Raw genomic sequence first — 144,179 nt, 5'->3', positions numbered from 1 at the left:
GACCACGCGCCTCGTAAGGGATTTTTCACACTAAACTGCGCAGATTAAACGGGCTAATTTGTAACATTCCATTTATAAGAAGATACAATTGGTAAAGCCATTTATTGCTCAGTTTGCCTATCGCTCATCGTTCGTCTTATCCTAAGAATCGCGCACGTTGGAAGCTTGGAACGACGAAGTGATCGCGATTGGAAAGTCTACACGGCCATAGTAAATAACGGTCATTGAATTTTCGCGTCTATCCATCACCGAAAGTATAGTCTCCGGTGTTCGAAGGCTACAGCCGGCAATTACGAAGGTAGAAAGGCGTAGGAAGGATCGGGCTGTCGGGAACGTGGAAAATATCGAGCGGTAATAACAGAAATTAGACGCGCAGCTTCCGGTGTTTGACGGTTCCGATTGTTAGCGCTAGACTACCGTATAACCACAGATCACCGAATCATTGGGAGCCGGGTGAAGGTGCGCGAGAGAAGAGAAGAGGAGGAGACGGTCCGGTGAAAGGAGGGTTCGTTCAGGACCTGTTATTAGAGTAGGATCCGACGTTCGTCACGTGTCAGACGCTAATCACGCCGCGATTAACCGCAATTAGGCCAATTAAGTCGCGTTACAGGCTCCCATGGCCTCCGCTTATTTCGTCCGAGTCACTCGTAAGCTAATTATAGAGTTACGATCGAACGTAGCTGTCTCGGGATTCGCGGCCAAAGGGTTTCGAAACGGCGCTAATATTTTTTCCAGCGTCGTAAAACTCCTTTAAACGCCACTTTTTTCTTCCTTGAATCGCATGGAAAAAAGGAAGATAATGGGTGGGGGTGTGGATGATGAGGGTCGTGAGGGAACAAAGAGAGAGACAGCAAGTGGAAATGTTAGAGGCCGACTCCTGGACGTGCCGTAAAATCGAAAGGTATTGCCCGGGTTACCCTAATCCTCGGCAAGAATACGAAATGGCTACATTCACAAGGACACCCCGCATCGAAGGGTGGATCGTTATTTACGACCGCTGAAATCGATACCTCTGCAAATCAATTATGACAATATAACCTTGCTGATGCTCCTACCTTTGTCTACTTTCAACGATTTCCTTTCCTTTCTTCTCTTTAAACGCCTACGGCTCAACAACCTTACAATATACATCATCCATACAAACAAAGTAATAGACATAAAGCTTCTGGAATTTTATTGCCGATTTTACGTCACGTTACCGGATATATCGTTTACGAGACTCTCTCCTCGTGAAAAAACTAAGGAGGTGGTCAGTTCGGAAGGTGGAAAATCCCGTAGCGAGGAAAAGCTCGTTAATGAGAAAGATGGCGGAATAAATCGTAGCTGGCTGCGTGAAACGCGAGGGTGCACGAGATGGCAGGGGTCTCGTGTGAGCACGAGACGCTTTTTACATTTTACGGGGTTCGCACCGACCATAAATCAACTACCACCGACCATAAAACCGTGGTATTCGCGCCGAAGGTATACAGAAGTAAGCGCAGCTCGTCTCGTTCCTCTCCAACTGTCCTGCAGTAGACCAGAGGAGAGAGAAGAAGAGGCAGAGCGCAGGCAGGGTGCCCGACACAAGGACAATGGTCCTTGGGCACGTAAGACATTGCGACATTTCGGAGCGACACGTTCTGACGACGTTCAGATCCCTCGTACCTGCGAGCTAAGCTGACTCAGACTAAGTTCCATCGACTGATCGGCTATCAGTGTCGCGAGAAACCAGCGAAAGGAGAATCTCAAAGTAGTTGCATGAGAAGCAGATTCGAATTTTCTTTGATTTTCGTTTAACGAGGTCTCCGATCGGCACATGTTCGATTCGACAGCCTGGCTCGGCTGCAAATATCGACACAGGCCCGTTTCTAGTCGCGTCTATGAAGCACAGGTGAGTCAGGTAAATGTCTCAGCGGGCTGTGACCGGTGCATCTTGCCGTAGATCCCCCGGTGTCATCGTAAATATCGGTAATGCGAAACTGGGTCACTTCTGTCTCGGCGTTTCTGCCAGGATGCTCGAGGTTACACGGGAATTTCCGTTCGGCCTACTCGTGTCGAGGCTCAGGTAAACGCGCCGCCCTTGCCAACAAGAGGAAACGGGACGAAAAGTTTCTTGTAGTCGAAGAGCCCCACGAAGAATTCTGCCAGGAGCGTTCTGGAATTTTCGCATTTGTTTATTCATTTGTTCGTTAATGCGGGTGTTTGTACTTTGTTGAGACGGTGTCCTCAATTAGAACGTTCTAAAGCAGCGTCTTTTTGTGGTTTTCTTTTACAAGGTAAGGAAAGGAATGAAGTTGTTGAACAGATTTCTAAGCCCATCCAGCTCGTAATTTTTGACTGAAAGGAAAAATCAAAAAGGGAGTAAATTATTATATATCTTTCTTCTCGATGAACTAAAAAGGTTCGTGGAAAAAGTTTATTTAAATAATTGTTACAGCACCTTGAGGTTTATTTTTTCTTTTTAACAAACACACTTTTCCTTTAAACCAGCCAAAATTTTTAATTTCACATTATTATCTGCCTTTTTTTTTTTTAATTCATCCAGAAGAAAAATATATAATAATTTAATCCTTTTTTGGATTTTCGTTTCGCTCAAAAATTACGAGGTGGATCTTTCACGAGGATTGAAAACTGCAGCCCATGAAACAGCCCTAGAAATCTGTTACAATTTTTTTTTTTTTTACTTTAAAGAGAATTTTTTTGTATTCGTTGAATATACATAAAACCATACCTCAAAATTCAATAACTCCATTTCGTTCTTTGCCTTCCAAAAAGAATCACAAAAGGACGCTATTTTAGGACATTCAGGACACCTCCTTAACAGTCGAACTCAGGTAAATGTTCGGACAGGTTGGTCGATTTGTAGCAACAGTAGGTGAAGTTTGACCAAAGTATAGAAACTGACGATGAATCGATAATAATCGATAATTGTATCAATTATTGTACAATTAGAAACAGCACACGTTACCTTTTTATCAAACCAGCGGAATATTTGTATCAGAAGTTGTGTCACGTATTAAAACACGCGACAATAATTTATTTTGGTATTTACTATACACAATATATAGCATATAATATATAAATAATAATACACCCGTAGAGTGTCGCGAATAATTATAAATTCAACCGTATTTTCAAGCTTCTCGAAATATCGAAAGGATTGACGCAGCCGTTCGTACAATAGCGTGTCATAATGCGAAGAAGAACGACAGATTTTGACGTTTGAAAAGAAGTAAATTTTGAAATAAATTTTCCTTCAGAGTTTGTTCATCTTCTTAAATAATTTACACTTATCATTTAGTGAATGTTTCTGTACCTTTCCTCGCTTCTATTAACCGTTAGGTGTTCTCTAACCTATTTACATTCTTTCGTCTTTGAATATTTATCTTCGTGCACATTACTCCTCCTTTTAAGTTGCACGGTAAGATGCAACCTTCCATAGGTAGCTCCTCCAGGACCTTTTTTTTTGGCCGCAATTCTTTCGGTCGGGTTCAGATCCGGTCACTTAATGTCCACCATCGTAACAATTCTACACCGGAATCTGAAAGCAACTTCTTTGTAGAGACGACCGTAAAAATAGGAACATTGTCTCGTTGAAAAATTCTTTCCGCCTTCCATTTTGGTTATAAAACGCAATAATTTTCCACGTAATATCTTATCGTATCTCGTAGCGTTTACCATTTCCCAAAATTGACAATTTATCAATCGGAATTTCGCTTGACATGTCCAGATTGTGATCGATAGTGTGTCGAAAATATTTTCACTTTGGGTATATAATTACTCACCACGTCGTAAATTTTCCATTCAGTCACTGGCTTGGTTCGTTCAGGTAATTGTCTTATCTGTATACCCTTCTTAGCCTATTCTACGGTTCGAGAATTAAGGAATTCCGAGCTAAGCAGCTCGAGTAAAGAAACCAAATAGTTCCGTAAAATACGACAAATACAAACGCCGATTTTATTGTCGTATGTTGATTGTTGTGAAAATGAATTTTTCATAGACTTCATTGAGCGATTATACGTAGCTATTTATCGTAGGTAATTTTACGGAGGAGCAAATGAAGGGTTAAGTTTATTTCATTGTACTTTTGTAATTGAAGTAAACGTTCGTGTGCTTTTGGCCGCCAGGTCAAAAAGGAAAATTCGAAACTGGCCATGCTGTTTTCATTTTTGTCGAATGCGATACATCGAGCTTCTCTACAATCCCACGCGTTGTGCTATGGCGATCTGAATGGCCTTAATATGAGTCTCATCAATTTCAACTACGCGGCCAGATCGTCGAGGATTTTTTAAAAAGCAGCAAAACGAAATTTGGCAAACCAATTTTCATTCTCATATACAGCATGTAACTTATTGCGACCTTGTGACATGTTCTTGCCGTTTCGCAAATAATACGATAAAATATGTCTGAAACGTCTTGTTCTTCTATTTTTAAATTGGGATAAAAACGAAATTAAATAATTGATCGGTACAATCTTTTTACTAAATTAAAGGTGGAAGCCCAAACAAGGATACGTTGAGAAAACAAAAGACAAAATCCACAGTCATTTAGTTGCCATTTTACCAAATCTCCAAATTGGACAAATTGAGAATGAAAAGAATTAAATAAAAAAAGAAAATTCAGTTGCCAACCCAACACATACACACGTACAGTAATTCGAAGAATTGATCGACCGTGTGCTCAGATTTCGAAGAAAATTGCCTGCTCAGGAAGAAAAATAAATCGTGTTTCGTATAAATTATTTTCATCGAAATTGATAGAGATTAATGAAATTAAACGATAATTTGATTAAATGAATGATTAAAGGATAATTTTAAAAATTAGAAAAAGATCGCCTTCATCTGGTTTGTTTAATAAAAATATATAAATTGGGTCGATCCGATCGGTTAATTGTTAAAAACACGTAGCAACAAGATTCTTCGTTTATGCGTGTTCAGATTTCGAAGAAAATTATCTGCTCAGGAAGGAAAATAAATCGTGTTTCGTATAAATTATTTTCATTGAAATTAATAGGATCAATTAAGGATAATTTGAAGAATTAGAAAAAGATCGCCTTCATCAGGTTTGTTTAATAAAAATATATAAATTGGGTCGATCCGATCGGTTAATTGTTAAAAACACGTAGCAACAAGATTCTTCGCTTACGAACGAAAGAAAACGGTACCTTTCAGCGCCCAATACCATCGAGTACAAAAGCCGAGCAATTTTTCACGCTAGAAAACTTTGTATCTCTCGTTGCGTTATACACTTTTTTTCGTCCCATTCTTCGCAGTTCCTTTCCCCCGAGACGAGTTGTATTTTACTTTGGTCGCCGATGATTCCAATGTCGAGCGAACTCTTACGAACGATCGTCCGCCAATGATCAGAAAAGCGTAGTTTTCTCGACTACTCGGAATAAGGTCGAAAATATCACGTGAAAATAAAGAAACGAATAGTGCAGAGACGAAAAGATAGATTTCGTTTCGGGTTTGCGCGCTAATTGGTGGCCGTTTGGTAACCGAGAACCACCCCCCGTACACGCGCAAAAAGGCAAACAAGAGGGAAAATTACGTTGGTCCGAAAGGGGTTGTCAATCGCGGGTAACCGAGGATCGATGGCTATCTACGAGCCAGATAACCGGTTTCCTCGTGAGAATCCGCTAGAAAATGAATACGATAAGCTGGCAGCGTGGAGCGATGGACGAGCTGACGTTGGTATCCGAAGGAGATCGAACGGGCCGGCCACTTATCTGCTGCTGGTCCTGGCCAGATAACCGCCGCGTGGTTTTACACGGTGTCGGGGCGTGTCGAAGATACATCCAGGGTCGGGGCTCTTTTCCTCGTTTGTTCGAAATTGAAGTTTATCGATGCGGCTGTTGTCCGTCGGCCTTATCTGCGAGGCGTGGCTGGCTGGCCGTGGCCCGAGCCTTTTACCGCCGACACGAGCCGGAAACACGTGTAATCTCGCCAATTCGAAAGGGTTTCCCGGCGTAGACCGATTTCCGGCCGGACGACGGCCGGCTTTTTACGAGCGACGCGCTCGATTCTTGTTTTCGCAGCAGACTACAGGCTACGACATGAAGTTAGAACCGATAAGATTGGGGAAAATTCGGCGGCAATTTAAATGTATCAGGCGCGATAAATTCATAAAATAGCCGGGCCGAGTTTAAAACATTGAATTTTATCGGGACGAGGAATTTACGGTGGAAAAGTTTCCGAGGCGTGGACGTGCCGTATTTTTATGCAAATTTCCTTAGGAGGGCCTGGGACACTTTCGAGCAGAACGATTTTAGGGTGAAAGGTCTAGGATACATTGTGAACCTGGCGCCAGGCCTTGTAACCTCCGAGTGCCGTTTCCCTTCTCATCCTCGCCCGCGGCCCTTTTCTTTCCTGGGGTTAGTAAAAGCTCGATGGCTTCGTCTTACGCCGCAGTATTCCTTTTCAACCACTGTCCCGTGTCGTTTACGACGTCTTTATGCATTCACGTTTCACAGCTCTCTTTGTATTACCCACAGACGCGTACGTGACCCGACATAAATAATCGCGTTTTCAGCCCTTTAATTGAATTAACCACGCGACGAACGCGTGGCTATTGAAAGGAACCTCGTTTACCGGCGATCTACGAATCCAGGAATTCGAAGAATCGATTTTTTTTAGAAATTTTAGGATGTTTAATCGGTTAACGTTTTGTTACGACGAGCTCTGGTTAACAAATGAAACACACGTTTCGTTACTACTTAATTTTCTATGGTAGAACAGCAACATATAGTCTGTGTTTGGCGAGTATATTCGTCGTCGTTTACTTTTTACGACACGTTCTAGACACACGCTTTTCAAAGTTTGCTTTTCGATTACGTCTAGATTTTTTTTTATTTAATTTGTACTTTACAATTTGTGTAGCTGAGCGTTTGGTAAATTTTTCTAAATTTTACCTATGATGTATTATAACAAACACTTCTTTTTATTATTTAATTTGTACTTTACAATTTGTCCAGTTGGATATTTGGTAAATTTTTTTAGTTTAATTGTTAAATAAAATGTGGATGGCTACCCCCAGTAGAATACCATTTTCGAGTTTGACTATTTTATTTCTACATTTAGATTAACACAATTTTCGAAATCTCTCTTGCTTCTCTATTTTTCCCTATTTCTTGTCTTGTATGATTTATTTTTTTTTATTATTATTTAATTTGTACTTTACAATTTGTGTAGCTGAGCGTTTGGTAAATTTTTCTAAATTTCACCTATGGCGTGTTGCAAGAAACACTTCTTTTTATTATTTAATTTGTATTTTACAATTTGTCTAGCTGAGCATTTGATAAATTTTTCTAAATTTTACCTATGACGTGTTACAACAAATACTCCTTTTTATTATTTAATTTGTATTTTACAATTTGTCTAGCTGGACATTTGGTAAATTTTTTTAGCTTAATCGTTAAATAAAATGTGGATGGCTACCCTCAGTGAGATCTTCGAGTTTGACTATTTTATTTTTATGTTTAGATTAACACGATTTTCGAAATCTCTTTTGCTTCTCTATTTTTCCTTATTTCTTGTCTTATATGGTTTTTTTATTATTTAATTTGTAATTTACAATTTGTCTAGCTGAGCGTTTGGTAAATTTTTCTAAATTTTACCTATGACATGTTACAACAAACACTTCTTTTTATTATTTAATTTGTACTTTACTATTTGTCTAGCTAAGCATTTGGTAAATTTTTCTAAATTTTACCTATGACGTGTTACAACAAACACTTCTTTTTATTATTTAATTTGTATTTTACAATTTGTCTAGCTGGACATTTGGTAAATTTTTTTAGCTTAATTGTTAAATAAAATGTGGATGGCTACCCTCAGTGGGATCTTCGAGTTTGACTATTTTATTTTTATGTTTAGATTAACACGATTTTCAAAATCTCTTTTGCTTCTCTATTTTTCCTTATTTCTTGTCTTATATGGCTTTTTTATTATTTAATTTGTAATTTACAATTTGTCCAGCTGGTCATTTGGTAAATTTTTCTAGCTTAATGGTTAAATAAAATGTGGATGTCTGCCTCCAGTGGGATCTTCGAGTTTGACTATTTTATTTCTACGTTTGAATTAACACAATTTTCGAAATCTCTTTTTCTTCTCTATTTTTCCTTATTTCTTATCTTGTACGATGACTCGAACAGTTCATTCAATTTACTTATGAAAGTATAACGCTAATTACATTCAGGTCTCCAAAATTATTATTATTATTATTTAATGGTAGCAAGAAAGCATAATAAACAAGATGCATTGGCGGATAACGTAACATTGTTATTTATAAAAATTGAAAAAATGATTGTATATCGCAACGAATCGTATTAAAGAATAGCAAACAGCTTAAGTAAGGGTCTCCCTTAAGTTTCTTCACATTTTCCACACAGCGTCTTTTGTCAGTGTGTTTGCTCTGTTTCTTATTTCACCATAACATCACGATGCTACGTCGTCGATGATGTACACGCGAATGATAATACACATCAATGACGCTCATGCATCCTGCGATCGTTTTTATCAATTGCCCCACTTGGCTCGTCTCAATTTTCACCTGTTCTCACCGGACTACGTTGTTCTACAAGCCATTGCGTATTTAGTAAACGTAAAACCTAAATTTTTCCCAGTTCTCTACCCAACCGGATTTCCCGCCGACATATAAATACGAAAATAAACACATGAAAATACGCGTTAAATCGCATTTTCCTCTCATTCAGCCACCGGTTGAGCCGCTTTACGGCGCCAGAAATTTGTTCCTTTTTATCATTCAATTTGTACTTTACAATTTATCCAGCTGGACATCCGGTAAATTTTTCCAACTGCCGCCAGAAAGTCTCGCGCGCAAATGCTTAAGCACCCCGGAAATGACATTACCTGTGCAAATACAAAACTATGGAGCCGAGATGGAAGCCTAAACGGTAGCCGATTCTGCTGAAAGTGTCCGTGGCAAATTCCGACGAATGATTTATGCGAGCGCGTGGCCACGCACGAACCCTTGCCTTTCCGGAAACGGAACGACGACGAAACGTCGTCACGCCCTTAGAGGACGTCGGTTTGCCAGCTTCGCCGCAACGTAATTGCCCACGACCCCCTGACTCCATGGGTCGGCTTAACCTTTGCATAGTTAATTACTCGGCTGGGCCGTGCTGTTCCATCTCTGTCCGAACTCGTTGCAAACGGGAAACCGGTGTCCAGGTGCACGGCGTAACGGGTTTACGCGGCGCAAGTCTCGGAAATCCCGCTACCTTTGGAAACCACCTGAGCCTGGTTTCCACGATCGTCGGACGATTTTCGTACGGTTTGTCAGCGACGAGTAGCGCGCGCGGCCGAGCGACGCGAAAGTGCAGAAGCAACGAAGCGATAGAGGCCGCACGATGGTAGTAAAAAGAGTAGCATTGGAGAATGCCGGTCTTCTTATCATCGTGGCATCGACAACCGTGAAAGATCTCTTTTCCAAGGTGGACGTTGCCCTCCTCCCCCTCGTCTTTCTTTTTACCTTCCACGTCCACCTTCGTCTTTCCTTCGTGCTACCTCCTCCTGCTCCTCGTCGTCGTCGTCTTCGTCGCTCCTCTGCCTCCTCCAGCGCGACCGGGCCTATCTCTCCTCCAAATAGGTCTTGTAGTACTTAGGGTTCATCAAGATAACTCCGGTCTGGCTTTGTGTTTCTTCCAAGAGAACGCTGTCTCTCTTTCTCTTTCTCTCTTTCTTTTCCTCTCTGTCCGGAGGTGGAACGCGCCAGAGGGGCGGCAGAGGTCCGCGAGGAACGGGGAAGATATTGTACGGCGGTGCGCGTGCTTTATGTTTTGCCCTTTTCGAGATCCTAACCAGCAGCTTTAAGCAGTTTCTCCGCGTTCCTGCGCCTCGCCACGTTTCCCCGTTTCTGCGCCTCTTTTTACGCTGCCCCGCGCTTGCCTCGCGCTTCTCGAGTCGCGCGGACGCGCAGCTGTTGCCAGCCTCTCATCGTCTCCGAGCTTCCTCCTGTCTGCCGGTCAAATCTTTTTCTCTTTTTTTTTTTTCCGGAATTTCGAAGGATTCGCTGTCGGTTAAAAAGGAAAGGCGAGCGGGACAAGATGATATCTGGTGGAAGAAAGCCACGAAAATCCTCGGAGAAGGAAAGAGTGGTGGGACGCGTCGTGAAAAGTTTCCGTCCTTCTGCCATTGTCGATGGCGGACAAAAGGAAGGCACGAACAGTTACGATCTGCACGCAAACAGATCGGCGAGTGTCTTTGTCCTAGGCCCGGCGATCGATTGTCGACGATCGTTCCGATGGAATCGAGTGCCTCGAAATCTTCGTAGTTTTGTTTAGGAAATCCTCGGCTACCGAATAAAAGACGGGGAATTCGTATCGTTTAAGGAAGACGAGTGGAGATTTAAAGGCGCAGGTGAGCGAAGTATCGCGCGTAGAAAGCATGCTCGTGGTCGGTGCATTAGCGTAATCACAGAGACCCGCTTGGGCCGTCCTTTTTTTTCTACTCTTTTTTACGCCCGCCCTGAACCGCTCGTTTTCCGGGAGCCTTCCATCCGGTCGATGCAACACGTTCCTGACACGCGTCTATATATTACAATCGGTCCACCTACTCCTCTTCTCGCCCGAATCTGCTGCGTCGACTCGCTGAAAATATCTACAGCCTTGTCAACATTCGGTGAACTTGAACACTTGCTCCCCCGTGCGATTCTACGCCACTTTGCTCGCGCACAACTCTTTCGTAAAAGGAAAGTCCAGTTTAAAGTTCACCAAGTTGGATGTTGCCGAAAGGACTGTACATTTCTTGCAAATAGAATTGTCGTCGTTACCATCTTGCCAAACGGACGTATCTATAGGTTGGTTGATTAAATTCTTATAAAAAAGTGTAATTAAGAGAACTAGGACGATAAGTACGTCAGGACAAATTTATCGAGAAAGCCACGAGGGAGTAGCTTGTCGCAGTAGGTCGATCCTTCTCTTTCAAGCGCAAACGTCGGTTCCATCGCGAAGAATTTAAGTCGCTGAAAGGTCGAAAGTGTACGAACGCAGGTTGGAAAGTGGCGAAGCGGAGATGGGGTGCGAGCCGAGGATCACTTTGGAAACGTACTGTATGGAGAGGCGGGCTGTGACTCTGCAGGAATTGGATTTTTGTGGGCTGAAAGCCGACATGATATTTCGTTGCTCTCGCTCCCCACCCTTTTGCCCTTATCTTTCCGATTATCGAGGCGATCGTCAGGCCAGAAGCCGCTATCGTTTTCAGCTGGACAAATCAGGCTGCAAGTTGGATCGATCGATGGAACGGAGATCGCCGGTCGGATTTAATCGCGCCAACCGGCCGATACGACGAGCTTCGTTTCGTTAAAGGCTGCATTATCGCATTGGTGGCGAAGCGGGCAATAAAAAGGACGTGGTTGGCCGGCGGTAAATCTGCCAGCAACTTCTGAAGAAGAACTAAAGTTCCACGGGCTAACTTGCAATCGGCGCCGAAGAAAATGGCCAATTTCGTCCTCTTTAATCAGACGGCCGCGTTTCCTCCGCGCGGTACCATTTTTGCTTGCCAAGTTGCCGAGTCTCGTGCAAATTCACGTTTCTCGGAATATTGGCTCGGCAACTAAGTGATTGCGGATTTTGTCGTTAGCCGGTATCGACGAAATCAGCAATCACTTAGTTGCCAAGGCAATATAATCGAGTCGATAGAAATATCGTGTACCTTTTCACGGGCATGACGCACATTTGCTGCAACGTTACGCTTTCCAAAGAGAAGCTACGAACTGCGTAAGCCCGTAAATATGCCATAAACGCACGAGAATCCGCGGCTTAGTGTATGGAATAGCAGAGTTTCTCTTTTTCGGGTTGAACTGCCCGAATTCCAGGGAGTGGCGTTTATGTGCCATTCGTTACGATCTATTCCGGCCCGTTTGAAATCGACCCGTGAAACTGAAATGGACAACTGTAACTAGAGTTAGGCAGCGAGAAACGTCCTAAATCAAACTTCCACGCGGGAAAACTCCTTTCGAATCCCGCGAAAAACAAAAGGGGTCCAGTGTGCTTCTTTTTTTTTTTTTTTTTTTTTTTCGTTTCTTTACCATCCTGTCCCGTTACCTGGTCAGGTTGTCTCCTTGCCGAGGTATCGATGTCCTTCTAACGAGAATCGTTGGATCTCGCGGTCAGGGTCCGACCGAGGTGTCTGTGTTTTACGAGTCCAAGTTACACAATGTAGAAAAGTCGAATGGACCTCGTGCTGCAACAGCAGACGTCGTAAATTAACCGAACGAGGGTAGGCAACCTCTCGCAGGAAAACTCCTTGTTTTTTCAGACCTTTCTCCCAGCTGAGCGGTACTTTTCTCCGTATACTCGTCCACCATTGTTTGTTTATCCCGACCTCAGAATTCCAACGTCCGGATCCTTGCAGCGGGCATCTCGTCCTGTCTAACGATGTCGCTCGTTTACCCTGTGCCATAAGTAGGCGAAACGATATATGTAGAGTCAGTGATAGGCGTTGGAACCTGAGTTTTCCAACTGATTCGATGTGTCTCAGGGCTGTCGAAATTTGAGGTACATGGGATAGGTAGATTTGGATTTAAACATTAATCATTTATTATTCACGTTATAGTACCACGCCAGTATAATTTACTTATCATTCTCAATGAGAATTGATTGTAAAATATATCCAAATAAAAAAAAGAAAACTTGGGATAGAAAATCAGCTGGATGCTGAAGCGAGGAAAAGTCTCATTGAAAGAAGACTAAAAAACACCCCATTGACTTTCCTAAAGAAGTAAAATAGTCGAACTCGAAAATGGTATCCTGCTGGGAGTAGCCATCCACATGCTATTTAGCAATTAAGGTAGGAAAATTTTCCAAATGTCCAGTTGGACAAATTGTAAAGTACAAATTAAATAAGAAAAGGAAATAATATAAAACAAGAAATAAAGAAAAATAGAGCAGCGAAAGAGAAGGAGCAGTAATCGGTACAAGTGCACGATTTCGAAAATCGTGTTAATCCAAACGAAGAAATAACATAGTCAAACTCGAAGATGTTACCCAACTGGGGGTAGCCATCCACATTTTATTTAACAATTAAGCTAAAAAATTTATCAAATCTTCAACTGGACAAATTGTAAAGTACAAATTAAATAATAAAAAAAAAGTGTTTGTTGTAATACGTCATAGGTAAAATTTAGAAAAATTTACCAAATGCTCAGCTACACAAATTGTAAAGTACAAATTAAATAATAATAAAAACCATACAGGACAAGAAATAAAGAAAAATAGAGAAGCAAAAGAGATTTCGAAAATAGTGTTAATCCAAACGTAGAAATAAAATAGTTAAACTCGAAATCCTCAGTGGTATACTATCTACATGTTATTCAGCAATGAAGTTAGAAAAATTTACCAAATTTTCAGCTGGACAAATTGTAAAGTACAAATTAAATAATAAAAAGAAGTGTTTGTTGTAACACGCCATAGGTAAAATTTAGAAAAATTTACCAAACGCTCAGCTACACAAATTGTAAAGTACAAATTAAATAATAATAAAAAAAAATAAACCATACAACACAAGAAATAAAGAAGAATAGAGAAGCAAAAGAGATTTTAAGAATTGTGTTAATCTAAATGTAAAAATAAAATAGTCAAACTCGAAGATGGTATCCCACTGGGGGTACCATCCACATTTTATTTAACAATTAAGTTAGAAAAATTTACTAAATATCCAGCTGGACAAATTGTAAAGTACAAATTAAATAATAATTAAAGAATAAACCATACAACACAAGAAATAAGGAAAAATAGAGAAGCAAAAGAGATTTCGAAAATTGTGTTAATCTAAATGTAGAAATTAAATAGTCAAACTTAAAAATGGTATTCCACTGGGGGTAGCCATCCACATTTTATTTAACAATTAAGCTAAAAAAATTTACCAAATCTTCAACTGGACAAATTGTAAAGCACAAATTAAATAATAAAAAGAAGTGTTTGTTGTAACACGTCACGGGTAAAATTTAGAAAAATTTACCAAATGCCCAGCTAGACAAATTGTAAAGTACAAATTAAATAATAATAAAAACCATATAAGACAAGAAATAAGGAAAAATAGAGAAGCAAAAGAGATTTCGAAAATAGTGTTAATCCAAACGTAGAAATAAAATAGTCAAGCTCGAAGATGTTATCCAACTGAGGGTAGCCATCCACATGTTATTCAGCAATTAAGTTAGAAAAATTTACCAAATATTCAGTTAGATAAATTGTAATAATACAAATTACAAATTAAATAATAATAAAAGAATAAAAAACTTGGAATAGGTTTCGACTCCCGACAAAGCCGATTTACATCAGCGGAAGAACCTCGTTTCCTCGGTGAATTTTGAAAGTTTCAAGCTTTCATGGCTTTGCTTACTTTCATAAATTCCGGAAATCTGCCACTTAGATAATATTTAACAAGCATTTCATACGCTTTCGTACAAACGATATCTCATCGACGCAAGGAATTACTTTACGAGCACCTTTTCGTCAGATAACATCAGGTGGTGTCGTTAAGTTCAGGTCAAGCGTTGTTATGTCCGATGACATCATGTTGACGTCACATGCAAGTCCACTCCGACGTAGGTTTTCCAACGTGAAGCTTTGTATGGAAAATCACTAAACCTACCGGTTAAAATCACTGAATATTAAGCTTTTGCGAAAAAATCTTCCTTTTACAACAATTTTATAACAATGTAAAAATCTGTCAAATGTTGTTGTCTTTACTTTAACAGAACAAAGTGGGTCAATCGTAGTTGAATAAAATAATGTAAAAGAAAAAATTGTCGGGCATCTACTGTTTCCATATAAAACGAGAGAATCTTTCAGCACAAGTTAAGAAATTTACGCGGACAGCAAACCGTGTGAACGTCGTCGTTCAATCCGAAAAGCAACGGGAAATTAAGTACTCAATTGCTAAACTTACTTTCGAAAATTTATCAAGATAGAATATTAGAATGTTAGAATAGAATATAGAATAATAGAATATTGGAAGAATTTATACAATACGATACGATAAAGGCTTATTACTTTCTCGAAAACAAATGGCCATCAACTCCTTCTGCAGGTGTTTCACCATCGTTTTTACCTAAAGCATATGAACTTGAAGATGCCTCGCGTAGTTGTCTTGCCACTGAGGATTAACACTGTACGACGTACATAATGTAATAAACAAACTCTGGACAAAGCAATTTCGCTGCTACGTGCAAGCTACAACCAGCGACAAGTTCAAACCTCCTCCCCTCGATCAGTATAAACAGACGACCATGTGCTCCAGACACAGTCAGTGAGTCGCGCGAATCAATATCAGTATCGAGTCATCGAGATCATCGGTCGAGCGAATAAGTATAACGAATCGGTCTAACGAATCGGCGTAACAATTAGTATCAGTGCCGCAGTATCGCGCAATCTTCCAACGAATATCATCGAGCGAGCAACGCTTGCGATTAACTTTGTATTCTACATTCTAAAACATCTGTAAATATAGTTAACGGAATCAACTCGTATCGTTATTAATTTAAACAACAACACGTCTCACCGTCCACCACAAATGTACGCTATTGGCAATTTTTCAGAATTCTCAACGCTGTTGCACGTGTGCCACGTTACTGTAACTTCGAGCGATTAATAAAATCGTCTGTACAACATCGTCAAACGTTTCGATATTATCGATAAATATGGAACGTGCTAGGGAAACGCAGTTTGCGAATAAACGCGGATTCGCGATAATATAACGACGGTTCCAGAGTCTGTTTATTTCTCGTCGGTTTTGCAAAATGAAGCAAATGCGTTCGATCGCTCGACGAGCTATCGCCAACGATAGCCATTTGCTAGCGTATTAGCTTTTTCTCGCAAAGGGTCGAGCTTGGCTGTCGAAGACGATTCAGGCTGGCGTTTCTAGCGAAAATAAAAGTTGGTCGGCCGGTCGATAAGGGACTTCTGTCGGATAAAGGACCTTCGGAAAAGTAAGTAGTCGCGGCGCAGAAAAAGCTGTGGCGCGGTATCAAACGATGGAAATAAACGGGCAGAGGAAAAAGGAAAGAGGGAAGGCTCTCTGGGGTCTGGTTTCAGATAGCGAGACTTCTTTTTCTTCGCCGGCTGACCTCCCAGAAGTCAAATTTTCCCCGATAATAACTTTTCTTCCTTCCTTCTCGCGCGTCTTCGCGTATCTCGCGACGAAACTTGCAGCAATTTATTTACCGGGAAGCTTGCACTCGCGAACATCGTTTAGCGATCTACGGTTCCAGCTATGAGGAAGAAACCATATCGCAGCGCAGTGACGAAATACGCAGCGGCACTTGTATCCGATATGGATCAGCAGCTAGCATTTTCAAACATTTGACAGACCAACATCGAAAACTTCTGTCGAATATCTCGGTCATTCGCCTCGAGATTGTTCGCTTTGCCAAGAACTGTTTGGTAGTTTGATAGAACAATAAATAATTTGAGGGAAAAATATACGAGGATTGTCAGCTACAAGTAGCTACGTTCTTACGAAATTGCTTGTAAACGTGATTTTGCACACGTGTTTTCAAAGAAATCTCCGTCAGGCCACGCGTGCAGCAGTACCAAGTGTTCTCTGCTGGCTGCTCTCATCGATATGTTAGTAAGTTAGTCGCTCAAGCGATGGTCTCAAGAATGATCTCTCGTTTCGTTCGTTCGCAATGTTAAAACTACTAGCTGTTGTTGAATATAACGAAGGAAAGTGCGGTATAGATTATTCCGAGCAAATGGTTTCTTATGCCACCACAATTAGAAAAGGAATCAAACGGTACAGAAAACTTGGCATTCGACTCCTTCTGGGAATTTCTGTTGTAAACGCTTTGAAGGTTTACAAAATTGCAACAAGGGAGAATATAAATATTAGAATATTTAGACAATTATTAGTTGGAAAATTATTAGGGTTGTCTGAAAATACAAAAAGTCCTTGCCTTCGACGGAGTCAACATAACATCGCCGTTCGGAAAAATGATTCCGGAAGAAGCATTAGACGCGCATGCGAACCATGTTATGCGAATAAAAGACGTCGAATGGACCGAACAAAGACACAAAAGAATTTGAAGAAAACAGCGACTTATTGTCCAAATTGTGCCGACCAACCTCGGCTACGTATAGAATGCTTTAAAGTTTTACGTTCTAAATAATTTGTTTAATAAACCATTTTCGTATTACTTTTATAACAATTCAATAGTTTTATTATTATGGAATATCTTTTCAAATACCTACGACGACCCTTCGCAGGTAGTGAAATAAGCGACTCCCGAATATGGGTTACGCGGCCCGACCAGAAACTTTCCTGACTCCCGAATACGGGTGTCGTGGCAGTCAACGTGTTAATCGATAAAAAGGACGAAACTATCTTTCTGAGGAATATAGCGTACCTGATGCAGAGGTAGCCGATATCGATGTTCCATATTTGCAACACGATTCATGTCCGTTTAATGTTAATTCGATATTGGAAATTGTTGGCAACGTTAGAAATAAAAGATCGCACTGGCCGAGCGTAAATACGTTGCTCGACAGTCTCAAATATCCTTCGCTCGTTGAGATTGATTTTGCAAGGAGAAAGTTTCGAAGACAAAATGGCATTGAAGGTTGAGCCGTTTTCTTCTGTAGTCGGAAAAACGAAGGTTAATGGGCTACCGTTTAAAGTGATTTCACTAACGACGCCTAATGATGGCAATACTCGATGACTCGTCGCTGAGCATTGGGCCAAACACATTATACCTCAAATTCTTCGTCGCGTCCAGAAATAGCCGAATTAGCCATTGAAAGAGACTGTCGTGCTTTCAGGATAACAAAAAAATATAAGGGACACTTTGCAACAGGGTCGGTTTTATGACACTTCTATACCTGGACTGTTGGACAAACCACTCGCCCATTGGTCTCTGCCGCAAATTCGCGGACGTTTTATGACGAATTGTTTATTCCCTGAAGCCTTCATTTAATGACACGCCTTTAATGATTTTCCTGGCCGTTAACTTTCTGATTTCCTTCTAACGTATCCTTTAGACGCGGAGGTCGAGCTTCTCGAGCTTCCCCTCGCCAAAATCAAATTTAGTTTCCGCAGGAAAAGCTCGGTACAGCGTGTCTTCTTCGTAATTAATCGGAAATGCTCGATGGACGCAACACGCTATTTTATCGAATTTGGGAAAAGACAGCGCGAGCGGAAGAGAAAGAGGACCGGAGATCGGCGAAAAGAAACGCATCGATCGGACGATGTTGACGCAACTATTTTACTTTCACAAACAAAACCAAACGCGATAGAATTTGTGGCATACCACAGCTACGTTGATTTATTTCCCTCTGTTTCTTATATACACGCGTGTATGTACATTCCTCGTCAAAGAGGTCCCTGGATCTTAATATTATTGAAAATCAACACGTAAAACAATTAAAAGATCGTTTATGCTTTACAAAAGAAAGAATACGTTGGAAAAATAAATGGAGAAGGGTACCATTTTCAGACGAAAAATATTCCTCGTCAAAGAGGTCCCTGAACCTTAATATTATCGAAAATCAACACGTACAACAATTAAAAGATCGTTTATGCTTTGCAAAAGAAAGAATACGTTGGCAAAATAAATGGAGAAGGGTACCGTTTTCAGACGAGAAATATTCAACTATTCGAAAAATATTCCTCGTCAAAGAGGTCCCTGGACCTTAATATTATCGAAAATCAACACGTACAACAATTAAAAGAGCGTTTATGCTTTGCAAAAGAAAGAATACGTTGGCAAAATAAATGGAGAAGGGTACCGTTTTCAGACGAAAATTATTCAACTTGGATGGTCCTGATGTGTTGCAATATTATTTTCATGACACGAGAAAACAGACAATGTCGGCAATTCGACGACAAATGGCAGGAGGCAGCGTGATGGTTTGGGCCGACGTCGGTTATTTCGGCAAGACGAGTATCAAGTTCATCGTTGGCAGAATGAGTAGTGTCCGATACATAAATTTAATCAAAGAACAAATAAATAATCATGCAGAACTCATTTCCGGACCTGATTACATCTTTCAACAAGATAATGCACCTGTACACACATCAAGATTGGTCCAATCATACTTTCATGAAAATAATATATCTATTTTGCCGTGGCCTGCACGCTCCGCGGATCTTAATATTATAATAATATTGAAAATTGCTGGGCAAAACTCGTTCACGGTGTATACGCGAATGGAAGGCGGTATCAACACGTAAAACAATTAAAAAATGCAATTGTACGCGAATGAAATACGTTAAGTCAAAATTACATCCAGAAACTATATAAATCGATAGCAAATCGTGCAATAGGAGTAATAGAAAATAAAGAAGGATGTACCCATTATTAAATAAGTATATACGTTTGATAAGTAATTATTGTTAGTTACAATTCATGTTGATTATTATCTTCTTATCGTACACGTGCCATCATTTCGTTCTTAAAATAAAACAATTTCTTTTTGTTACACGCTAAACCTCGCAATATTTTTAATTATTTTCAACGAACCGCATATCCTGAGCTCATAATGTTTTCACATTATACGTTACACACGAAAAACTTTACACGCGTCATCGAGAAATTAATGATAGACTAATACATGTGCTATCTCTTTAACGAGCAGTGTAATGGTACTTTATAGATCTAAAGTATATCGTTCGATCTCGTTTCAATATTAGAAATATTATCTTACTTTGGCAGAAAGAATAGATAAAAAGGTATGTAGCGGCACATGAGCTACAGGATAATTCAAATCATGCTGTTGTTTTGCCTCGGAGTAGCAATATGTGTTAGGATACACACAATGTATTAATAAATAAATTCCGGGAAAAATAACGTGCAACAGTCGAACAAAGACGAATTTCAATTTTCCGACTCTCCCCCGACCTCCAGCAACCGAAAACAGTTTAGTTATCAAGCAGTTATCTAACAGTTATCGATCAGTATCTCTCGAGTATTTATCAGCGATCTTATTTTGCGACTTGTACACTGTACGATCGTCAGGGAATATTATCTGTATACTAATTTATTTAATTATTTATATATATATATTCTATGGTTTCAACAAGGAGTAATCTCGTCAAATAAATCTCACGATCAAACATCCTCTACACAAATCCTCTACTTTGGTGCTTTGTCGTGGACGATCGAATTCGAATCAGGTTACGCTACTCGGAACTTGTGTCAAAGAGAGCACAATGGCCCCTCAAGGACAGCTGCCCCCAGTAATGTTCATGACGACCGATCAATTACCAGGAACATAGCGATCGATTCTGGCGAGTAGGATTTTTTAGGAAATTCCAGAATGAGATTAGAGAATCAGTGGCATTAGTCAAGAACTCTACACGAGCTGTCCCTAACAATTAATATTCTTTCTTCCTGTTTGCAACGCTAGGATCGCCGACTGAATGGCTGAATAAAATGTCCGAGCGAATTGCGACCGTGTTACCGCGGATATCCGATCGACGAGTTGCTGTACACGGTGCGAGTGCAGTGTATCGCGCGAAATGATCATTAGAGCGACGCATAGAGCAGTCAATAGAGTAATCGTTAGAGGTGTGATTTAATCGTGGCGCAGCAGGCCGAAAACGAACTCTCGCGGTCGACAAATAATTCGATCGAACTTTATTCGCGACCGCTGCCGGCCAAATGAGTTTCCGAACACATTTAACGATAATGAGCTTCGACCCCGGTGAGAGGCGGGATTATTTCGCGCGCCGCTTATTCCAAAGGCTGCTTTCGCTAAATCTGGATTATCAGGTGGAGGGTGAGGCAGAAGGGGGATGGTTGTGGTTAAAATACGCGCTCGGTGAAAGTGCAAGTAGTCGCGATAACGTGGCAACCCGATGAACCTAAGGTCACGCGCGTACAGAGACAGAAAATTATCGGCCAATTGCTGCTCTATCGGGTGAAACCCTGATAATAAAGCGAGGATAGAAGCTAGGAACATCGGATAATTATTGAGAAAAGGCTACCGATTTCGTAACCTGAATTGCTATTATTATTCGTTCACGAAACGAACGCATACGTTAGAAACAGAATATAATTAGAAACTTTAAGTAGGTGTACGTAACTAAATATCCCGAATAATATTTGTGACGGCACTCGACCATGAAACTTTTCAATGGCTTCGCGACACAAAGCGCTATACCTTCGAAACGTAAGGTCGACATGCCTAATGTTCCATCGATATCCCTATGGTTCTTTAGCCGAATATTTGGAAGAATGCACACGCGGTAACCGTCATGGACATCTAATAAACGCGTGTGTAGTGGCGATATCGAGGGGCAACAAAGAAAAGAATCCGTTTGGTTTCGAACCAAAGGTTCATGCTGCCCCGAGCTGCGAAGTGCGAAAGGTTTAGCGTCATAGCGAAGCAAACACAATTCGAGAGACGTGGTTATTAACTCTTGATTGTTAATCGTTAATCGTTAATTGTTGTTAATCGTTAATCGTTAATCGTTAATTATTGACCGTAAATTGTTGATTGTTGATTGCTAATAGTTTAATAAATATTTTTGTTGAACAACAAGAGTGTTTCTTGTCGGCAGCTTCACCAACGACTACCTCACGTTAATTGTTAATTGTAGTTGATAGTTAATCGTTAATCCTTAATTGTTGACCGTAAATTGTTGATTGTTGACTGTTGATTGTTGATTGTTAATAGTTTAATAAACCTCTTGTTGAACAACAAGAGTGTTTCTTGTGGGCAGCTTCATCAACGACTACCTCACGTTAATTGTTAATAGTAGTTGATAGTTAATCGTTAATCCTTAATTGTTGACCGTAAATAGTTGATTGTTGATTGCTAACAATATAACAAACTTTTTTGTTGAACATCAAGAGTGTTTTTTGTGGGTACCTTCATCAACGATTATCTCACGTTAATTGTTAATTGTTGTTGATAGCTAATCGTTAATTGTTGATTGTTGATTGCTAATAGTTTAATAAACATTTTTGTTGAACAACAAGAGTGTTTCTTGTGGGTACCTTCATCAACAATTACCTCACGTTAATTTTTAATTGTTGTTGATAGCTAATCGTTAATTGTTAGTTGTTGATTATAAATTGTTGATTGTTGATTGTTGATTGCTAACAGTATAACGAAATTTTTGGTTGAACATCAAGTGTTTTTTATGGGTTCCTTCATCAACGATTACCTCAAGTTAATTGTTAATTGTTGTTGATAGATAATCGTTAATTGTTGATTGTTGATTATTAATAGTTTAATAAATCTTTTTGTTGAACATTAAGAGTATTTCTTGTGGGTACCTTCATCAACAATTACCTCACGTTAATTTTTAATTGTTGTTGATAGCTAATCGTTAATTGTTGATTGTTGATTGTTAATAGTTTAATAAACCTTTTTGTTGAACATTAAGAGTATTTCTTGTGGGCACCTTCACCAACGACTACTTCAGGTTAATTGTTAATTGTTGTTGATAGCTAATCGTTAATTGTTGATTGTTGATTGTTAATGATTTAATAAACTTTTTTGTTGAACATCAAGAGTGTTTCTTGTGGGCACCTTCACCAACGACTACTTCACGTTAATTGTTAATTGTTGTTGATAGCTAATCGTTAATTGTTGATTGTTGATTGTTAATAGTTTAATAAACCTTTTTGTTGAACATTAAGAGTATTTCTTGTGGGCACCTTCACCAACGACTACTTCAGGTTAATTGTTAATTGTTGTTGATAGCTAATCGTTAATTGTTGATTGTTGATTGTTAATGATTTAATAAACTTTTTTGTTGAACATCAAGAGTGTTTCTTGTGGGCACCTTCACCAACGACTACTTCACGTTAATTGTTAATTGTTGTTGATAGCTAATCGTTAATTGTTGATTGTTGATTGTTAATAGTTTAATAAACCTTTTTGTTGAACATTAAGAGTATTTCTTGTGGGCACCTTCACCAACGACTACTTCAGGTTAATTGTTAATTGTTGTTGATAGCTAATCGTTAATTGTTGATTGTTGATTGTTAATGATTTAATAAACTTTTTTGTTGAACATCAAGAGTGTTTCTTGTGGGCACCTTCACCAACGACTACTTCACGTTAATTGTTAATTGTTGTTGATAGCTAATCGTTAATTGTTGACTGTTGATTGTTAATAGTTTAATAAATTTTTTTGTTGAACATCAAGAGTGTTTCTTGTGGGCACCTTCACCAACGACTACTTCACGTTAATTGTTAATTGTTGTTGATAGCTAATCGTTAATTGTTAACTGTTGATTGTTAATAGTTTAATAAACTTTTCTGTTGAACATCAAAAGTGTTTCTGTGGACAGTTTCACCAACAACCTCCTCATACTATACACGGTACCTTGAAAAGTACATTCGCCCGTAAAGTAGCAACCCGAACGACAGAATCTAAATAGGTATATACCCACTTAGGCGTTTTTGCGAGTAAATACTTGTAAGACTAAGATCGAGCCGAGATTACAAAGTCGTTTAGACGCTGTATCGACGACGATACACGTCCGGGTTCTTGGTACATCGACCTATTTCACAATTTTCGAATTCACTGAGTTGTAATTAGCGAATATCGTGGTCCGCTCGCGTTATAACTCGCAGCTACTTGGAATCAATGACCGGAGGGCGTCTTCCAGCCGATTTTTATTCGGCTCGCCAGCGGATAAAGTTAAGAGAATGGTCATAGATCAGGTGGCTACGTGAGTCTTCCTGGAGCAAAGATATCGACGCCGATTTATTATTCCGGATGAAGGAGTACGCAGGACGAATAGCTAAGCGGTGCAGGTCGAGCTACTCTATGGGAAATGGAAAATGGACAGGGCAGCGTGGACAAATTACAAGGTCGGATCATCGTTAGGGCTATTAGTGACAATTAGAGGCTAAACGAAGGCCTATTTGGAGAATAGAAAGTCACTCGGAAGCGTATTATCCCGGAAGAGTATCCGGCGCTTAGATGATTCACCCTCGTTATCCTTCATCTTTGAACGATCTCTACGATATTTTCCATTTCCGATTTTCCAGACCGAATAACCGTTGGAAATCGAGACGCACGGCCCGTATGTCGGTAGAAGATCCCAAGACTCCTCGGGAAGACGGGAGAGCGGCAAAGAGAGAGAGAGAGAGAGAGAGAGAGAGACAGACAGACAGACAGACAGAACAGAGAGGGGAAATAGAGAGAGGGGGGAAGAGAGGGGAAACAAGAGCGGTAAAAATGAATCGATAGGCGGAGTTTTTCATGACGCGGCGCTGGAGGCGCCAGAGGGTGGGGGTCGCGATAGGCGGAGTCTGGCTGATTTAGGGCCGCCATTTTGTGACAATGGACGAGAGGGGGGGTATGCCTATCTGATTGGCTGATCTACGGACTTCTCTCGTCCCGAACAAGCTTCTACAGATTGTTCGGTTGTACTCTCCGTCGGTACTCCAGCCACCCGGCGACCCGGCAACGCCGCCAACCCGTCCACGGCCCGTTCCCCCACCACCGCCACACGCACACCGCGCTTTTACCCCCACCCAGGCGACCCGCAGCGCCGTGAAAGCGAGACACGCGTCCTTCCCGCCACGGAATCGAACCGACTTGGCCCGACCACAGAATCACCGAACCCTTTCCTCGCCGAGATGTTTCTTTCGGTAAAGCGCCTATTACGTTGTTCTTGCGATTAGCCGAAAGGCTGAGAGCTCTTTTCGCATCATCGGATGTTGGAAACCGATGGCCGATAAGACAACGAAAGAATGTCGTTCGTTGTAAATGGAATTTACATTGCGCCGTTTACGTTATCATCTCGAGATTATTTATTTTCGATATGTCGGACGATTGTTGCTGTAGCTTTCGGTAAAACTCGCCGTCTATCGCGATGATCGAGTACGCTATCGTCGTACGAGGTAAGAGCGCGATTAACAAGTTGCGTGGAACGTTACTCCGTGTACGTGTCGCGTATTTGCGTCACAGAGAACAGGAGCAAGAAGAGTAAAAGACGCGAGAAACACCGAGCTGCAGAGATAAGAAGATACGTACGCACACGTATAAATAGAGAAAAATAGGTGAATGCGTGCTGCAAAATTCTGTCTGAGAGCTAATGTTCCTCAAGAATTTTCCCCAGCCTCGGAGGTAGAAAGCGATCCGGACAGCGATCGCGCGTCGAAGGTCGTTGGCCCGTGAACAGATCCCGTGGATCGGATCCGAATCGGAGCGTTTAAAAGACTTTCAGGTGGAAGACAGGTCCGAATAGCGGATTGCGTGTAGAGGTTCGAGAGGACAACGTTGAAACCGGTGCAGTAACGCGCGGATTGTCAACGATCTCACAGAGGAAACATAAATCAACGATCGGCCTTTTTCTATTCCCAGAGAAATGGACTTTGCTAGGAAGAATATTTTGCAGTAGCCTATATTCTTTAGAATTTGAACAGGTTTGGAATTACGCGATAGAACGAAAGAAAGCTGACGCGTTATCGATACCTATCGATCGTCAGAGTCAATCGGTTACTCGTTAACGCCGTTTGGCGACGTTATCGACGAGTTCTCGCGGCTGCATCGCGATAGAGCGGATCGGAAAAGTCAGCCGCTATCGGATCGCCCGACCTGGGCCAACTTGTAACGCCAGTCGGTGCACTCTTGTCGTCTCATCTCTCGTTGCTTTCCGGCCTCTGGTTTTCGGAGGAGGGGCGTGTATCTTAATCGTCGTATCTCATCTAGATAGGCCGCCGGCATCCAGATCGGCTCACGGAAACGCGTGCACGCGTGTACCTGTATCTAGGTAGACACGTAAGCTCCGTATAGTCGTCCGACCCGCTCCAAAACCGAACAACGTACCATCGAATTACCAGCCGATCTGCGATCTGATTCTGTCGCTCGTCATTTTATCGGTCGACATCTCCGACATACGAAAATTACAATAGCGAATTTGAGCCTCTAACGCGTCGACGATCGATCTTTACCTCGCACGATGTCGCGTGGCAGCAAGATTTTCCTACGATACCTGTCCTTCGTGAAATTTAACTTTACCCGCCTGTTTAACACGAATGCATCACGAAATATGTATCCTGGTAATTTCGGGATCGTTCGGCCACGTTCGAGGTCGCCGATAATTTCATCGTGTAGTTGAAAAATCGGCGGATGAAAAATTGGAAGAAACGCGGGCGAGATTCCTTCGAACGGCACGCGGAATCGCGCAATTATCGGCGGCACGCGGTGAATATCCGCGGCGATAGAACGGGCGCCAGTGGAAAATTCAATGTTCCCGAGCGAATTTAATGCAGTTCTCACCACCGATTGGCAGATACTGCGGCTCGACGCTGCCAAATCGTTCCATCAGACCGTGCACGTACCATATGCTCGTACGGCCTGCTTTGAATACATTAATAACCCCCGGCGACTCGGAATATTTGCACGACAAATTTGCGTAGATGGCCGATAACCGCGCGTCTAACCTAACGTGCAAAGTGTTTTACAATGAAACGCCGGCGAAATTTACAAATGTTTGCTCGTTATAAATATTTCGGCGCGTTACCCCTTCGCTAAGTGTCTTCAACAGTTTTCGCGAGATTCCGCCGTTTTAAGGTCCGTCGAAAATAAGAGAAAAATCGTCCGAATCGCGTTGCTGTTACGCAGATTTCTTATTCTCCGAGTTTTATCCTACGATCCAACTAACTTTTGTAACAGCCTCTTGCAATAATTCGCCTGGCCAGATACAAAGATCAGCTGTGCTAATCTTCGATGTATTTCTCGTTGCAGTGAGACGATCGAAAACGTGAGGGAAACTCAAGTCCGATGGAGACGTACGAACATCTGACAATGTTCCAGGAAGGTGTTCGTACGTCTCCTATGAGAACACCTCGACAAGTACCAGGAAGAAATTGAACAACCTGAACCAGTGAGACCGGGAAACAACGCAAACATCGGACACTAGGAAATGTGACTGGGAAACGTGGACACCGCGGATGATGAACACCGTTTGGATCATGTATAATACCTAAACTGTTACATATAAAACTATGGTAACCAATTCGGGTGCGTTGCACGGCCTGCACGCGGAAACAACATTGCGCGGTTGTGTATAAATGCACTTTTGTTTATTCGTTCGCGAAATTCCATACAAACATCTACAACGTGTACTTGTTCTCTAAGAGTCCTGTTTCTTACGATTTAAACGCGCCACCTGATATTCAGTCGTACAGATACAGATACGGCCCTTCAGCGGTTCATGTGTACTTTGATGAAAATTGAAAGATCTTCGAGCGAAACCCAACTAACTTACGAGCAGTGAATTTTTCTAACTTTCGTACTGGAAGTTTAGTTCGTAGAGTAAATACAATTCCATGCCATGAAACTATCTTTCTGTAATTTCCGTTTGATGAACTTTCTCTCGATCCGCCACTGTGCATCGGCGTACCTAAGGGAGCGAGAAAATAAGAATGGAAAATGCAGAATCATTTGGCTGAAGCAGTTAATTCTCGACCAACAGATAGCAACCGAGAAACGTTGGACGAGGATTATTGAAAACTCGGTGTGGTGGAAGGCAAAGTGCAAGGGCGAGTGGTTGCTAGACTTCGCAAGTACCGTAAAGATGTCCCCCGGTGAAATCCAGCTTATCGAACGAACGAATATTATGTAGATGCGGCCGCTAGCTAGGGAGGTGTTGAATAATTCCGTCGGATCAGTGCGCTGATTTCATCGTTCTCTGTGGCGAGCGTGTGCGAGCGCGTGCCTTTACGCAGGTGTACGCGCGCCTGTGTGCGTTTGTGGCGATGAAAGAGATGCCTTGCGCGATCGGTCGACCCAAATTTAGATCGGATCGAGGAAAACGGCAGGCACGGCGCGTGCCCCGCGCGAAGATCATCGCTCAGATAGACGCTTTCACGCACACTGTCGCTAGCAATGCGATTGAAAAATTTGCTCCGTTAATCGGCCTCCTACTCGCCGCTGTCCTTCGCCGAACCTGCGATCCAGATTCGTCTCCGATGGATTTTCCAGCGCTGTTTTTTCAAATAATGTAGGTATGTAGGTAGATACGGTGTTTCGATAATAGGTTACTATGGATACAACGTTTGGCCGCGGTTCGCACTCGCAATATTAATTAAGCACACGTCTCTCGTTTACGACGTTCGTGACAAGAAAAAGGAAAAACACGTGTAACCGTTATCGGTTGCTGAAGAGAGTCTGTCACGTGCCTATGCGCGTTCACACACAGACGTCGCGATTATGCTAATTGCGATTCATTTTCCAACAGTTTGTCCCGCCCGTTCTGCGCTCAATCTGCCCGGCGTTGCAAAGGTATCGAGCAACTACGACAGGATCGTCATCGGTGTGCACGATCTCTCGTATCGATTTCCTCAGAAATATCTGGCTAAAGGATAACTGAGCCCTTTTCGAGAGAGAGAGCCGGAGAAAGGCGGAGATGGAAAGATGGGAAAAGTCGCAAAAGGAGCATAGGGATGTTTCAGCCGGGTACGTAAATTTCCCGGCTGCTGTTGACGGATCGACCGGAAAGCAAGAAACTGGAATCGTAAACTCGTTAGCGGCTCTGTCGAACGTATTAACCGCGAATCCTCGGATTCTGTGCACATCGTCGATTCGGCAAGCGAGTGTAAAGAGGGCAGCCCTAGAACGAACAAGGGAAAGAAAAAAAAGGCGAAATCGCGGTTGGAAAAACAAGAGACTAGGCACCGCGGAAAAAGGAGCGCCGCTAGGGTCCTGCTGGAAAGAAGGGAGAGGCTCAGTGTTGACAGGAGAAGCAACACGAACGCTGCTGGGTCGTTCTTGTTGGTTCTATGGTGGGGAAGGAGTAAACGCCCGCTAGTAGGTTGGTCCGTGGCGGTGGGCGTGACCGGGTCGTGCCGAGTCGTGCCGAACGCTGGCGAAAGTTGACGAACGCTGGTGAACGCGAGGGGAACGTCGAGACCGGTGTTTTCGTTCGCCTTAGTTCCGCGCCGGGTGCCACGACAGTCGCATCGACTCGAGTTTACGTGCGCGCGCGCGCGTGCTTCCAAAAATCTTTCTCTCTCTTTCTCTCTCTCTCTCTCTATCTGTCTCCCCTCCCAACGCGGATCGAGCAGTCGAGCGAGAGGAAAACAGACGGCAGAAGGAAAGCCAGGGGAACTCGCGGAGACACGCGAACCTGACATCCCGACGACCCGGTTCGAGCACCAAGCCCAGCAGCTTTCCGTGCACGATTTACCGTGCTCGTTTTCCCTGTGCATCGGTTTCGTTACATCGTACTGTTGTTTCTCACGAACGGCTCGGCCACGACTTCGACGACGACTTGGACGACGACTTGGACGACGCGCGCGATACACAGGGGCCCAGCTATCGACGCGGGCAACCATCCGAACGCCACGATGTGCTGTGTGTGTGTACTGTGCAGTGTCTTCTTGGTGCTAACTTAGTGATAACGATATTGAAACACGCCCACAGAGCGACGAGACGCCGCGCGGCGACATACCGCGCCACTCGGAATTCATAACTGTTCAGGTAAGCGTGTTTGGCTCGTAACGATCGCGAACCGCCGCTCCACCGATCGCCGACTCCTTTTCCAGACAGCAGCAGCCTCTACCACTTTGCTCCGCGGTCCACGTTCTATCCTTTTATCGGTGTAACGAACGCTAAGTTTGCAATAGATTCGCAGTAGATTTGGAGTAGAAGTGACAATTTCCAGCGAATACCTGCTAGGCGCCAGATCGCCGCACGCTTTTCCTCTGGCGCCTTCGTTCGATTGTCTTTCGCGTTCGACTATTCTCTTCCGAGTGTGCAATAGTTCGGTTGTTTTTCCTTCGACTGTACAGGGTCGTTGTAGGAGGTCGTTGTACATCACCCAAGCAGACGTTTCTGTTCGTGTTTCTCAGTGCGATGGATGTAAACGGAGTCGAGAGTGAAAATTCGGTCGCTGTGGAGAAAAATTGGCGTCGTAACGTCGACGTATCGCGATAGAGTTGCCATCGGTGCGTAGGTCGAATTTTCTTAGGATCGAAGGTCGGAGAAGTCGGAATTGTAGAGACAGAGTTCTCGGAGTCGCAGCGATACTCCGATTCCCGTTTTGGCAGAGAAAGTACGACTTTGGAATTTAGGAAGTCTCAGGTCCTTACATAGGAGAAATTCAAGTTATCGGTAGGTTGCTTTCGAAATTCGTCCCTCCAACGTTCGCCTACCTTCGCGTGAAAAATGTAACGGCTTACAGTCGGGCGCCTGCGATTCCATACAAAAACAGCGGCGCCTTTTTATTCGGATAGGTCGTTGACTCCAGTCTATTTAGAGGTCGAAGAAATTGCTTGTTTGCTCACGGCAGTGGGACGAAAAGATGGCGCCGACGGTCGCTAATTCTCTTTCACGCTCCGCTGTTTATCTTCAGCTTGCGTACACACCACCCTACGAAACTAAAAGTTAACTCGAATCTTGGGAAAATTCGGTCAGCGTTACGATCTCGCGGTCACAGAGCAACAGAAAGGCGAAATGTCGCGTAATCCTTGCTATTCGATTGGGAATTTTAGGTTCCCAGGGGAAACCGCGGCATAGGAGAGTCCAGTTTTTCCGATCGATCGGGTTACCGGCTTTCCATGGTAAATTAGAAACCCGATGCACGAATAATACTCGTGTAACTCGTTACGGTTGATTGCGTAACAGTTTGATTTCCACGAAAACAGAAAGAGACACAGAGCGTGTGTGTGTGTGTGTGTGTGTGTGCGTTGGGCGACCGGAGTCGATCGAACTCCGACGGCGCAGGTAGATCGACCAATTCACCGGAAGAAACCCGGCGAGAACGCGTGGTGAGTCAGGACTTTCCGCGACTCAGGATTTTCCTTTGTTCTTGCAACGGCCGTTTGCCTGCCGTGGCTAAATCTGTTGACGAGGAAATGAAAATTACGAGCGTCGTTAGTGCCTGTCGTAGGTATCGTCTTTGAGAAGCAACGAGCTCCGTAGAAAAATTGCTCCGCTGTTGCTAGTTCTTTTCTAATCGATTAGCCAGTGAACACTATGCCGTCAGCGCTGTAGCTAATCCCTTTAGGGACACAGCGTGATAATTCGCCGCTTCGTAAACGAAGAAAATCCTCTCTCAAATTTACCAAAATCTCTACGAGTCAGGACTCGAAAGAATCGAACATTCGTCGCTTCCTAAGCGCAAGTTTCCTCGTACCGCCATCGATTCGTATCCTTTACGCGGCTCGACCAGTCGCGTTTAGTTTCCATGTACGTTCCATTTAGCAGCTTATTAACATACGTTAACGTCAATCATATTTTCTTTCCAACCATCAAGTTGACAACTGCCGCGACCAATTGTCACGTCGGGTCGATTGCGTTCTCCGTAAACACAGAGCGTAGTTCGCCTGTTTTCAAATTGTAAATATCTCGTTGGGTACGCTGTTGTAAGATTCCATGGAGTGTGGATGTCGAGTAAACAGGAAAAATTGGCAGGTCAAAGCATAATCTGTGTGTTGCCACAATATCCAATACGCCAGTTGGACGCTGGCAATTGAATTTCTCGGAGCGACAGGTAGAAAATTGGAGGACAGGGCGGCGAGTCGGCGAGAAAGTGGATGATTTTCAAAGGGAATTCACCCCTTGCAGAAGGGAGGCGATATCGGCCGATGGTTTGCGCGCGGCCTATAATTGCTAATTTGCAAGTATAATAAACGACCGTCGGTTTCTGTTTTCATTTATTAGCCGCGAAATGCCTCCGCTTATTAGCGCAACCATGCATTCGAAGCAATTCGCTCGTTTCTTCGCGATAAACATTCTCTTCGCCGACGAAACGCCGGCTGCGTAGCTTCCTCCTCTTCGTCCTCATCCTCCTTCCCTTCCTCCTCCTGCCTCACCATCCATCGATTCTCCTTACTCGAATTTTTATTTAATTATTCTTCGTCCTTCGTTCCTTCTACGGAGTTGCGTATTTAATGGAAAATCACGACGGTGTGTTGCGGCGGAATTTTTCCAGCGGAAATTTATATACGCGGATTTCGCGTCCTACCATCTTTAAACGCGATGAATCGACTGTGTCGTCGATAGACCGCGCATTTTTACTCGATTTTATATTTTTACCAATTGCCACGACTGAAAGGAAATAGAAGAGGGAGAGAAATAGTATGGAAACAGGCATTTGATTTATTAAATATCGCGATTAGTATTCCACTTTGGATATCTCGCACATCTTTCGAACATCGCACACCAATCGTGTGCAGCGTTCTACACCCTCGAATTTCTTGTAAATGTGCAAGAAACCACGGTCCAGTCATCGATAAATCGAACGATATCGTAGATCATCAACGAGTGCTCCATTGTTTCTGTAATGAACAATCGAATTATTGGTCGATACGATATCGAGTAAGATCTTCGTATTGCGAAAATTCTTGGTAACGTTGGCTCCAAGGATCTACGCGTTTTTCTGTTCGTCGGAAATCATCGAATCCGGTATTTCCCATTTATCAGGTTCGATGTGAATTACGAGATCGGAGAATTCTTCGTAAAGACGATCGACGTGGGATTCTGCTTGCCTCTCGTCGTCGTCGTCCACTTTGCAACAAACGTGCAGTGCTTTATTCGACAAATTCCGTCTCCAGAGGTTCGCAGGTCTGCGAGTATCGCGTTTCCCTGTTGGAGCCTCGGTCCGACGGCTGAGAACGCACGCGCGACTTATTCTCATCTTCGTCGTTGGCACTCGCGTCGACCATCTCCACCGTCGTCGAGTTTCCACGCTTTACGGCTTCTCTGCCTATCCGAATCTCCGGCTACCGCATAATCAAAATTCGCGCTCGGTTTTGTACGAAACGAAAGACACAAAAAGACATTGTAGTTTTGCAAAACGTATCTGAGCTCGATAAGAGCACGTAGCAAACGATTGTTATTTGTATGGTAAAGCTATTGATAGGAAACTCATGGTGTATCAACTTGAAACTTTCTTTCATCCGACGATGAAATTGAATTTCGGTCAACAGCATAGGATTTTCTGCGTCGCTGTCTTTCGCTCACGTTTCTGAAAGGTCCAAGCCAGTTCCGCTTCTTCGCTGACCTCTCAACAGAGATTCTAACGGCATATCGGAAATCTATAACACCTGATGCGATCTGCGTGATAATTTAAATATTATTCCATCACCGCTTCTCCCCGTAATACTTGTAATTCCGACTTACGCTGCTTCGTCGGAGAATCAATTTTCCGATCTTGGCCGGACCGATGTGACCCGAAATATCGCGCTTTGACAGACGCCATTCGATACGCGTACTTTCCAAATATTTACTTTTTCCATGCAATGTGATTTTCTGTTCGCCACTAAAATAAAGTAGCCGAGAGAAAGAAGATCTAGGAAGAGAGGAGCGATCCGAGAGGCGCGTAATTAATTCTGGCTCGTGGAAAGATCGGCCGGAAAAGGGCAAACGATTAATCCGACTGGATACATTTTTTTTCACGTTGCACGTGAGTCTTTGGTGGACTTTGCTTCAGGTTCGAGGTCGCCGCTTAACGATTTTCGTCGCCGTGTCACGAAATCGGCGGCGATTTGCTCGCACGTGCAACGCGACGCCGTTCTTTTTTTTTTCGGACGGAACAAGATTAACAAATCTCGATAAGATTAGTCTACGCGATACGTGATCGGCCGGCTCGCTTCGATGGACGTGTTTTTTTTTGCCGCGATGATGTAACGTCGTCACCTCTTGCGATAAATCATGGAACGTCGCGTTGCCGCGATTTTCGCGCCGATGACGCGCCGATGACCACGATGGAAGTTAACCAGCTTCTATCCCGAACCTTCCGGGCAAAAATCTTATCACTGCCTCGCTGATAAAACCAGATAAGATCCGTTGCCTTGCATCTTTTCGCGATTTGTCGAAATATCGTGGCTCTTGCGCGAAATCGCCAGTTTTAATAATAACAGAGTTGGACTCTGAACTGCCAACAACTTGAACTTTGACGATCCCACCGTTCCTCAAACTTCACCTTCTCCACCGACGTCCTTCGAGCTTTAAACCTTTTTTTCGTCTCTGTATCTCTCGAGATACCTGGATTTTTTCGATTATTCTATCGATAAAGGGAGATATAGTACACGAGAGGCGAAGAAATTACGTGCAATGGCAGAATGAAATATTTCAAAGCCACGCGAGTTTTCCTAATATTTATCGAAATGCAACGTCCATTTCGTCTGATAAAGACAGTCGGTAAAGGGCGACGTGGTCAGATTCTGCGTTCCAACTGCTGCGTCCGTAATAGAAGATTCAGATCGGAAAATGGTGCGACGAAAAATGCGTAGAACGCAGCAGCGTAGATTCTCTTGGGTTATTTTCGACTCTCCTAATCTTGTCTAAAGTCATTTGGTAGTTTTCTTATCGGCTGGCGAGGTTGCTTATCTCGATGGTCGAAACATTCAAGCCCACCTCACGATTTCTAGGAGTGATCAGCCGAAAATATCGACGCCGGCGATCGTGATCGTCTTTCCGCTTGTCCCCCGCCATCTCTGCCGTTTGCTTTCGAGCGATTCGCCTCCTTCAGCCACCCTTCGTCGTCGCGTAACGCAAAAATCGCAGCTGACCCGGCGAATTCTGTCATTTTTCCATCCTCCGGTCGACCCGTTTCCACGAGTTCCGCAATTTTTCTTATCTTTTGGTAGAATCACCGCAGGACTCTGGGTATCTTTAGATTTCAGTCGCAATTTATGCAGAAGCTTTAGATATTAAGGATCATCCGAGACACTTGGCCGTACAGTTCTCCGAATTTCCAAACGCCAAGTAAGACGAATAGCCACGAGAAAAGTAGTCGTCGTACGACGCGTTTTTCGCTTGCACTTGCGATCGCGTGCTGTGGACGTGCAGTAGGTGGAACAGCAAAGTCTCCGAATTCGACAGAATCGTAATCGCTTGGAAACGGAATCGAAGGAATCGCGTACGCGAATTTGGCTGCAGTTTCGCTGCTGATGGTAGAGCTCGGAGGTTAAAAACTGGAAGGTTGTGCACTTTTGTCTAAATAATGGAAAAATTGGCGATCATTATGAGCGCAATTATTGAATTATAATTAGCGTGGAAAGTAGCGAGAGGCGCGAAGAATTATTGGAACCGCGTAGAGGCCGATTTCGTGCTGTTAATCTTATCGCCAGGCTTTTTGTGTATATCTTATCGGATCTCGTTCTCGAGTATTTTGTTTGGCCTGGACATATAATTTTGAAAACGCCTCGTCCCTCCGTCATCGACTACTTGTACGTACGTGATATATTTTTCTAACAATTCTATCGACCATTACAAACATCCATTTCCACAAATTTCTTCCCATTTTTATCTAATCCATCGTGTTTTCGACGGGCGACCACGAGGAGGCGACCCTCCGTGACGATCTTCACGAGAAGGAGCAAAGTTCTTGCAACTAGCGTATTATCATTTTCACGCGTTATGTGTACAGTTACGTATCGTTGTGTACAGCTGACTGGCCGCAATCGAATTTTACAGCAAACGGTTTTATAGCAGTAAATAAATAGACGATAAAAGACATTGTCTTTTGTGGTTTTCCGAGCGTACAACGCTCTATCGATATCGGGCGATCGGTCCTTTTGGTTACGTCATCCACGACCTTGATCATCGACTGTGTACCCGGGCCGATTGATAAATCATTTGGAGGCACTCGATGGTCGAGTGGGCCGAGCACACATCAGTGTCGCCTGGCTGAAGCGCGCAGATCGGGAGCTAATTAACCGAGATCTGTCGGAGCGATCGGCTATCGTGATCGCGGACGGGTGAGTCTGGCCGCGAATTTCTTGGTTTGTTCGCGCGTTTATCTGCGAAGATCTGGCCGAGAGATCGACCCGCCACCTCGGCCGGAAGGAAGAGCCGTGGAAATTGGCCGGTCGATCGACGTCAGCGCGACCAACATCCGATTACCATGTTGCGCGCGCGGCATCTTAGATCGGTTGTTCGCGCTGCTAGTGCCTTTTCCCTCTCGTTATCTCGCTCCTTTTCACGAAATTCGCCGAGGAGAGGAAGAAAACAGCCACGTTCCTGTGTCTTCGATCATCCGCGTCTAATCGCCCAACCAGATAAACCGACTGTTCGCCACCGGATCCCGCGGTTTTCGCCGGCCACGTCTCCAGTTTCGGTGATGTTCGTGTTATGTAACCCGCGAATGACATGTTTTTTTTTTACTAGCAGCCGGAGCAGAGTTACGCGCGCACGCGTAATTTTCGGCAAAACGACGTACCGCAACTTTGACCTTGCGCAATTTCAACGTTCCGCGCCGATGCCTCGCTCCGTTTCGCGATACACGCGGTTTCGTGGTTTCGTAAAATCGCCTGCGGACGAGTAAGAAAATCGACGTACGTTGCCGCGAACGAAGCGAGCGACTGACTTACGGACCACGCTGTGTACCTACCTTTCCTCCGTCCACTAACCGCACACGCATTTTCTTCTTTGTCGTTGCAGAAGGCGGGGTCAGAGACAGATTTTCCTCGCGATCGTGAACGAAGCGCCAGGATTACCTATGACCTGGCCGAGCGTCTTCAGTAGGACCACGCTTCCGGCAGAGAGGCGTTTTTGGCAGCGTTCCTAATCCCCTTTCCATTTCCCTTCCCCCTCGCGTCCCCCTACCCCCGTGCATCCTTCCTGGTTCTCCCCCTGCTGGAGCAACCCCCTCTGAACGATCCGATCGTCGACCTTTCACCCTTCCGCTAGTCGCAAGAACAGCATTCTCGACAGGATGGACATGAGCAGCGAGTCGAGCGCGGCTAGGTGGTACGAGCCCCCTAGGTCCACGTTGGAGCCGCCCTCGGGGGGCGCAGGAGTCGCCGGAGTCGTCGGCAACCCCACCGATTACAGGGGTTACTACCCCCACGCAGGACCAACCGCCCATCACCCCGCAGCCGCCGCACATTACGCTCACAGTAAGTGTAATCATTTTGTTCTTCTTCTCAGCAGCGCTTCAAGTACGCTTCGTTAACGGACTGCGGATTTTCATGCGAATTTTCCACAGTGTAACGAAGCGTCCTTATCGAGGCGAGTATTTACAGAAAACAACGGACTATCAGGTCGTCGGAAAAGTGTCTTTCTTTCGCAAACGTGCCTTTTACAACGCGAACCCAAGTGTGTGAAACGTCGCGGTGTTTCTCTCGTCGTGATTCGAGAAAATAATACGAAAGGAAAACATTTGCTCGTAAAACGAAAGACAGTTTCCGGACAACCTAATAGTTCAGACGCCCGTGCGTTTTCGATATTTCGTTGGTTCGGGTCGCGCGCGTTCCAGTTTCACGTGAAAATCCGCGCGGTGTATTCGTCGTAATAATTTCCATTTTCGGGCGTGTTTTTTTTTTGAGATTAGAACGGCGGAGTTACAGTAAGTTGTCGATCAGTTATCAACCAGTTATCAAAGAATTATCAGCCATCTAATTAACGAGCCATTAGCGATCCTATTTTACGACTTACACGAGCGTCTCAGCCAATATAGCGAGTATACTAATTTATTATTTGAAATATATTGGACGGCTCAACGAGAAGCAATAATATCTAATAAATCTTACGATCAAACGTGGAAGGTGTGGTTGGAATTATTCCACTTCTTTCGGCAAGATCGTGCAGGGTGCTGGCCGAATTTGCAGATAAGATATCGTTACGTTTGCTTAGGCAAATACACCCGCGGCACGTAACCTGTATCTTATCGTCGTCTTCGCCTAATTCTTCTCGCTTTTCGGTGAAAAGAGACACTCGATTTCCAGTTGATCGATCGATAGATAAAGCCGAAGGAAGCTTCTTTATCGCTGCCTATCCTACTCGAATCTGGATTTTTTCTTTTTTGCACGTTAACCCTCGGTGTAATCGACGAAAATGTTCGAACGTTCTATCCGCGAAACGCCAGATGTACAGCGATAATTTTACTCTCAATTTTCCCTTACCGTAACAAGTACCGTCTCAATGTATCCGCTCGAGCGAAAAGTCACTCGAAATTGCGATATAATTTCACGATGAAGTTCGCATACGTGCGTGACACGCATTGCTACGCGTTCACCTTGCCTCTTCCGTCGCTGCTTGGTAATTGTAATTTATTCTATCGATAATTGCTATGTAATACATATATATATTTATTTATGTGTGCGTAATAATTATTACGTTAATGGTTATAATTCGTAGCTTGGATGCTAATAAACAAGTAGCTGCGGAACGCGACACTTTGTATAATCTGGTGAAACTTCCCTTCGTAATGGCAACCATAATTTACTCCGTATGGGATAAATGCATGGGGTAGCCGGTTAACCGCTTGTGTAAAAAGCGCCGGTATAAATAAGTTTGTCAAGCTTCGTTATACAAAATATTTTGCATGAATCTTTGTCGCGTGAAACGCGAATCGACGTAAAATTGCCTAAAGGAACGAGGAGGAAACGTTGTTTGGCGATATTTTGTCATAGAACGTTAACGATAGTCCGAGGGAATATAAAAATTGCTTATCCACACACAGGGGTTAAGGATTAAAAATTGGCGGAGGGAAGGGGTTGCCGCTGGCGTGCGCCGGTCTTTCCACCCCCAACAGTCGTAAAGCTGGCCGACATACTCGCACGGGGTAGAGTACGCTGGTTTTTTCGCGTGTCTCTCGTGACTCGGTTCAACGATCGGCTAATGGCGTCTTGGTCTAGCTCGTTAATTACCACGCGGATATTTAATTATGTCGTCGTGTCGAGGCTGCCCTCCGGGGCACTAAAAAATTCCTGGAAATTTTGCAAAACATCAGCCTGGCTGCACGAAACTCTCTCCTCTTGCCGTTAAATTCTTTCGGCGGCGTTCTTTTTTCGCGGTTAACGATTCCCATGGTCGACGGTTTCTTTCGAAACTGCTGGCCATCGTTTCACGCGAAGACGCACGATCGCGTACTCGCCGGAAGTGGATGGAACGCCGGCCTCGAATTAGAGGCGAGTACGGCGATTGAAAACTAACATGCTGCTTCTTAACCTCGAGGCCGGCATCTCGGTGCGCAATCGAGCCTCGATTATCCACTTTCGAGCACGCGACCGCGTACGCCGAAACGGCGGCTCTGTTTCTCTCTGTCTGCTGCTCTCGAACCCTCCGCACCTTTGGCAAATGACTTTTCGTTTCCAGTCGACTATTTCACCGCGGTCGTCAGAACCAGCTCTACCCGGTTAACTCAACCCTGCCGCGATCCTCGAAATTTTATCTTCTGCCACCAGCAAAACACCTTTAAAACACGTTCACTGCCACGGCACCCGTATTCGGGTGACAGCAAAGTTTCCGCTAGGACCGCGTCACCCGTATTCGGGTGGCGCTTATTCGACTACTTGCGAAGGATCGTAGTAGGTTTTTGAAAAGATGTTCTAAAGGGAATAATAAAACTGTTGAATTGTTATAAAATAATGTGCCGGCACTCGACAACAAATACCATCGGATAATACCAAATGGTGTCGGACGACGGCAGCCCAGTGGTTAACGCTTTAGGTTACGAACGTTCGGGACCCGGGTTCAAATCCCGGCACCCGTAATCCGATTTTTCTTGCGCGAAAAAATGAGGAGAAAGGCGGAGTACCCCAGCAGTGATATCTACACCAAAAAAACAGCTACAATTATCACGACCTGAGTAGTACGAAAATTGTTTGTTAAAAAAATGATTTACTCGCATTACTAAAATATCGATGGGAGTACTAGCACTGTACTAGCGATACGCGTGGCATTTGGCGGACATTTCAGGGAAAACACGCGTGTCAATCAACGTGTTAACGTTCTAATCGGAAGGAGAAGAAAATTCACACGCGTATCGATAACGATTCTCTGGTATTTCGTTGAAGATATGACACAGGTAGTTCTCCATATCGAAGGAAATAGAATAATCTGAACGAAAGAACGCCGGGTTAACCAAGCCTGGCGAAGTTTCAACGGGCCTCCATTCTCTGGTCGTTGGTTGTCTGTTTGCGCGTCGCTTTTCGCCCGTGTGTGTAACGACGAGGCCGAGAAAAAGCGATAGCGCGTACGTCTAGGTAACGCCGATAGTTCTCGGTTCTCCGTCGCTGGCCAAGCATGAAAAAGCAGAGAGAAGAGAGAGAAAAGAAGAAGCTGAGAGGGAAAAGAGCGCAAAAGGGACAGAGTGAGATGGCGGTGGGACAGAGGAGGGAAAGGAGCCAAAAAGTGCACGAAGAGGCACGAAACTCGATACAGCCGGTCGGATCTCGAGGCCCTGGAACGCGATATCCCTGATTCTTGCCGACGTGCATGGATCATACTCGGTCCTCTGTTAACTCGTGCTGCGCTAAAAAACCAGCGCCCTAATCGGAATCAAATCTCTATCTGTCGTTGGAGCCGCGGCTGCTCGCCATCCCTGCGACTTCTTTACGACTTCTCTCCGCTCTTCTTTCCCTCTTTCCTCTTTCTTGTGCTGGCTGCGTCGGTGCTTGACCCCCTGACACCGCCGGCCATGGTCCTCAGGAATTCCTGCTGGCCGTGTGAGAACGTGTTTCCAGAGCAAGCAATCGTTTCTCCGTCTTACCAACCTCTGATTATCGCCTCCGATTGAAACGTCACTACCTGTATCCTCCCCGTCATCCATCAGTGTACCAGTCGCTGTTTTGACAGCCGAAGCCTCGCCAACCTCGCGAGCAACAGACTCGAGCACGCGTATCGTCCCACACGGATTCTTCCACTCGATCGAATCGAATCCTGTTTCACGAAACGACTGCCACGCCAGGAATTTCTTAGAGGGAGGAGGAGAGAGGATGGTCGTTTGGAGAATTTTTGACGAAAGTTTGACGGGTTTTCTAGCGAAAATTCTCTTCGTGCGCGATTAGCGCCAGATCCTCGATTTCTCTATCTTTGTTCTCTATGTTATGCATTTTGTTACTGGAAAGTGCGTTAACTTGTTTAATGTTAACATAACGCCAGAGCTAGCAACGATTGAAACGTATAAGGACATCGCATAGCAAGAAGATTAGCGTGGACGATAGACAGGAAAATAGGCGAATAATCGAAGACAGAAGGCTGTCCATTTATTTTACAAAGAATCGTTCAAAGTTCATATGCTACGAAAAATCACAAATTGGTCGCTTTGACCAGCCTCTGGCGTCTACCTGCTTGCACTAAATGACGCAAAGGAACGAGGTAATATAATATTTCTGCTTTCTGTAACAGTTGCTAGGTAGAACAACTCCGTATCAGTGCCACCGCTTGTTCCATCGCTATTCTAAAAAATACCTGTCGGCGTGAAAAATGCGCAGTCCAGTCGTTGGAAACGTACGATCGCTTGCAGTCTCGGGTCGTCCGAATCTGCCAGCCTGCAGACTCGTTAGAGAAACGGTTCCCGGAGGATGTTTCTGTCCGCGAGTGATCGATCGAGGAAAGTGCCACGCGGATCGGGGGCGTGCAGGGCGATGGGTAAAAAATAAACAAGACAGGCGGACGCTCGCGCTCCCCGGGATGCATAATACACACAGTGGTTGCGGCAGACAGGAAGGAAGCGCAGCCAACCGCGAAGCCCACGGGCTCTCAGAGAGGTGCATACGTAATTGCAGGCCACGCGGGAGGCGCTGCTTTTGTAGGTTACCCTCTCCTCTCTTTCTCTCTCTCTCTTTCTCTCTCCTCTGTCTTTTTCCCTCTTTCTGACTCCCTCCCTATCCTCTCTCTCTCTCTCTCTCTCTCTCTCTATTCCTCCATCTCTTCCTATCTCCGTTCTCGACCTGCCGATCCTCCCGCTGCGCTCTTCTCGTGCGTGTTTATCTCGGTCGTTTTATCTGGCTGGCGTTGCACCGCGCGTTTTTCCGTCTATCCGCTCCGTCTCTCGCATTTTTCCTTCTCGCTTTCCTTCGCCTACCTGCGGCCGCTTAATTGCTCTATTTACCCCCTGCTCGCTTCGGTCTCTTGGCTGCGTACGACCCGGTCGAAAGTTTCGCCGTGCAACAACGAGCGCGGAGTCTGGTTTCGTGCGAGCAAACTGTGGAGGCCCGCCGCGACGAGCGAGCCAGAGGATCCGCCGGTCGAACACGGCGCACAGGTCGTGCAAAACTCGCGACCGCCGCCATCTTGCGCAAATGCACACGCCAACCGAAGGCGGAGCCTCTCCCGGGGCTCTCTCTTTCTCTCTTTCCCGGTTGCGTCTGTCTTGCTGGCCTCTCTCTCCCCCGGAGAGACCAGAGTCTCGCGAGGCAGATGCAACTCGCGATGCAGCTTCGCCGCGATCAATCTTCCTCCTCGTTCTTGCTTCTCTCTCTCTCTCTTTCTCTCTCTCTCTTTCTCTCTCGCTCGCCTCTGGCCAAGAGGGTTCCTCTGGACTCTCGAGCCGGTAGCCCCCTCTCGATGTCACGATTCGACGGCGCGCAGGCTACGCTCGCCCTCCGCCTGGCGGATTTTTTACTTTTATCGAGAGGTCAGCCAGTTTCCTGGACCCGCGATCCGTTTTCTTTGGAGCTGTCGCGAGCGCTCGGGGCCTCTCGCCGTGGATTTTCGATCTCGGGCTGCGCTTGGTTTACCCGTCGGTGACGGCGACCAGAAAATAAGAGACGAAAAATCGATCTGGTGGTTTCTTCTTGCGAATAATTGGCGAGCGCTTAAGAGAGCTCGCGGCGAGGAAAAAAGAATCGATAAAGCCGGGGCGAGCGTATGGGGTGAAATTGCATGTTATTACGAGAAAGCCGCTGGTGGCGGTCGACGACCAAATGAGACGTTATTTTCTCCTGGAATTTCGTACACGCCGTGAATCTTATTACGACCGAGGCGCGGTCTCTCCGCCCTCTCTCTACTTCCACCCCTCCATCTGGCCTTTTTCTTTTTCCCTTTGTTTGCCATCGTAATTCGGCGATTTACGACGTGCCGTGGCGAAGTATTTTCGCGAAAATAACTATCCTTAATCTTTACGTGTCTTTAATGGTGGCAGATAAGTCGCGTTTCGTCGGTAGCGTTCGATGAACTCGAGAACTCTGCCTCCCCTTTCACCCTCCCAGCTGTTGCCAACGAAAATCGCGAGAAAAATCGCGAGACGGTCGCGACTCGGTTAAACGAATGGTCGGCCGATTCGTGGAATCGCGGACTGTTAAGGGCGACAGATGGCTTAATCGCGGAACGGTGCACGACGATTGCTCGATGACTTACTCGAGCAAAGAAGAGGCGACGTAACGAGGGAATAATTAGCCGGGACCGTAGAAACGCGGGCCTTTCCTTGAAATAGCGACGAGAGCCGCGCATAATTCACGCGATTTCCTTTCCCGACGCGATTTTCTCCTGGCTGGCTCGCAGTGAATGAAATGGCCGCGCTCGTTATCCGCCGCGATCTCTCGCCTCAATGGAAAACAAGCGTCCGCGAAATGGCCGGCAGAAATCAATTTCCATGCATTGGCCGGTGTTGAATCAGCGTGGTTAAAAATTCGTGCATCGACAGGCTTCCTTGCTTTCTCGTTACGTCTTTTTATACGTTTGTATACGTCGATAGGGAAAGGCTCGTCCTTTGAAAGCGACGGCCCGACGCTTTGAATCCTTTCCAGCCTTTCACACTCGTCGCTCGTTCACCACGCCTTTGCACAAAAGCCACGCGGCCACAGCCAACGGTTACCTCGGGGCGGCTAATTATTTGGAGTGCAGCCGCTTTGATGTCGAATGCCGACCCAAACGGAGATACCACGCGTGTCGCCGCGCTTTCCATTCACCGGATAAATCGCGCAGAGAAGATTTCGCGCCTCTGGAAACTCCACCGATGAATGAGAGAATCCTTTGCTTTATCCATCGCGCCGCTCGCGTAAATCTCGCAGTCGCGCGCAAGTATCCCGACACTTGGTGCAATCTAATTAAAAGATTGATATCTTTATCGCATTTTCAAGCTTATGGAAATTGTATACGTAATGTCGGATATCCGGCGGCTTGCGAGATCGTACCGCGTTCGACCTTGAAACGTCTCATCACGCGCTAACTCGTCTTCTTCTCTTCGATGGCAAACTCGCATTGCTTCTGACCTATGCCACCGTGCACGAGTATTTGGACACCCGGTGTCCAGCAATCCTATCGAGAAACCGGTACTTTTATTACGTTTTCCGCGTTAGGAAAATCGTCGGACACGCTGGCTCGCGAGATTACACCGCGTTGGACATTGAGACGTCTCATCGCGCTGATTTATCTTCTCTTCGGAGAATAAATTCAATAAACTCGACATACCGCGTTGCTTTGAGGTGTTTGAACACTTGGTACAATTTAATCGGTAGATTGGTATTTGTAGAAGATATTTGTATTTCCACTTCGAGGAAAACTCCACGAATTTTCTAAAGTTTAGTTTTCTTAGCTCGAGAACCCATTGAGTATTTTTTAGCACTAAATCAATTTGAAGGGTTTCTTAAGTTTCTAGGAGCATGCGTTGCACGGATGATGCAACGGGGTACAGACAGGTCAGTTTTTCGTAATTGTACAAATACCCATAGACCCCCATAGCTTCGAAGCTCTTTCGTAAAGCAACGCTCTATAAGCAACATTCTACTTGTAATTAGACTTGCTTAAGTATTTTTCTTTGTTGTTTAATTTGTACTTTACAATTTGTCTAGTTGGATATTTGGTAAATTTGTCTAGTTTAATTGATAAATAAAATGTGGATGGCTATCCCCGGTGGGATACCATCTTCGAGTTTGACTATTTTATTTCTACGTTTGGATTAACACAATTTTCGAAATCTCTTTTGCTTCTCTATTTTTTCTTATTTCTTGTCTTATGGTATTTTTATTATTATTTAATTTGCACTTTACAATTTGTCTGGCTGGACATTTGGTAAATTTTTTTTAAATTTCATCTATGGCGTGTTACAACAAACACTTTTTTTTATTATTTAATTTGTACTTTACAATTTGTCCAGTTGAAGATTTGGTAAATTTTTTTAGCTTAATTGTTAAATAAAATGTGGATGGCTACCCCCAGTGGGATACCATCTTCGAGTTTGACTATTTTATTTCTACACTTAGATTAACACAATTTTCGAAATCTCTTTTGCTTCTCTATTCTTCCTTATTTCTTGTGTTGTGTGGTTTATTTTTTTATTATTATTTAATTTGTACTTTACAATTTGTCCAGCTGGATATTTGGTAAATTTTTCTAACTTAATTGTTAAATAAAATGTGGATGGCTACCCCCAGTGGGATACCATCTTCGAGTTTGACTATTTTATTTCTACATTTAGATTAACACAATTCTTGAAATCTCTTTTGCTTCTCTATTCTTCCTTATATCTTGTGTTGTATGGTTTATTTTTTTATTATTATTTAATTTTTACTTTACAATTTGTGTAGCTGAGCGTTTGGTAAATTTTTCTGAATTTTACCTATGACGTGTTACAAAAAACACTTCTTTTTATTATTTAATTTGTACTTTACAATTTGTCCAGTTGAAGATTTGGTAAATTTTTCTAACTTAGTTGCTGAATAACATGTAGATAGTATACCACTGGGGATTTTGAGTTTGTCTATTTTATTTCTACGTTTGGATTAACACGATTTTCGAAATCTCTTTTGCTTCTCTATTTTTCCTTATTTCTTCTCTTATATGGTTTTTTTATTATTTAATTTGTACTTTACAATTTGTCTAGCTGGACATTTGGTAAATTTTTCTAAATTTCACCTATGGCGTGTTACAACAAACACTTTTTTTGATTACTTAATTTGTACTTTACAATTTGTCTAGTTGGATATTTGGTAAATTTTTCTAGTTTAATTAATAAATAAGATGTGGATGGCTGCCCCCAGTGGGATCCTCGAGTGCTTAACACTAGAACTACCGCACCAGTCAAATTGACTGGTTTAACAATTTTATTTTAAAATTCCTACCTCGTGTTATATTTTCTTTCCGCAATGATGTAATGACTTTCGCAACCATAACTAAAAGTATAATATAACGAATTTTATTTTGTTTTCTATGTGTTCAAACTGAAAATAATTTCGTATCGAGGCTATTTGTACCAATACTAGTCAAAATGACTGGTACTTGTCAAAGTGTAAAAGGGTGCAACGATCTGTTTATCGAACCCCAATTAACCAGTTTCCTCGTTTTCTACAATTTGCCACGCGTTTTTCAAATTTTTACCGCGTATCACTCGATACGACGATATCAGTTATCAGGAAAGTTCCAGATCGATCGCTAGATCGCTAGATGCTAACGCTAGAAATACCACAGCAGTCAAAACGACTGGTTCTACAATTTTATAAATTTGTCAACTCTCGTTTAGGGACCATGGTCCCAGATGGATTAATAATATCAACAATGTACTACATAACATTAAATTGCTTCTGTAAGAAAGTAACAAATCAATAAATATAAAAATATTCCATTATTAGGTATTTTTTAAAGACCAGTCATTTTCACTGGTCTTGGTAGAAATAGCTTCGTGTTCATCCACGCATTTCCTCTCTCTCTCTCTCTCTCTCTCTATTATGAGATAAAAGCTCAACAGTATTTTTATCAGGTAGGTTTGCAACGCTTCGTTAGAAGAATCTTTCTCTGCTGCTAATTCCTCGCTTCTTGCTATAACTGCGATATTAGCTGCTCCGCTAAATTGCAAGTAAAACGTGGAGTATTAGCGTATCGATCAAGTTCCGTACTTATCTTTGATAAATAGCTGACACTTGATCGAATCTGTAAGAATTTGCGGAACGCGGTTGAAAACACATAAGTATTCCACTTATTCCAAGATCTCCAACAAATACGTTTATATTCGCTGAATTTAGATATTTCCCTGGAATCAGTGTTATCCACTTTCGATTATTGTTTCCTTATTTATAACAATTAACACCAGCTATTTATCTGTATCAATGCTACTAACCGTATCTATTGGATTGGCAACTAAGTGATTGCGGATTTTGTCATTACCACCTAATGAACAAACCCGCAATCACTTAGTTGCCAATCCAATAGATATGACCTACGTATGTGACCTGTTTGAGACGAGATCGGAGACGAAAATCAATCTGTTTAAAACTACGGCAAACGCACGCGTTATATAACACGTTTTGCGATTTCGACTCGCACGACTGTCGTGATTCATCGAACTTGAAATCGACGTTGGTTAAAAAAGTATATAAAAATTGCAAGCTGTTTATTGAATTTACTACAAAATTATCAAACAGCGGGAATAATCATCCTGTGAAATAAATGTGAAATATTATCCTACTAAATAAGTTTGAAGATTTATCAACATGACGATTAGCCGAGTCGTTTGTATCGCGGACAGAAATTAAATTCAAGTATACTTATCGATAATTTCCACGTGACCGAGTATACTTACGCTCGTCGATGTGCGCGTTCTGTACGCGGAAACGTCGGAATTAGGAGCGAAAGTGTGGAAAAGAGTTAGGCGTGATCGTTCTAATTAATCTCGCTTCGAATTAGTATGCGCATAGTGCGCAATATCGCATCTATAGGCGCGCATCTATGCCACGTAGAAAACGGGCTGTGGAAAAAGGCGCTCGAGGGCCAGCAACAATTGCACGCAAATTCGTCTGCTCGAATCGAAAGGAACACAGCGGCGAGCTACGCCGATCCGGTTGCTAGATATTCAGCCGACGAGTCAATTATCATATTAACAGCCGGAATGTCGTATCGCGACCGGTGTGACTTATTGCATCGAATATTTTCAACGCGCGTGGGCGTAGTCTGGCGAGGAGTCGTCGCGATCGAGTAAGCGATTAATGGATCCGATCTAGATTGCGCGTAGATCTCGCCGCTTTATCGTTGGCCGATCGTGTAGCAGTAGCTGCAGCTCTAGCCGAGAACGTACGTCGCGTCGTTCGAGGACGTCGAATTCCTTCCGCGAAAACAGGTTTCCACCGAGAGACGAACGAACGAACACGTTCTTTCCCTCTTTTCCATTATTCCTGACATTTCGCGCTTTTCAAAAGAGTTTTGAAAAGATCCATTGCCATCGCAGATCCACCAACGCACCGACGTTTTCTCGCCGGTATATCCTGTCGACCATCAGCTCCGATCGGAACTCTTATCCCGGTGTCTGAGGTGCGGATTTGCCAGCTTAGCTTAACCGACGATTCCTCTAGCAGCCAGCAACGAACTGTGTCCGTTTGAGTCGCAAGCAGTGCGATCGCGCTCTTTACATTTTGCGTGGAAAAGTGGCAGCGCATTTGGACGCTGACGACTGATGGCATTTTATATTTCATTGTTATCTTGTCAGTAATTTTTCTCGAACGAAACTTGGAACATTCATGAAATAATAGCACGCATATTTAATGATATAGATGTATTTGATAAAGTAAGAAATATGTTTGTTGCTCTTCGCAATCGATTAAGACGATTAATCGATCAACGTTGTCGCGCTGTTCGGGATTTTCCCAGCCTATTTCTTCAAGGACCCCTGGGACCCAAATGGATTTTCTGCTCGACCCTGGAGCTTTTCCTGGGTTTTCAGTCTTCCCAGCGACTGCTTCTAGCTCGTTGTGTTTTATACTCTTGTCCAATTAATGATGGCTTAGGTATATCTTACATCGTGTAAATTAGCGTTGCACGCCATCGTATTTCACCATGAACTTGTCTCTCTATTTTACGTTTTATCGTTTTCGTGTCGCCGATATTATCGCATCTTGCCGGACTATGTTCTTCGGTTTCGGTGTCTGTACGTAGTTTCCAGTATCTCAGCTTTCGCTTGTTCACTTTCCACGCGCTTTCCTTGCTTTTCCCGATGCTCTTCCGCGACATTCGAGTAACAGCCCCATGGGAGGTTCTTCGTTGCAGTTCGGCGAAAAAATTCGTTAGCATAACGCGAATAACGCGTGCAAGTTGGGGATCGGGAAAAAGGAAAAAAAGGCACCGTGCGAGGTGGAAAAGCGGCGCCATATTAGAAGCGACCTGTTTCCAAACGACCGCCTTGGGAATCGACGCCTAAGCAGCTCCTCGAGACTGCCTTAACGAGACCTCTTCGCCTTTTTCTCCTTTTCCCGGCGTCGCGACGTTTGCCAATCTCTTCGCCGGTGAAATTCACGCGTCGATCGCTCGCCCCGCAGAAAAACTCACTGTCGGCCGTGGGTGGAGGAGAAGCGAGCGTGAACGTGAATGAGAATGTCTCGGGGATAACGAGAGACCCGGCAGCTTGCGAGATGGCGGCCGCAAAAAGCGGAGAGGACCGGCGCGCAAACGAACGAAAAAGAGCGAACGTCTCGCGGAGAAAGGAGAGGTAGCGGCATGATAAATATCCCTTAGCGCGAAAGTTTTTACCGAAGCAAGTGCGAACTGGCTTCTGCCCCTCGTCCCATCCGCCACGTTGCAAAAATTAACCCGTGAAAATGACGGATTTCCGATTTCCTGTTCTTCCAGCTGCTGCAGAATTCGACGTATTTTTGCTACAAGATTTTCATCGGTTTTTGTTTAGACGGGCGCGTAGGTTCGTTTAATTCGATCAATATCGTCTGAATTATAATGATTTTCGCGTAGAATGTTTAGGTTACGCGTATCCGGACAGTCGATCTCGCCGGTTTAGTTTCTTTCGTGAATTTATTTTTGTACGACTTTTGTAATTCATGTTTATTAACAAATAACGTTGACGAGGTTATATCTAGAGATATGTCGCTACGTGGAGTAAAATTACCCGAATGCGTCGCTCTGTTTTCGTGTTTATCGATTTTAAATGGTTGATATTCGCTCAAAGGCGCAGAAATGCGTAGAAAGGTACCGAATCAGAGTTTGCGACAAGCGAACGTATCAAATGGATTACACGATGAAAAAAGAAATAAAATAAAATCACCTGAGAGCTTCTTTTATCGTTTGCATACCTTCGTGTTTTTTCTATAAACACCTCTTCGCTTACCTGCCTTTATGATAATTAATCCTTTGCACTCCATGTCGAGTGTGACTCGATATCAGTTTTTATCTGAGGAGCTCCTTTGTCGAGTCCCACTCGACGTTCTTTCATGTACAAATCGATAGATGTCCTAGAAAAGCAGGATTGCATCCTGGAAATTGTTTCAAGATATATGATACACTTAAAAATTAGAAAATACAACAATAGTGTTAATAAAACTGATATTTAAGTGAATATGCTTCTTCCTTTATTTGTTTAAATTGTCTTATTTTCTAGTTGAAGTAAATTTCAAATAAAACATTTAAAAGCTGCTGGTAACGAAATTGAAATAAAATTCACAGTGCAAAGGGTTAAATTGTTTCAAGATATATCATACACTTAAAAATTAGAAAATACAACAATAGTGTTAACAAAACTGGTATTTAAGTGAATTTCGTTTTTTCCTTATTTATTTAAAATTGTCTAATTTTTTCGTTGAAGTAAATTTCAAACAAAACACTTAAAAGCTGCTGCTAACGAAATTGAAATAAAATTCAGAGTGCAAAGGGTTAAATTGTTTCAAGATATATACACTTAAAAATTAGAAGATACAACAATAAAATAAAACTGGTATTTAAGTGAACTTTATTTTTCCCCTAATTTATTTAAAATTGTCTTATTTTTTAGTTAAAATTAATTTCAAATAAAATACTTAAAAGCGTTCGGAGCTGCTGGTAACGAAATTGAAATAAAATTCGCAGTGCAAAGGGTTAAATTGTTTCAAGATATATCATACACTTAAAAATTAGAAAATACAACAATAGTGTTAATAAAACTGGTATTTAAGTGAATATGATTCTTCCTTTATTTATTTAAAATTGTCTTATTTTTTAGTTAAAGTAAATTTCAAATAAAATACTTAAAAGCTGCAGCTAACGAAATTGAAATAAAATTCGCAGTGCAAAGGGTTAAATTGTTTCAAGATATATCATACACTTAAAAATTAGAAGATACAACAACAAAATAAAGCTGATATTTAAGTGAATTTCTTTCATCCCCTATTTATTTAAAATTGTCTTATTTTTTAGTTAAAGTAAATTTCAAACAAAAAACTTAAAAGTTGCTGGTACTGAAATTGAAATAAAATTCAGATCCCTTATTTATTTAAAATTGTCTTATTTTCTAGTTAAAATAAATTTCAAATAAAACACTTAAAAGCGTTCAGAGCTGCTGGTAACGAAATTGAAATAAAATTTACAGTGCAAAGGGATAAATTGTTTCAAGATATATCATACACTTAAAAATTAGAAAATACAACAATAGTGTTAATAAAACTGGTATTTAAGTGAATATGATTCTTCCTTTATTTATTTAAAATTGTCTTATTTTTTAGTTAAAGTAAATTTCAAATAAAATACTTAAAAGCTGCAGCTAACGAAATTGAAATAAAATTCAGAGTGCAAAGGGTTAAATTGTTTCAAGATATATCATACACTTAAAAATTAGAAAATACAACAACAAAATAAAGCTGATATTTAAGTGAATTTCTTTCATCCCTTATTTATTAAAAATTATCTTATTTTCTAGTTAAAGTAAATTTCAAACAAAAAACTTAAAAGTTGCTGGTACTGAAATTGAAATAAAATTCAGAGTGCAAAGGGTTAATATCAACGTCTGTCGATTTCACCGAAAAATAACTCGGAAATGGTGGGGGGACATAGAAAATGCACAAAACAAACTATCAAATACAAACGTGCAGATACTGACGAACGGTAGCCAAGAATATAGCGCGAGGTATTTTGCAAAATTGGCGATCGCGAGCTTTCACCGAGATCTTGCTCTCTTGTTTACTTTCCATCTAATGCACAAGATCCAATTACAGGCGGGGCATCGCTGCATTCGATTAATTGCATGACGCTGCAGCTGCTCGTCCCGTGCTCTCCCTCTTGATATTACGTTTCACGCTCCTAAATTTAGACGACTTTCCACAGCAGAACCACGTGCATCTTCGACTCGTCGTTCGTTAGCAACTAAAACCTTCATCTCGATACGATCTCTCTCGATTCTCGGTGATTTCGGCCCATTTTCCTTCTGTTGGACGACAAAATTTCTGACGACCAAGTCGCTGCTGCGGGAACCGTAAGGCCACAGGTAGAGTCGTAAGTTTAGCGAGGAATACGGAGCGTGACGTCGACTCGAAGCTCGAATTAACGGTCGTAATTCAGCTGCGCCAAGGGGTGCAACGGGGTGGAGTTTGGCAAAACATTCGCTCGTTATCAGCGTATGCCGCCGAGGTGGCGGAGCAACGCCAGCAAGAACCATTCGATATATCGATCGTGCTCGTGCAACTTGCACCCGACGTAAGCAGGCTTGCGCCCGAGTCACGAATTTGCACGAAACGATTCCTTTTCGCGGAACCGGGTGGAGGCAATGGTTGGAGGAAACGCGAATCCTGGATAGGCAACGTTGCAACGTTGAAATCGTTAATGAACGTCTAATTATACTTAGCCAGAGGCGGAGTCAATCTTCTCTTTCTCTCTCTCTCTCTCTCTCTGTCTTTCTGGTATAGGGATGTACGGAATATAAGGGTGAATGCACGATGGCGTACGTTAGAGGGATGAAAAAAGGGGGAGAAGCGATGATAGCGCGCGTGTCGAGCGAGAGCGGGCTTTGCGCGCGTAATTAAGATGTCCTCGGCAATTAGCTGCCTTTACGATCGACGTAAAAGCCGATCATTCCGCGCACGCACGAATCAGGTTCTTCTCTCGGGCGCAGCAAACGATCGCGTTGTTACGAGACATGTGGAGCACGTCGCGTCGCGACCATCTCTGTCTTTAGGCGTGGAATTGCCGCGTTTGATAGTAGATGGACCTCGTGCAACGATAAGCTCGCGGCCGAAGCTGGAACGCGAATACGATCGTGTTTTGCTCTCAACGAGATATCGAGCAAGGTATTGTCGATTCTTTTCTTTTTTCGTCGAGATATCCGCTGTGTTTCGTACGAGGCACAGCTGAGATCTCTGTAGATAGGGTGCCTGTACGTGGAAGATTGAGAAGGAAAAGAGCGAAGAGTCGTCTAACCAATCCGTTTCCGTGCGTTCTTTCAGCAAGGATGTCGAGCAGCGGCGTGACGAGCGGACCGGTGAGCCAGGTCTGTCGACCGCACTTCCACAGTTCCGTGCTGCATCCATGGCTTTCGGGCAGCGGGGCGGACACCTCGAAGACGCCCTGGGGATTCCCGACGACGACAGGCTCGAGCGGCGGCGGCGCGGTCAGCGACGATAAACCGCAGAGCCCCCTGGGCTCGTCCCTGCCGCCGACAACCGGCAGCCTGTCGAGTCACGGCGGTGCCGGGGCTGGCCACCATCTGTTTTCCTTCCCGCCGACGCCGCCGAAGGACGCCACCCCCGACAGCATCACCGCCAGCACCACCTCCAGCACTACCAACAACAATAACAACAACACCAGTAGCGCAAACAACAACAACAACACGAGCAATCCTCTGTCAGGGTTAGGTGGCGGAGCGAGCAGCGAGTATCAGGCGGCGGTGGCCCACGCGGCGGCGATGGGCGTGTTCATGCACCATCAGGACGCGCTGGGTGCAGGGGGCGCGAGCTCCTGCGACGTAAAACCGAGCGTGATGTTAGGCCACCATCACGGAGCACCATCGCCGCCGCATCAGCAACACAACGGGACTACGAACACAGGAAACGCTGGGAACGGGACGAACGGCGGAGCGACCGGTCAGGTGAAGCAACGAGAAGGTAATAACCAGTCGGGCAGCGTGTCCGGCAGCCAACAGGCGAGCACCACGCAACAGCAACAGCAGCAGCAGCAACAGCAACAACAGCAACAAGAGGCTGCGTATCAGGGGAACAACGTGGCGGCGGGCGGTGGTGGCGGTGGTGGCGGTGGTGCGAGTTCACCGTCGTGTAGGGACAGTTACGCGGCCGCTGCCGCCGCCGCCGCCGCAGCCGCGGCCGCGGCTGCCTCCAACACCCACCATGCCACCTCCGGATCCCAGTACGACCCGGCAACCAGCGCGTATAACATGTACCAGCACCTGCAGTATCCTAGTACCACCCACCACCATCACCATCACCATCATCACGGCGCCTCCTCGTCGTCTTCTTCGTCTTCGTCCCACAACCCGCACAACGGGACCGCGGTTTCCGGTATTTTCGGGCATCACGCCGCCGCAGCCGGGGCCGGCAACGCGACCGGCGTGGCCGGCGTTAACGTCGACTCGAAGTTGTTGGTCGGTCACGCGCACGCCAACACGCCGAGCTCGCCTTCCGCGCAGCAGCAGCAGCAGCAAAAGCCCAGGAACAAGTCGAGGACGTCCGCCGGTAAGCGGCACGCCTACCACCTTTCCCTCTTACTTTCTCTTTTCTTTCGTTTTTCTTTTCTTATCCCTTGGGTTCTCCTTGATTTTCGGGATTCCTTGGTTTTCAAAACGCAACCGCCTAGTCTCCGCAAGTTTCTAGCCAGTTTTCGCAAGATCCAAGCCGCGCTTGCAGACTACGATAGAGAACTACGAACACGACATAATCAGACGTCTGATGGATTATTTCTGATAGATCATCGCAACTACACCGCGTTTTACCAGATTTACCATTCACCGACGCGTTACTCCACGCAGTCTAATCGCAAAAGTACACTGTCGGCGACGATCGACCTACCGTTTAGGATCATCGATGTCCGGCATAAATTACTTGCTCTCAATGGATTTTACTTTCTAGTAATACCATTGTCGATCTATCGCATTCGTATCAGCCGCGTCTTGTAACGTAGAATGCTAAGCGAGGTAAAATTTCTTGGAATTGTTCGACGGTGGCCACAAAAAGTACCGGCACAGTATTGTATCGCAGCATTTACATAACCATTTACGCGGAAGGTGTTTGTACACCGTGGTATTTATTACAACCTATTATTTATCATCGTTGTACGTATTATTCGCAATTAGTCAGCTATATCGAAGTATATGAAACTGAACTGCGCAACCTGACAAAATGCGCTTCGTCGTAAACCACAGGCGTGTGAGTGCCAATATGTTTTGTAGCCACTGTAGGTACCTGATACTAATGGCCGGCAGTGTGAGCACGCGTATTGGCCGAAAGTGCCAACGTATACAAGTAGAATAACATAGCGACGCGTGACAGTGAGCGATAGAGAAACAGAGTATCTACCTCGATCGTCTTTCTCTCGGTTATCTTGGTAGCTGCGCGGATACCAACGTACTTGCGGAGACGAGGCCGTGCGAGTGCTGTCGTTTCTGGTCTTGGACTTTTTCCCTGTCTGGACGTGGAACGTAGCAAGTTCCACGCAGTAGAATGGCCAGTTCGTGATCGGACGAGCCTCGTTCCCACCGAAACGACCGCACCCCATTTCACTTTTTCTTTCCTTTGGTTTCACGTTAACGCTTTTGGTTTCCTTAATTTTGCTTGCACGCACGAACCCCGGTGCACTCGACCATCCGCAAGCACTCGAAGCACCGGAGTTCGCGCGGTTTTTCGCTTTCAGTTCCAGTATCCTTCGTTTGCTTTCACTTTTGTCACACCGGGTACTTTTTCGTTGGTTTTATTTATCGACTCGAGGTTCGCCTGCACGGCGTTCCTCGCGCCAATCGATATTCCTCGAGCACTCGTTCCTAGAATATAGCGAGGCACGAAGAACACCACTTCTTTCTCCAAGAAGAGAAACCTCGAGTCGTCTTTCTTTTTTTCTTTTCTTTCTTTTTCGATTTCGTTCCGTTTTTTCATCCCCGAACGAGCTTTTGGTGGCGGTCGTCTTTCGCTTACGGTTCGTTGATACGAACGACCAACACGTCTCTATATATATATATATTTTCTCTTTGTTTTTTTTATCGAAACGAGCTGAGTGTTGTCGGCGAGAGGGAGACACACCGACGCGTATTTTTGTATTTTTGCCTCACCGATGTGTTTTTTGAGTGGCACCCGCGAGACGTCGAGCGTGAACAGCACCACACCTGATTGATTTTTATGACGAACGTGGATGCACAGGGAGGGACACCGAGAAACGGCAACGCCTAGACGTCTCTGATTCCGAACACATAACAATCTCGTTTATTTGTTTCGAACAACGTCTATGATACCGCAGACGTTGCACGGTAATGTCTCTCGATAATTGTCCGAAAATGGGCACAAGCGCCGAGCAATTATCGGATCGTGGAATCGACTCTGAAGCTACAGATGACGTGTGCCATTTTGCATGGGACGTGGAAAAGGACAACGCGAGTGAAAAAGGAAGAGACCCGAGGATTGCCTCTGGAAAACGAACCATATCGGCGAGACAATATTAACTGCGATGACGAAAGATTTTCAATGTTCTTATATACGTCGATCTCTTAGCAACGTGATATTCGCATATTTCCATATTTAATGACGTTAACTTACTTTCCGTCGTTAAACGCGATTTAAACTATACCGTGTTTGGTCTCGTTTTAATCAGAAAAGTCTGGCAAACTGGTTGGTCGAGGTTTAATTAAAGAAAAAGTCACAGGCAAAAGAGTTTCGTTATTGCGTTAGTATTGTCACGCTGACGTTTAAATTCGGATCGGATTACGCTGGTCAGCGGACGAGATTCGCGCTGCGTCAAAGGAAACTCATGGAAGAAGCTGGTCTAGCGATGCAGACGACGACCGGACATTTATCAAGTATGTACACCACGGTGGGCAATTATCGAGACGTTACTGTTGCTCTTATTTTTTTTTCGAGGCGTCGGAGACGCTCGAGCGTCCGCTTGCAGGCGACTCGACTCGGCGCATTCCTTTCTCTGTGCCTTTCTCTCTGTATGGTTCTATTATATATATATATATTTTTTATAAATACACACAGGTGTAAGACACACACGCGCGGGCGAATCAGCACACACGTACCTGTTTCTTGTTTTTTTTTTTCTATGTATCTCTCTATCTCGATGTGGTGTGGCTACATGCTACTCGTTTTTTGGTTTTGTCACTGGCAAAAATCTCCCTCTCGAAAAGAGTCTGCGGACCAACGTTTTTGCCGTGCTTTCTCGCACGATTTTTCTCTGCGCCACGTTCCAACGAAGCGTTCGACCGATCAACTCAACAGCCAATTCTTTGATCCGGGGAAACTGTGCCGCGGATACTCGAGCCGTTTGACGGAAAACTAAAGGGCGGCCACTCGCCACAGCCGCAAAGCGGCAGGAAAATCGGCCAAAACGGAAATCTGGGTCGCCGCTGGCGATCGAAGGGGAGGTAGAAAGGGGCGGAGGGGAACGGGAATGGGAATGAAACGGTTGAAAAATGCCGGATACGTTGATTGCGGTAATAATAGCCGGTCTGCGGCGAGGACGGCGCGGCGTGGTAAAAATCCTAATTCCGGGAACAATGGCCCGACTTCGCGGCGTGGAAGTCCGCTAATTAAATCGACTTACGACACACACAACGCACAGCGTGCCAGCCTCGATGACTGCGAAGCCAGACAAATCCGTGGATCTCGTACAAAGCTACGACCAAATGTATCTAAATGCTCTTTTAAATCGCTAGAATTCCAACTATATTAATTACAACCGATATAACTTATACAGGGTGTCTTCTAATAAACGAGCAATGTTTGAGTAATCGTTGCGGTACCTAAAAGCGATAAGAACGTGGCTCGTATCCACTTGGGCTTCTTCGATCTCGTTTACGAGATACAGCGAATTTTCTCTTCCATCGTTTCGTATCTAATTTGTCTTCGGATATGCCGCAAACGATTTTCTTGTGTTCGAACGCGTGTCCGCAGACTTGCAGACGTCCGTCTCGCTATCGATGCACGACTCCTTCGATCCAGCCAGATATTTCTTAAATTTGTCGAAATCCTCGTTCAATTTTATGGCCGTGTGTTCCAAGAACTTGAAGAGGTGTGGATTATACGAGAGACTTGGAGTACGCCCACGAGGAAACGTGCAACGTACGCGTGCATTGAGACGCAAGGAAGTAAATTTGAGTACGAAGGTAATCAGATACGAAATGATAGAACACCAAACTCGTTACGCAAGTATATCTCGTAAACAAGATCAAACGGCGTCGATTGGAAGGCTTTTTTTCAACGCTGTATCCGTTGCTGAAATATCGTTCGCTTGTTATGAAACAGCCGGTATACGTTATAGTTGTATGGTTTCGGTAATTGGAAAAAGAAAAAAAGAAAATCTAAAAATTCTTCGTTTTGACGAGTTGTTGTGGCGCGAAGGCTGTCCGCGAACAGAACGGACAGCTTTTGCGCGAAAGAACCGCGTCACGCCGCGCCTATCGAGTCGAAAGTAAAAATTTAGCATTTCTAATTCGCGAGAGTTACGGGTCTCGAAATACACGCGACGCGTATAATTTTCATCTTCGTTAGAATGTTTCTTTCGGCTAATAGCCGTAGAGAGATTTCTCTGCCGCGGATGCTTTTATTAATTAATCGTTAACGAAGACGCGTGTTTTTGCCACAAGTGAAAATTGCAATTAACGAGCCAGCTCATATTCCGTTGATTTTCTCCTCGCAGCGTTTCATGCTCTTTAATTCGAGCGTCGTTTTCGTAAAAAAAATCATCGTAGGCCTGGCGATTCGAAAGTTTACACGACAACGTTTCATCCGCAACCATTTTCGCGCAGCAATCGTTCGCAATCGGAATTGAGAAGAAGAAGAGGAAGAAGAAGAAGAATAAGAAGAAGAAGCAACAGCAAGAGTCGCCGGGCCAAATTCGTGACGGAACGCCGGTTTCCTCGTCCTGGATCATAATTCATCCGTTTATGGCAAAAGTGGCACGGCTTCCATCGGTCTCGTTCCCCCGGTCGAACTCGTCTTTTCGTCGAAACAATCCGCCTCTTTCTCGTAAACATCGTTTTCTCGGACGCGATACCGAGACGTTAACGATCAGCGATCGCAATTAAAACAATCTCGTGTAGTCGTCTGTGAATGAACGTGCGGACTTGCGACACGATAAATCGCGTTGAAAGAGCAAAGATTACGATTAAATTAGAAATCGTCGGATGTATCTTTTTTTCTTCTTTTTTTTTCCTTTTTTTTTTTCTTCTAATATTATCCTGCCCCTCTGATTAATCGAAGAGTTTTCGAATCGCTCTTTGGCCACGTCGGTTGCGTAAGATTCGATAAGAAATACGCCTGGGCGCAGTCTACAGATCTTTTGCAGTCATGGCGAACGCTCGGTTCAATCTCGAGGAGGATGCAGCTCGAAGGACCACTTCGAGAGACGCGGATTTCACGGCTCGAGGAAAATTCTTGCCTTTTCATCGGATAAAAATTCTCCCCTCCCTTCACTTCTCTTCTCTTCTCTTCTCCCGTCGTACGATTCCCAAAACTTTCAGGCTCGTTCCTCGTTAGGCAAATAGAGAATAGTCAAAGCGATAAAAAGTACGTTTGATCGATTTATGGCGAGTACACAGCGTGTTACGATTTTTATCAAAGTATACGAATGAACGATCGGTTATTATCTAATTAGGAGCAACGACTATTACTTTTTCATGAAATCACGCCATAAATCTGTAATTGCGTTTGAAAAAACGTAGCAGTAACATACTTTGATATTTATTATACGCAGGTACTGCTGTAATTAACTACGGTTAATTGCCGCTGTAATTAAGAAATTTGAAAAATCCGAAGACGAAGGATTTGTTAGGTAACAAATTAATTTTATACGTCCTGGGAATTGCACACGTCGCTTTTATCATTGCACATTGATTTCCAGTAATCGGTTAAACCGGTTGTAGTATTAGTATCGTACGTAGTTAACACGATTATAAGAAATATAGTCATCGCCGTTTAATTTCTCTATAATTCTATAACTACATATTTTACAACCATAACTGTCCCATTTCTTTCTTCTTCGTCACCCTATCTCTTCAGACGTCTCTTCTTCTTCATCTATTTTACTCGTAGAACAGTCTGTATCTCTTCGTACATCTTCTCTTTACTTAAATCATTTTGCTCGTAACAAGCGTGAAATACACAAAGGATAGGAAGATCACGTTAAATGGTAAAACCAAGTAATCGAAAGGTACGCGTATTGCGATGCATCTCGGGTCGCGACAGACCCAGGTAGAATCAAACGGACGATAATTAATCATGGAAAAAGAATACGACGCCTGAAACTTTTGATCCTTCCCTTTCCGTGTGCTGTCTGGTGGGGGTTAGAACTAACGATACCAGGTCTGTTCATCCTTCGTCGTGCAATCCCATCTGAAACGTCGTCCCCGCTATTAACAAGCCGCTATCGGACGATCGTGTTCGATCCACGAGTCCTTCGAACGGCCACGGTCCTAAAGAGACTCTGCTTTTGCTCTGGTAATCGCTTGATATGGTATGTCTGCAACTGCATGCGACTCCCATCACCGATCTTCGTGACTTGGTGTCCGCGTCGGGCACGCTGACTCGTCGAAATCCTCCCGTTTTCTTCTTAAACGATCTTCGTAGAACTTCAAATTTTCCAGTTGTTCGGTCGTTTCGAGAAGCCAGCGTGCTCGAGCTTTTTCCCGATACGCTCGATCGGACGATATTGGAACGGAATTCTTCCAAACATTCAACTGTCAGGATACTTTCGCATGGTCGGAGCTTAGTGGAAAGTGTAAAATTAAGCGAAATGAAAAGTAACGGAGGAAGAATACCATTGCTGTTCGTTCGATCGACGTCACCGAACGTAGCTTCTCTTTGACACGAAGCGTTCGAACACCGAGGGATTAATCAATTTGTTGTTTTGACGGTGCGACACCGACAGAGGGCCGCGAGTGTGTGAACTGCGGCGCAACTTCTACGCCTCTGTGGAGACGAGACGGCACTGGTCACTACCTCTGCAACGCTTGCGGACTCTACTACAAGATGAACGGACAAAACCGACCTCTCATCAAGCCGAAACGACGCCTGGTAAGTACCTAAGCTGAATCATTTTGCTACACTGGCGTGCGCAAGTACTTGGACACCTGGCGCCATCGGAAAATTATATTATATTTATATATTTCCAACGAACAATGACTCTTCGATTAATCGGAATCAAACGGTCCGCCAAGTCAAAGTCGAAGGAGGAAATAGACGCGCGTCTATGGAGTTTCATATTCACCTGCGATAATAAAATTTCCGAACGTGTTATTCTCAGAACGCCTGTGATTTTCGTACAACTTGTATCGTTTTATCTATACTAATTAATATTAACTAACGTTCCCATCAATATGTACCAAGCGTACATGGCCGTTGTACGTTTCATTTATCTGTGATAATTCGTGAGTGTCGAAATGCTTATGCATGCCGGTGTATTTTTACTCGGGAAGGATCGAAGACGCACACAGCCTTCGTGCCATTTGCATTGTAAAGTCGTAGAAAGGAAACTTTACGTAACGACCAGGCGTCGTCGAAAAATGTTAGTTGGAACGTCGGACCTTGGCTAAGCGGTTTGACCTGTGCGCGTATCGGAAATCCGAGATTACAGAGCCGCTTGCAAAAGCGTCAGTGGGTTTTCGTTCGGAGTAAACCGGAGGCAACCGACGAATCGTCTAGGAGCTGGTGCACCTGTCTGCCTCGTAAAAGCGTGTCCTTGATCGTTTCCTCGGTGCGCATCGAGCTGCACATTACACTTAATTAATACACGCTCGCGATACACGGCAGTTGTGTGTTTCTCGCGATATGCAGATGCAGTCATCAGAATGCAAGATAAAACAAGGCCAAGCTAATTTCCTATATACGCGGCTATTAACACACCACGTTCCCGTCCGCGTATTCCTCGTCGATTCCGGCGTTACGAGCTGTCCGAAAATCGCGCACAGACGATTTTCCATCAAAGGAAAATGGTGTCTCGTTCGAGCAGGTTTGTTTTGGCAAAACGATCGTTAGTGCGTTAAAGCGAGCGAAGCTTCGATTCGAACGCGTTTCCCAACGATTCGTAGTTTGCTTCTGACAAATGTCTTTCGACGAAGAAAACTGCTGACTTTGAAATTGCACTGTAGCAAATAGCAGTAGGAAGATATATGCAGGTTGGCCGTGAGATACGATCAATCTGGTTCGATCAAATGCCATGAATATCCATTAGCGCGCAGCCGCAAAAAATCATAATTTATCGTTTCGCGGCTTTGCACCTTTCTCGAATGAATTATTTGTTGCGAGTTTGACAAAACTGAGTCTCGGCCAGCAGCGAATATACCACCGTGCGACGCGTTAGAAATGGAAATTTCGGATCACCAGGTATCGGTAGGGGCGGATCGATAACGCGAAGGGTAACCGGGGCTTTCGTGCGATCGGCTCGTACGACTCGTGCGAATTCCATCTATTTTCGTCGAGCAGACGCTCTGGCACTTACGCAGACGGAATGGCGAAACTCGATATCTTCCCTCCTTCCTACGTCAGATTCATAAATTTCCACGGAATAGCTGGCTTTGGGAAAAACGTTCGGCCGACGAAATCGCTGAAGAATCGTCGATTCGAAGTGAAAGTGCAGGCTTTCGGCCAGTGGATCGTGGCGAGTCGCGTTCGCGAGAGAAGAGCCTGCATTCCGCGGATGCAAAAGCGCATAGCACGGTGACGTTTCACTATCCCTCTCGCGCGCTTTCTCCCGTGCGCGATAGAGCAAAGCTGATGGATTCAAGCTTTTTCTTGCCGCCACCTGCTCCTCTAATTACGCCGCTCACGCACGCACTAGATTTATTAATCGTCGCGTTTTTGCCATCATTTGTCGGCCGGCTGCCTCGGCCTATCAACTCGCCAAGCGCCATCTCCAGCTTTTGTTCAGGTTCGCGCGCAGATCAACAAATCGAAGCGGTTTCCAACGAGTCGGATTTTTTGTCCAGCGAAATGCCATTGGTTTTCGAAGTAGGAAAACTGGAAACTGTTGCAGAGAAACGGGCAAAGCGGGAAATACATCGGCTCGCGGCCGTTGCTCATCCCCAGGGTGCAAAGATCGCATAGTTGTTAAAACTTTCTGCTCGTTTCATTTATCGTTTCATCGGTTTCCACGTGGAAGATAGTCATCGAGACTCGAACATTTATTTCTTCGTTGATCATAGTGTTCTAGTAGAAAACTGTAGCTAAAGAGACGCGCGTAACGCGAAGTGTGTAGTAAATACGCGTCTCTCGGTTCCTACACCAAACGGAGCTGATCGCTCGCGAAGTGCGCGCGAATGCCAGAAAATTCGAAGCGCGTGTTTGAAACGCTGCAACATCGTACGGAAAAACGCTCGATACCATGGAACAGTGGCCTGAACAATTCGTCCGCGATATAGTTGGTTTTCCCGGAAACAGCGAGGGTCTAACGATCGCCGCGTAGTCGGCGTCAGCTCAAATATTATGACAGCGCGACGAGCCGAGCCCGCCCACCTATCACTCACACAGAGAGGACGTACTCGCGTAGATCGGTAGGCGCGAGCCGAACCTATAAAATATGTATCGGTTTAAACCGGTAGGCGTCGCCTGATCGCCGGCACGCGTGTCACATTTTCGGCCCGACGCTATAATTTTCTTGCCGTGGCCATTTCCTCGGGCAGCAGCAGGCTTTCTCTGCGCTGTGTGTTTTAATAATCGACCACCGGTCTCCACGAAACTTTGCCCTCCATGTTACGCGAAAGCACCGGTCACGTCGAATAAATCATTCACTAGCGTCGTATTTTTTGGTAATTGCTACGAGCCTTGTTCCCTCGCTCGCCTTTTCCCCGTTGCTTCTGATATTTCGAGCTTCGGCTCCTTCGACTTGCCATCGAACTCGGACAGAGCATCGGGATCGATTAATTTTTGCTTAGAAAAATACGTACAAGACGAATATCGGGCGATAACATGACGCGTAATATTTGGATTCCTTAAAGGTTTGTCCCGAGTGCAACTATATTCCCCTAACGCACGCGTTTATGTACGTTGATCCAGAGTATCCATCTAACCGCACTGTAATTTTTAGCTGCTCTTACACATTTACAGAATGCAAATCCTGTCACCAGGTAGAATTCTACCATTTTTTGTACTAATTTCATAGAGCAATTCGCAAGACAATAGATTTGTGACGACACTCGACAGTTAATACCATTACTCGACGCTAATTAGAGTCGAACGACGATAGCGCAGTGGTTAGCGACTTAGGTTGCGAACGTTGGGGACCGGGTTCAAATCCCCGGCGACCGTATTCCGATTTTTCTTTCCACGATTCTTAAATGAGAGGAAAATGCGACATCCGCATCCGCAGCAGACATTAACTCGGCCCCTACAAGAGCAGTAGAGCGCTAACTTAACAAACTAACTACGATCATAACACTACTCCACCTTAGATTAGTTAGTATGAAAGCAGCCATCACTAACTCGGACTCTACACGAGCAGCAGCGCACTAAACTTAACAAACTAACTACAATCATAACATTACTCCACTTCAGATTGGTTAGTGTGAGTGCAGCCTATCACTAACTCGGCCCCTACAAGAGCAGTAGCGCGCTAACTAAACAAACTAATTACAATCATAACATTACTCTACCTCAGATATTGGTTAGTGTGAGAGAAGCCATCACTAACTCGGCCCCTACAAGAGCAGTAGCGCACTAAACTAATAAACTAATTACAATCATAACATTACTCTACCTCAGATTGGTTAGTGTGAGAGCAGCCATCACTAACTCGGCCCCTACAAGAGCAGTAGCGCACTAAACTAATAAACTAATTACAATCATAACATTACTCTACCTCAGATTGGTTAGTGTGAGAGAAACCATCACTAACTCGGCCCCTACAAGAGCCAGTAGCGCACTAAACTAATAAACTAATTACAATCATAACATTACTCCACCTCAGATTGGTTAATATAAAAGCAGCCATCATCACTGTTATAGTGTGTGCTCGTAGCATTTGACTCATATCCAATGGATAATTCCTCATCACTGCCATGCTCATTCTACAAAACAGATTGATTTAAAAACGTATATTGAATCATTCATTTTCGGTTGTAATTCGGGACGTAGCTAAATATATTGTTGTGATTAGCTAGCTCTACAAGTGATTTTCTAGAACTTGGTTTCTTAACCCATTTGCATCATGGCCCTACTTAAGAGGACTGGTCCTATGACCACGTGCGGTCAATGATAGGTGCAGTTAAATGACATTCGAATTCTTCATGGAGTTTATCGAAAATTTACTATTCAAAACGATTATTGGTAGACCCCATGTTACTTCGCCAACGTCGCATCTTACATTCTTCATAACAGAGGGAAAAAGAAAAGATTATTTATTTAAAAAGAAAATAAGAAATAAGAAATTAAATCATATTATTTCCCGTGGAATTCTTTAAAACGGTCAATACAATAAACTGATATAGGCGAGATGCTGAGAAACGGGTCAAACGTGATTTCTCACATCTAAAGAATACTTGACGACTGAAATAAAAAGCAGTCGCAGCGTAATAATCCGCGCTTCGATGCAAATGAATTAACTTATGGTCCAATCTATTGTTTCTATTATACAGTATTCAAACAAATTGTTCAAGTTGATAGGTTTTCTAAGCACATTTGTATTCCGGTGTGCGTATATCGTTGGTAGGTTTTTTAACGCAACATGTTACGTTATAAAGGTGAATCGTGAAGCGGACAGGATGCGATAAGTGGGAAACGTGAGTTATAATTGGAAGGGAAATTTCGAAATACGATACCGTGGAAGGAAAAGATGGGAATCGTTAGTTACACCGAAACTGAAGGCTGCGCTATGAAATACAAATTAAAAATGGAAATACGACAAGCTGGGTATTAAAAGGGAAGGAAGAGTCGACCAATGTGTAGTACAAGGTTGAAAATAAGCAAGTTATGGAATTACAAAGTAGCAAATTAAATCAGTAGCCTTGTAACACGGTGTATAACTTTGTAAATAACGTCGATAAATTAGCATTTTTCCACTTCGGATCTCTCAATACGCGGTTCATTCGCAGCACAATTCTTTAGCCCTTCGACGCTCCCATGAAATTTATAGTTTCGATACAACAAACCTGTACGTTTCCTACGTTGCGATATACTCGTGTTGGCGATAAACAGCGTGAAAAAGAAAGCAGAGAGTGTGAACGTACAACGTTGGTCGTAACAAGGCGTCGTCGAGGGGGGACAGGGGTCGATCGACCCCCTCGCGAGACCTCGTGGAAAAAGGCCCCGAAAAATAGGAGGAGCCACCCGGGCCATATGCTTTTCGCACAATATGTCGCGTTTTTACGGGGCCGAGCCATGGGAGCGAATCCGGTCGCAGATGTGACGAGAGAGGAGAGAAAGAGGGCCGCCGATACGATCAGCGAAACAAAGGGCGGCCACCACCAGGTATTCACCCCCTTCTTCCCCGTACTCTGTCTCTGCGCCGAAATAATAAAGTCGTGGCACATATCGGGCCACGTGAAAACGCATTGTGCCGACGTGTCTCTTCCACGGAAATTCCAGCCGTGCGTTATTATGAACGGGTACGGTCTAACGTGCTCGAAAGCCCCGATGGGCCAGATAGCAAGGGTTGAAACCCTCTCTTCGTCGCTCGGCGCGTCGTCCCGCTCAACCGACCGCCGCCATTTTTGATTCGTTGCGCAGATAGCCTGGAACAGCTGGCAAGTTTTCGCTGCTGCTTTTTTTTCCTCTCTTCCTTTCTGTCCGCGCCGCGTTTCTACCTTCTCTTTTTTTCTTTTTTGCCGGTTCCTTGCCCGGCTGGATGTCTCTGTTTTATCGGGCCGCAACAGGGGCGAGAACCACCCCTGCTGTCATTGCTTACGGTTACCTTTGTAGCGAACGTGCGTTTGGTTATAAAACTATCGCGGGGTATTTGGCTTTGTTTGTTACGGCGGAGTTCGATTTGTTCGAACGAGATTTTGCTTAATGCCCGATCAACTCAATTTTTGCAAGCTTCAGTCGAGCTATTAGGTCGTCCGAGAAGTTTCTTTCGTTTTGTAATGTGATAAATTGTTTTATATTAGTTTGTTGAATTATGCACGAACGTGATAATAGAACTATGATGAAATGGATCGTACCTGATTCAATAAAATAATATGAAACAGAAATTGTCTATTATCATTTTAGAAAACGAAAGAAACTTTCCGGACAAGCTAATACTTAACGTAGCGTAAGCTTCTGTCGTCCGGACGAGAAATAATACAAAATGAGGAAAATTGACGAGGTTCCATTACGAGAACTCAGGTTCTATAGAAGACAAGTTCAGATAAATAGAGTTTTATCGCAGTGGACGCCGCGTTCAGACTATTCGCGTCAGTATTCGAACCGATGACTCTGTCGAGTCACTGTCGACGCAGCTTACGAGGAACACCGTCGAGAGCAGCTCGTGATAGTTTCAAGCTGCAGATCCGGCCACGAGCTAAGTTCAGCTAAATTCGAGAACGTTCGCTTGGCATCTGTACGAAACTGTGTGCACCGGAAGCACCAGTTATAGCAGAAAGTATACAGATAACGATCACGTCTAATCCGACTTACTGGGCGCAGTTTTCTGTGCAAAATCGCAGTGACGATATAAATTTCATCAATTAAAATTCATCGACACTCCGAAGCAGAACTGTAAGAGCGAACGTAACTCAACGATGAAAGTCATATCGAGTGAGCGAATCTATGGAGCAGATTTAGTAAGGACGAGGAGAAAGATGATCGAAGGAGGTAAATAATTCTGTTGCTTCGAATTGTGAACGTTGCAAAATTGCAACACGTTGCACAACGTGGTCCATGGCTGACGTTAAACGTCATGCGCAAAGGCATTTTCTACGTTTACGTTTAAATGGAAAGCAGGTGGTTGGTAACTGGTGGTACAAGCAGAAAGGGGGTGATTCTACGCGAAAAAAGAAGTCAAAAATATAGAATAAAAATTTTTCGTTTGAGGCTTTGTTTTCGAGAAAATCGACTTTGAATTTTCGCTCGGTACGCGTGCACTTTATCACGTCTCGTTATAACGGATCTCACTGTAGATGGTTGTCTTGATTGACGTTATGTTGATAAATACTTCCAGTTGTCTATTCTGAAGAAATCGCAAGTTGCGAGCAATTGAAAGAAAAGATTATTGTAGCCTTTCATACTTTAAAACAATCGAATACGTTAGAAAGTGTTCATAGAAATTTAATTAGAAAAACAGAAGTGTGTGTTCGGCAGAATGGGCAATATTTTCAGCAATTTTTGCAATAATAAACTTTATTATTACTTCATATTATTCATTATGTATTCCTAATTTTCCGTTACGGCAAAAACAAACTCAAACTGCGATAATATCCATCGAAACAACGATCTACAGTGAGATCCGTTGTAACGAGACGTAATAAAGTGCACGCGTACCGAGCGAAAATTCAAAGTCGATTTTCTCGAAAACAAAGCCTCAAACGAAAAATTTTTATTCTATATTTTCGACTCCTTTTTTCGCGTAGAATCTCCCCCTTTCCGCTTGTACCACCAGTTACCAACCACCCTGTATATCTACCTCCCCTCTTATCCACTCTATTATATTGCACTCCCTTAATTATTCTGTCTCTAAAACTATAGCAACTTTTGGGTTTTAGCCTCCTCGCATTGCTTCCTTCTTGTCGTTCTTCCCCGTCTTGTATTGCCCTTCTCTTCTCTGTTATTGCCTTTAGTTCTATTAGTCCTTCTCCAGTCTCGTTTAGTATTTTTTGTGTGTCCTTTGGTCCTCCCGTAATTTCGCATTCTTCTATTACATGTCTCAGGTCTTCTTCTTTCCTTTTACGTAGCCTTTTTCTCCCTCTTCTTTCCAGTATTCCCTCGCTTTGGTCTCGTTTCCATATCTGAATCTCGCTAATATTTTTCTGTCCTTTCACTTCATCCTCCCTTCCAAGTATTTTGGTAACTCTTCTTTGGTCATTTCTCTGTAATGTATGTTATAGTATCTATTTTATTACCAATTTATTATCGCGTGGCAGAAAATATTTTCAAGCCCAACCTTGCTCGGTTTAACTCACGGCTGAATCTCCGGCTTGGGATGCGCTGAAATACACGCGGAACTCGACGCGCGTTGCGTTCGACGAGAGGAGAGGAATCGCGAGGGCGAAGATACTCGGCGGAAGATTTTCCAACGAGCGAATCCTCGAGAACGTCGTGCAGCCACGAGCAGAGAGGCAGAGGGCATGTGGGGCAGCGGAGGGGCCAGGCTTCTGCGAGGAATCGCTCGTTAACGGCTGTCCTACACGCTCTCCCTTTTCTTCCCTCTCGTCCTGGCGATGGTTATCGCGCGCGCCATGCCACGCCGCGCCGTGCAACGCCGAGTTACGGTCCTCCGGGCGTTCCTGGACATTCCGGTGGCAACAGAAGCGCCAGCGTCGCTCGCGGCACCCGTTAATCCGGCCGCAGGAATTTTTTCCCCGAACTCACCGTCGTCTCGCGTGCCCTTTGACATTTTTTTCGCCGAGTCCGTGGTATCTCGAAGGGGAAGGGGAAACTCGAGAAGAAAATTCGTTTCTCCGTTACCTCTGACTCGGCAACGCGCATAGCGGCTTTCCTATGGCTCGCAAACACGCACGGCACAGACAGAGCACAGTACCTGATGTCGAGGTACCGGAAAGTACGCGAAGAAACAGGAAGTGAAAGTTTGGTGGGAAACGCAAGATGCGAAAATCGGGAAGAAGCAAATACTGGGAAACCTGGTTGTTGCTGGGAGGAGCTGGACGGAGTTCGCGAAATATCTGAGCCGCAGATGGGTTCGTTGAAACGTTTAAGAAGACGTAGAAACAGCTAGGAATCTGCAAGATTGTGTAGCCACGAGAAAAGTCGTCGTGAGAATAAAATATCGAGACACGATACATCGGAAGATGCAGCGAACTGATCGAGATGCGATTGATTGCCACGCTTAAAGAAAGCAACGAGAAAATAAGCCACGTAATGCTAGTTCATCGAGCGAGGAATCGAGCGAGTGTGAGAGGAGTAGATGAATATGTGTGAGCATGTGTTGCACCATAGCCCTGTTTCTCTCTCGCGAGGTTCGAATCGAATGAACATCCGACAAACGTCCAATCTTTCTCCGCGCCTCGTGGTCGTCTCTTACAGCCACGCGCAATCTTGCGCGCTGTGCTGCAAAGATTTTCGAGTATCGAGTTGCGAGAGACGGCCACGTGTCGCGAGCAGGAATCGGCCAGCGACTCTTCCGAGAAAAGAATCTGGTCCGCTTAGCGCGGAATCTCGAACGACCGACGCTGCGGGTCGACGAAGAAAACGTCGTTCGCAGTCACACAATGCGACTAGGTGTCGTCGTTATCCGAGACAAGAATCTACATCGCCATTGTTGCGATTCGCGCGTACAGTTGAATTCGTGAAAGCGTTGTCGCCCGATTTTCCTACTGATCGAAAGTAAAGCGAATTTTCGCCGCTTCCCGAGACCCATCACGTGTTAATTATTATACGGAAGTGGACGTGCCAATGGAAGAAGCAATTGCTGGATGCTCGTCGTGGAAGCTTCGAATCTTAGAAACAGAAGAAATAAACCCGAAGAGAGAGAGAGGAGGAAACGAAGAGGAAAAAAGGCGATTTCCCTGGCAGGCGGATTTCGTGAGATCGGCACGGTGGTTTATGAGCAGCACACGCAGCCATGGTCGGGGGCAGAAACGTCGACTGAATTATGTACCAGATGCAAATGTCGTCGTATTGTCCGGTGCCGGCGGCGTGCTCCATCCATCTTTCAGCTTCCTTGAAAATTCCGCTCATGAGAGACGAGATTTGCATCCGTTCACACTTTGAATACGTCGCTGTCCACCACCGGAGATCCAACCGCGCTCCACTGCTCTCTTTTTCTTTCTTTTTTTTTCCTCGAACGAGAAGGCAAAAGAAAAAAAGAAGAAGAAGAAGAAGAAGAAGATCGTGTCGCGATTCGAGATCTTCCTGTCGATTTCTTCGCCCCTTTATTTCTTCGTTGCTTCTCTGCCAAGTAGAAGTTACTATTTGCTGGAAGGAACAGGTTCCTTCTTCGATGCTCTTCGAATCCTGAAATTCTTATCATCCGCTCGAATCGCGAATTAGACCGACGATCCTCTTGCCGAGCGAAGTTGCGAACGTTTTTGTCGTCTGCGATCTCAAGCAAACAGCCAAATCGCACGAAATTTCAGTCATAAAGCCGCGCGTGATTCCTTGTCGTCGCGACGTTGACGTAGTTTTCAGACGCGGACCACGCGATGCAAACGAGCGATCCGCCGATCGACGCCGGCCAATAAGTTGGTCGCGCGTCTCGTTTCGCCGCACGACAAGCGCCACGATTTATTTCGCGAATTTATGCCGGCCACGATTGCCTACGTCTCTCGGCTGCACCAGTCGGAAGCAATTTACAAGTTAATAGGTTACGCGGTCTTCGACCCTGCATTTATTCCCTGCGATCGCCTAATTGGCTGGTCTACCTCTTTCATGGCCTAAAGGCGTCCAGCTTCTCATCCAGCTTCACGCTCCTCTGTCGAATTTTCCAATCCAGAAACGGGAATCCCCGCCGCTCGCTGGAAAATCGTGCTTGCTTTGACGTTTGAACGGTAGGCACACGCAAACAGTAAACGCTAGCACATTTATCGCAACATTTACGTTTATTGAAAGTGTCGAGGTTATTGGATGCATGAACAGAGGAACGCGTGGATAAATTGTAAAGTGGAAAATATATTTTAATACACAAGTGTAACTACAAGTAGAAATATAATTTGACCTGGTCCAGATCCGCGCGAAAACCCCCAAACCATCGTCGCCTGTCTACTGTCTATGGTCTGCCTTCGTCCCAGTCTGCTGTCTATACGCTGTGGATGGCTTCAGAAAACTGAAAAGACCAGATGTAGAGTTTTCTTACCAGTGGTGACCACACCAACGGAAAGAGCCAATGAGATCTAAGCGAAGTAGCGTGAAACATAGAAAGAGGATCGAGGTGTAAGTCACATCGGAGTGTACAGCGGACGAATTGGGACATTGGGTTGGCAACTAAGTGATTTTGTCAAGGCCACCTAATGACAATCCTAATGCCTTTCCTTCTTCCCTATTTTGCATCTACAGCATGGTAAACCTACCTTACCATTTTTACAATTTAACAATTTGATGTGTTCCATTGCAGTTCAGCTTCTCATCTATCGGGTTGGAGACCGAGGGTTTTGTCATTAGGTGGCATTGACATTGCTAAATTGCTAAAATTGTCAAATCACATCGTCAAATTGCAAAAATGGTAAAATAGGTTTGCGATGCTGTAGATGCAAAATAAGGAAGAAGGAAAGACATTGGCTTGGTAGGTAGATATTAAATAGCAGGGACTGTGCTAATACTTACGGGCGGCAGCGTACGTTTGGAGAAGGGTGGAGAATTTGAATTTGAATCGCAATCGATGCGATAATAAGAGAGTGGAGTCGAGAGTGGACACCGTTAGCTCGAACAATACTTTTTTCTCGTGGCCGGCCGGCTACTTAAGATTCGGCACGCCACGATTGGATGACCAGTTTCGACTGTCCGACAAGTCGATCGATCATTCACCGACACAAAGAAACAATCGGCCGCTCGATAAACTACCGTGCTGTACAAGCGACGCTCTCGAAATTGATTTACCTCGGCCAATTCGGCTCGCAGCGAGATCGCTCCTCTTTTTACGCCCAACAGATTTGTTGGGAAATTTTCATACGCCGTTTCTTACCTTCGTATTTGACATAAAAAAAAAAAAAAGAAAAACGGGAGACGGTTAATCCGACGTAAAAGTGGTTTCCAAAGAAGGTTTCCACGCAACCGAAATGGAATAATACGCGGCGTAGGCAGAAAAAATTGGTAGGAAGTGGCAGGTGAAACGTAGCAAGGAACAGCGCGTAGGATTTTGCGCGTAGAAGCCGCGCCGCCGTGACCACGCGAGAAAGTACGAAAGAATTTTTCTCGCGTGCGTCCGCTCGCTTCCGTGCTGTGGCCGCTGCTTAAAACGATATTCCCCGGCCGAGAAACCTCGCGGCTAAATAATTAAACCAGCCGACGAAAGAAAATCTTGCGGCTCGTGAACGATAACGAGGTGGAAAAAGACGAGGAGAAGGGACGGCGGAGGGTTGGCGGCGCAACGAAAGAGAAATTCATTTGCAGGGAAGAAAATGGAGTACGAGTGGATTGCAGCCCGCCCATGGAAAAGTCGATCGTGGCCCGAAGAATGCATTGTTTCGAGGTCAGCGCACCAGCCCCGCGTCGTGCACACAGGTGCACGATGCAACCATGTTTCACGGTGATCGATCGTGTGTGCAGCTTGCGATTTATATGCAGGAATGTTTACTCGCAAACGAACACTCGCCAGCGTGTAATTACAGACATTTTCGAAAACTCTTGCTCCACCTTGCCCGAGACCTAGCAATTTCTCCTATTGTCTGTTCTACTTTCGTTCGCCCCACGCACACTCACCGAAATTGTTATCGTTTGCCACATGTGAACGTGATTAAGGGCAGAATGTTGCGTGGTTAGGGTGGAGAAAGAGGTTGGCAAGGGAAGACGAGGTAATCCAGGCTCCTATCGTCGTTTCGAGGCGTCAGCCTCGCTGCCCCTCGTCAAAAGGGAGAAGGAGTCTTCCGAGAAGGATTCGTAGATTCCCTAGGGCAGCTGCGCTCGCTATCATTGGTCGCGATCTCGATGGATCCCACCCGAGTCCTGGAAACGACCCCTCCAGCGATCGAGCACCAATCCTATCCCGTGTTTCCCATGCCGAGGGTAGATCCCTGCCTGGGGTGGATTTTTCGGAGCTGCCGTCCCCGGACGAAATTACACGGGGCGAAAGATCGGAATCCTCATGAGAAACGTTAGCCCCGCAACTTTCCAGATATCGCTAGGACTTTCGCCTTATCTTCCTTCTTCTTTCTTTTTCCTGAATTTTCCGCTAGTTGCTAGGCAATCCTAGCGAACGATGAGACGGCTAAAATTTTGTTTGTTTCGTCGTTGATGAGGATTTTATTGAGAAACTATGAAGACGAGTATGAAATAATAGTAATTAATAGTAATTAACGTTAATCGATAATAATAGCGATCATTCTTTCTACGTAATCGTAGAGTCTTAACTTGTCGCGTTTTATCGTTGTTAATCGACGATCGGGGAATTTTGATTTTCTATTGGCAAATGCTCCAAGTAATTGTATAATTATATTTATATTTTAGAATAAAATTTAAGTGGAATTTCTCTTCCTAAATAGCTGTTAACGATGCTTGAAAATAGTATGAGAACGTCGCCTCTATAGAGAGAAACACAAGTGCCGATAAATAAGAGTTAATTGTTTCTCCACTTTTATCTATGTCGTCTATCTAAACGAGTGGAACATTGAGTTTCCTTTGGAACTAAGAACCAGCAGGTACAAGCTTCTCTACGGATACTTTACGCGTTTCTTTTTCACAAATTTCGACCACGTCGTCGCGCAAGTTCTCTTTTCACAATATTTTTCAATCTCCCTTTACGAAACGCGTCTCACGCGTTCATTTCCAACTTACGATCATTCGAAGACGGACAGTCGCATCTGTCATTTTTACCTTCACACCGCATTTCTTATAAACAATCGCCAGGGCTTATAGAACAAACGTCCTGTTAGAAGCCTGCGGATTTCTACTCGTGAAAATGCAAAACGCTGCTTGCGATTATTCTGAATTTAAACGCCACCTTATTTACAAACCGTCTTTGAATTTCAAGCTTTTCAAACTTCCATTCGCAAAAATATGAATCCGCTGCTTATTGGAATTTCAAGCGCCCCCGAGGGGCTGTAAAGTTTCACGGTCCTGCTGTTACCGCGATAAATATCCCAATATCGTTCGCTGTATTTAAACCTGGCGAGGGAAGAACCGGACGCGATACAGAAAATCGACGAACGACGGGATCGTTGCGTCGGAAATCGCCACGGACCCGGTGGAAGCTGGCGCGGAACGGCTACCAGAAAAAGGGTCTCGTCGATCTAAAAAGAATCGTCGTGGAAGTCCATAAATCTTGGCGAGGAGGCGGAGAGGCGCGGGTGGACGGGGGTGGTGGTGTAGGCCGACTGGTTGGCTGGCTTCTCCATGGTTGGGGCCCGCGGGCACGAAAAACGCGGCTGCCGGTGGCGCGGTCGAATAAATCAAACTGGCGTGAAAATCAATTGTAAGACACTCGCCTCGCGTGTAGTCGTCCTCTCTGTCTCTCCCTCTCTCTCTTTCTCTCTCTCTTTCTCTATCTCCCTTGTGGCGTGCTCTCGTGGCTTTCGTGCGTTATCCGTGAACCGAGTCACCTTCCTTTGTGTCCCCCGGGTTCCCCGCGTACGCTCGTTCCGCGTTCGTTCTTTGTTCCTGCGCGCTCGTGTGGCTCGCGCGGCGAAGGGTGTGCGTGAGCGTGTACGCGCCGACTCGAGCGAACGACACAGAGAAAGCAAAAGAGAGAGAGAGAGAAGAGAAGCGTCGCGGATGAACGAGGAGGGTGAGGGGGAGGGACGTCGGAGTCGCGGGGACGTGAAGAATCGCAGAGGAGAGGGTGTAAAGTCAATACGGGTGGAAAGGCGCGCAGACGCCCGGCGTCGACCAATGCCGGTGCCGGGCAGCGCGCATGGCGTCCCTTCGGCGCTGGCGTCGCTCCATCTTGCCATCGGGACGCCGCGGGTAGTTTCTGGTCGACGGGAGCTTGGAATTGCTGGCAGAAATATCCTTGGACGACGCGACGACCTACCATGATCGCGGTATCGCGAGGAAACGTAGGCCAGCAGCATTGTCGGTACAGAACTTTCGCATACGGTGGCGGACAGAGGAAACTTTCAGATTCCTACGCTATGAATTTTGGTAACTTTTCTCCTAAGAACATGCATTTTACCATTTTGCCATTCGCTATATTCGTCCGTTGATTCTACCATATACAGGGTGGTTCGTAATAAGTGGGCGGTACTTGAGGGATTCGACGTCTGAAAACGATGGAAACGGTTCGTACGGGTATAATACGTGCTCCCATTCATTTTGTTTACGGGACACAGCTAGTTCTTTGTGCTCTGTCGTTTCGTATCTGATCACGTGGCCTCGTACGAGACGCTGAAAACGACCTCCTTGCATTTCAATGCACGCGCGCATTGGATTTTTATTTATGCGGGTACTTGGAGTCCATCGAAAGCGTCGCAGCGCTACTTTGCTATGGAACCGAACGAACAATTCGAGGAATTCGGGCAATATTGGAAATATAGGAATCAGGAGGCATGGAGAGCGTATCGCCACGTCGACATTGCGAGACAGCAGCGACGTCTTCGCATTGAAACGCAAAAAGAATCATTTTCAGCATCTCGTACGAAAGCAATCGAACACAAAACTCGCTACGTTCTCCTAAGGGAGATCACGCGGAACGTACATCGATGTCCTAACGTTTTCTCTTCGTCCCTTAAATATTTCCCCTTACTATGAAACACCCGGTACAAATCGATCTGACAAAATTCTCGTGTCTCGTTGTACTTTCTTTCTATTTTAGAATCTTCCCCTTGCTCGTCGCTGTGCTATCAACGCATTAGCTCGTCCCCAAAGTGTCTTTCGTTTTACAAGAAAATAACGGATGTACATCTTTCCTTTTATATTATTTTATTCGTTCATTTATAGCAATGGAACAAAATTGAAGTTGAATTAGTATGACGCATGCGGTAATGGAGCAGCATGGGTCATACATAATTCAATAAAATGATGTGAAACAAAGATGTGGTGCATCTGTTCGTTATTTGCTGATTATAAAATGAAAGAAACTTTTCGGACAAGCTATTGGGCCGGTCTGTGATTCATCCTGATGAATACTTAACACACACGTATACCGTTTACAGATTCTTCGGAGAACGAAGAATATCGTCGCGATATCAGAAGGACGTCGCTCGCGAGAAGCATCCTGCTGCTTTCACGCTTTTGCTATGTATATTGCATTGGCAATTAAGTGATTGCGGATTTTGTTAATACCAGCTGATCAGTTGCCAACTCGATAGTATGCCTTTGAATTTCATCATACGCGTGTTGGTAACAGATTGTCAAATTTAACGAACGAATTCAGAGACGTGAGTTTCTTTGCGCGGTCTACGTCTTCTTTTCAATCAAACGTACGAGAAGCTTTCGCAGTTGGACTGGGCAATCGAACGATTACCGTTAGGTTGTCCGAAAAGTTTCTTTCGTCTTATGAGGCGATGATAGACGCACAATGCTTTGTCTTTTATATTATTTTGTCGAATTACGTACGATCGATTTCGTTCCGTCGAGATAAACACAGCGACGTTTCACACACTTGGTGTCACGTTCGTACGAAGGTACATCGTTGCAAGAAACACGTTTGCGAAAGAAAGACACTTTCCGGACAACCTAATACATCAGCATCGATCATGTACCTCGCGACATTATAAACAAACAGCGTTCAGTATTTTTCCACTGTTAGGTTTTTCTTACAAATACACCAGTCATTAACCAGTTTCGACGATATTTTCAGAGTCGAACGATGGAAATGGAGAAATGGTCAACGAGTTTTCTCGTCACCTCTATGCGTCTGTCTGTTCGTCTCTCTGTCTCTCGTCTATTTCATCTGTTTCCATTATCACCTAATGACAAAACCCGCAGTCACTTAGTTGCCAACGCAATAATACGAATCTGCTTGGACGCGACAATGCCGCTCGTAACCGACCACCGGCTCGATTCAAGGACCGGTCAGGTGCGTTCTCGAAAGTACGCTTGACGAAATAATACGTTCACCGGGGAAAAGTGCAGCGACCCCTTCCTCGAACCGTAACAACGTCGCGTTATCGAAGCTAATAACAGCTCGAAACCAGAGTGGTCGTTAAGGAAGACAAAAAGCGCAGCGCGCAATTAAGCGATACGATTGCAGCGGCTGCTGTAGCCACGATATTTGCTTGTCACTCTCCGTATCGCAATCGAGACGGCCGCGACCCGGCCGGCCCGCCAGTCAGAACGAGTAGATCTTTTTTTCTTTTTTTTTCTTCTTCTCAAGCAGAGTTTTTGCTCGACGTTATCTCGCGCGTTGTAATCCGGTTAGAAGGCAGGCGAAAGCACGGAGAAAGCAACAGACACAAAGAGAAAGAAAGAGAAGCGGAGGGGGTTGACGGGGGCGGTCGCATCCCGCAAGAGCAACGAAATATACAAATATTGCCTTACCATATGCTTGAAAAACTTGTTTGCCAATTTAACGCCGGTCCATTCAATTATTTATACCATGGTATCGTATTAAAATACAAATTAGCAGCGGATTTGAAATCTTGCGGAAGTTTCAAAAATGTACTCGCACTGTCGCTCGAAGGATAGAAAGGACTCGGGATGATTTTATCCTTTGTTGGAGCTGTCGTGCGGGATTACCTGGTTATAACGCGATGAGGCTTACTCTTACGAGTTAATACACGTTGAAGGGATCGATATCCGCAAGTGTTATTATTCAAGTAGCTACGTTATCCGCGGATCATTTGTTCGACAAGCAAGGGATAAGATAACGAGGATGCTTCCAAATTGACAGACTATCGCGCTCCGCTTTATTATAGCAATTAAAAATCTGTTAACACCTCGACAACTCGTATATTCCTAATTTCGTTTAATACCATTGCTACGGTTTCAAACAAACGTTCTGTAACATAGAATACAATGAAATTACAACAAGTAGTAGAATATACTTATCGTCATTAGTTTGCCATCGTACGGTTTAGCGACGATCTTAATAAAAATTGGACAAAATTCCGTGTACGGTGTTGGTATTGCGATGCTTGTACACGTTTCGTCCTGTGCCGAGGAAGCCTCGTGGATCCGCCACCGAGGAGAAGAGCCGGTCAGCCGTGGTCGTGGTTGGTGATCGATTGCGGAGCGTTTCCGGTGGAAAGTCGGGAAAGGAATAATAGCGTGCGCGCGCGGGGGCGGCCGCGCACCCCCAGGAGGAGCCGTGGCAGAGGGTGAGCGACAAGTAATGGCCGCCGCGGCCGTTATTTATCGCTCTGTCCCGGTGCACACGCGAACACGTAGGCGCGCACCGGCAATTTCCAGCGATAAGCGAGCGCGTGCTCGCGCTCGCTCACGCCTGTTCCGGCGATTAGTCGCGCGACTGAATAAACGGCGTGACGACCGCTTTAAACTCGAACAACACCGGCCTCGCCGATTAACCGCGCGCCTCCTCTTCGTCTTGTCGTCGGCCGCCTGAAATCGCGCGTACCCATCGAATCTTTCGCCTCTTTCTAAACGCAATTCTTATCCATCGAAATAAAATACGACGCAGCGGTCGAGTCGGCCATAGGTTGATCAGGACACGCCTATCGAGATCTTGGAATAAATTACACGCTTTACCTGGCCTTTATTGTTTTCCAGTAATTTTCCTGTAGATTTGTCATTCCGTTCGTGTGTCGTATTTCGTCGTTTTTATTCTCAGTCGGTCTAGTTGCATTGTATTAAAAAGGAATGTAATTAATCGAATCTTTGGTACGAAAAGTACCGAACGAGCTTCCCTTTCTTTTAATCGCCAGCTTCGAAAATCCGTTTCAAGTTTTACGTCCGGTTAATTTCAACCAAATGCGACGATATAAAATCGTAAGTAGCTATTTAGTTGGTCAGAGGATATTTCATTTGCCGTTGTTATTTATCTAATTTCTGTCCGACTAGATTCAATTCAGCTTAGAAATGGACTTCGCTTACGATTCCTTTCATTCTTATCATATCTGCCGTACTATCTCTCCTTGTTCAACACCAGTTGCCTGTTTACTTTCAAACCGTTCTACCTTTATTTCTACTTTATTGCTGCCTAACCATATCGTTGCTTTTGCTCGTCCAGAGGATATTTTACTTCCTTATTTTCCTATTTCTATAAAATTCAACCGCGCAAACTGCAGACTCAATTTCCTCGGTTTACAAGCTGCTGAAGATAGAGAACGGTGGACAACTGGAGCGACGATACGCGCCTTGTCACGCGGAACTCTAAACCGAGTATTCGTTAGAATCGTCGAGTAAACACGACAAATGGGTATCCTAATTACATACGGCCGTCACTGTGAGCGTACGTGAGCCTCGAGGACGATGTTGGTCGGAAGATGGGAAGCCAGGTTTCTTTGGCGGACCATGCTGCTGGAAACAGCTGGGCGCCACGATTGCAGGATCGATGGAGTCGCGGATGTTGGGAAGTCTGCGGGTGCAACCGCGACGAACGTAATTTATCGCGACCATATAAACGCGTACGAACGCGCAACAGCTATTCCCGGCGACAGTCATGGGTTTTACTGCCTAAGATACAACACTTACCATTCTCATCATTAAAACGTCGGCCGGTTGGCCGACGCTCGGGGAATAAACCACGCGTAGAATGTAAGCTACGTACCTAGTCGACCAAAGCGAACACATGTAGCGATAAGCGCGGCTGGTATAAATTACGACCGATAAAAAGCTTTTACGGTAAATATTAATCCAAGTATTGGCTCATTAAGACGAGCAATCTGTTTCGTTCGAGCGCTGCCTTTTATTTCACCGTTACGCGGAATAAATTTACACGCCGCCACCTTTCCACGGTCCACGATCGATTCCCGGCCGTGCTAACCGGTGTATCCACTTTCTTCCTTGCAATTTTACATCCTGCCTCTTACGCTTTACCTCTTCCTTTTCATTTTTCCCGATAGAATTTCCATGGAGACCGTGTCGCGTGGAAAATCGCGCGCGCCGCTGATTCAGCCCGAACGATTCTTTAATTCAGCCATTACACTTACGTAAATAATAACCGCGATTGCGTAGACGGCACGGCCGAGCCTTGAATATTAAAACAATCGTCCCGACGATACCGCCGATCTATCCCGGCAGCAGCGCAATTTTATTTGTTCGTTGGCTTCGAGGGCAACTTTCTCCGGCGATTAAAACGTTCTATAACCGGATCACAGCGTGCACCGTGGAGGATGGCAATTTTTCGGAGGAATAATCGCTTCTTTTTCCAAGATCCGCAGCCGTTGGAGCGTGCCCAGACCTCGGCGGAATAATAAACGCCAGGCAAGTGGGTACGCCGCAACAAAGAGCCTTTCTACCGTGCTTAGACCGTGGCATTATTATTTATTTATAGCGTCATTATGTTGTCTCTATTGTTGTTGCGGCTCGAGAGCGTATGGTAAATGTTGACCGGGTCTCTCTCCCTCTTTCTCTCTCTCTCTATCTCTCTCTATCTCTCTTTCCTTTCGTCCTCGCGCCCCCACCTCTCTCCCTCTCTCTTCGACCGCTGCCTCTCGAGCCACACGATCGAGAATACATAATTATCGAACGCTTTTGCCGACGGCAGGAATCAAGGACGATACACGTGTATTTTTTCTTCCATTAACAATTATAATGGACTGGACCGAGAGGTTCGAGATCGAGCGATTCCAGAGAGAGGAACGACGACGATTAGCAGCGGAAAAGTTACACGGAGCATGGAAAATCGTGCTGGAGAAACTGCCACAGCGCGCTCTTTTTAACCCTCTGACAGACTTTTGGATAAATATTTATCTGGCACAGTTGGTCGATTAAGTTCGTTTTAGCGAAATATTTTACGCGCGCAATTATTGCCTTGGCAACTAAGTGATTGCGGGTTTTGTCATTACTATATAATGGTAAAACCCGCAATCACTTAGTTGCCAAGCTAATATCTTCTTTGTATTTAGTCGAGCGGTGATCGTACTATTATTCGTCTAGTAATAGGAATAATCGTTTCCGCTTAATTTCAGACGCCAGCACGACTGCTGCTATTAATTTAGCAAATAATTAATTAACCAGGGACGATCAACTTTCTAATCCGCTGTTTGAAAAAGGCTGATTGTAAAAGGGAATGTTGCGACAGCCGGGCAACGTAGCTTGAAAATATATCTCACGTTCGGTACCGTGTCCATCTTCCACGCAGCGCATAAATATTTATGTATAATACATAATTTTATCCGAATAAGCTCTTATCTGAATAAGTTATTCGATGAAACTTTTATTAGGATAAATTCTTACACGAATTTCTTGTTTGAATAAGCGATATTTATTCATTAGCGACGACTAACATTTTATTTCTTGTTTTTCTTGTTGTTCGAATAAAGCTTCGTCCAACGCTGTCACCACCTGAAACCCGATATTCACGTTGTTCGTTTTCCATACACGTGCAAGTTCCACATTAACGAGTGTAACGATGTCTCGTTATTGTGAAATGTGTTTAGTAATTATAATAGTTTTATGTATATATATATATAGTTTAGTAGCTGTCATAGAAAATATTTCTACCGTGGAATATGCGCGTTTCAACAAGCAAAGTTCACTTTGACAAGTGTAGTGAAAAACGCGTGTTAGCCGTGATATTTCCGAACGCTATATGGAAAACTTGTAGCAAGAGGGTTAATACAATTAACCGGGCGAACGTGACAACCCAAGACGGATTGTCACGAGCCACGGTGGATGACAGCGGTTGAATAATTACCGGCAGCTAGTCTGGTTTTATCGTTGACCGAACAAATAACAGAGGCCTGAGTGTGCTTAATGCGGTCGAAAAAGGGAGGAAAAAAGGAAGAACGGAGGTGATGAATGACCGGCACGTGGAAACGCGGCGTGTTTTCCAGCTACGCGGAAAACCCAGGAGAAAAATCGCGGCCGCTTTTTTCCTCATATCGTTAGAAATGTAAATCCACTCACACCGAAGCCACATAATCACGACGCAGGCGAATGATTAATTCAAATTCGATACGGATCGTTGGATAGGTTGTCGTTTTTATCGAGAAACGGAAGTCGATCAGGCCACTTCTTCCTTAGACTTTGTAACACGAAGAAGCGGACGAGTTTTTGAATTTTCCATTGGAAAGTTCGTCTGGAAAGTTTCGATCGCCTTGAACGTCCTTCGAAGCATCGACAGACTTGAAACCAGATCAAATGCAAAAGATTTCCCGATAATTGCGACGAAGCTTGCGAAAAAATAAGCTTACTGCATATGCATATCGTTTATTGAATAACATAATCTTGTATAACGTAAGGTAATGTAGGCAGTGAAGTAACGTACGCGCTTAAATGAGTCGATGATTAAATAATGACGATTCAGAGTACTTTTATGATATATTTATCTGATAACAAAAACAGTTGTTAATTTATGTCGCAGGCTATAAACACAAACATAGCTTAGAATAGAATTTACGATCATGCGAACTCTCCGCACTTTCTTTCGTATTTTATATCGATGATGACATTTAAGTTCCAACATATCGACCATACTCCAAGCTTCCAACGTTCGTGGGAATAACCGAGATTTCCGAAATCACGCACTTTCGCAAGACTCGTCGAAGCAGCCAGGATCTTCGTCGGTTTCCATAGTTTTATCAATTCTTCGACCATCGAATCTTCTCATTCCAAGCTACTCGAATTTTTACGATGTTCGAAAAACGTCGGATCTCTTGGAGACTGACGTTCGAACGTTCATCGCTAGCGCTAGCCGAATAGGCTCGCGATGGAGCGTTGCGCTATCGCGCCGCGACCGGTATCAAAGTGGCAAGGCTGGCCACCTTGCCCCAATAAGCCTGAACAGGATATTCAATCCTGTGCTGTTGTCGGCGTGCCGCGTTGTATATTGTCTGACGTGCATACAGCTGGATTGCACAATTCGTGGCACGCTTATGCACGACAAACTCGCGATATATTTACCTGTACACGGTTTTACGTGTATTCGCGCGCCTCGTAACCACTTGCCCGCGACGATGGAGTTGAGTTACTTTGGTTACTCTCGCGGATGATTGGCGTGGACGCAGCGCGCGTTCCTCGTCTCTGGCGTTCCAGCTCCACCAGGTGGCCAGGCTTTCAGAGTCCAATGTTTCTCTCCGCTTTCCATATTTTCCTTTACACTTTGCGACTCGTATCGAATAATGCGATTTCGACCAGCTTTATTCCTCTGTTTCATTCTCTCGTTGTTGGAGGTTCAGGTTCTTGACGAAGATCGGATTCAAGTGGAGTATGGTATAACTGTAACAGCTCGCTACGGTGCAAGTCTTTGCACAATCGCTGCAATTCAATAAAAATTAAGACTGTTGGTACTGTCGTATTTTCGATAGGACGTTTTTCCTTGACGTTGACTCTGCAATAACTGCGACTAAAGTTCTCTGTGCATTGAAACTGAAACGAGCAATACGGCTGCATCGATCGAGTTCCACAGTTGCTTGTAATAAATAGCCGACGCTCGATCAAATCTATAGAAACTTTTAGAAGGCCAGTGTTCCAGACAGCTGTTTCGAATTCCAAGATCTCAACATTTTTAACGGATACGTTTAAAGTGCCAAATTAAAGTTTAATTTGCGCGTTCCCGTAGGAACAATTTTCTATCGTTGCTCTTTTATTCCTACCAATTAATATCGGCCATCGATCGGTTGCTTTTCATCGATACCTACCAGCTGTGTATATGGTTGCCAGAGATAAGGCGAAATTTAGATTGACGAGCTTAGCAGCTGGAAGTTTTCGTACGCGTGCGATGATTCGCGAGTGTGAAAATACTTCGAGAAAACTGAAGCGACTGAAGCTGCAGCCAAATCCGCGGGATTTGTGGCACTGTCGTTGAAGGGATCGCGTGTAAGTTGGAACAACGGTGTCTAGTTACGAACGCGCGGGCGTCTAGGTGTCGTAGCAAGAGAGCAGCGTTGTAAAACGACTTAAATGCCACACACCAGCGGCGTTACACACCTGGATAGCGATACTCGTCCGTTGGTGAGGTAGGCGACGCGCGAGCGCGCCGCCGCATACGAACGCGCACGTGCACCAACAAGGACGCACGTGTACTACAAGAGACAAGAAGAGAGACAGAGGGTCGTGTACACGGCGTTATACGCGTCGGCGGTGGCGAAGTTTTGTCCAGTGACGTAATTAATGCACTGGCTAGGCTGGAACTTTCTCGTGTCGAGGCCGGTGTAACACCCGCCAATTCCGCCTAACGCTCATTATATTTTGGATGTCCAAGATTTCCCACACCTGGACCTCTAGCTCGCCTAAAGCTTCTAAAAATACCAACAGTCAAGTTCATTCATTTCCAGCATTTCTCAAGTATTCGTTCCTCAAATTACGAGTAGATTTATCCACGTCGTACCGTGACGCGTTGGATAATTGCATTTATCGATACGTAAAGCTTGTACGCGATCGCCGTTGTGATCTAACAGTGGAAAATATAGCAGGCAAAAGTATGTACCTGTATGGGATAGGTATGGGGTCACGGTGCAGCGTCGTCGATGAAATCCGAACCCAACAATAAAGAGCGCAGGTCTCGTGCAGGAAATGCACTCGCGTGGTTCTTCGAATAAAGCGCATCTTCAGAATATCCAAGTATGGGAACAGCGAGTAATTGCAAAATGTAAAAACTTTAAGATCTTTAATAGATCTTGATATGTTAGCAAGAAAACAATACATCTCGACCTTGAGATACCCACAGTTAGAGAAGAAGTATCCAAATTCAGTAACACATATAATGTAAGAGTTAACAACTACTAAAACCATTAGTTATTCAATTACTTGACACGACGAATCAGATCAGCAGACCCTTTGGATTTAAGCATTAGATTCAACTAGAATCAAACATACTATAAACTCTTATAATCCAAGTTACAGTACCGGGGCAAAATAATTTATTTATAATTCTCAATCCAAGTTACAGTACCACGGCAAAATAATTTATTTATAATTATCAATTCAAGTTACAGTACCACGCTAAAATAATTTATTTATAATTCTCAATCCAAGTTACAGTACTACGCTAAAATAATTTATTTATAATTATCAATTCAAGTTACAGTACCACGCTAAAATAATTTATTTACAATTCTCAATCCAAGTTACAGTATCACGGCAAAATAATTTATTTATAATTCTCAATCCAAGTTACAGTACTACGCTAAAATAATTTATTTATAATTATCAATTCAAGTTACAGTACCACGGCAAAATAATTTATTTATAATTCTCAATCCAAGTTACAGTACTACGCTAAAATAATTTATTTATAATTATCAATTCAAGTTACAGTACCATGGCAAAATAATTTACTTACAATTATCAATTCAAGTTACAGTACCACACTAAAATAATTTATTTATAATTCTCAATGAGAATTGATCGTAAAAATCTACCAAATGAAAAGAAGTCTTCAGAATATATATACTGTATCAAGGAGCATTCAAAAAGAACCGTAATTGGCGCTAAAACAACCGACAGATAAGATAGGAAGCTGGTACGCGTCGGAGAAATGAAAGCGCGGGGAATATGAAAATGTTTGCAAAGCAAAGGACACGATGTTTCTGTTATTCGTGAATTTTATAGAAAATCGTTCGAATCTCTAGAAATGCAGCGTTGCGAGTGTATAAAATTTCGATGGAAATTTACGAATCGACCATGTTGACCCTGGCAGTTGTATCGCTAATGGACAGAATGAAAATTGCGTACGTGCGATGCGACGAATTTTAGGTTAGGTGACAAGCAATTGAACATGGAGCGCCGATCCAACGGTATTCTCCTCCGGCGAACGCGTAGATCCCGTGGAAACGGCTTCTCCTCGCGCGGCAATGTAATGGATAAACGTTAGCCGGACACGGCATTAATATACAGCGATAATGAGGCTCGTGAAGGAGGGGAAACGATTAACGTTCGATCGAAAGTAACGCGGCGCGCTACTCGCATACATAGTACAGACAAGATAATTTTTCCTTGCAACATAGTCGTAGCCGCGGTAAAAAAAACGTCTCTAATTGGATCGGGCAATTTGTCACGATCGACGACCACACGGAGAAATCATCGCGTAAGCCAGCTACGATTTTCAATTATCGGCCGATCTTGTCTTTCACGTTGATCGCGTCTACCATGTAATAGCCGGTAAACGACATTGCAATTTTCTGATAACGGGAATTGATTTTAATTCGAGCCGTAACGATGCTCGTTTAGAAGCCACGGGCGCCCGCACCAGTGCAAACCTTGCCATATATTTCCTGCGCAGAATTCGCACGTTCAAGGTTGAACGAATTGGCCATCTCCATAAACAGCGAAAACGATCGATCGGCAAATTGAACGCGTTCGAAATTGCAATCTCGCTCCAGCTTTCCCACGCCGGTTTCAACTTTTTTCTACTTCCCCGCGCGAGTTTCCAGCTCGTCCTTTTTCCATCCGACACCCGTTACATCGGATACGCCCGGACGAAAGTACACGGTCGAGTGTGGGTGTGTGTAAGAGGTCCAGCCTTGCCTCGGACGGAGGCTGGGTGTGGCCGTGACTAAAAGTTCACTAGAGCACACTTAACACACTTAACACGCGGTTTCTCCGCGCGATAGACGAAGGCCCCCGACCGATATGCAGGTACACGCTGCCAAGAGAAACCGTTTCTTCGTCATCCATCTTACAATTACGGTCTTCTGTTATCGTTCATCCTCCACCAGCTTCACCGATGCCCACCGCTTCCAATCGCATCGAATGTCCGCACGCGCCGCACAATTACCATCGTTGTTATTATACTTGGAGTAGCATACACTAAGATACCTGAAAGTGTTGGAAATTTTGGTGATTTAGAAAGTCTCGCGAGACACGAAGGTCTTGGCTATTTCGGTTAGCCTTTTAAAAGCTTGGCGGGCGGTCAATATTTTGCAAGCATCTCAAAAATATTCAAATATTAATTTCAAATTTTCAACGTGATATTGATGTTCCGTAGATGTAATTTTATTGTTTCTGTATATATCGTTTATTATTTGAGTCGATAGCATGCTATGTAGCGTCATTGACGTAAATGTCGGAGAAAATGTAACAAGCTCGAGATATCGGAAATGCATTACGCCAGTCACTTCCAAGACTTTCGACACTTTCGGCGATTTTGCGGCAAAGAATCGTTTCCAAACTGACATCTAAATGTTCGTCGCTGTTTTTATCGCTCGTGGAGCTGAAGTTCTCTAGAAAATCGAGCAAACTTGATGTACGCTGCGTTTCATCAACCACAGCAAATTCTTCAACTCGCGGAAAAATCAACGAATTATGAAACTCCTGCGCAGTTATTTTCTGCTACTCAAAATTACTCTCGAGAGATGATACTGTTCGATTTTGCGTAACTCGCAGATTAGATAAAACTAGAGATAAAAAGAAAACTACTTGCTTTAATTGGGACAAATGTTCGGTAAAAAGCCTATCAATGTTACGGGAAAATAATTAAAATCGGCAAATAGCCTGCTGTTCGGGAGACAATTTCATGCCTCGAGAATAAATTTCGACAGCAAAGATAAATCGCGTAATACACGTCTGTATATTCTCTACATATTGCCAAAGTTTCCCAATTTTTTGAATTTTCTCATCGAGGAGGCACCTTGCCTCGTCGACGTGAAAGATCGAGACCAAATGGAAAGCTCGTAGGTGGTTAGTTGGTGGGAGGGAAAATAGCCGATTGGAATGAATAATCGGCCCGATGGACGAGTTCCTACGGCGGTTTTTGCCCGCAGAGAAATTAATATCGCGTCCTGATCGAGTGGAGAGCATTTGCATATCGACACGTGGAAGATCGCGTCGACTGCCGTTCGAACGCGGCTCCATCTCGTTCACAGCGAAATTGATGCGGCTGTGATCGGGAAAACTCGACCACCCAGTATCCCTCAGCCTTGCGAGCGAATTTTTATCGAATTTTTCCAAGCCTGGCGTACGCGAAATCGACGCCTCTCTGATTTACAGCTTCACTGACGATGATGACGACATTAACGTTATCGATCGTTGGCGATCTTTCGCGGATACTCGAGAAGTTGTATCCACGTCCTCTCGCAGCGATTAATAGCCTTGTCGCTAGTCGTTTTTCAAGCGCGCGTCGAGGAAAGCGTATTTCGTTGATTCACGAGAGAATATTTTCATTTTCCGCGACGTTTACGTTCGGATCTCGGATCGCGTAAAACATCACGATAGCGATCGCGATGGTATTTCGACTGTCCAGGAGTTGCTTAATGGCTGTCCATTTAGCTGGCAGACATCTTCTTCCCATAAAAAGGGAAAAGCAAAAAAAGAAAAGAGTGGGAAAAAAGGGGGAAAAACAGGTTAATAGCGTGGAACGTTGGTGTGATTTTTTCCAACCGGGCGTTACGGATTGACTGGTGAAACGAGAGAATATTCAGCTGGATCGACGCGACATTAACGATATCGTTAGCGTAAGAAACGACGACCGATACGCGCGGCGTTTGCTCGCTCGATCGACAATTTATTCGCTCCGGACGCGGATCGTTAATTACAAAATTACAGAAATCAGTTAAGTCAATGAAATCGCGTAACATAGTGTTTGAGGCCCTGAACGAGGAGGATGATGATGCCATTAAAGTGGCATCGAGCCTCCGTGAGGCAGAGAGAACGGCGCTCGCGCGCTCCGGCCACAGACCACACACGCCTGTCTACACGTGTCTACACGCCAGCCAGCTGTATGGTAATCGTGGCCAGGCTGCCAGCCATCCTATCATACCGTATATTATCTAACTGCGGATTACGGCCGGCGAATCGCAATTATCCCGCGTCGCCTCGTGCCTATCGTTTCGCGCGCCTCACCGAAAGCCACCATTTTACCGATCATTAGACAACGTTTGTCCGTGATTAGTAGGCTGCGGATATTTACGTGAAATTACATTTTTATAGCAACGATCGAGCAGATGCCAGCTAACCAGACACGTATTTATTAAGTATCCTGATGAATACTTAACACACACGTATACCGTTTACAGATTCTTCGGAGAACGAAGAATATCGTCGCGATATCAGAAGGACGTCGCTCGCGAGAAGCATCCTGCTGCTTTCACGCTTTTGCTATGTATATTGCATTGGCAATTAAGTGATTGCGGATTTTGTCAATACCAGCTGATCAGTTGCCAACTCGATAGTATGCCTTTGAATTTCATCATACGCGTGTTGGTAACAGATTGTCAAATTTAACGAACGAATTCAGAGACGTGAGTTTCTTTGCGCGGTCTACGTCTTCTTTTCAATCAAACGTACGAGAAGCTTTCGCAGTTGGACTGGGCAATCGAACGATTACCGTTAGGTTGTCCGAAAAGTTTCTTTCGTCTTATGAGGCGATGATAGACGCACAATGCTTTGTCTTTTATATTATTTTGTCGAATTACGTACGATCGATTTCGTTCCGTCGAGATAAACACAGCGACGTTTCACACACTTGGTGTCACGTTCGTACGAAGGTACATCGTTGCAAGAAACACGTTTGCGAAAGAAAGACACTTTCCGGACAACCTAATACATCAGCATCGATCATGTACCTTGCGACATTATAAACAAACAGCGTTGAGTATTTTTCCACTGTTAGGTTTTTCTTACAAATACACCAGTCATTAACCAGTTTCGACGTTGTTTTCAAAGTCGAACGATGGAAATAGAGAAATGGTCAACGAGTTTTCTCCTCACCTCTATGCGTCTGTTTGTTCGTCTCTCTGTCCCTCGTCTATTTCATCTTTTTCTTTGCAATTCAACGAGGACCCGGCGAGCAGGGACAGTGATCCGTGGAATTTCACTTGGTAATCGCGGTGCAGTCACTTCACAATTCTCCCGATCTCGATATTCTAATTCGGCCACGGTGAGAAACCGTATCTATTCAAATTGCCCGCCGTCCCATCGGTCGGCGGCGTGGCCAGTGAATTTAAAAAGACGCGTATACGCGTTGGTGGGCGGTGGAAAAGGTTAAGAGTATTCACCACACGTTTTCTGCGTGCACGCGTCCGACGTGGGAATTCTTAAAAGCTGCGGCGTCCTACGATTTTCGTTGGCGATCGACGTTCCTTGAAAAAATCGCCGCGCCAACGAGACAAACGTGTCTGCAGAAGTTGTTCGCCGAGACACGCAGCGGCGGGTGGCCCCGTACAGTAAAAAATTGCACGTTGTTGGTTCACCGAGGACGAAGCTCGAGGGAGCGATGGGATCCGAAAGAGAAACGAGAAACAGAAACGTGGAAAACCGCCGAATCTCGAGGCGAGCGAATTCTACGTCTCGAATATTCATCGGAATTCGATTGCGCAAGCTTCACCTGCCGATCGCGAAGGAAAAGATCAAGGTGGAAAGAAGGCGGCCGGTGGACTGCGAGAATACGTGGAAATCCGTGTCGAACCAAGTTCGCTATTGAAAGATCGAGCCGGTGGAGATTTATGTCGTGTCGGGACCGTTTACTTGTAACGCCTTGAATCGTAGATGGCTATCCTTGCGGAAAGCCGCATACGCGCCACTATCCCGCGCCAACAACCAACCGTTGAGGTTGAAATCGAGCCGCGATTCCTTGTCATACGAGAGCCACGAGCGGTTCTCTCGTTCCACTCGCTTCACAACAATTCCAAATTTCTACGAAATTCCTACAGATTGCTCGAATGTCGCTCGGTTCCGCGGATTCTCAGATTCCAGCAATTTGCGAGGTTATTTGTATCGGTGGAAAGGCGCGGTAATTACGGCGAGATACGGCGATCGCGGACAACCGGCGAGGAGACGAGAGGAGAGAAGAGTCGTCGGGCGGGTCGTATGCGTTAGCATTTAAGCGCGGGTCCGTTGGACTGGCAAGGGCAGCAGCCGGGGGCTGCCGGCCTCTGAGCAGTTAGCCAAAGTCATAAATCGAGTTTCGAGAGCTGAATCGCGGCCACGGGACGCACACGCACTCGGAACGCGCGTGCTTTATGCATTGTACGCGCGTAGATAGGGGTGGCCCGCCATAATTCACCCTGCTTCTTCCCTCTTGGGATTTTTGTTTCGTTCGACTTTATATAATACATCGGCCACGCTCTCCGACCTCCTCTATATCCTACCTCGTTATTCCCTGTTTATTCCACGAAATGTGAAACAGAAAGTTTCTCCAAATAATACGATCGTTTATTCCACGTTATCCGCTGTTTTCTACGATCTGGAAAAAATTGTTCCGTTCGCGGGAAATGTAAGTAGATCGGGTCGTGCTTTGTCCCGCGTGCTCACTTCCGGCCGTCGTTTTAGCTAGGGAAAATTAATTTGGAATTTAGTATACGACCTTAATGGCCGTGTCCTATATACACGTGCATACGTGTACGTATGTAGGCGACGTGTACACGTGCAGCGAGATGCATTTGAACGCATCCTGGTGTAACTGGCAGCATTGTGGCGGGCCGGTCGATCGTGCCGGCGCCGCTTCCTGCTGGCGTAATAATTAACGAACAGACCGGCCAGCTTTATGTTTGTTTAGGCAGCTGAACGAGCTTCGCGTGAACTCTCGCCATCTCGGGAAAACTATAATGAATCTCGTGTCACCTCGTTGAGTGCATAAAGAGCTGACCTTAATTGCGCGCCGGCTCGCCGCGACGCCGCGCCACCAGGAAACCAACTCGTTTGCCGCGCCGCGTACGTCCCTTCCTTATTTCCATCAATTCCTTCGGACCAACTTCTCCCTCGGTTCGTTCGTTCTAATTGCTAGCTGCGATTCAAGTCGCTCGCATGTTCCAGCGACGAGGATGATGCACATTCGCTCATCAAAGCGGCGGAATTCTTCGCAACTGTGCACATTCAAATTATATTCTACTCGGTTTTTCAACGAAATTATCCTCGCGAATGGCCAGAAATAAATCGTATTAAACGTGGAAATAAACGATATTCCGTGTGAGGCGTAGACGGTGTTTCCGTCCAAGCGGATACGACAAAATGATCGTAGGAACTGGGAGGACGTGGAAGCGGAGACCACGCCGCTTCGAAGCTTCTTTTCGAATCGCAAAGCGGATTCCACGACGAGGACACGGTCGAACGAATCGCAGTTTCGCAAAACGCCCAAGATCCTAATCGTTGGTTGCATATAGCGAGGAAAGCACCGCGGCGCTCTCCCAGGCACACGTTATTAACCCATTGTTTAGCGCATGGTAGCACTTAGAGGCAAGTGGAAGATGCAGTAATTTAAACGTCCTTTGATCCGCGAGAGTTGTTTTCAACTATCGCCCCGTAAATCATCTCGCGCTCCATAAAGCTGCGGCCGCCGTCTCGCTCTCTACTCCACTTTTCTCGCTCGTTCGCCCCCGCTCCGCGGCCAAATAACAGGCCACGATTTACAGCGTAGTAATTTACAGCCGAACGTAAGCGTTGCATACCGCGGCCTCATCGTGTAAATACGCCACTTTATTTCGCCTGGGTCTGCCCCTACCACGCGGCTCTCTTCCACGCGATTCCGTCCATTTCTGAATTGTCTGCCAGTGCATAGAAAGTACAGTCAACCGAGAAATTGCTTGCTAAACGAAAGGAATGTGGCACATGCGCGAGCACAAAGTCCAGCTGGCCGAAAACGCGATGGAAATGAGAGAAAAAAATCAGGTTAGACGATGAGTGGCAGAGGCAAGAGGAGCGCAACATCTGTAACGAACCGATCGCAATTAGCAGGTAGACAGTTCAATAATGCCAGGAGAATTCCATACGCCAACTAATTATCGGTTGCTTTATTTCGCCGGTTCGACGCGTACCGTTATTCGCCAGCTTTCTGCGCTGTAATTTTCATCCCGAAAGCTCTGTCCGTCGTGCTTGCTCCCTTGCAGCGGACGGCAAGAGAGAGGAGGACGCGCGAAACTTCATCTTCCTCGAGTTTCTCTCGATAGGCTGCCGATAAATTGCTAGGGCTACGAAAAATCGAAGGTATAATTGTTAGTTCCGCGTTGCGATCCAATTAATAATCGGCGGTGAGGAGGCCGTGCGAGGCGGATACGCTCTCCGGACCGGTGCAATCAAGCGGTGCACAGCACGCGTAAGCCGGAAACCGGCTCGATGGCTTCTGGGTATCTATTTAACGACGTTACTGCGTGGCCCGTTGGCAAAAATCGCCACTACCGTTCCTTGTACCTTCTCGTTGCTCGTTTTATTGCCAACTCTTATAATCTCGCCGATAATAATTCTTCGTACAAGTAATTCCCTCTGGCGGTTACCGCGGCAATTCCAGGCTACCCTCGAAGGGGCGAGTCCAGTCGTTGCTTGTCGTTGGTGTTCGCGTCGTGCAGTCCGGTCGTTTAAAGTTTTAAGCGGAACCGTGGCGCGGAGTGTCGAAAAGAGTAGAAAAAACGCGTGGCAGAGAGAAACGAAGGGGGCAGAGGGTGGGAAGAGCAGCGGAGGTGGTTCAGTGGCGTTGTCCCACGGGGCGACCCACCGTTCGACTTCTCCCCGCCTTATATAAACCGGCGATCCAGCACGCTTTGCTGCTCGTTTTGCTCGATTTCGATTGCGCCGGCCCAGAAGAAGCTGCTGAACACGCTGGAACATTGCTCGCAATTTAAATAAATTCACCGTGTCGTCCCCGTGGCTCTGCTCCGACCGTTCCTACCTTTCCTCCTCCTCCCTTTGCTTCTTCCACGCTGCTCTCCTCAGCTTCGTCCAGCGACCACTCTCGATTTTTCGAGTCGCCAGACAAAGTAGAAACGCAGAAACGTGGCGATCCTACGAGGCCAAGTAACGAGCATTCGGCGAACTCGGTGAACGATAAGGAACGCGGCCGAGTCAGGACGACGAATTAAGACTGGTCGGCGATCGCAGTGATTAGAAAGGCAGAGAGGAGCGTTGGATCGACGGAACGCCGCGGCGTGGTCGGCTACGTCACGGCGCGTATCGGGTACGCGGTGAAAATCGTTTGCCACGTCGCGTCGCGTCGATCCGCGTGCCGCGTTCAGCGGATAGAAGATGAGTGAAAGGTTGCCTGGCCGGACCAAGGTCTGTTCAATGTCTCGTGCCGGCTTCACCGGAATAGCCGTAGAAAACGGGTCGTTGCATCGAACCCGGTCGCCAACGAAATTTATCGACTCGATAGCTGCCGATCGGAATTCGCAATTTGAAAGGAAACGCCAGTTTACAGATAATTGCAAGGGACAACCGATGGACTAGGCTCGCGTTAAATCTTATTCCCTCCAGTCTCATGTGTACTTTTTTACATTTATCGCGTTTAAAGCTTCTCCTATTTACACGTTCTTCCACCTTACGCGATCTTCTCTCCACTGTTCTTAACCAATTAACTAGCGTCCGCTTTTCGCTTCCCTTCCTCGTCGCCTTTCAGTGCGCAATTTCCTTTTTCTGCTGTTCTATTTGGCAGAAGCGTAATTGGAGAATTAATGGGGTCTCGGCTTCAGAAAATCAGGCTTCTCCTTTTCCAAGAGTTACTCTGTCTGAACGAAAAACGTTGCTCTATTTTCCGCGAGCTGGCCGATTAATTGGATGCCACGTGGATTCCTCTCGGCGAATTTGTTTTCGCGCCCGATTCCCTATGACGTGCTTCTTCCCTTCTTCCTCCACACATCGACGAACGCTTCGCTCGGCCGAGAGGGTCCGAGTTTCTCAAGGATAGGCGAGGCTGGTTAATCGCGCGACACAAAGAGACTGTTACGATGTCCTTTGCCTCGCTAAATACCAGCGACGATCGCTCGGCCGCGATGCATCTTCCCTTAATAGAATATTATTCATCGGTGAATCGCGCGTGGCGATAGAAAAGCGGCTCTTCGCGCGACTCGTTTCTGCAGCGTCGCTTTTCCGATTTTCTACGCGGCGATCGTTTCCACCGGAAGCGCATGAAACGCGTGGAAGGTTGCAGGGAAAAAAGCGGAGGCGCGATATAAGCGGCGGGTTATCACGACCAGCCGGGAAAAATCCGGCTGGAAAACCTGTCGGCGAGACATCGGATACGGCGGTCATTAATATTAATCGAATAAATCCAGACGCGTTTACGTGGCAGGCAGCCGTTGCGATTTTCACACGACCTCGTCAAGGCGACATCGCGCTTCCTCGCTGCGTTCTCTTAGAAAAATACACAAAGTATATGCGAAATAATGTTCTCTGGAAAGCGTGTCGCTGATTTAACTAACTGACGCGTGACTAGCCGACAGCGGCGATCCTTCGTTCGCTCGTCTGCCCTCGCGAGCCAGCAATTCTAATAAATTCTAATCGTATGAGTTTCAAACGCATAAACCTACAATCGCTCGTAGCAAACACGATGGGAAAGTTTGAAGTTTCTTTGAAAGTTAGAATAATGGGAACGAAGGAAAAAAAGAAACGCGGATAAAGTTGAATAGTATAAAGTGGAATCGTGCGCTTTAATTGCACCAATCGTCCAAGTGACCGGCTCCTGCACGGTACAAGCGATGAATATCGGCGGACCATCTCGCTCATCTCGCACCTCGTTCGCGAAATTCCGAATTGAGAATGTTTAGGCGAATTTGCACGAACCCTGGCATCGTTCGTATCCTTCTCTAGCCGGTGGCCAGGACTCGTGGAACGGAAAACGGCGAACAGGGGAGGAAAGAGACGGGGGAAGAGAGACAAAAGGGGAAGGAGAAGGTGCACCGAGAGCGGGTCGAGCGCGCGCTAGTGTTAGGAATGTGGTACCACTGCTTGTCACAGTCACAAGCGCACGCTGCACGGTACCACCGGTACCTTGTATTATGCGGCTGCGGTTGCATATAAGTGCAGCGCGAGTAGTGGCCCGGTAGGCGTACGACGCCTCGTGCGTTCGTCTATAGTTTATATTGTATATCGAGCGGCTTGCCGAACGCTGGCCACGTAGCCGCTTGCTTACCTGTGCTTGCCTTCGCTTCTGCGCGTCCAACGACCTACGATAATTGGCCCTGGCGTAACAGGTTTCGCAAATCCCCTCCACTTTCTATCGGTTCGAATTTCGGAAAATTCGAAAACTATCTGTTACGATCGAATTTCGCGCGCCTCGCTACTTGTCGGTTCACCTCGCTCGATCGCCAATGGTCGACGGACGGTCAGTCGGCCAGTCAACCGAGACAATCGGTGAAGTTGTGTTATTGTCGTTTTATTATCATCATTATTGTTATTATTATTATTATTGCCATTGGCAGGCGATTAAATATAAACGTACGTATCGTCGGAACGTAACGTCTTCCTCGAAGGTGGTTTGCGAACACGAAGCTCGAGGTGTATGGCGCATAACCGGCATAGTTTCGCCTGGCTGAAATCACGAGGCATAAATTATCGCGCATATCACCGTGGCGATGCAATCGGCGTGCACGTAGGATCGGAAACGCAATTAAAATAAAATCAGGGTCCCGGCCGGTGCGCTCGCTGGCCGCTCGCCGCCAGGGAACTGCGCGTCCAATCGATGCCCCTCCCATTGTTTTCAAAGAGAATTGCTGTAAATCGGAGGATTACCAGGCCGGCCGGAGAGATCGAGACTTTTCCGGCCGGATCGTACGAGTACGAGTAAACGATCGTTTTACGAGCGTAGCCCCGATAACGATCTCCGTGTATCCTTGACTAAATCGTGACTAGAAGCGGAGGGAGTGCGCCGATACAACCTCGATACAAACATTGTTCTCATCGGGATACAAATTGCTCGTATGCCGATGCGGTTCGGCCCGTGGTAGGGGAATAAATAAAATCAAAGGAGAAAGGGAGAGAGAGAGAGAGAGAGAGAGAGAGAGCCCGGACAGCCACGTCCTTAAGCAGCCTGTTCCTAGAACAATTGCATCGGCGATTCCAGGATTTTTAACATCCTTCGCTTAATTCCTTCGACGAACTTTCAACTACGTGTGTACGTATGTACATAAATCTATTGTGTACGATGAGACACCAAAGTATTGGAACATGGAAATAAAAAGAGAAACCTTGTTCTTGTTATCAAACATATTCGGATACGCGTAATTATAACATCGCTTGCAGTAAAATAAATACGCTGTACAAGCTGCTTTAGTGAGCTCGATAAGAGAATTATTTAATTAACAATTTGTTCGCAGTGACACATACAACGTGACGGTTAACATAGCAATTTGCAGTAAGAAATGTACGAATTGTGATAAACAGGTGGATATTCGAGCGGAAATATTTCTCTGTTTTCACGTTACGAATACCCTCGTCTCTCATTGTACGGTGCGCGGTATCTCGACCCTTTGTTTAACCCTTTGCACTGCGAATTTTATTTCAATTAAAGTGCAATTTCCTTGAAATTTACTTCAACTAAAAAATAAGACATTTGAAATAAATAGAGGAAAAACATATTCACTTAAATACCAGTTTTATTTACACTATTGTGGTATTTTGTTAAGTATAACAATTTCCAGGATACGATCCTGCTTTTCTAGGACATCTATCGATTTGCACGTGAAAGAATGTGCAGTGGGACTCGACAAAGGAGCTCCTCAGATAAAAACTGACGTCGAGTGTGCACTCGACATGGAGTGCAAAGGTTTAAAGTCGTCGGCGAAGCTTCGTTTCGGATTTCTGTAAATAAATCGTACGGCGTATCGCGGCGGAGAATTCGGCAATGATAATTCTATCGGCGAGTGAGATCCGGCTGCGATTTCGGGACAACGGCTGCAGCGGTAGCGCGATAACGGGACAAGAGGAAAAGGAAACGAGAGTCGGCTACCGATACCTCGGCGAGAGCCACGCAAGATGCGTCTGTCGGCCGATCGAGCGTTATTAATTAACCCGATAGGCTGATTAACGAGCGGACTCGCGACCGCCGGTGCGCGCACAGTGTACGTCTTTCATCCGGATCGATTCCGCCTTTCGCCGAATCGGCCGGTTTTCGCGGAATCGCTCGACGATCGGGGACACGCGCGCCGCTCCGCAGGAAGTTCGCCGCCCAAGATTTATCGAAGCGCGAGTTTACGACGAGCGAATATAACAGCGGGCGCACAGTACGTACACGTACGCTACCGTGCACAAGCGTCTGGACGCTTATGAATTATGACAAACATACAGAACTGTTGAGAATTTTGCATCTTAATAGCCGAAATAATGGTATAGGAACACTAAACTTACACTTGGAATTAACATGAGAATAATTATAGATTCATTTGACGAACGATTTCTAAGATATTCGTCGATACAAACTTGCACGCGTCTCACCACTTTCTTCCATAGCCGACTGTTAACCCGTCAACCTACGATTTACGTTCGAGAATTTTGAGTCGAAAACGTAAACAAACTCGTCCAGCCTTCGAGCCATTCGCACGACTTGTGTAGTACGTACTACGGGCTATGCCCGTAATATTTACGTTTGGCCCCATCATCTGCTACTGCCTATGCCCGTAGTTGTAGGTTAAGGGGTTAACCGACCGAACAGTTTACATTCATCTGTTTTCGAGACGCGCATACTTCCACACACTGATGCTCACATACAAGTATCACTATTACGCACCTAATGCAGTCCAGCACACAAAATTATATCTCAATAAGAACAATAAAAATAATGCCCTATAGCACACAGTATTAAGAACACAAATTGTAGAGTACAAACTAAATATTAATAATTAAGAAAAAAATATCCACGCCACGATCCACGTGCAAATTTTATTTAATCACAAGTCGGTACGTGTACATTGTGTTATTCCTGTAAACTGTAAATTGTACATCGAACTACTCTGAATCTTTCGTTAATCACGCGATCTTTGAGGTTCCCTGGATAGTTGTGTATTAAAAGTCGTGCGAATTAAATTTTAACGCGCCTGTAGTTAGGTATTAGGTCGTCGGAAAAGTGTCTTTTCTTCTCAAACGTGTTTTTTACGACGCGTACAAACGTGAAATGTCGCGGCGTTTATCTCAACAGAACAGAATCGATCGTACGTAATTCGACAAAATAATATAAAAGAACAAACATTGTGCGTCTATTATTTCCTCACAAAACGAAAGAAACTTTCCGGACAACCTTAGGTGTACATCAGGTACGTTCAGATACTCGTGAAGTATTGCACGAGTACGCGTGTGATAAAAGGTACATAGAATTAATACACGCGAATTACAAATCTCTATTAGACAGTCGATAGCGATGGATTTGAATGAAATTATTGGATGGAGAGTCGGAGAACTGGATCGCAAGAAAGTTGATGGTTTCCGTCTCTGATCTTATCTCGGGCAAGCGTATACGCTCGGCAGACACTGATAACAACGATCATTCATATTAATTAATATAAATAAAAAAGAATATGCATGAAAATTGCTTTAGGCGTAATGTTGTGATTTTAGAATAAGCGGAGTATGTTTGAAAAAGTTTCTACACATTTGATCGAGCTACAGCTATTTATCGAATATGAATATGGCACTCGATCGGCGCAGCTAAACTCCTTCCTGCAATTTCAATTTAACGTTCGATCGCAGGTATGGCAAGAGGCGAATAATTAACGTTCTTCTAGCATAAAGCGTTAAAATATCGATCTTACGATTGCATTGCACCAGGTGTCCGAATACTTATGCGCGGTTTGCGTACGTCATAACCGGTACAATATCTCGAGGACTGAATTTATTATCGAACGGAAGAGGATAAATCAGCGTGTGATGAGACGTTTCAAGGTCCGTCACGGTACAGTCTCGTAAGCCAGCATATCCGACGTTAGATACACGACAATTTTCATAATGTTGAGAATGGAAGAAACCTCTGGATCTGTCCATTGCATTGTATCGGGTGTCCAAATACAACCGTATGTGCGCGATAGTGTAGATCGATGGAGAGAGTGTGGCGCGCGCGCGTTCACCACGTTGACTCGATTCCGATGATCGGCTATTATGCAAGCGGTTCCGAGAAATCGAGGCTGGAAAGCGAAAGAAGAAGGACACGAGTGGATGGGCGAGTTCGGCGGAGTCGGATACTGGAGCAGGCAACGGTAATAATTGCTCCCGCGCCGTCTGTCACGAGCGATCGATAACTCGCCGGCAATTAACTTTGAAAAATCGTCCCGAGTCACGTACGATCCGGTTTCCTACGGATCACGCCGTTCTCCTCGTCCCTCTGTTTCTCCGTCAACCACGATATTAGATTCTCCTGGACGAACAGTCTCTCGTGCGCGCGGTTCAACAAGCACGCGAGCCCTCGTCGTCTTTCAAAACGTGTTCTTACCATTGTTTGAATTTCGCGCGCGGCGATAGCTGGTCCCGCGGACCATTAACAGCGAATAAACGGTCGTGCGCACCGTTTATCGCGTTATCATCGGTATCGTTGTTGTTATCGCGATCGTCTACACGCGAATAAATAGCGCGCAGCAGTTAGACGAGGTTCCGTGGATCGTTCAGCCGAGAGAACGAGCGACTGCTCAACCGGGACACCCGTGCACGCATTGTTGAGCGATTAGGCGGTTGGAACTGCGTAGGATATTCCCCTCGAGAGACGGCCTTGATCGAATTGGCCGCGAGGAGACTGGTTCCGTGGAATCGCGCGACGCTCTCCGGACCTCGATAGAATAATCGAAAATCCTCGATCTTCGGAGAAATATCGTTGCGAATCTGAGACCAAAAGAGGACACTCTGCTATCGTGTGAACGCGGAAGGGTTGAATGAGATTGGCTTCTTCTCCGCAACATTTCTCATCTCTCAGCGCTAATTTCTTAGGTGATTCCTTCGAGAGCTCGTGGACGTTCTCGGGAAATTAAGAGCGCAGCAATCGCGAAACATTTGCACCAGGCAGCTTACGCGAGCTTAACTCTAGACGACGCACGCAATTATCGCAGAAAAGCGGAGATAAGAAATACCCGCAGAAAGGTTTCTCGTTGCTTCTGATTGTCTTCCGCGGTCGTTCTGCCTAACGTTGGAATCGGCGTACCGATCAACGGCCCATCGTAACGAGCCGTAACACCCTCGTGTTGTGACGAGGATAAGAGCGACGATAAAATTACAAACGAAGCTTTTGCTTAACGAGTACCCTGACGCGCAAGGGATTTGCAATTCTGAGAATCGTCACTCACGGGGGTAGGAGAGTGGACGATCGAGGCCTAGCGCACACGGTGCCACCGATTGGCTGTGTAATCGGCGTTTCACAGGGTGGTTAGCAGAGTGGGGACGATACCGACGCGATCCGCGAGCCGGGAACCGGTTGCCTTCGAGGAGGCACACAACCGTGGACACTGACGGATATGACATTTCTGAAGTTCGTGGCCATCTACGTTTCTCTTCTCGTTCGTTTTACCCGCAGCTCGTTCGTTGGCCGTGTGCGAGCGCGCGCGCTCTCCTCGCATCCTCGTCCCTTCGACGTCCTCCTTTTATTTCGATTCGATTTTTCTGCCGGTCTTGTTCCCTTATTATCTCGTTTTGCTCGTCTCCGGGCCACGTCAGTTTCTCTCTCTTTCTCCGGCTCTTGCCGCTCGGTGGTTCTCCAGCGTTTCGCGTGCATTTCATTTTGCCCTCCTCCCTGTCCGTTCGCCCGTCCAGAGGGAGGCTCTTCCACCCAGCGCGGCGCGACGGTTCGGTTCGTGCTTTTATTTCCTGTCGACCTTCTTGCCGCCCCTTTTTCCTTCGACCGGAGGACCGCGCGCGGCTCCTCTTTCACGTCCCACGAGTCGTTCTCCCGTCATTCTCCAAATTTCTTTTTATTATTATTTAATTTGTACTTTGCAATTTGCCCAGCTGGACATTTGGTAAATTTTTCTAGATTAATTGTTAAGTAAAATGTGCATGGCTACCCCCAGCGGGATACCGTTTGACTATTTTATTTCTTTAGAGAGGTCAGTGGGGTGTTTTCTTTTTAGTCTTCGACTCTCCAAATTGAACGCTTTCGTCTCGAACGAGCAGTTGCAGCAGAACGAGCACCTACCTTGGCCTTAATATTATTTTACCATCGTCCTAATTATTATCACAAATATCTTCTTCCCCTTCGTTCTCTTTGCCTTTCCCCGTGTTCCATCGAATCTCCAACTTTCCCAAACAGCTTTTCCTGATCAATTTGGAAACGGCGCAGCTCGGTGGAACGAGTGGCAGCTTCGCTTTTCTCCCTCGTTTAATAACCATTAGACCGACCAGGCCTCGGACGATTTTCAGACGACTCCACCCCCTCGTGTCGGAGGCCGGCGGGCGCGAAGGTGAAAGGCTGGACGCGGCGAGGGTGTGAAAGATCTAGAGCAGATAGGGGCCTCTATATTGATGAGCTGGCTCTCCGCGTATTGATTGCACGCGGAGGGGCTCCGCCGGGGCCCGGAGCACTCTGCAGACCCCTTTTGCTACGCGCCAGCCCCGATAAGATCCGCCAGATAAGCCATGATTACACACCGCGTCGAGCCACCCCTCTTCCAACGTTTTTCTCTCCTTCCTGCGCCACCCCGCCACCGACTGTGTAAACAGTCTTCCGCGTTCATGGCTGCTTCGTTCTCCTTGTCGTCCAGATAACTCCCAGTTTTCTCTCATATTATTTTATTCGCACGGACAGTTACCCTTACGTTGCATTTCCACGATCTTGCGCAGGTTAACGCAAGGTTTATTTTAAAATTCCTACTTCGTGTTATATTTTTTCCGCAATGATGTAATGACTTTTGCAAGGATAACTAAGAGAATAATACAATGAATTTTACTTTGTTTTCTGTGTATTCAAACTGAAAATAATTTCGTATCAAGGCTATTTATACCAACAGCAGTCAAAATGTAAAAGGATCCTGCAATCTGTTTATCGAACCCCAATTAACCAGTTTCCTCGTTTTCTACAACTCGGCACACGTTTTTCAAATTTTTACCGCGTATCATTCGATACGACGATATCAGTTATGAGGAAAATTCCGGATCGATCGCTAGATCGCTAGATGTTAACACTGGAAGTACCACAGCAGTCAAAATGACTGAATTTTATAAATTTGTCAACTCTATCTTTTTTAAATTTGTCTCCCTCTTTGTACTACATAACATGGAATTGCTTCTGTAAGAAAGTGATAAATCAATAAATATAAAAATATTCTATTATTAGGTATTTTTTAAAGACCACTCATTTTCACTGGTTTTGGTAGAAATAGCTTCGTGTGAACCATCGGTAGTTCTAGCGTTGAAGAGATGCACGGGCACAGACGAGAAACTAATGACGAAGAAACCGCGTTTTGGGAAACTGCCTGTCATGACAGAGTGACTTTTACATCGCGGTTTTTCGAAAATGTAGGGTTGGAATGCGGTTAAGGTAGAAATTTAATGATAAATTAACGGGAGAAATGGGCCAGCTGCGTTGCGTAATAGTCGTTCGAAACTCGAAATTCCAAATAAACTCGATGTATTAGGTTGTCCGAAAAGTTCCTTTCGTTTTATAAGGAAGTAACAGATGCACAACATTTTTATACTATTTTATTGAATTACGTTTGATCCACTTTTGTCTATTGCTACAAAATGGATCATACACAAATCCATAAAATAATAAAATATAAAAAATATCGTGCATCTGTTATTTCACTTATGAAACGAAAGAAACTTTTCGGACAACCTGGCACTTATTACCCGAGAATAAAGCTTCTTTAATTTATTCGCCATTCGCGAATGACAAATAGCTTGAATTTATTCGTTGTTTGAAATATTCAACCAAATGGGCGATTTATATATTGCCAAGGACATAGGTAAATATAATACATCAAAATTGTTCGTCACTGTAAATAATTTTAGAGAAGCAGACGCGTCGGTATCGAGCAGATCGGAGATTGTATCGGCGCAAAACCTAACAGTAAGCGATTACCGCGATGGCCTCGATTGTCCACCTTCGATTCCAGAGATCTTCGAACGTGGAAGGAGAATTATCGAGCTGCTTGCGATTACGAGAATTACGCGTACGCACGGATTCCTGCGCCGTTTTGTCGAAGCAAGACAGGCGAAAACGGTTACATTGTGCGGACGACAAAGGGCGAGACGCACCCTGTTTCTCTCGAGGACTCTCGAGACGAGGACGGGGCAGAGACACCGAAGAAAAAGAGGAAAAACAGTTGCGTGGACATTTTATATTCGTGGACACGCGCTCGAGAGACGCATTGTGACGGGGGCACAAAGGGGGTGCAATTTCGACGACGCGTTTTCGCTCAAACAGCTTTCAATCGGTTTTCCATTAGAGCCCTCCCTTCCGCCTGCGTCCACAATGCCTGGACCGGGTCTGCTTTTCGTTCGAAGGTTAAGTGGCCGATGAATGGAAAGCGAGGACGATTTCCAAACGAAACTCGACGCAACCTGACCCTGTGAAGAGCGTGCGACGATCATCGAGGACCTGACAAAAGATATACAATGTTTAACGTAGATTATAGATCATCGATCGCAATAAGGTTCCCAGAAACTCTGCAGACCCAGCGAGATTTAGTACGCTCGATGCCACGCGCGGGTCCTTGGAAAAACGTTCGAGTCGAAAAACATACCTCGAGGAGACAAAGTTGCTGAAAGAGTCGATAACGCGTCGCGTTTTTAACAAGCTATCGAGCGTATGTTTATTTATAAATCGATGCTACAGAGTTGCATAGACCGGTGCTGTCACGTAAAATCCGTAACTGTCGGGACGACGCGACGCCACGACGAGACGAATCCCTTGGTTCTCGTTCGCCGATGGGGAAACAGGTGTAGCGGAGACGGTCTCCGATCCTTTTACGAGACTGTGATCCGGGCTCACAGGTAAGAACACGGGCTCGCATTTCCAATCCCCGGGACGAGGATTATGGGCGGCCGATTTCACGCGATCCCGGCTCGGTTTCTGGCTTCTTGATTCTGGAAGCTTCTCTCGATTCTCCTCCCACGAATCCCACGGCCGGAGAAAAGCTGCAAAGGAATCCCTCTGACCAATTCCGTCATCGAAAGCTTCGTCCCCTGAGTCCACGGATTAACAGTTTATATCAACTTTCGGCTCGTCGATCGTTTCGACATGCGTGAATCGGTAAACGAAACGTTCGTTCGAACAAATTTGGGGACAAGACCGTTTCTATAATGGAAATTCGCCAGACAGTTCTTATCAGGTTCTTCTAACAGATTCGAATATGTGTCGTGACTTAAGCGTTACGGTTTCAATTGTTTCTTATTCAACGCTCGAATTTATTTCCAATACGAGTAAATTCCACTAGTTACTCAATTACTTGACACGACGGGTCAGATTCGCAGGCTAAAAAGACAATACCCTTTGGATTTAAGATTAGATAATCATTTATTATTCAATATTTATTGTAGCAATAATTTACTTATAATTCTCAATGAGAATCGATTGTAAACTACTTCCAAATTAAAAGAAATAGAAAAACAAACGAGTAAATGACTGCATGTATTAGTGTACTTGTTACAAGAACAAGCGTCTACCGCGGATGATATTAATTGATTACAATGATTACCACAATGATTATGGTAGCTCGCCATTAACACTAAACTTACCAGGCTGTAACCTTCGCCAAAAATTAAGAAATCGATTAATCAGACGATGGAAGAATTTCATAAAATTGGCTGAACGAAGGAAGCGACAACTTTAAGTTCAAGTTTGAAACTGGTCATTGTGAGGTCTGGTAAGGTTAGTGTTAACCCTGAAAATGAAAAATCTAACATCGGTAAGTTCGGGCACTGGTGTACGCAAGGATTATCGGTGTTTTTTTATTTTTTTATTATTTAATTCGTACTTTAATATTTAATTTGTCCAGCTGGACATTTGGTAAATTTTTCTAACCTAATTGTCAAGTAACACGTGAATGGCTACCCCAGCGGGACACCATCTTCGAGTTTGACTATTTTATTTCTACGTTTAGATTAACGCAATTTTTGAAACCTCTTCTGCTTCTCTATTTTTCCTTATTTCTTGTCCTATATGGTTTTTTCTTTATTTAATTTGTACTTTGCAATTTGTCCAGCTGGACATTTGGTAAAATTTTCTAACCTAATTGTCAAGTAACACGTGAATGGCTACCCCAGCGGGACACCATCTTCGAGTTTAACTATTTTATTTCTACGTTTAGATTAACGCGATTTTCGAAATCTCTTCTGCTTCTCTATTTTTCCTTATTTCTTGTCCTATATGGTTTTTTCTTTATTTAATTTGTACTTTGCAATTTGTCCAGCTGAACATTTGGTAAAATTTTCTAACCTAATTGCCAAACAACACGTGGATACCATCCTCGAGTTTGATTATTTTATTTCTTTAATGAGATCAATGGGGTGTTTTCTCCTTAGTCTTCCTTCTATGACAGTTTATCGGCGTGTGCGTGTTCGATCCTGCCGATCCTCGAAAGCCGAGTCGACCGTGATCCTAGAAGCTCGAATCGAGCTGGAAGACGGCGAACGACTCGGTTGGTTAATGCGTTACAGGTGTGATATCTGTGTGTTTTCTTTTCCAAAACTGTCGCTGCAGAGCGCGGCGAGGCGGGCGGGCACCAGCTGCGCCAACTGCAAGACCGCGACCACCACGCTGTGGCGGAGGAACCAGGCCGGGGAGCCAGTCTGCAACGCGTGCGGCCTCTACTACAAGCTGCACAACGTAAGTAATCGATCATACATTCCCTCCGTATCGACGTTTCCTCCGCTGGATCCCCAGCCGCGACCAACCAACCAACCAACCAACCATCCAACCATCTTTCCATCGGATTCGACGGTTCAGTCCCGCGTTCACCACGCCAAACGCCGTAGCACGCCGATGTATCCCTTTGTCAAACGTCTTTGGAACAAACGGTGCTTGGCTATTATACTTTATTTGCCGACAACTTCCGTTCGGAATCGGAGCGAGCGATCGAAAGCGGAAGATCCGTACCACTCGATACAATGTTTTCGAGAAGGGAGACATCGACAAAAGGGGCCCGGGTATTAAAACGACGGATACGAGATCCGACGAAAGAGAGCGGCCCTTCGATAAACAGCGGAGGCAAAAGGTCGTCCTTTGGCCACCGTCGAAGCCACCGATCGTGAATCGGCCCGTGTAACGTAATATCGGATCGCTATTGTCGCGGCAAGCCTCTCCAGAGTTCTATTGTCGACCCGTGGAACCTAATTCCTCGATCCTCTTTCTGCTGCGAGCCGCGGTGGCCGGATTTTCCTCGCATTCTCCGCCACTTTCCAATCACGCGACGCGTTACATTCCATCTCTTTGTAACTCGTGTCATGCGCCAATCAGTTACTACACCGTGGATTTTTATTAATTGTTTGTTTATTTAACGGGCACAGGGACTTCGATGTCGCGGACGAGCTTACGCGAGTCGAAGCGTAAAACAGCGAGCTCCAATCTTTTAAACTGAGATTTTCATGCGATCTTCATCAGTCTAGTTAGAGTAATGCAATTGAAATGGCCTCTTGCGTCATTTGCTGAACGTTATACACATGTATCAATGATCATCGCGTAGACGTCTATAAACAGGGCTTGACCTATGACCTATTTTCGAGGAATGTGCTAGCCACGAAGAAACGACAGTATTTCGTGTTACGTGAGCCTTGTCGCTAATAAAATTAAATAAAACAATGATTTCGTTATAGCTTAATTTTGTATTATATTTAACAGCCACACGTGCTCCGTCATATTCGTCATCGCTTACACTTTGCCACGCGCTTTTCAAAGTCTTCAACGAGGTGGCAACAGCCAAGTGGCCGAAAGTTCGACAATTCTCACGACTCGCTTGCGCACACAAATCGCGTGTTTCTTCGCGTATTACGGTCTCCAGGAAGGAACGTAGGAAGCTGTGGAACGTGGATCTCGAGGGTGGTTTGGTTGTTTCCGAGAGACGCGAGAGAGCGGGTGGCCACTCGAGTCAGCCCTTCCGCTTATGCGACGCGACCCTCTGTTGTGGCAACAATTAGGGTGCTCGGCGGGTCGCCGGACGTGCGAAGAGTGTCGCCAGGATCCCCTCGAGGCGGCGGCGGCGGCGGGGGTGGAGCGTGCTCAACGGCGTGTGACACAGGAAGCAGCGAGGAAGACAAAGGGAGGAGGGAAAAACGGACATCCTGCGCGCAGTTTTTCTCAGCAACTCGACGTATTTCACGCGGCTAGCGATCGCCCTGTGGAGATGTTCGAAAGAACGCGGCCTGGCGTCGACCTATTTAGATCGAACTACGCGTCTCATCGCTCGTTCCAATCCGAGAGATAGCGGCGTTTCCTCGCGAATCATCTCTTAGTTGCGACAATTTGGTAAGCTATGGAAATAGAACACGAACAACCATTATTTTTACTGCAAACGCGTCGGCTCGGTTTTTCGTACGCGAGCGAAGTGTCGCGAGGTAGAAACTTAACGCTGATATTATAATCGTCGAAATATCTGACCCGCTTCGGAGAACTTTCTGCACGTTCAGTTGAAAAGAGGACGCGAAAGAAGTTCGTACCACCGATGAATTGGTTTGTTAAATTTGATGATCACTGATAACAACAGTACGTTCGAAAGGTAAAGTGCACGTCGTGCTGCGGAGACGCGGACGCGCAACGACTCGGACAATTTCAACGAAGCGCCGTCACCTCGAGCACTCGCGTTTTCTTGGTTTTTGCGATCGACGTAGCAAATTGAAGCGGTTTCCAGGCTGTGCGCGATCGTACACTGCTCGTTTTTCTTCGCCTTGGCGGAGTTTTCGCGGCTCGGAGAGGGCAGGCCAAAAATAAGGCGCGTCTCTCGCGGCATCTCGATAAGGATTCGTTTGCGGCTCGCGCTAATTGGCCCGCGATGACACAACGGCTGCCACTGTCCGCCCCTTCTGCTCAAAGCAAATGGCCCGTTCGAATTTACGCGGCTTTTTTCCCTCCTCCGCCGACTTATCAGCCCATCTTCGCTTCAAATACGAACGCACAGCGAGCCTCTGAGTCCTGTTCGCGATCTCCCTCCCGAGTTATCCAGATTCCACGCAGTTGCAACGCGTGCAATCGCGGACGCTACGTACTTTGTACTTTCCACTGGAAATCGCTGGACCAGCGCTGTAACCAAATCACCGACGGAAGAGAATCGCGTTTCCTCGCGACGTTTGCCCGACCGAATCGATAACGAAGACGAAGAGAAGGGGCAGACGGTGGCAGGATAGCGACCAAGGCAGCAACGTACAGCAGCATCAGCAACATCCTCGCGCTGGTTAATGCCGGGCATAAAGGCCGGGCCCAGACACGTTTCCTGGTAATCATTAATTAAGCGTAGGGCCCCCTTCCGCCCCGCCTAGCGACATGGGACGCCGTGCACGCTCCACCAAGGGGGGAATAAATTCGGCGACTCTCTCGGTCGATTCTTCCCTTCTTCTGGTACGGCGTAAAACGTCGAGACGGAAACGCGCGAAACTCCGTAGCTCCGTTTCCAAGCGACCTCGTCTTTCTTTCACTCGCGAAGAACCGGGTAAGCCGGAATAGGCGACTGTCTTCGGTGACGTTAAGCCGACACGTTACAGTCTCTCGCGCCGAATCTCGGTTGCCCGGTCCGGCCACTCCGTCGAACAATCGGACGGCGAGGATTAGCCCCGGGGTCCGTGCACTCGTCCAAGGTTCCCTGGATCGGTCGTCGACGATACAGAAAATTCGATGGAGCAACAACTACTCTGGTAGAATCGACGCGCGTACACAACGCAAGGGATCCCGGATCTCGGCGGGACGAAGGAAAGGAGAGCGGGTGAAAGGTGGAAGGAGACGAACGAGGAAGAAAAAAGAAAAAGCAATGGAAAGAAGAAAAAGAGAAAGAGAGAGGAAAGAGAATCGATGGCTACCAAGTATGCGTAAGGAGGCTCGGGCGAGAGATCAATCATTTCGAGAGCAACGTCTCCGGCAGTTTCTCTTGTACCTGCCACCAGAGGGTATACGGCTGTTGGCCGGGCTTGTCCCGAGATTCGAGATAGACACCGTTGCTCTGTGGCGCGAGTGGTAGAGCAAGAGAAAGGAGAGAGACGCGGAACGACAGATCTGGCGTCGTTAAGATAGAGCGGGCCGATAGCGCGGTCGCGGTGGCGCGCGCGCCATCCAGCCAGCCATCGAGCCACGGCTAGTCGAAAATACACGGATTATTCGTGCTCTCGGCGCCGAGCTACCGGCTGCTCGAAATATGGTAATCGCCGCTCGAAATCCTGGCCGGAGGGTCGCCGGGGTCGCCGGAGAAATTCCTCGAACGAGGACGATACTCGTCCCCCGGAAACCGCGTTCCACGATCAGCGAAGCAGCCGGACACTCGAGAATTAGACGCGCGAATCTTCGCCTCGCGCCACCGCCGCGTTTTGCCCTCCCGCGATCCCTACAATTTGCGAACGTTCGATTCGACGGCGTTTAAACGAGCCGCAGGATGTTTAACGTCACACGAATTACGTTTTCGCGTTAGATACAGCGCGGTCTTGAATTAAAGCATTTAAGGAAGCAACGTTCATTGACGTAGGCGCACCCAGAATCGTGCGCGTTTTGTTAAAGCGTTTTAAATCTTGCACCGCGCAACATCCTTGCGAATTGATATTCCGATTACGATCTATCGCTGAAATTACGCCTCTTCTGCTCGATGCTTCTCCTTACGAATTAGAAAGCGCGTATTTTTCTCGAAAGATGCTGGCAACCGTTGTTTTATATCTGCGCGGAAACCTCGTTATACGCGTTCCGACGCTCCGAACGTACAAATCGTAGCCACTCGTCGATTTTACGATCGACGCGTCGTTCGCATATCGTATCAACGGCTCGAAAGGAGGAAAACGTCGCGTCGATTCCGATCGCCACTTTAACTTACTTCGTCCGAAATCGATTTCGTCGGTCGAGTACGCCAGCATATCGTGTTATTGTTGGAGCAAAGAGGTGGAAGATGTACGCGAGGGGAGAAGCCGCCTGAAATTTGAAATGGAAAAGCGACGGAAATAGCCGAGTCGGGGGATCGTAAACAGTGGGCCGCTGTCTTTTCCCGATACGTATCTCGATGTCAGGTTGAAGATAGGCGCGTGTGTGGCCCGAACGCGCCGATCGACCGATAACACCGGCAATTTTGGTCGTTTCCACGGCAGATCGACAAGGTTCTCACACTTCCTTTTCATTCGAAGCGCGGCTGCGGATAAATCACGCGGACGTTCGACGAACGCAACAGCGCATCGCGTCGCGCGGCTTTGTCCCCCCGAGGAAGTTGTAAAATCGCGCTACGGGGAGGAGGAACGTCGCAAAGGGCCGCCAATTGATATGCCCCCGACGAGCCGGCTACGAGACATTCCTCCGTGCCGCTTTCTGCGAACGTTTTAGCCGAGCTAGAGATCCGAGTCGCCTCGGCTCGCCTCTGTTCCCGTTTTCTACGCCACTTGCAATCTCCTCGCAGAAGACGAAACACGCGTCGCTTGCCAAAATCCACACGTTCGTCGAGTCATGATTTTCAAAATTATCGCCAGTCGTCCGCAAAGTGATAAGGCGTCTCGATTCTTAACCTGTTTAGTTGCATTTTTCAGAAAACCCGCGATTATCCGATCCACGTGCGTACGTGTTCGCACAAACAATACGAATTCGTAATAATACGATGGAAATTCTACCGGGTGAGCAATAAATATTCCTAGCTTCGTACAACAATGTCAGACTTTGGAAACTTCAAACTCCGTTTTCTCCGAAGATGTGGAACAGCCGAGAACTAGAGCAACGAAACGCATTCGAAAATGTTTTCTTTATTTCTAACTAACATCCTTCGATATACTCGCAGGTCTTACACCGACACTTACCCCAATGTAAAACGAGTATATACGTATACACGTAGATATCTCTGTCGCGAGTTTGCATAATTATCGTTGCACGCTGTCCTCTAAATTTAAATCATCGTTTCCTGCTAACCGTCCTTCTTCCAGAAATTCTTTCAGTTTTACGAAAGGATGGCCCGTTTGATACGTCGACGCGTTTGGAGTATAAAATCGTAGACACGTTTCTTGATGTTCAGGACGCTTACTATCGCGCACACAGTCTTACCATTCGCATCGAATGCTCGCAACCATCTTCTTACCGATGATTCATCCACAGCCTCGCCGCTATACTGCGAATTTTTATGCACATCCGTATTCTTCTAAACCTAATTAAACAAACGGAGTCTAACTAGAAATTTATACATCCGCTGATTATTATAGTAACTATACCATTGCTTGTTATACCTTTGCATGTTACGTACATCGCGCGAGTTTTTACGATTTTAAATTTCCTTCAAATGTGTTCACTGGTGAATTTCTTTGGACGAGAGTTTTCAACATTTGACACGAAAGACCTTTGAAAAGGAATGATCTTTTATAAGCACGTTCCATCGTCTCGTGGAAGAAAATTCGTCAACTATACTTAAACGCGGTCAATTCCGGACTGAGATTATGTAAATCGAAAATAGCAGGACGCTTGGTTTCCGAGAGAAATAAATAAAACACTTGGCCATAGATCGTAGATCACAGATTACAGAAGAGATCGTATACAAAGTCAATTCTCAACTAAACACGCGCATATCCTGTTTCCTCTAAAACGAATCCTTGCAGCAAGCAATTTTATTTTCCACTTTTCCACGTCTCCACTAACACCTAGTTGTTATCGTCGTTATCAGACTGCGCGTGTTTATGCATCGATAGAGGACCCGAAATACGTAATACTGGCAAATATATCAAATATTCGAAGCTCGAAAACCAATTTTTACCAAAGTTCTATTTTCTCGATGAATTCGCGTGAAAATTCGCAGAGTAAATACCATCGATTAGCCAAGTTCGAATTTGCTCGACAAACATTCAACCTCGAGAGACAAAAACGTGTCTCCGTCTATTTATTTCACGTAGATTCGCCAGTGTTTCCGCTTGTACGATCGCTTCATCGACGCCCCGCGTAAGTTGTACGTTGGACCATTAGAAACTTGGAGCTTTGGAAATCCATAAAACTTGTGGAGCGCCTGTTTCGACAGCTGTTCGTTAATTCATGAGTAGCAGAGCTCGTATTCGAGGAACGAGCGGGGAATCGGTGTTAGAGAGTGGAGAAGGAAATTCGACCGTAGGTAGGCTCGTCTCCGATCTTTCATTCATTGACCCCACCCGGCGCAGGTTCGCGGCGCGATTTCGTATGCGATCGGTGTGCGGTTGCATCGTGTGTGACCACATCAATCTGCATTCGAATCTTCGCGGATGGGGCCGTCTCTTTCCCTCCGGCTCGCTCCTCTCTCTCTCTCTCTCCCTTTCTCTTTCCCTCTCTTTTGTTTGCACCTCGCGCTCCGTTTCGTCGCTCGGTTCCTATTAAAGCCGCTCGTATTGTATTCAAATCGGTTCGAGCTTTCTTTCGTGTCTGCTTGCCGTTCTGGCTACTTTTGCTCGCTCATTAAGCTTCATCCGTCGATCCGCTAAAATACTGCGTTTTCGAGCCTCCCTCGACTCTCAACCTTCGATCCTCCGCTCGCGCTATCCTTCCCATTCGTTCGTCTCTCGTCCACGAACGTTATCTCTTTCCACTCGCTGATATTCGCGACACACGCGGATGGATATTCATAGGAAACGCGTCGAAAGTTCGTCTTTTCGTGAAAAGTACCGCGAAGTACACCGACCACATTTGGCGTGAGCTTGCCGTCGCTTTTAATTTTGTTACAAATTCGCGTCGAATAACGAGGAATAAAGTAAAATCCGCTAGAATCCTCGGATAATGGCGTACAGCCGGTAGCGCGATCCTCGCAAGCGAGTAACATGGTGGTCGCGTGTGACAGTGTGACTCGAATCGGCGACGAGAGTCAGAGATCGTTGGCGATTGCGTTTAGCTGGTGGATAATTTCAAGGCGTCCCGGACAAAGCATCTCGATCGTGTTCGCCGATGTAACCGATCGATCGAAAAAGCTGGTCGCAGAGGCGGCAGATTTTCGCGTCGCAGGACCAATTATGCGTGCGTGTGCGCGCGCGGATGCTCGCGGTGCGCGTGCAATGCTTAAGTACGAAATAACTAGGTATGCAAGTGTGGTGTGCCGCATGGTTGCGGCGGCGGCCGCGGCGGAGGAGGAAATGCACGGGCGGCGGGCGGAGGGGCAGGCGGCAGGGGTGGAGGAGGAGGCGGAGGCGCGCTTTGTAGTTGCCGCGACGTGACGCAACTGCCAACTTAAGGAAAAGGTTCCTGGTATTGCGGGATGCGCGAACGAGCCTCCGGAGGTGGCGGTCGTGGCATCATCCTCCCTCGTCCTCCGCCTGCCCAGCCCCTCTCGCCTTCTCTCTCTGTCTCTCCGTCGCGTCCTTCTCTCGATCGCTCGTCGCCTCTCCTTCCCTCCGACACCCAAGCCAACGTCCAGACGGTCAACGACTCTTTTCGGAATTACGCGATTGCTCGAATTTGCCGAATTACGCCCGATCCCATTAGAGTCTCGGCACGCTGCGCTGCTTCCCCGTGACCCTTCGGCCGCACCGAGCCACCAGCGTATCCTTCGCGACTAGAGCTCTAGCCCTTTCGTTACGGTGCTTTCTGCTCGCCAATACTCTGCCACCGCGTGTGCGTATATGCTGCACATTCCACGTGCTGTTACATTCGACGAGCGTTCGGCGTTATCGGCCGACCATAGCCAACTATAGCGACGTTAGCAACTTGCTACATAGCGAGCGTGAAAAGTGACTATAGCATTCGGTGACCATGGCCGCAGTTGGCAACGAAAGGATTAGACGAAAGTTACGGTTGGTCGATCTGCCTCTGAACTGTTCCTAACGCGTAGAGAAAACTGAGTTGCACGTTTGCGAAGTTTGACGTTGTTGCACGCAGCTGGGACGTGGAGAATATTCGCCGCTTCCTATATGAGCTGCTAATCCGCTAATTGCAAACAGCAGCGTTTCCCTGGCGAGACTCGCATGGGAATTCGCGGCTAGTGACTGGCACGCGAATCTCTTAATTACGGGTTGAAGAACGATTGATCGAGCCCGCTCCCTTCTCTCTCCTTGTCTACGTGTGTCAGAGGGCTGATTTATTTCCATTTCATGTCACTTGCACATCGGTTGCCCTGGTTGGTGAGAAGCCGCGTTAGATTAAAGCCGATCGACTCAACGAATTGTTGGCTACGACTCTTGCAGGTGAATCGGCCGCTGACGATGAAGAAGGAGGGCATTCAGACGAGGAACAGGAAGCTGTCGTCGAAGAGCAAGAAGAAGAAGGCCGGCGGCTGCCTGGGACTTGGCGGCGTCATGGGCGATATGATCAAGGCCAGTGGTCACCTCGATCTCGACAACAAGCCCTTCCATTCTGGCTTCGGCTCGCCCATGAGTAAGTACTGCACGCTCTATTCTTAAATTCTCCGACAGATTTGCTTTACCTTGTTCGCGCGATACTTCCAATTTCATCGGTGAATTTTGTTTTACCGGTTAAGCTGAAGCGGCACTCGGATCTTCCGAATGTTGGCCGACTACTTTCCCAATTTCTTCTGCTCAGTCCGAATGCGCGTTTATCCTCATACTTGGCAATTATTATTTTACAAATTCACGTTATTCGAAGGCAAACCGATTGGGTTGTTATTAGGAAATAACAGATGTGCAACTTTTCTTGTTTCGTATTGCTTTATTGAATTGCGTATGATCCATTTTGACAACGTTTGACTGATTAGGTTTCATGTTTGGGTAAAGTTACATTGTTTTATGAGACGTGTTTGTAAAGGAAAGATCTTTTGAGACAACCTGATACAATTTAACCATCGACAAACTTATGTATAATCTACTTTTTTCCATTTGAAATACAAACCACAACGTTTTGCAAAATAGGTTTCATGTTTATGTAAAAATACATTGTTTTATGAGCCGTGTTTGTAAAGGAAAGATCTTTTGAGACAACCTGATACAATTTAACCATCGACAAACTTATGTATGATCCGTTTTGTTCTATTTAAAGATAAAGACCACAACGTTTTGCAAAATAGGTTTCATGTTTATGTAAAAATAGATTGTTTTATGAGACGTGTTTGTAAAGGAAAGATCTTTTGAGACAACCTGATACAATGTAATCGCCAACAAACTTATGTATGATCCACTTTATTCTATTTAAGATACAAACCACAACATTTGGCAGATTAGGTTTCATGTTTGTGTAAAGTTACATTGTTTTATGAGCTTTGTTTGTAAAGGAAAGATTTTTTGAGACAACCTGATACAATTTAACCGTCGACAGACTTATATATGATCCACTTTGTTCCATTTAAAATACAAACCACAACGTTTGGCAGATTATATTTCATATTTGTATAAAGTTACATTGTTTCATGAGACGTGTTTGTAAAGGAAAGATCTTTTGAGACAACCTGATACAATTTAATCGCCAACAAACTTATGTATGATCCACTTTGTTCTATTTAAGATACAAACTACAACATTTGGCAGATTAGGTTTCATGTTTGTGTAAAGTTACATTGTTTTATGAGTCGTGTTTGTAAAGGAAAGATCTTTTGAGACAACCTGATACAATTTAATCGCCAACAAACTTATGTATGATCCACTTTGGTCTATTTAAGATACAAAGCACAACATTTGGCAGATTAGGTTTCATGTTTGTGTAAAGTTACATTGTTTTATGAGCTTTGATTGTAAAGGAAAGATCTTTTGAGACAACCTGATACAATTTAACCATCGACAAACTTATGTATAATCTACTTTTTTCCATTTGAAATACAAACCACAACGTTTTGCAAAATAGGTTTCATGTTTATGTAAAAATACATTGTTTTATGAGCCGTGTTTGTAAAGGAAAGATCTTTTGAGACAACCTGATACAATTTAATCGCCAACAAATTTATGTATGATCCACTTTGTTCTATTTAAGATACAAACCACAACATTTGGCAGATTAGGTTTCATGTTTGTGTAAAAATACATTGTTTTATGAGCTTTGTTTGTAAAGGAAAGATCTTTTGAGACAACTTGACACAATTTAATAAACTTAGTTGCAATGACTCAATCGAGAGTTCTCGTAGCTTTAACTTGCCACGAGCTACCGTACCATAATAATGAACTATGGTTTCTGTATTTTGTATATTTATAATTCGCGTAGCCTTTTAATTAATTAATTTAAAGCTAGCTTTAATTAATTGCACTCGAAGTGTGCTGTCTTACTTATAGCTATGTCTATAACACTAACTTTACGAGGCGCGGTCAAACGACCGGTTTCAAAGTTTCATTGAAAATTCTGCATTCGTCGTTGTTTCCTTTGCTCGTCTAACTTTATGTAAATCCTTCTATTATCCGATTTATCAATTTCTCAATTTTTCTTAACACAAGAATCTACATAAGTAAAGTTGGACGAGCAAAAGAAATAACGCGAACGAACCTACAATCCTAAATTTAATTTAAAAAACCGATCGTTTCGTCGAACCTGCTATTCCTATCAAATTGTCCCATCGACTAATATTTTCTCGCAAACTTCCAACATTCGAATGAACCAACCGCCCACGCACATCATCGACTGTTAGCACTTTCGCTAGCCGCGAAACATTGAATTTCATAGAAGCAGGAAATACGAGACGAAAATGATTTGTGATTGCAGGCACGTCGCAGCATCATCACACGATGCACCCAGCGATGCAACACTACATGTACCACACGGGGGTGGGAGTGGCAGGTGGTCTTCACCAAGGGTTCGCGCCCCCGGCGCCTCCACCGATTCATCCCCACTCGCACTCACACTCTCATTCCCATCACATGACGAGTCTTCAGGGTCTCCAGCTAGCCGCCACGACGAACGCGATGGTGAGTCCTCCATTGGCCGTGTTTCCGCCCTTCTAGCTGCCCTGCTTATAGCCGCGTAGTGGAATTAAAGTAGACGGAGAGAGCGGTGGTTGGATGGAAAAGCCACATGGATGTTCTGTTTGTCTGGTTTCAGACCGGTTGGCGATCGGAGTACACATGAATCGCGAGTGATCAGCAGCTCAGGACGCAGCCCACCACTCTAATCTCGTTCTAACGTAATCGCGAGCTCGAGCTCTCCTCTCTTTCTCTCTCCGCGAACGATACCGAGAGACGTTCGAGAGGCGCACACGGACGGAAAAAAAGAGAACGACGCGAACGAAAAAAGAAAAAAAAGAAAAAAAAAGAGAAATTAACGCACGAGTCGCGAACCATTTATAGAACGTGCGTTGCCCCGTTTTCTTCTTTTTTTTTCTCCCTTCCTCCCTTCTTTCTTTTCGTTTCTCTCTCTGTGTCATCTCGCATCTGTCCCCTTTCGTTTCGCGGTCTCGCGTCGCTGTAAATATGTAAAGTTTCGCACAAAAGGTAGGGCCGTCGAGCCCGGGCCCCAAGTACAAACAAAGTCAGCTATAACTTGTATCTGAGTCTAATTAGACGTGCTCTGTACATAGACGACGCTATACCTTAAACCAAGAGTTTCTATTACGTGCGTGACGTGAGAAACGGGGGTGAGCGCAAGCCACCCCCCTCCTCCTTTGTCGTGTAATCGATCGTCCCTCCGAGGAGGCTTCGAAGACGATTCTTACAGGGTGAACCAGCGGAAAAAATTATTTATTCGAGACGTTCGAAGGTGTTCAATTGTTTTCGATAAGGGTATGAAACCCTCGGGAATCGGAGTCGGTCTTCGGAGGCCGGTGTGAGTAATATTAGATATTAAGCGTGTATCCGTGAGAGAAATCGTGCAATTTTCAAAGTCTTTTTATTAAACGAGAATCCCGCGTGGGGACCATTGGACGCCGATTTTCTTCCCTCGCTTCTCTACGTTTCTTTCTTTCGACCCTCAGCGCCGTTCTGCCTTTTCAACCGGTCGTCGATCGCTTTCATCCGCGCTACTGCTCCTAAGTGTCCGGACAAGTCGTAACGACAGCACGCAAATTCTACCAGAGCATAGAAATTAATGGGAACTTAATTATCAGAAGCAGCGATCACCGATCTGCCAGCATCTTTAAATGTATTTGTAAATGTACATTAACCTCTTGGGTACGACGCGCCACTACAGTGGCTTTCGCGGATATTCTGCATTACGACGCGCCACCATAGTGGCTTAGTCTATTGACTAATTGGTTGAACTAAATGATCCATTCAATTTGTCTTGTTCCACACTTTTTTACCCTTGCAATGTTTTTTGACAGTGTTAACAATATATAATTTATTTCTGATACGCCAGTGTCGGGTATCAATGGTTGCTTCTGCTTAAAATAAATATACCATTGTTAGACGCTGTTTTCAACATGCTGACCCGTATCCTTATAATTTTGTAGAATCTTCGAGCTGAAAATATCGCCCCGAAATAGAAAACAAAGGGCAATTTGAAGAACACCATCGCGCCATGAGTGTGGAAATTCTGACGTGGGTCTATGTGTTGTACCCCGCTTTAAAACATATCACACTCAATTGTATTATTAACACTAGGTTTACGGGCGTTTCTTATATTCCTATCTCTACGAAAATACGCGTTTTCTTGAGGAAATCCATTTATCCAAATCAAGTCCGAATCGGACAATATTAGGCTTCGCGTTTAAATAAACGACTAATAAGTGAAAAGTGTTGTTCCTTTTAAATTATCACGGAAATGATAACAATAACACTAACGCTATAGGGTAATCATATTTATTGAGCATGTGGAGCATTAGTGGAGGATAGATAGTGCGAAATATCGAGAGCGAGAAATTGCGAGAAATATATTTGCAATAAACAAATAAATAAATAAATTTACAGCCGTACACGTGAGTCGTTAGTATCAAATACTCGGAGATACTCTGTAGATACCCTTCGATACTCGTTCATACTAAATCGCTCGCGATCGCGTCCGTTAATTATACCGGTCGATACGAATTCGGTTGCACGTAGCAGCGAAATTGTTTTGCCTGGAGTTTATTTGTTCTTACATTACTTGTAACCTTTTTCTTTTGCACGTGGAGAAATCCTCGTGGACACTCCGCTGCTGCTAATAATCGGCAACAGCAGAGTAGTGTCGGACTCTTACCGACTAAAACTCCACGATGACCATCCTAAGCGTGTGACAGAAGTGCTCCAGGAACCTCTTATGAATTGTCTTCTGTTGCTCCCTCTTCCCGCGTCCTCTTGTTCGAACCAGTCCTAATAATTCTGCGACTGTTGAATTTGGCGTTAGGGGGGACCATTGCCCCTAGCACTATCCCCCCACATTACTTGTAATCTAATGGTCTTAATACTCCGAAGAAAAAAAATTCAACACGATTTGAATTGTCCTCCGGCTCATGTGCCGCTACAAGCACGTTTGTTACAAATATACTGAATTTTGTTTGTGCATTATCCGCGTACGATCTTTTTGCAATGTATACAACAATTATTGCTCCTATTCTTCTCGCAGTAGCCGATTTTGCGGTTGAAAGTGAGAGAAATGAAGCGAAATATGAACTCCTTTCTGCATATTTTCGATCCGGTGCACCCTTCACATAATATCCACGCGTTTATCGCTGGATAAATCTAAAATATCGAAAAGAAGCTTGAAGGAGCCATCGAAAACTCCCTGCTTCCGCACTATATTTGGCCTAATTCATGTTGATGTTGACAATTTTCTTCAATATCTTATTATATCTCCTGGATTTACTCAAGATTGCTAGAAAAGGGGTCAAAATAAGAAAATACTGTGCCCAAATTCAATTATCTTATTGTAAATAATTGCAATAAGAGGAGACAATAATGGGAAACGTCCACAATAACTGAAACTTTTGCACACTGTGTTTGAAAAACGGTTTGTTTATGAAGTCAACTAGTTTATGAAGTCAATTTCAATAAAAATTTCGAAAATTAGAAAGCCTAGGAAAACATAATTCTGGTTAAAAATTCTTTAAATGAGATGATTAATTTATGATGCGAAATGTTTATAATTAATCCTACGGTTTTTGGGATATTTCATTTCGAACTTTGAAATCCCGTAAACTCAACGTTAACTATTACAGTAAATTATTCAAGTTAGAGTATATGCATAAAGAAAAATTATAAATTAATTAATTAATGCGTAAGAAGAATTATAATTTGGTTATCAAGCACGTCGTTGCAATGTGTTTGCGCGTAATTCGCGTCAAACTCTGCCGTGCAAAGAAACATCTTCGCGCAAAATTCCCAAGAGGTTAAAGGCGTAACGATCATATATTTTGCTATCCATTGCGTACACTGCCACGTACTATACCGTTCAAACGTCAAAGTTTAAGCCATTAGAATTCCGAGTTTCTGTAGCTGCTCGTCGGTCCGATTTTAATTCGGCAATCGAAAAACCTAAGGATGAATAGTCGCGAAATACCATAATTGTACACGATGTGGCAATAGCAAATTGCCTGTTTATTATCGCCACATCGCGTTTGAAGATCAAATTTTCTATTAGCCCATTACGAGGAACAAAGTCACCGAATTTCAACGTCGGCAACGTAGTTTTACAATTAAAACTCTTCGTATCGAAGAGAGGCAAATGTCCGGACGCTTCCGAGCGCTGTATCTGTCTCGGTTTGCGAGGATCCTGCGATTATTCACAGCGACGGCGGAGAAAACGTTTCGACTGGCGAAATAATTCCGCGAAATCTATAGATTCTCGTAGTCTTGGGCAAATTTCTCACGGACTCGTTACGTTCGTTAGCGTTGGGAAACGTTTTCTGTTGCCGCGAATATCTCACGTCGATCCGCGGTCGATCTCGATCCTCAACTCGTGTCACTCGACCATCGAACAGTTTGAGTTCGCGTTTTAATCTTCCGAGTTCCGATCGAATTTCATCTTGCATCGTCGTAGAGAAAATTGAAGCTAAGAAGGCTAAATATCCTAAACGCAAATAGTCCGACGTATAATAAATTATCGTCATCCATGAACTGCGAATGTTTATGGGAATTCGTATTTTTGTAAATATTATTTACGAAATGCAACTAGGACAGACAAATGTTTCATCTATATCGCACACAGCCGTATTTTCAATATTTCTATCCCCGAATTTCCCCTAAGCGTAGATTTCAAAATCCACCGTCTAGTGATGTGCAATCGGCAAATCAACAACACTGTTTTCAAGGTTAATAACACGCGATTTCTCCGCTCAAACTTAGTTTCACCGTTCTTCAATCGCGCTCCATTTTTACATTTACTTTTCTACGTTTCCCTCTTCCGATTTTAAATGGCAGAACAGCCTTCCACCACTCGTCGACGATACGCGACGGGAAACACTCCGGTGACTTGGTGTTTGCAGACAATTTTCTTATTTTTCTCCGTTTCCATCACTCGCTCACGGCCACTAGCCGTTTGCGGACGAGGCCGATGTATTGGCGCGCATAGTTGAGAAATTGTACACGTTGATCGTTTTCCTTGTTCATTGTCCAGGCTTGTATTATTCTTCTCAATAATTAATTTATTATCGTTATCACTGTTACTAGAAATACTTAAACGTCTTCTACCTTGTCAGCTTCGAAATAATATTCGTCGTCGCTGGTATCACTATCGAGCGTGTTCTTTCCGGATCTTTTAGAAAAAAATATATATAAAATTTATAAAAAGCTTGCTGAGTCGTCTGGTAATGCCATTCGGAGGTTGAAATTCGTTCTGCAATTTTCTTTCATCGAAAACATGATAGTATTTTGTTTATTGAAAAATATCGGTCAGAAAAATAGACGCAGGCCAGCTGCTTGAAAATAAGTTGAAAATAAGGAACTGTAAAGAGACTCGCGCGGCTATTTGCCGACGCTCGTCCGCAAAGGGCTAGTTATTCTTTCGTAAGTTCGAACGAGATTTGGCAGATCGCGGAAGAAAGCTCGCGAAACAGGTTCCGTGCGAGCGACGTTCCGTGGCGCGCGCAACGCTCTCCCGAATTTTTCCGCCGGGAAATCGGCGTCCAGTGGTCCGAGCGTGGCGTCGTGTGTCGTACCGGTTTAGCGATAGCGAGCAACAAGTTAGGTGTATAAAGCACACGTAGAGAAGTCGGTAAATTATATGGAACTTCCGGTGATCCAGATCGCGAGTCGATCGTCCCCGTCGAGAAATCGAGAAAATAAAGAAAAGAAAGAAAAAAAAAAAAATAAGAGAAGATAGAGAGGATAAAAGAGAAGGAAGACAGGGACTGGACACGAGAGACGGAGCACTGGGCAGAAATGCAAAAGCGAAAATACAAAAAAAAAAAAAAAAAAATAATAAGAGAGATAATTAAATAATAAGGATGAAGAAAACTAGGGTAATGAAAACGAAAAAATCGCGCTGTAAATTTTGTATCTTCGAGATTGTGTACCGTTATCATTGTAATAATAGTATATATATATATAAATATTATAAATATATATATATGAATATAAACGAAAAAGTCTATATATACAAAGATGAATATAAATATATATATATATATATAAATATAAATATTATAAATATTATAAATAATAGTTGAGGTGTGTGTGGATGGTGGTGTGCGTGGATGATGGGTGCGTGCGTGAGTGGAGGCGCGCGACTGGCGAAAAGCAAAATGAAGTCAAAAGGGTGGGGAGGAAAGAGAGGAGTAAAAGTGATTGTGCATAAATTAGCGGTTAATTGCGCATCGTAAGATTTGCATCTAGATAGTCGGAGCGCGCGATGGTAATTAAAACGATTTATCGCGAGCGAGAAAGGTTAATAGCCGTGAATGACGATTATCATTATTATTCTTATTACTATTATCGTGGTCGTCGATCGGCCGGTATCGCCGATTATTCATTAATCTCTCCTTCTAATTAATTAATTAATCGCGCGGGCACACTCGGCACGAGCCGGCCAGATTCGTCGCAATTGCGATCCTTTCTTTTCTCGATCTTGCCAGGCCGCGAACATCGCAAGAGGGCACCCTCCGTTCTTCGCCATCTCGCCACCCCTTCGAACATCCGATCGTTCGTCTCTTCCCTCGTGCAAACTTCTTTTCAAACTTTTCTTCTCTCGCATCTGTATCCGCCGCGTTCGATTTTCACTCGCAGATCAACGTAGATTTTTCTGTCTTTGGAGGTAGGTCGCCGGCCATAAGCGCGCGGACAACCGATGAAAACAGTTTCGTAGAGATACGAACGTTGCTTTCGTTTCTTAATTACTTCTTACGCTCGAGTGTTACACACGCGTCTTATAATTAGACCGCGGTTGTTTACGCGTTTCTTTCTCAATATCAGATTTCGAAAATTTACAACACGCGTATGACACGCAAGAACCTGCGATACTTACAGTACGCCTTCTGATATACCAACGAAATTTCTGTTCAAATTTCTGCTCTATTTAGATGCCATTCGCTCGTGGCCGTAGAAATAGAAAACCGCGTAAACAAGCACGGTCTACTTGTAATTCGACTTGTTCGAGTAAAATTTATTCCAGTCGTTCGATAGACGCAACCAGCAGCTGTCCCCGTGCTTATGACCGCCGAATATATCCGTAGATTTCGAATTTTGCGTGCACAAATCTCTTCCGATTATTTTATACTGGAGAAACGATATCCAAAAGAAAATTCGAGCAATACGACGTCGAGTACGTAGCGTGGCACAGCGAACACCGTGCAGTTGCTTGAAATTCTTCGCGATATCGTCTTCGAGATGTAACGTAACGAGAGACAGAGAGATCCATCGGACTGGAAACTTCTGCTCGTCACCGCGTCGTGCTTGCAGATTGCTCGCGAAATAGATTCGCGCGAAAGCTTTCGAAGCGAAGGTTTGCAAAGCCGATTACTCGGATTCTGTGCGAGCCGATCAGATAGCGAGATTGAAAGACAGACGCGGTGGATCGATTGTTCGAGATCGTTTCGTTCGAAGAGATGGCGGGCGACCTGGAGCGGCGTGGTAGCTTGGAAAAGAGGGAAACGAGAGAAAAGGAGAAGGAAAAAGAAAAGACTGACGAGAAGAGGAGGGAGAAAGGGCGGCGGATATTTCACCGCGGCACCTTTTTTCGCGGAATGAGACGAACAGACGCAGACGGCGGAGAGAGGACAGATTATTCTAATAAAATAGTATTATTAGGGAGTAGCGTGTAGACTGTATAAAGAAACACAAAGGCGATCACACAGAAACACAGACACAGGAACGCGGAGGAAACGGAGAGAGGGGAAAGAGCGCAAGTACGATGATTCGGAAGGCTGGACGTTTAGAAGATGAGCAGGAGGGATGTGACTGGAGGCCGAAAGTGAATTCAACGACACAAGTTTCGTGGAGATACTGATTTCGTGAACATGTATAAAGCGACATTGTAAGATATCGTTGTAAAAAAAGGTTTTAACTTAAAATAAATTAACGATAATTCACGCATAAACGCGCATGTTTTCAGCTTCCGGAGCATAGTTTCTGCTAACAGGTTCGCTGCCACGCGATCGTCGCCGGTTACCCGCGTTTCCTACGATCGTTACAACCAGCTAAATTACGCGATCAAGCGAAACACGGAGTGCCGTTTCGTTATTGTTTAGCGACGTATTCGCGTCCGATTTCGGTCTCGTCGGGCGTCGTGCGGATCGTCTGGCTACCGTTTCACGACAGCAAACGTAACATCTTGGAAAAACCGTAACGTAAAATCGCAGCGAATTTGAATCGGTCGCGGCTGTCAGATCAGAGCAGAGAAAATTCGCGTGGCAGTGAACGCGTCAGCCGTGTGTTCCAATTCTTTCACCGGCCCTTCGCTCTCTTTCGCGGAAACAGCCGAGCTCTCTTGGAAGATAAACATCGGAAGAGCCGTAGCGTGTTTTTCCAAGACGATTTTCGACTCGGATGCGACACGAGAACCTTATTAATTAGCAGGTGCGAGTTAATTAAGCGTTATCGAGCCGGCGCGACGTGTTTACATGTAAATCAAAGGCCGGTGCGCGAGATAAGTCGGCGGCTTTCGCGAAAGCGAATAAATTCCCTGCCGCCGACCGATGGCTATCGATATCCGGCCGAGGGACGTTTCCGAACCGGGGCAATTCCCGTGCGATGCAACAACTGCTGCTTACGCGATCGCTGCGTTCATTTCGCTTCCATACAATTTCACCTGCATAATTGACACAGCAGCTTTGGCTTCTCAGCAATTCGATTCGCGAGCAACCGGTCGACTTAGAAGCTCGCGCAACTGATACGGACGACGCGACTTTTCCACCGGCTGGCGAATTTTCCCGAATACGAATTAGCAGTAACAGTTGTTGCTACGATGGTCTATTCGCGCTACGACGCGAATCTTTTGCCGAACCGATCTCTGGTACAGCGGTACACACGGTGTTCTCTCTAGAATCGATCGTCACTATGTTTCTCGTAATAGATCGGCGTCATCTCCGCTACTGGCAGCTTCCCCTTTAGGGGGTCCTCGTGTTCCCTTTGAAACATAACGAAGTTTGACGGCCGAGTGATGTAATCTGATCGAAATCGGTGCAGGAAGAGACGTTTGTTATTCAGGAGATCGCTTGCGTGAAATAATAACGATTATCCTATTTCGTGAAATGATATCGAGGTACCCATTCGTCTTATTTTTACGATTAATTAAGTACTTTGCGCAAACATAAACCCAAAACGCGCCGATGATACTCGTTTCGAAGGGAATTGCAATGGACGTTTACGTTGTGCACGGGGCTTTACGCACAGCCATAGCCGGAATTCACCCTAGCGGTACCGATAGTTTTTTCCGAATATCTCGGAAATTGAACGAGATAGACGGTTATATGTATAGGGAAAAGTTGTTGGAAATTTTGAGCTTTACGACATATTCGAAAATCATCGACATCGGAGAAATCGGGACAAAAAAATGTGCAATTTTGCTGTTCTTTATACTTGAACTCTTGTGCAGGATTCTTAAAGTTTGCTTCTTGGAAATTTATTATTGGAAAATTGGCAAAAGGGCGATGAGTAAGGACAATTGTATTTCATTTTCAAGGTTAATGTTTCGTTTTTCTTCCCACGCTGTCCTGACGGCAGATACGTTCTATCTTTACCTAGTTAAACCTCATATGGCACTGCGGTAAAAGATTTTCTTTACTCGCGTTAAAGCGATTTGAGCACAAGGAACATATTTACGCATAGATAGAAATGCTCGTAAGAAAAAGAACTATAGTTGTGTCGTTCGTGATTGTTGTCGTGATTGATGACGTCACCCATTCGTCGTCGCAGAGTGCAGCGTGATTTTGTTTGGTAATTTGATACTTTTGCCCAATACTCGAGTATATCTTTGTGATTGTATCTTATCTGTCCGTTATAAAAAAAGGCAAGGTCACTTGTTTTTGCCGCGAAGCTACAAATTGCAAAATTTGCAAACAGCCTTAGCATTCTGAACAGCTAAAATAAATCAAAGAAAAAGGTTGAAAGATTGTTTGCGGTGGAAGCGAACTCCTTGAAGAGTTTGAAGAGAAATTTTTAATGGCTCGTATTGGACACCTCCAGTTTGAAGGCAAATTTTAAATGGCTCCGTGCCGAAGGCAAAAGGTTAAAGAGTTCAAGAACGAGTAACACGTGGTTACGAGGGAAATTCGAAGGGTGGAACCTAATCTGCCCGCAATTATTTTGCCGAGAGGCTTCGAAGGAGAAGGATGTATCGTCAGTGACTGTGTGAACATCAAACTATTTTTAGGTAAGTTTACACAGATCATTTCGATCACAATCGAAAATTAGTAGAAGATGATATAACACTAACTCTTTGTCGTATATTATTCTTATTATTTTTATTTTTATTATTATTACGCCTCAATATTATTTTTTGTAACGTAGAAAGTAAAATAAAGATTGTAAGATTGGTTCCTCTGTCTTTGTATATGCCTGTTTTAATAATTTCAATAATTGTGCAGCGGCTATTTATCAGTTAACGATTTGAGATTTGTTAATGTACTGAATGGTTTTATTATAGTTATTGCACTCATTTAAATTGTTGGATGACATCACAGTCGTGTAAAATAGCTTAGACTATTACTTTCATGCAAAAAGAGAAATTGCATGCGATATATTGTTTAATTGGTTTAATTAAATATTAGAAATAAATTGTTTTCTTTTGTATTTGTTACAGGAAGACTACTTTGGGGACAGACACAGCAATCAGGACATTATAAACAGGCAACAGCAATCAGGAGATCATAAACAGGTAGCAGCAATCAACAACAAACAACAGCAACCATGGATAAACAACATGAACGATCTTTTTGGGAGTAATTACATAATACAATAAAAAATGAAATTATTCGTTGTAAAATAATTGTACAGAGTGTATTCAGATGTTTCAACAAAACAGAATAGTTTAACAGCATTTTAAAATCTTGTTAATTACCCTTTTCATTATCCAATCCCAGAAAGATTCACAAATAATTCCGAGAAACGGCGTTATTTCGAAAAATCGGCGAAATTCGTGCCACCTCCTGTATCTTCGCGTTCTCCTGATACAAAATCGCAAAATCGGTAGAAAATTTTGATCGAAATTTCAGAAATCTCGCTTCCATGAATTCCTGATAAGTGACGTCATTTTAAAGAATCGCCGAGGTCCGTGCCACCTCCTCTGTCTTCATGTTCTCCTGATACAAAACTGAGATTTTCTTTCCACACATTTCACGTTCGAGCGGTAAATTTTGTGCTCTCAGGTTTCTCAGAAAATGACGTCAGTTCTAGGAATTATTGCTCAAACCATTGTGAATTGGAAGGACTGTAAGGACTGTGGATGTTGCATGGACTCTAAATGGTTGAGCTCTTTGCTAATTTGCTCAATTGAGTTAAACTTTGTTCAATTGAATTTGCGGGTTTACAATAATCGTACAATTTCATAATGAATTCATACTTTTCTGCCTAATGAATTCTTTGATTATTTATTTAATATATTACAACAACTATGTATAGCATATAATACACGTTTCGTATGTGTGTGTCCTCGTGCAACGAACGCGACGCCTTGCAGGTGGATTTTCATCGAACCTCTTCAGCGTTCTTTTTGTATACGAACTTCCTGCGAGAAGTTGAGACTTTCCAGAGATCTTGCTACGCAGAAAATCATGGAAAAATGCATTATTATACATAATTCCTTGCTACATTTTATCGTGAAGTTTCATTATAAACGTAAACGTGAAGTATCGCGATCAAGATGCGATAAGTGGAAAACGTAAGTCATAATTGGAAGGGAAATTTTGAAATACGATACCATGGGAGGAAAACATGGGAAGTGGGAATCATTGCTCTGAAACTGAAGGGTGGAGTATGAAATGCCAATTAAAAATGGAAATATGACAAGGTAGGTATTAAAAAGGAAAAAGCGTGTGTACTCTATAGGAGGTCTGACGGGAAACTGAAGACTAAGAATCGGGGAATGCGTAGTACAAAGTTGAAACTAAGCAAGGGGAATAGAGTTATGGAATTACAAAGTACCAAATTAACCAGTAACGCTTGTAATGCGGCGTATAACTTTCGAAATAATCGCAGCGTCAATAAATTAGCATTTTTAACTTCAATACCTTAAATGGGTAGTTCACTCCGAGCGTGACCAGCCGCGTCAGAACTGCTTTTATTCCTTCGACAGTCCGATAAAATTAAAAGATTGGGATTAAAAATCGTGTACCTCTCGTATGTTGCAAAATGCTTATGTTTATGCCAAAGAGTTTATGACAAAGAGAATGCACGCATTGCATCTAGCTTTGTATAAGGACGAACCTTCGTCTGAAGAAAAGATTTCGTTTCGTTGTAATTGCTCGAATGCACAATTAGTAAAACGGGCTAAATATTCCAGACATGGATAATTCCTCCGTATCTGTCGGTTATCGTCCGTAAAATCAACACGAGTTCTCAATGATAAAAAATGAAAAAAGAGACAAGCTATTACATAATATTATTATATAATATTTATAAAAAATAACAAATTTGTCACACTCGACGTAATTATGAAAAAGCAATTGGTAATTTCGTACGAAACTATCGAGGTGAGCTAAGGTTAACTATCGCTCTGTCTGAAATTACCCCTTAAACTATGCAACCAATGGTTTACAGCGGCGATTCTGGAGAGTCGCGGAGGAATCCAGGCGATTGGCGAGAAATAAGGCGATTCTAAGGGTGGAAGGTCTTTCTGGAGAAGGCAGGGGCTCGTTTCACGGCGAATTAAATCCGTGTATAGGTTTCTACTAAGTCTCGGCAGCTGGCCGGCAAATGGCCGCTTGCGACCAAGGGGAAGATCCGGAGGAATCGAAAGGAACAGCCACGGGTAATCGTGGTCGAAGAGAAGATGCGTTGGTCTCGGGGAAAACTGGCTGGGATTTCGCGTAATCCCGTTCCCTGGCAAGCTTCTTTACTTCTCGAGGTCCTCGAGTCAACCGACTCCTCGCTTTTGCCTTTGCCTCGCTTTGCCTTTGCGCGGTTCGCCGCAGCTGCCCCGAGATCGTCCTGGGTCGATCGTGAAATCGATAGGCGATCGTTGGCAGAATATTTTTGTCGAGAGATGTTTAAAAGAAGGCTATTTCGAATGCTTGTTATCCTCTTGTGAAAACTTGGAGCTATATTGATCGTTTAATTAGCTTTCCTCAGTCTGACTTTATTATCGCAGTGACGCGACGATCTATCAGTCAGTGGTATTCTAATTTCGTTATTTGTTTGAAAAATAATATGCAAAGTTGGCGTACTTTACGCTTCTATCGGAAGCAGAACTTCAAAGTTCACAGCAAAAGATAAACAGTTGCTGATCAGCCGCGACGAGTGCCTGCCAGTGTGGACTGAGCTTTAGGACGACTCGAATCGAGGGACTTACGCAGATAGCGAGGCGAACTTTCAAACGACGATGGATACCTTGGCCAAAATTCGTTCGAAGCTGCGTTATTCGTCGATCAGGCTACAGTCGTCTCGATGTTCTACGTCAGATCGATGGCCATCCTTAAAGGTCCCCCCAGCCATAAACTCGAAGCGGACGCTCGATCTATAAGCCGGCGGCGACTAAAATTCTTGCCGATAAAACGGAAAGCCTGGCACAGCGCTGGATTAAACGTATCGAGGTAAATCCGTTGGAAATCGAGTGTTTCCGCGTCGATTGGCAAAAGTGACGCATGGACGCGCGACTCTCGTGCCGAGAATCGGTTGCAAACCCTATGGAAAATCGGTGAGTCGAAACCGAAACAGTCTGCACGTAATCCCTGTCGCGTATCCTGCCGCGTGGGTCAAGCGGCTGGGGTCAGTCTCACGTCGAGTGTGAAACTGCGGGATTTCCAGCTCCTTGGGGAAGAAACGGGAAATCAATCGGCAGGATTTCCACCCCGGGCACCTTACGGATCGCCTACGGTCACGTCGTTTCTCCGTTGACCGTACGTTTCCACGAGGATGATAGACAGGTACGGAGGATCTCTTTTATCGGTTAGCCATGACATTTGTCCGCTTTCTGCTTGGAATCTGTTCGCTGGCAGAGCGATGATATAGAAACGGAGAAGAAGACAGAGCGTAATGAGAGGAATCATCGAGCCGTTCTTCGTGATTCGTCGATTTAGATGTGTTCCGATTGTTACCAGCTATGGCACGCAACGCGGTTTAACACGTCACGCACTTTCAAGACGGGAATTAGCTCGGATTTCTACGCGCCGCTTCCACGAAGCCTCGATTCTCTCCACTTGACGATGATTTTTGCCGACCGCATCGTCGTCATGCGGAAGGTTGGCGATCCGTCAACTCCCTGACAGGATCTACGATTCCAGAATCCGCGAGAGTTTCGTGTAGAAAATATTAGGAAACGTTTCTTCCGTTTTATAAGACGAACGACAATTCCTGCTTTATATTATTTTATCGAATTAGGTATCATCCATTTCGTTCTATTTTTATTATTATTTTCGTGTTAATATTCGTATAATATTAATTCGTTAATATTCGTATAATATTATTATAATTGAATAAACTAATATAGAACGAAAAATATTGTGAGTCTATTATTTTCTTATAAAATAAAAGAAACCTTTTGGACGACCTAATACTTTCTTATAAATAACAAATATTTGTTGCACAGATAAGATAAACTACAGCGCAGTTGTGACAACGAGCATAACCAAATCCATGCTATTCCGTTAGCTTCTGACATGAGCTTTGCACATGGCCCAACATTACACTTTGCCTATTACAGTAGGACAATCAGGATCCTCTGCTTGTCCCTTAACACCTACAAACGCAACATATAAACACTGCAAGCATTGGACCACGAGACTAGTTTTGTGTACAGTTTTGGCCTATAAAATAAATAAATATATAGAATAAAAGCCTACAAAATTATAAAAGCACAGTCAAATTAAGTTATTGCTCAGCTACTCCTTTTTTATCATTAATTTTACGTGACACAGTCTCGACCCGAGTTTCCGTATTATCCGTGGTATTTTCTTTCGTTTTTCTTCGAAATGTTTACACCAAGACTACGAAAGCGTAAATATTGCAGTATCGTGTAATATATCTCTAACTTAATAATTAATCAAATTTAAATGTATTTAACGTACTTGGATAAATGTAATTAAATGTGTAACGTGCGGCGTTAGGTTGTCAATACGTTTCGTGCGATTCTATTCCTTCCGACTCGCAGCGAATAATCGAGCTCCTACCGCAATATCAATCTATTCAGCCAATTACAAATAACGTGAAAGCAACCTGTGAAATTCAAGAAAGAAATTATTAATTTTCAGACAGAGTCGACAAAACACGTGGCTTTCTAATTTTATTTCATTTCAAAAAACGAGAGAAACTCACCGAGCTACGAATGCGATCACAACGTTCGTACAGATGCTGAAACAAGCTAAGAGGAGCTGCGGTACAAACAGGAATTATCAGCAATCGAGTAGATTCCACGTACGAGCTGACTGTTTCCAAATTTACGCGTAAACCCACGGGACGAAGACACATCCACGTTGACGAGTATCGTCGAAGGATCCTACAAATTTAGTAATTTTAACAACTCTGCACAGTGGCCGAAATTCCAGCGGTCTTTTAATTGGCTGTTAACGAGATCCCGAGCATCTATTCTGGCAAATGTTTCAACTCGGCTTTCGGCCCGGTGTAAATTCCAGGCCAATGCTCGAACGAGAAAAATCAGCTCGGACAAGGGGAGATCGATTAGCAGAAAGGCAGCGGTGTATGGAAGAGTGGAACGAAAGGAGGTTAGAATCGAACGAGAGAGTCGGATAGGAAGGAGGAAGGAAGAAGAGGAAGAGGAGCAGGCGCATTGTTTCTGTGGGAGGATCCCATGCATAAGTTAGAAGGGCTCGTACAGGTGTAAAAGAAGAATACTCGCGCGGGTATTATGGGTGGCAGAGCGGGGGCGAGGGAGGCGGCAGGGCTGGTTGGAGGCTGGCGTACAAAGGCGCGAGTTTCGCCAAGTAATCGTGCCCATTAATAACGATGCTGATCCACCTCCTCCGACCCTCCTCCGCCAAAGACTCGGCCGCCCCTTGGACACTATCCCCTCGAAAAGCAACCTTCCATCTGACCGATTCCGCGTACGTTTCGACTGTCACGTCCTGCGCCCCGCACGATTCGTAGCGCGAAAGTAAAATTGGTAATTTCTTTTCGAATCAAGGTAATTTGAAATGTTTATTCGAAACCGTGTTTACAGTATTTGATGTGAAAGGCAGTTAAAGCCGCTGAAAGCTATATCTTGCGAAAACTTATCTAACTAGGTTTTTATAACGATATTAAGATAGTTTAAAGCTGTAAAGAAAGTCGGCGGTTTGAACAAACGTTGGGGATCTTCCCAAACATTTTCGAAAGAAAACCCCCGACGTTTCTTCATCTCCGACAGATATGAATAAATGTAACGACTCAGAGGAGTCAATAATTAATTACCATTCGTCTATCGAGTAATAATTAATTACAGTTCGTCAACCGAATAATTACCGTTGTCTATAAAAGAGTTAGTTATCATTTTGTTTATCGAAGAGTTAGTTATCATTTTGTCTATCCAAGAGTTAGTTATCATTTTTTCAACCGAAGAATTACCATTTTGTCAAGCAAAAAATTACCATTTTGTCGACCGAAGAATTACCATTTTGTCAACCAAAGAATCATCATTTTGTCAACCAAAGAATTACCATTTTGTCAACCAAAAAATCATCATTTTGTCAATTGAAGAATTACCATTTTGTCAAGCGAAAAATTACCATTTTGTCAACCAAAAAATCATCATTTTGTCAACCGAAGAATTACCATTTTGTCAACCGAAGAATTTTATATCCGCCAGTCTGTCAGTCAATTGTCAATATCGAAATCGAGTAAGACTTGAATAAATCATTACATATTGTTAATTTACTTTCGAACAACTTTAATCCTCTCCCGTGCCAGTATTCCCGCACATAGCAGATTAGCCGAAAGTGAAACTTATTGCCAGTTGCATTAAACGTCAGTTAACGCTACCTTCTTGTCGGCAACTAAATGGAACGTGACATCGACGATTCCTTCCACCGTCTTCCAATGTCCATTTGTATCCCATTTCGCCGTGTTTCTATATCGCGATAAATCACTGCACATCATGCGCGTTCGGCCGCTTTTTCCGATCAGAACGAGCAACGTGCAGCAACGAGAGCTTGCAATCGGTAAACGTACGATCGTTGGAAGCGGATCGGAGGATCGAGGGAGACGAGGGATCGCGATCGTGGACGCTTCTCGCGATGATTCCTCGGCGATTAATTTTAACGGCGAACGGGTCACCAGCGCGCAAGGGGAGGTCGATCCGGATAGGGTTGGCCGATTGGATAGAAGCGCGGAACTTTATCGTTCAATTATCTACGGAGGTTGCAGCGTCGAAATTCAGTTGGCCGATTTAATTGCAGGTTGATCATGAACGTCGGCTCGCGGAGACGAGACGAGAGGCATCGACGCCTCGTAGACGCCCTCGTGCTCGATTTTCGAGCGCAAGATCGCGGCTCTCGATCGCTTCTTGCCCGGCAACTCCCCCGGACCGACCGATCCTTTTTCCCGCCACGCTCTTTCTTCCCCTTTTGCTGCCTGGCCTCTCTTCTCTATACCAATCACCCTCTGTCCTCCTTTTTTTCTTCCAACTCTGGCGATATAGCTGACGGTGCTCGGTTTTCGATCGAGAGGAAGAAGGCGAGCGTTCGATCGGCCACGTCCACCGGATTAATCGCATCAACGGCTGATCCTGTTAATCCAATTCTTCCTTCGGCGCGATAAGATCGCGGTCGATAGGGAAATTTCGCGCGTGGACGTGCGGCTGACGGCTCGACGCCTCCCAGCCATCCTGCGCCACAGTCTCGTTAGCCCGAGAAAAGCTCGTTAGTCGCTGGGATGACGCGCGTCATAGGAAAATTTCTAAAAGAAAACTTTCAGGTAGACGAATTTACCGATACGCGATTTCCTGCAACCTCCGTTTCACTCTGTTTCTCTTTCTCTCTGCTGCGATCGATCGCCTTTCGCACAGATACCGTGCGTCCACTTGACGTACAATTTGACCAACAGAAGCAGAGATCGTAGTCGAAACGAAACGAAAATACACGAACCGAGAAGCCACGACACGAAGCGTAGATTTCTAAACTTCACCCGAAGCTTCGCTCCCTTCTCACATTCGCTTGGCGTTCGATGGTCTATGCGCGGAAAGTTGCGGGAAATTGAAAAATCCGGAACAGCACGTGGGGTGGTTGGTCGACTCGGCATGTGGAGCGTGCGGTGGCAGGTCGCGAATAAGAAATCGCACAAATCACGATCGACTAGTTAAGCGAGACCGAGATAAAAGGAAAGAGAGACGGCAGAGGCTTTAATAACGGCAATTATCGGCGCCCTCCCGTTACCGAATCGTTCGATCGTGGCAGCTCGTATTCGGCAGAGATCGAATAAGGTAGGCGCGTGTTAATCACCGACAGGCAGTAAGAGAAAGAGAGGCAGGAAGGAAAAAAAGAGACAGAGAAAGAGGCGAGTTAAAACGAAGAAAGAGAGAAAAAAGAGGAAGAAGATAGAAGGTATCCCCGAATACCCGTGGATGACCAGTCATTGTTGCCTCATAAAGCCAGTGAATGCCCTCCCCGTGATTCCTCCTCGATGGGGCAGCCAAAAAACGATCGGGCTAATCGTCCAACGATTGTAATAGCTTTTCTTCACGGTCATTGTCCCGCCTCGGCTCCACTCCCGTGCACGTCGAGTCCAAGAGAACGCGGCCCGGCGCGCGAGTCAGTTTCTCTCAGCAGCAACGTAAACGGCAACGCTAATTGGTAATTTCATCGGGATCGTTGAATCGTCGTACGAGAGGAAGAGTGCACAGTGCGGAGAAAGAGAGAGAAAGAGGAGGGGACGGAAGTGGGCGCGAAAGGAGAGCGTAAAATCTTATTTGCAAACGAGATTTCGAGTGTCCCACGGGCGGAATGGAAAAAAGAGCGGACAATGAGGAGCGTGAAGCGGCTCGGACCGGGAAGGAGGAGCGAGCAAACCGATTTGCCGCATGAGCTGCCCTGTTTGCTCTCCGGATCACCGCCACCTATAATTTCCTCTCGTCCTGCGTCTGCGATTTGATCCTGTTACGTGAATACCGTCGACCAGGAATCCATTCGAGCCCCTAATCTGCCTATTGTCGCGTCTGCCGCGTCGCAACAGGGTCTCCGATCGATCGAGGGATCTGCTTTTCCAGCTTTCTTTGCGAGTCGATCGCGTCGCGCGGTTAGTTAACAAACCCGGGCCGATCCTCTCACGGGATTTCTCGGCGGGAGGGGAGCGTGGTGGAACTGGCATGGCCAGGGTTTATGAAGTCTTCGCTTCATCGCGAACGAGCAATCGTTGGAAAAGGAGGGAGACGTAGGTGTTCGGCCGCGCTCTACCCGCTAGTTAGCCTCCCATAAAGCCACGGCGTAAATTATCCGCGAGACTGACACTCCGGGGAGTGTTTGCGATGATCCACCTCCCGTCGACGCCCTCGAACCTCCGCTCAGGGAACGCGAGCTTGCACGAACACAGAGAGGAGACTTTCTGCGGCCGCGAAATCGGCCCGAGTCTCTCGAAAACGTTTTCCACGGGCCGGATCCGCGACCACAAATTCATTAACGAGCCGAGGATCCCCCGGAGGGAGCGAACAATGCGTCGCCTAATAGAAATCAAATCGCCTCGCCGTTTATAACGACCCGCCTTCCTTTTGTTTCCCCCTCCTCCCCCGCCCGCCATGGACCTCCTTCGCGCCGCTCTTTTTCGCCCATCACGGAATAATCGAACAAGATTGATGAGAGCGGCGTGACTGGCGCTTAGACGGAGACAACAGACGCTCGATTCTCCCCGCTATCTTTTTCTATCTCCGCGTAACCTCGTTCCACGGAACGTTCCCTCCGGTGTCACGGTGCCCCGTGACACCGTGCTTTATACAGACACCAGCTCCCGACGTCCGGAACATCTAGGTTTCACGCCTGGAATTTCCATTGTGGCCGGATGCTTCAGAAAAATCGACTTGCACGCGCGACGTGGCACTCGGAATCGGTGCGTCCTCGTTCTTCCATTCGAATTCGACGACGATCGCACGACGCCTGGAGATTGTTATTAGTTCAGATCGACAGATAGACAGCCTGCGTGTATCACGCGTTGGTTCTTGATCGATGCGATCTGATCGAGACATTGATAGTTTTGTTGTATCGTAAGAAACGCGCGTTGTGCGATAGCTTACGTCAGGTTGGATCGATAGTTTCGTTGGTTTTGTAGGCAAATGACAGATGCACCACATTTTTCGCTTTATTTCATCGATTTTTATCGATTTGGGTTGATAGAACGAAATGGGAAAATAATATTGTAGGATCTTACTACAATTAGTTTACTAACAGTAAATGGATTAAACAGATGTTGGTTAAACAGGAAACGATTGTTGTTTAGCCTGAACTAATCATATTAACGTATTATAATTAAGACAACTAGACAGTTAATTTGCAACTCTCGTCACCACTGATCCAACGCTCTGTCGACAGCGCAATTCGCACTCTCTGACTTCTTTTTTTTTAACTTTGTTTATTGATTCCAGGATTTTTACATATTTGTTTTTACTGGTTTTTTTACCAGAATAAACGCTGAATTCTAATTGTAGGGTGGTACAGGCAAAAGTACCGATACGCGACGGTACGACGTAGCCATGCATTATTACATTTTTTTTTTTTTTACGCCTATTATTGTCAGTTAAATTTAAGCCGCTGTTGCGCTGAGCTTATGTGCGATGTTTTAATTTATATCCTGAAAGCCTGGACGCAAAAACAGGACAGTTCGTCTTTGTCCCTTGGCAACCCCCTGTCTTTTGTCTTAGCCAAACCATGAAAATATTCCGCAACCGCTTGTTTATAATTCGCCTGATATCTCTCGGGCCTTTCAATATAAAACAGAAGATGTCGTGAGTCTGTTGCTTAACCCTTTGCCCTGAAACAACGAGTGAAACTCGTGGTAAGAAATTTGGGCGAAAAGCACCAGATTCAAGTGGAATCAAACACACGATAAACGTTTATTAAACGCGACATAGCAGCACGGCAGAACAATTGGCTTAGAATTTTCAATGAGAATTGACTGTAAAATTCACGCAAATAAAATAAATAAATAAAAACAATAACCAGGAGCATGACTCGTGGTAAATAAGAAAACACGTATTACCTTCGATGGACGTTGTTTTACTCCGAGGTCCATTGTCTGCCAGTGTATTTCCGATGGTACAGAATATCCTGAATTAAGAAGAATTGTTAGTTGCACTCGATATTTTCTTGTTTTGCTTACGTCTAATGTGCAAGTGCATCGTGCATTTCGCAGCTTCGTTACACGCAGCTAATTCGTCTGCACAGCGCGCGAAAGACCGCGTCTTTGCAAAACGAAACAGCGTTGAACGAGGTAACGAGAAAGGTGGAAAAACCGTTCGATTATAAGATGGAACTGCGTCCCGACGTCGCTGTTCCCAATATTCTCCACCCATCAGCGCGTTTATCGACCGTTTAAACTTTATAGATGGTTTATGGATTACGATTATATTAAGGTCGGGTCGGATTTGCTTCGGATCAGTCGAGGAGAATGGCGGGGGTTGGAGAGATCGAAGCGGCTCTCTCCGAGGGACCCCTGGCGCGAAACTACAAGCAGTCAGAAAAATGGATGGGCTGCTAACCGTGCCACACATGGAGCCCTCTCGGTTATTTCGCCTTTTACCTCACCGTCCCGCGGCGCGCAACGCGCTTTAATCGACTGCGTTCTTAATTACGTTTTCACCTGTGTCCCCGATAAACTACCATGGCCCGAGGTTGCTTTAAAATCGCGCGCCACATACGCGATAGAACATCGCGCCAGTGAGCTTCCTTTAATCGTCGCGCGGATCGTTTCGGCTTCGATCGTCGCGTCTCGTCGACTGATCTTTCCGCTTCTTCGGCCACGAGCGTCGTTCGAAGCAGCGTCGAGGAGAGGTCAGTACCTTTTACCTCTCGTAGAATGTACGTAATTTGATTGCAGGGTCATCGATTTGTAAAACAAGTAAACTGATTGTACATCAGTGCAAAATGCTAATTACAATTAAGGGGGTGTCCTGAATTGGAATGCTCTAAAACAGTGTATTTTGGGATTTCTTTTAGAAATGAAGTTATTGAATTTTGAGGTATGGTTTTATATATATTTGACGAATACGAACAAATCTTTGTAAAGTGAAAAGAAGATCATAACAGATTTCGGAGCCTATTTCATGGGCTGCAGTTTTCAATCGATGGGAAAGATCCAGCTAGTAATTCTTGACTGAAACGAAAAACCAAAAAAGGATTAAATTATTATATATTTTTCTTCCCGATGAACTAAGAAAGTTCGTGAAAAAGTTTATTTAAATAATTGTTACAGCACCTTAAAGTTTATTTTTCCTTTTTATAAAACACATTTCTTCTTTAAACCCACCAAAGATTTTAATTTTACACCATTTCCTGCATTTTTGTTCGTTCATCGAGAAGAAAAATATATAATAATTTAATCCTTTTTTGGTTTCTTTCAGTCAAGAATTACGAGGTGGATCTTTCCCACCGATTGAAAACTTATTACACTTACAATTAAAATTACAATCTTTTTTTTTACTTTGACAAAATTTGTTCGTATTCGTTAAATATATATAAAACCATACCTCAAAATTCAATAACTTCATTTCTAAAGAAAAAATCACAAAAAGACGCTGTTTTAGAACATTCTAATTCAAAAGACCGCCTTAAGAAATATCGGATATGAAGTGCGAAAAAAGTTGACCTGTCTAATCTGTTCGGGGGCGTACGAAAGACAATCGAGGAATATTTGCGGAAAACACTGGGAAGATTGAAAAACTTTGATTTTTCTACTGCGAAATGTGCCACATAGCAACGAGAATAACCGCGGTACAGAATTTCAACGCAATTTTCCTTTCTAGATAGCCGTTAATAATGCTGGTAGCTGGTGTCACCATGTCCCCAATAAATTGGTCAATTGGTTCTTGGCTTTTGTCTATGCCATTCACATAAATGAACGGAATATCGCGTTCTCTTTGCGACTAAGAGTTAGCATGTACAGGCTTTCCTACAAATACACCCTCTTTTCTCATGAATTTCGACCACACACTGACACCCAAGTTTTATTTTCCTCGTGAAAAAACTCGTTTCTCGGTACTCACGGTGTTTTTCCACTGTCCAATTATAATTCTCAGCTGGCATGGCCGCGAGTAATTAATACAAAAGCTTGCGATTTACAACATGTAAATGCGTATTTATTTTTCGACCACATTCAAACAGCACGAGTTTTCTCTTCCTCCTGAGAAACTTGTTTCTTCGCATTCACAGCGTTTGCTACGAGCGTTCTTCCATCGTCTTACGTTGCGTTATCTGCCAACCATCGTTTCTTTCGACTTCTGCTCAAACTCAAAAGCGTATTGCCGCTGGAGAAAATAAATAACGAGCTCGCATTGGCAAACGAGTCAGCGGGCTGATCGAAACGAGGCTCGGGTGGGAAAAAAATAAGGTTCCCTCGGTGAGAGACGGTCGGAGAGCGGATCGATGGCCCTGTTTCCCCGGTATGTGCGAGAAACGCGGTCCTGGCGGTGGACGTTCGTGCCGAAGGCGTGAAACGGCCCCCGCAGGAACTGCACGGGACGGCGTGGTACGGCGGTGACGCCTCGCAGAGTGGCGTCGTTAAGACGCATTGCTTCCACCGTTGGTATCCGGGCATTTGTCCAGGACGACGCGTCCAGGAACTGGACTGCCGGCACACGGGGTTGGGGAGGATTTAGTGGCCGGCTCCCGCGCGTCTCCGGAATCGTGTTAGGATTTTCTTTAGCCCGAGCGCATGTTCTTCCCCGACGTTTCCACTCCTCCTGGGATTAACCTCTTCCGTACACTGCTCGTCCATCGTGTACTGTCATCCGATGCGACTATGATATTTATTTATTTGTTTGTTTATTTGTTTACGGCAGAGACCTATTACAGTGGAAACTTGATAATTCCAATAAAAATGTAATTACACAAATTTGTGTATTGTGTCTTTTAAGATTTTTTAAATTGAAAAGTACTTTCGCAATCTGATTATTAGTCGCTGTCCGAATCGTCTAAAATCACATTCCAACGTCTTCGTTCTGGTGCAAGCAAACCGTGTACTGTCATCTGATGTGTATGATATTTATTTATTTTTTTTTTTTATTTGTTCACGGCAGAGACCTATTACAGTGGAAGCTGGATGATTCTAACACAAATTTGTGTATTGTGTTTTTTAAGATTGTTTAAATTGGAAAATACTTTCGCAATCTTGATGATTAGTCGCTGTCCGAATCATCTAAAATCATATTCCAACGTTTTCGTTCTGGTGCAAGCAAACCGTGTACTGTCATCTGATGTGTATGATATTTATTTATTTGTTTGTTTATTCGTTCATGGCAGAGACCTATTACAGTAGAAGCTGGACGATTCTAACACAAATTTGTGTATTGTGTTTTTTAAGATTGTTTAAATTGAAAAGTACTTTCGCAATCTGATTATTAGTCGCTGTCCGAATCGTCTAAAATCATATTCCAACGCTTTCGTTCTGGTGCAAGCAAACCGTGTACTGTCATCTGATGTGTATGATATTTATTTATTTTTTTTTTTTTTATTTGTTCACGGCAGAGACCTATTACAGTGGAAGCTGGATGATTCTAACACAAATTTGTGTATTGTGTTTTTTAAGATTGTTTAAATTGAAAAGTACTTTCGCAACCTTGATGATTAGTCCGAATCGTCCAAAATGACGTTCCAAAGTTTTCGTTCTGCTGCAAGCAAATATTCATTTTCGATCGTCGAATCAGTTTCGCTAACAGGTTCGATCTTTTCGACGAATCTTTCAGCGAATATTAACCCTTTGCACTCCTATGTCGAGTGTGACTCGACATCAGTTTTTATCTCAGGAGCTCAAAAGCAGGATTGCATCCTGGAGATTGTTTCAAGACATATCATACACTCAAAAATTACAAAATGTAACAATAGAATAAAACCGGTATTTAAGTGAATTTCTTTCTTCCTTTATTTATTTAATTTGCCTTATTTTCTAGTTAAAGTAAATTTCAAATAAAGCACTTAAAAGCTACTTGTAACGAAATCGAAATAAAATTCGCAGTGCAAAGGGTTAATTACATTTATGTGTCATACGAAAAATCGCGTTATACGAACACAGTAATCGCGATATCTTCGGCGCATTACAGAAATTCGCATTATACGGCAGTCTGCCGTATGTGTCAGATACAAAGGCCACTTTCGATGTTGCGCTACAGAAGGCGCACCAGCTAATCGGTACGAGTCGATCTCGTCAACAGTTGCTTCCTACGTACAGCTACGACATAGTGTGACAGAATGCGCGAAACCAATCGTTCGATGCGTCGTCTCCTTTCCTTGTTGTTGCAATTGTCTCGAACAACAGACCAAGACGACGCAATCTCCTCAGTTTCTTCATTATCCGTGCAAACTATTCGTTGCTCGTCAACCAGACGTACAATTGTCATCGTCCATGGCGACTGCAACTTGTTGCATTTACTTTGTATAAAACGCGTTCTAATAGGAAGCTGAAAAGGCGAAGGTTTTCCTGAAAGGTGAACGTAATCGAAGTTCCCGCAGAGTTTTCATCCGTCGAGTCTGTTTTACGCGGAAACTTCGAATCCTCTGCGACTGGAAGATCTCAGCGCTGCGAGTTACCGAGGTTCGACCGTGTTACAAGAAGAAAAAGAAGGAAGAAGATTGTTTGTCCCTCATCACTGTGTTTTCTGTGAAATCGAACGATTGAGCCGTGAAGCCTGGCCAATTATCACCGACCGTATAATTGCTAAATAATAATACAAAAGGCTGGCGATACGATCGAGAGCCGGCAGGGAGGATACAATGAGAGAATACGGTACTTTTTCCCTCGCAGCGTTTAATTAATCGGAAAAAGTAGGCGCGCGATAATTTCACGGTAACATCCTATTCGAGACTCGAGACAGACGCGCGGTTGCGTAACGAGACAAAGACATCGATCGTAAATCGCCTGATCGGACGCCATTTTGCGGAGCCTGGCGGTGGCGCCTCGGCTTCCGCGACACGACGAACGTCGTAAATCGTGTGCCGTGTACACCAGCGATCGCAGAATAACTCTGGCGGATAATTTTCCGTGACGCGTAATTTTCCGATCCATCGTTCGTGGAAAAGGTCGTCAAATGGAATATTTTGGTTCACGGTGTTTCGCGTTACGTCTGCCACCGCCTATTTATTTATTTATTTATTAACAATCTACTAAATCAGGATATGCGTCGATTCTTCCTCGAATGAAGTTTCATCTCGACAGACAACGAGAGAATTTGTACGCGGATGTAACGATGCCACTGTCCCATAGATGGCGGAAGATTATTACGTCGGTGACAATGTCAGTGATAACATTGTTACGCTTCGCCTGAGACAGTGTACGTTGAGGTTGGCGTAACGGTAAAGCGCGATAGACACTACACGAAGGAAATTTGCAGGAGCGAGCGTACGCGGCGCGAGTTTACCTGGACTTTTCACAGAACCGGAGGCGGCGTTAATTACGAGCAGGATCCACGTCGGAGATTCGTGGACGCGTCGGGATAATGCGATTCCGAGACGATGGTAATCGCTGCCTCATTGTTCGCTGCCTGGCCTTACATAAACGCGCATACTGCCGCTGCAATTACTTAGCGTAATATATAAAGTATCGTGCAATTACTCCGGCAGCCGCGTTGCGCCCCATCTTATCGAGGGAAAATCTGATCGGACTGTTTAACAGTATCGGTTTCATCCAGAGCAAACATCGTAACTCGTCGATGGACGCGCAATGCGTGTAAACGGCTCGCGTCGAATTTTGCCTGTCGGGAGAAACACGCGCACGTTCGCCGATTCCACCGACTACTTTCCAAGGTGAACTCCACTCCGTTCGGTAGAGCAGC

The 144,179-nt window shown here is 44.8% G+C and overlaps 1 protein-coding gene across 4 annotated transcripts; it reads left to right on the top strand.

Annotated features, from left to right (window-relative positions):
* The first annotated feature begins 28,825 nt into the window (after window positions 1–28,825).
* LOC100643062 (GATA-binding factor C) lies at window positions 28,826–125,168 on the top strand. Of its 4 annotated transcripts, none has more exons than XM_048413575.1 (8): window positions 28,826–29,390; window positions 36,300–36,757; window positions 52,706–53,947; window positions 60,345–60,490; window positions 106,452–106,586; window positions 115,040–115,229; window positions 117,492–117,694; window positions 117,828–125,168. In XM_048413575.1, the coding sequence occupies exons 2-8, from the start codon at window positions 36,574–36,576 to the stop codon at window positions 117,852–117,854; spliced, it is 2,127 nt and encodes a 708-aa protein (XP_048269532.1). In that variant the 5' UTR covers window positions 28,826–29,390; window positions 36,300–36,573; the 3' UTR covers window positions 117,855–125,168. The 4 variants fall into 4 exon arrangements, with proteins under 4 accessions (XP_048269532.1, XP_048269533.1, XP_048269534.1 ...); XM_048413576.1 differs by lacking the exon at window positions 28,826–29,390 and adding an exon at window positions 35,475–35,617 and having other exon boundaries at window positions 106,461–106,586; XM_048413577.1 differs by lacking the exon at window positions 28,826–29,390 and adding an exon at window positions 35,475–35,617 and having other exon boundaries at window positions 115,064–115,229.
* Window positions 125,169–144,179: the final 19,011 nt, after the last annotated feature.

The sequence above is a fragment of the Bombus terrestris genome, chromosome 16 (assembly GCF_910591885.1).
Source record: "Bombus terrestris chromosome 16, iyBomTerr1.2, whole genome shotgun sequence".
Classification (NCBI taxonomy): domain Eukaryota; kingdom Metazoa; phylum Arthropoda; class Insecta; order Hymenoptera; family Apidae; genus Bombus; species Bombus terrestris.
This window is presented reverse-complemented; position numbering and strand designations above follow the sequence as displayed.

Coding starts and splice junctions, on each gene's coding strand:
- LOC100643062 (XM_048413575.1), top strand. CDS start 36,574: ATGGACATGAGCAGCGAGTCGAGCGCGGCTAGGTGGTACGAGCCCCCT. Junction 36,758..52,705: donor CGCCGCACATTACGCTCACA/GTAAGTGTAATC, acceptor GCGTTCTTTCAG/CAAGGATGTCGAGCAGCGGC. Junction 115,230..117,491: donor TGGCTTCGGCTCGCCCATGA/GTAAGTACTGCA, acceptor TTGTGATTGCAG/GCACGTCGCAGCATCATCAC.